This window comes from Terrapene carolina, unplaced genomic scaffold (genome assembly GCF_002925995.2).
Source record: "Terrapene carolina triunguis isolate 2854851 unplaced genomic scaffold, T_m_triunguis-2.0 Scaffold62, whole genome shotgun sequence".
NCBI lineage: Eukaryota > Metazoa > Chordata > Testudines > Emydidae > Terrapene > Terrapene triunguis.
Window position 1 is genome coordinate 33584903 of NW_020664413.1, and position 144179 is coordinate 33729081.

Sequence of the window (144179 nt, forward strand, 5' to 3'; positions counted from 1 at the left end):
CTAGGACAAAACAGAGTAAAAAAAGAGGCATCTTTGAAAAAGTGGAAGTCTGATCCTACGGAGGAAAATAGACAGGTAAATCATTAGGGTAGAAATAAATTATAAGTTTAAAAACAAACTCTGTCAAGTTAAGTGTAAAAGTATAATTGGGCAGGTCAAAAAATAATTTGAAGAGCAACTAGCAAAAGACACAAAAACTAACAGCAAAAAAATTTTTTAAGGACACCAGAAGCAGGAAGCCTTCCAAACAATCAGTGGGGCCACTGAACGATAGAGGTGCTAAAGGAGCACTCAAGGAAAACAAGGCTGTTGCGGAGAAGCTAAATGAATTCTTTGCATCGGCTTTCACTGCAGAGGATGTGAGGGAGATTCCCCCACCTGAACCATTCTTTTTGTGGTGACAAATCTGTAGATTTGGTTTTGGAACAAATGGATAAATTAAACAGTAATAAGTCACCAGGACCATATGGTATTCACCCAAGTGTTCTGAAGAAACTCAAATATGAAATTGCAGAACTGCTAACTGTGGTATTTAACCTATTGCTTAAATCACTCTCTCTACTAGATGACTGGTGTATAGCTAATGTGATGCTGATTTTTAAAAAAGGCTGAAGAGGCGATCTTTCCTCACAGACCTGTGAGCCTAACTTCAATACCAGGCAAACTGGTGGAAACTATAGCAAAGAACAGAATTATCAGATACATAGATGGACATGATATGTCAAGGAAGAGTCAACACGGCTTTTGTAAAGGTAAATCATTAGGGAGTCAACAAAGTAGGACAAGGGTGATCCAATGGATAGTGTACTTGGACTTTCAGAAAGCCTTTGACAAGGTCCCTTCCCAAAGGCTCTTAAGCAAAGTAGGCAGTCATGGGATAAGAGGCAATGTCTTCTCATGGATCAGTAACTGGTTAAAAAGATAGGAAACAAAGGGTAGAAATAAATTATAAGTTTTCACAGTAGAGAGTGGTAAATAGCAGGGTTCCCCAAGGATCTGTGCTGGGACCTATGCTGTTCAACATATTCATAAATGATTTAGAAGAATGGGTAAACAGTGAGGTGCAAAGTTTGCAGATTATAAAAAAAAATTACTCAAGACAGTTAAGTCAAAAGCTGACTGAAGAGTTACAAAGTGACTTGGCAAGAAAATGACAGATGAAATTTAATGTAGAGAAATGCCAAGTAATGTACATTGGAAAACACAATCCCAACTATACATACAAAATGATGGAGCACTCAAGAAAGAGATCTTGGAGTCATTATGGATAGTTCTTTGAAAACACCTGCTCAATGTGCAGTGGCAGTCAAAAAAGCTAACAATGTTAGGAACCATTAGGAAAGGGGTAGGTAATAATACAGTAAATATAATGCCTAAATCCCTGGTACAGCCACAACTTGAATACTGTGTGTAGTTTTGGTTGCCCCATCTCAAAGAAGATATTAGAATTGAAAAAAAGTATAGAGAAAAAAGTAATTAGGAGTGTGGAACAGCTTCCATATGAAGAGAGATTTAAAAGACTGGGACTGTCCAGCTTAGAAAAGAGATGACTAAGTGAGTGATATGATAGAGGTTATTTACTCCTTCACATAATACAAGAATCAGGGGTCACCCAACAAAATTAATGCGCAGTAGGAATTAAAACAAACATAAGTGCGTACCTCTTCACACAATGCAGAGTCAAGCTGTGGAACTGGTTGCCTAAGGATGTTGTGAAGGCCAAAAGTATAACTGGGTTCAAAAAAAGAATTAGATAAGTTAATGGAGGACAGAGATATCAATGGCTATTAGCCAAGATGATGAGATGCAACCCCATGCTCCAGGTGTCCCTAAACCTCTGACTGCCAGAAGCTAGGACTGGATGACGGGATGAATCACTTGATAAATTGCCCTGTTCTGTTCATTCGCTCTGAAGCATCTGGCACTAGCCACTGTCAGAAGACAGGATATTGGGCTAGATGGACCATTGTTTTGACCCAGTATGGCCATTCTTATGTTCTTATTTAATTTTACTTGTAAACTGAGCAGTAGTGGTCTAAAAATCAATGTGACATAATAAATGTGGAACTACACAACATCACAGTCACTTCTCGGAACAGAACTATGATTAATGTTAGTTGCCCAGAACCACTGGTTGGGTGTTACAACGATATTAAAATCTTATATCGGCATAATACCCTTGTTCCCAAAAGATAAAAATAATTCACAGTGGCATTTCTTGTAACTGTGCTATAGTTAAGACTGAGATAGGGCTTCAATCTTAAATACCTTCATATGTTTATAACAGTAATGTTTAAATAAGCACTCGGGAATCAGGTTTGTCAGGAGAGAAGTCACATCACATTTTATTAACTGCACAAGGACTCAGCACAGTCTCACTGTGCTCAGGCTATGTAGAAACCAAAGGGCCTTTGTACCCATGCCAACTCACCTCCTACTGGTCATGCTGGGAATTAGCTCTCTTGGACCACCAGGGTACCTTTTACTAGCAGCGTCTCACTTGCCATTACTTCCATTTCCTCCACCATCTGGACCCACGTCACTCCCAGCCCTCAGTCCTTCCACTTGCCTCAGCAGCCAACTGCAGTCTAGCCTAGCCCTTGGTTTCAGGGCCAAACTGCAGTCTGGATTTAGGCCACTCTCCTCAGTGGCAAGTAGGGGGAAAGTGTGTGTGGGGGGGGAACCCAGGCCCACCTACTACTCTGGGTCCCGGCCCAAGGATCCTATAGCTGGCAGCCACTTACTGCCCCTCCTCCTATTCACACTGCCTACTTGCCCTGGGCCACTTCACCGCAGCCCTAGCACCTTCCCTGCCCTTGCTTCAGGGCTTCAGTCTGCCCATGGTCATCCAAGAGTTCCCCTATTGCTCCACTACCCTGCCCAGCACTGAAGTATCTCTGGTGCTCCTTAGCAGACAGTCCTTCCCCCTTGCCCTCCAGGGTGAGACTGCCTTTTGCTCCCCTGAGCAGCCCTTTATATATGGGCTGCTCCAATAAACCTTCTCCTGATTGGCTCTCCCAGTGAGCCCTTTCCTGATTGGCGGGGTTCTGCACAGCTTCTCCAAGGCTGCCTTAACCCTTTCGCAGCAGCTGCCCCACCACAGGCTTGTTTGTTTACTGACTTTGAACTAAAGATAAATAGAATTGTTGACAGAAAAAGACGGTTTCTTATGTAAATGGTAAAAGTGAGGTAGCCAGATATACAAGATAAAGGATAACCAGAGATGAGGCAGTACTTGTTATAATACCCCTGTTATAGTAATAAATTTTTATCAATTTATTCCACTTGGTCTGCCTTTCCTCAAATAGTTCAGTGTTTAATCTCGTACAGATTTTATCTTTCTTTTTTCTGGTTCTTTTCTTCTTTTCACCACATTGTTTTAGATACTTGTTTCTGAAACCACAATAGTGAAATACACTTATCTGATGCAAAAATTCATAACAAGCATCTAGCCTTGTTCAATTTCAGTAAATCAGGTTATTTTCTTAATGCTATAGTAACAGGAACCTGGCATACATAGTCCTGAAATAACTCTTGCAATTGAGGCCATTAAACTTTCCTAACAGGGTAATTTGGTATTTTCCTTACATAGTAAAATCCTCCACCTAGCCTAGAGTTGGCCATATGCCACCTGCTCCTGCTGGAGGCCACCTCCCTGGCATAAAGGGCACATAGAGGCCCAATGGTGATCCTGGTCCCGTTAGGGACCATTGCACACAATGTAACAGCAATCCTGAGGTTGTTGTAACTCATGCCATGGGCTGACCTGATCCCTGGCTTTCCTCAAAAGATTCCCAGCTTCCAACCTCTCTCCCTTAGGCAGGGCTGCCAAATGTTATGCATTCTCTCACACAGTCCACTGCTGAGATCTCATGCAAGCAGTGGGGCTACAGGGACTGAACAGAATTTTTCCAGCAATTATTCTTCCTGGCCACAGTGGGGCTGGCCATGAGGGCAGAGCAACTCTGTCCTTTACTGTCTGCTTCATTGCTCCTCAGTTGGCAGCATAGAAGAGAAGAAGACAACATATTTCATGGGCAACACCCGGGATGGGGGGATGAGAGAGGACAAAGGGAGTAATGTGAAGCTGGGGCAGAATGTGCTGGGAGCCTGTTTCAGGCCTGACCTCACCCTCCATAACCCACCAAGGATCCAGGCTCTCCCACCCCATGCCAGCACACCCTGAGGTGAGAACAGAACATGGATGTTTGTGCATAGAATTAAACCCCCATAATAAGGTCATAATCCCATTTGCAGATGGCCTGTGACAAGTCTCCAACCCTTTGTTCTGATCGTTCGTGTTACAGACCCATGACCCCCCTCTGATCTCGCCCTCCAACCATGTTTGACAAGCTTGCAATCTATCTCCCATCTTCCTCAAAACTCTGTCACAAGCATAAACCGCCCACGGGTTCACCACCTTCCTTCAATTCCTCCTCTTTTCTGGGCTATCCTGTGAGCCATCTGTAATGTGACAAACACGTAATACCAGTAGCACCCAGTTTCTGAATGCAACACATGCTCGTCACAGTATGGAAAGGAAGAGATGGTAGCGCTTCTTTAAGGTGTCAGTGTATTTGACTGAATATCTAACATAGGAAGGGAACATAATTAAAAACTCTTTCATTCCTTCTTCCTCTTTTTTGATTTTTTTCTCTTTTAAGATTGAGGAATGAGAAAATTAAGTAAAAAACAAACTGTCAATGCAATATTAAGGTTGAGAATTTAAATACACAAAACTCAGGCATTTTGAAAATTAAGGTTTTTAGAGTAACATTAACATGCCGCATTGTAAATTATAGTAGGAACTGCAGTCACCCCACACTTTGATTAATGTTGCATAATTATTTTCATACCATACCCTGTTTCAGTTGCACATAATTTTGTGGAACTTTTACCTCTGGAATTGAAATTGTCCACACTTTCACTCTTCTTAAAGGTGAATGTTTGGAAAGTTTAAGTAAAAATTGTTCAGCCATTTTAAATATTAGAGAGGGGTAGAAAAATATGTACTTTTCCCAATTTTAAAAAAGTGACTATTTTTTAAAGAAACAGCTGAAGGTAAAAAACTGAAATTTGACATGGAAATACCCTTCATTGGGGGAGAAGTTTCTTAGTATGTTCTGATGATATATGGTTTTGATTTGACCAAGTTTTGACCCTTTCAAAATATGACACTATATATGTACAGTATATTTTGCTCAGAAAATGTTTCTAAGCTTTAAAAATGCCTAGCTAATGAAGGCTGTACTGCATATGCGCGTGTGGGGTTAACTTAGCTGTTTAATCAAAAGTGTACTGAAGGTATAAAGGGGCTATGAAGGGCAGCTGTGCACATTGGACCAGATTGTAATGCCCTCGCTTTGTTGAGCCATCAATCAAATATGTGAGTAAGAGGGGTTGCCATCTGGCTGTTTATAAAGTGTGCAGGGCAAAGCGAGTGGAAACACAGGAACTGTTGGCTGAGACCCTGCAGGTAGATCTACTGCATATTTTGTAAAGTCAGGGGGAGCCCCAGTGTGATGTTCCTTGTTAGCTACATGGTCTTTAAGGTTTGAAGAAGAGAGGAACTCTCATGTGGACCTCCTAAGATATGGGAAATGGCTGTGCCATTCTACCCAAAAAGTTAGATTAATGAATTACATTTGCCAATTTTCTGAAGCCATCTAAGTTTCAACGTCCAGAAGAGTAAAATATTTTTTCTTAAAAAAAAATAAAGACAGAAGAAATTCCATTTTAAACATATGGTTTATTTTATAATTTACGTATAAATGACTTTAATTGACTCTGTATAGCATGCACAGAATAGCACATACTCTAGGATCCTTGAACATGCTTCATATTTGTATCTAATAATATAGAAAAAAATTGTGTATGAGAAATAGTACAGCACAGTAGGTGGTAAGAATTACAATTTATGTGCAACATGGCTGCTGTGCTCAGAGGAACGTTGATTTTTGAATTTGCTGAATTGTGCATTTAAATTCTCCACTTTTACATTTAATGGACATAGTTATTTTTTAGCTGTCCCTGAGGGAAAAGCTGGTAATTTGTTTTTCTTGGGGGTTTATTAACCAGGATTAATTTAGCTGGAGTGCAGAATGCTCCTAGAATGTCAGAAAAAGAATGACATGGTTCTCTCAGATCTACCTTGTCAGATGGTTAAATTCACCCCAGTGCAGAGCTCCTACACAAGGCTTTAAGCATCACTTATGCTCCACTTAAATTCTGCCCCTTGTGTGGGCCCTCAGCACAGGGATGATTTTTTCTCTGAATGAGTAAAAGACAAAACAGAAGTGATGTTTGTGGTCAAGAAGAAGCATTTTAAGGACATTTTCAGACGTTTGCATGTGAAATGCCCACTTTTTAGGGAGTATGGGCAGATATCACTCGTGAGACAGATGTTCATGGAGTTCATCATTGGCTGCTCCTTTGACCTGGAGGCCTATGTTGAGACAGTGATCAAGATTGGCTGTTATCTTATCATAGCTACTTTTCATTCTCCATTAACATTTTGTGTAGTTTTATGTATACTTAAAAAATGTGTACATGTAGGTTATATTGTATTTTTTATTTGATTGAGGTCTACATTTGTTTGTTGCTGAAGTTATCTATCTTAGGTATTGTTAATTATAAACTCAATCAAGATTTTTTTAAGTGGCAATTACCATCTCCAGCTTCTCTGGAGAGTCAGTCCATTATTTTCAGATACAGCTCTTCCAATGGTAATCCCTATCTTTGTCACACCCAGGCTGTACTAATGTACTCTACGCCCTATAGGTATATAGTTCTCTGTAGTGCAGCATACATTGAGCTGTACATGCTGCCCTCATGTCCACTCCACAGTGCCCTTTCACTTCACTTCACATTTTGCCACTGCTTCTTCCCTTTCTATCGCTCTCTCTCTCCAATGCCCCTTTTTTAGCCTATGCATGCAGATGTTACAGTTTGGGTTGAGGTGCCATAGAATCTCAGGTCCGTACATTAGTACAATAAAAATCACACATCTCAACTTTTTATGCAACTTTTGCAAATTAACTACTAATATAATGTCCACACTTTTTAAAGTCTATTATCCAATCATCAGAGACCAGTATTTACTGCTGTGAGTATTCCCCACTGATTTTCTTGTCATCTGCAGGATCAAGGCTTTAGGTCATCCTCTTTCTTGTCTTGCAAATTTATTTTTTCATCTTTTTTGTTATTTCTGTGTCCTTTTACTTGCTCTCACTATTTTCTTCTTCTGTGTGTCCCTTGGTCCTTTTTTCTTATGTCTTCATTGTATATATATCACTTCTTTCTGTACATGTGTGTTGTTTTGTTCTTCAGGATACAGGATGGCCTGGCAGGGGGAGAATAGCATTCCTGCTTAGTTTTGTGGTGCTTATTATCTTACATTACAATAATGATGGAATCAGACTTCTTACCCAAACTGTGTGGATTAGGCAAGCTTTTGAGGTATTTGGTTTATTTGAGCTTTTATGTATACATATACATATCTATGTATTATATATATATAATCCACATGACATTAGACGCTAAAGTAGAAATCTCATGACTTAAAGTATTTAATGTGTGATGTCTTTGAATTGAGCATATTAACTGTATTTATGGATAGTTACTATTTGAATTGTACATTTGCATGGTTTAAATTATGTATTTAAAGAAAAATTAAAGGAGTATTGGTGGGAAATTGTTAGTCTAAAGCAAAGTGAAATAATCAAGACAGCTACATTGTTATTTGTTGAGAGCTAGCATACACAGGGCTGCTGCTGGGGGACACCTAAAGCATTTTTCTTAAGCTTGGGGTGGTATGCCTCTACCACTCCCAGGGCCGCCCGGGGGGGGGGGGGCAAGTGGGCCAATTTGCCCCAGGCCCCCAGCCCCGCAGGGGCCCCCATGAGAGTTTTTCGGGGCCCCTGGATTGGGGTCCTTCACTCACTCCGGGAGCCCCGGAAAACTCTCGTGGGGCCCAGGCCCCCGGAGCTTCTTCCACTCCGGGTCTTCGGCTGCAATTCGGCGGCGGGGGGTCCTTCCGCTCCAGCCCCCCGCTGCCGAAGACCCTTGGCCCCCTGAATCCTCTGGGCGGCCCTGACCACTCCTGCACATCAAGCCTTGCCTAGCTAGACAGCTTCCCTTGTTCTGGGCACTGCTGTGCTGAACAATGACACAGCCTTGACCCCTCTGAGATTTTATTTTGTCACCTACTACTCTGATGATGAGATTGCACACAGTGCATGAGTTACTGTAGTGGCTCCTTTTGGGCTCTGGACCACAGTGAAAAATCACACAGCTATTTTTCTTCCACTCCTCCTCCTGAAACTCTGGACACTTTCTCTCCTTTCCTCCCTACTACCTGAGGAAATGGCTCTTGCTGGAGCCTCTGTACCCTCTCCCCCAGAGTGGCATCTCTTCTGAATCTGGGGCTCTGTCTCATAATCCTCCTCCCCTAAAGCTGCAGCGTGACTTCATGCTTCCCTCCCTCCTGACTCCGTCCTGTCAAGGCCACAGGAGTGGGCTTTTCCTGCGCCTCATAGTTTCCTTACTCCTCCCTTCTCCATTCCAGCCTCAAATTGCAGTGGCCCACTGTTCTTTGGGCTCCTCTTCACAACCCAAGAGAAAAGCAGCAGCTGCTGGATAATGAAATGGATATGGAGTGAAAAAATGAATGAATGAGTGCTTGAGAGCAGGGCCGGCTCCAGGCACCAGCAGAGCAAGCACGTGCCTGGGGCGGCACATGCTAAGGGGCGGCATTCCATCCATTCTTGGGGCGGCAGAGTCCAGGCAGCTTTTTTTTTTTTTTTTTGCGCTTCGGCAGTTCGGACGGCGGCAGTCCGAGCTTGGGGCAGCAAAAATGGTAGAGCCGGCCCTGCTTGAGAGGGAATGGACAAGGGTAAGTATGGGTGTAAAAAGTGAGTGATAGAACATAGTGGTGGAGAGATACGGAAAGGGTAGCTAGCCAAGTGAGCAAATGAAAAAAATAAATAAAAATAAAAACAGTTAAGAATAGAAAATCCAGAGAAAGCAGGAGAGAGAAAAGGAAAAGGAAATAAGGCAGCATTTGGAGTGGGGCCCAAAGGGGATTACTCAGTGGGCTGCCTCGGGGTCGAGTTTCTAAGGTTCCTGCTTCTGCATCTTGTTTTGGGCACTGTAAATCCTGGCTGCATTCCTGAGCACAGATTCAGTGCAGCATTGAGCTCCCATACCTGCCACCCTCTACCTGCAACTTGCACCCGAGGGCTGCATTTCTCTGCTGCTTGTGTTGAAAAGACACCAAATAAATCTAATTCATTTATATTGGTAAAAAAATGTATCCCTTACTTTAAATTAATCTAGACTACCATAGGTCTCAAGAACTGCCTTAGTTGCAGCCAGCCTGGGCAACACCCATTTCTCTATTCCTCCTCTCTTTTGGTCAGTGTAATTTTCACACTTTTAATATCTGTGATCTCAGCATCAACAAATGTTGCATGAGTTTATAGAGTCGTGAAAATTGGAGAGATTCTGTAAAAGCCAGATTTTCAATGCAAAAGCCTCAGGTTAGGCAAGTGTTTGAGTATCCAAAGTTTCTAGTTGAATTCTGCAGTTGGTTTCTTACAGAAATGTCTTCTGATCATATATGAATGCCATCTAATGGTTGTTACAGTTACAGCAGCTAGTAGTCTCTTGCACAGGAAATGCCAGTTTTTACTTCAATAACCAGGATCCTTTAGCAGGAAGTTAGGTGTGGTCTGTTGAAGGAAAATTAAAAAAAAAAAAAAAAAGGCATGATGGAATTTTAGCTGCATTCTTCATGATGTCGTTCCAAATCCACACAGGTGCAAGATTCTATACTGGTAATGCATTTTTTTAATTGTCACCTATAGTGTTTAGAGAGGATTCTGTCTTTTTCTATCATTAACAATAAAATCTGTAAGGATTTTGCAGTAGTACCACTTTCATTTTCATAATTAACCCTTCTGCTGCCACCAAACTGTACATGTGTTCCAACAGCAATTTTCTACAAAACATCCATAATAGGATGCACCAGGTGAATTTGACTGCAATAGGAGAGCGCGTTTCACAGATGTACCTGCATAAGTTGCAGCATGCCTGTGTGTGTGTGTTGGAGGAGATGGTTATGTGTATGGTGAGGACGGAAGAATGGAGAATTAGACATGGTGTTAGCGTCAATTCAGATAGCTCTGAAAACATGAAGTTGCTGCAGCTGTGGTGGAATCGGACAAGCCTACGTGTACTTAGTAGGGAAATAAAAAAACAGCGCGTGCAGGAAAATTCAGATTGTCGCATCATTTTAAGTTGATAATTGCTTTTTTGGTATATCATCTGGCACTGAAGCTGTTAATCTTGTATTACATTTGCTGTTTTATTACATGGATAATATAATTTGCCCATTCAGATAAAAAAATCTTGGGGAAATTATCAAATGCACAGATTACATTCATGATTTCGGATCATAGTATCTCTGCATTGGAAATATTTTCCATTTGTCATTTTTGGCAGAAGTATAAGGTGGCTTTAAAAGAAGATGGTTCTGCTCTCAGTTCTGAAGATTATGCAAAATATACACAATTTAAAGATAGCAACAGATAATAAAAAGTCTAAGAATGTTTAGTAGCGAAGACCAATTTGGATTTAACACAGAAATTCTTTCAGCACCTGATATGTTACCAGGGAGGGGATTTACGTTCAGGTACCTAAACCTGGTTCCTTGCTCCCTAATCTGTGAAGCCAACATGCTTGTCCCTGAAAAGAGGGAGCATTCCTCTGGCTGATGCTTTCAGTGTCAATGATGGGATCCTGAGGGAGCCATGTCCACACCTCCTCACAGAGGGAGGATTGGTCTGACATAAGACCTTTCATGGTGGTAGTGTTAAAAGGGCAATTGTGCTGGATGCTCCCACCCGACACCACATAATAAACATTTTTTTAACTGTTAATTTATTTCAGTGAGTGTGGGAAAAATCCTTTTATACTACCCACTAACTATCTCATTCATTAGAATGGTCACAACATTTTCCAGGGGGGGTGGGGGGAGGAAGAAAAGAAACAATTTTTCTACTTACTTTTAAAATTAATGTATACACTCTCTATAGCTGCCAATTCATCACTTTTCATAAGCAATAAATTAATTTTAAACTAAATTTTTAAAGATTTGCTTCTTTTCCAGACATCTAAAGAGACCAAATGAAAAGTTAAATGCCCTATCTTGAAAGAAAAACGAATGAGTGGATCAATTTCACAACACACTGTTCTCATATAAGTACCCTATTTAATACATTGCCCTACAGACAGTGATATGAAGGTGTATCCATTTAAATTGCTTGTGTGGTGGTGGTCTAATATTTTTCTGTGTTTTTATATTTTTAGCACTTTTTTATGTGTGAGGCTAAACGGTAATTAAGAAGTGCAGGATGAAAAGATGGCACAATCAGTGCTGGTACCACCAGGACCTGACAGCTTCCACTATTTCACGAGAGAGTCACTTGCAGCTATCGAACAACGTATTGCTGAAGAAAAAGCTAAGAAGTCTAAAAAAGAACGTAAAGATGATGATGATGAAAATGGACCAAAACCAAACAGTGATCTGGAGGCAGGAAAGTCACTGCCATTTATTTACGGCGACATACCTCCAGGAATGGTGTCCGAGCCCTTGGAGGATCTGGACCCATATTATATCAATAAAAAAGTGAGTGTTTCTTAAGACTGCAGTTAACATGTTTCTGTTAGAGATTAAGAGTATTAAAATACTATAGACCCTCTGCAGGACTCCCTTTTTTCCACTACTTTGGGCCCAACCCAGATGTAGTGCTCTAATGGTTGACTTCATTGGCACTGCATGCAGTAAAATGTGTTTGCAGGATCAGGCCCCTGGTTTGGGTGTTGTGATACACTGTTAGCTTTATTATAATATACTTGGCATTTCACTCTAATTGTAACTGTATGTAAAATCGTCATTTAAGGATGTCAGTGTTTTCATTATGAAACCCACTGAAAAGCTGCCTTGAATGGCCCTCTTGCTCATTTTCTTCACTATTATGTGGAAAACTTAGGTTTTATTCCTGATCTATTCTCTCATTACTTGGGTTGTCAGGGGTGAGGAGTTAGGCAGAGATAGTATATCAGTATGCTCCAAATGCATTCCTCCTCACCCTGTAATCTCAGAGACATTGTATCTTCTTCCTAGATAATTTGGGTGAAGGACTGTTAGTCTTTGAAGCATATTCCTTATCCAGAATCAGGTTACTGTAATAAGGGGCTCAAAGGAGAGCTTGCAGTCAAAGAGGTAGGGAAATATGGGAAGAGGTAGGGCTCCTTGCTGGATTACCCATAACATAAAAAAACTCTTTATACTCTTTAAAAATATTTTATTGAAATATGCCATTTTTAATGGAAATATGGAAAGGTAAAATTTTTGCATAATCCTGTCATATGTCCCATTGGAGCCAGGCAGAGAAGTACAGAAATACCAGGCCTTTGTGCAGATCGCCCTGGTTTCCTCTGATGTCCCAGATCTTCAAGTTTTGGGCTTTGCACTGTACCTACTCCAAAAACAGAAAAACCTGCCCCATCCCAGGATAAGCCAGAGGAAACTCTGCTAGCTGAAATTCATGGAATTTTCTGTCTTCAGGATTTTTTGCTGTATGTGGAAATATATTCCCCTTGAGAATTAACTAGCACTCTCTAAAAACAAAAACAAAAAAACAACTACTATTAAGAGTGATACATTAGCTGAGTAAACCAAGGAAATATATCAATCCCCATCAATCATTTTCAGTTCTGAAACCACAGCAATATCATAATGAGATGAGCTTAAGACAGATAGAAGCCTTAAGAAGAAATATGTGTCTTTATTTGCTCAATGTTGTGTTCTGAAAGTTCACATACTGACAAACACTTCATATTCTGCTTGCCTTACTCAAGTAGGTAGTCCTGCTGAAGTCTGGGAGTAAGGCAAGCAGGATTTGGGGCCAGCTGCTAGTGTTTTTTCCCCCTCAGTTCTCCAGTAATAATGATGTAGGACTCACCGCTGGAGATCTGAAACTTAGCATCAAGATCATTGTGCCTTAGACATCAGAAAAGTAATTGCTATTAATACTGAAAATGGGATAGCCTCTTTCTTCTGATTGCTAAAACAGTTTCAAAATTGGCCATGTGATAGTGATGTTGCAGACCATGTTATTTTTCTGAAGTATGGTGGTTTAAACGCTTTACAAGTTTATGCATTATGATCAGAATTTCTCATAAATTTTCACTGATTTTCCTTGAGTTTTGTACATTTAGATAAGGCTCCATTTTCATTTCATAAATGTGTGTCAATGAACCTGCATCACACAAATGATGGCTTCAATAAGAATTTGTCTGAGTAAGGGCAGTAGAAAACGTGTGAGGAGCTCAGGATTTCAGCCAGAATTTCCTGAAATAAAGGGATGAAGTTCCAAGGGAAACAAGGAGAGAAGGGGGCAAAAGTGTGGTGAAAAGCAAATTAAATTCCAAGTGTACTGAGGACCAAAATAAAGCCTTGTTAAGGACTAAAATTTGGTTCTGGGAGTCAGCAGAGGGCAGGGGGTGAAGTTCCAAGGGAAACAAGGAGAGAAGGGGGCAAAAGTGTGGTGAAAAGCAAATGAAATTCCAAGTGTACTGAGGACCAAAATAAAGCCTCGTTAAGGACTAAAATTTGGTTCTGGGAGTCAGCAGAGGGCAGGGGGTGAGAATCAGTGTGTGGTTTAAAAGTTGTAGCATTCATTCTGGTGGAGGGAAGTACTATGCCTCCAGGGATACAGCAGCAGCATTTACTATACCTGTACATATAGTACAAAGCAAAGCATGCCCTCCTTAAGTGCTGCCCTCCTCTCCTAGCTGATGCAGCGGGGCCACTGGCAATACTACTGGCTTATGTCCCTTTTGATATGTCCAGTGCTGCCTGCAGTGCAAAGAAGTCCCTGTTACAGTCAAGGAGCACAAACATTCATATTATGGCTTTCTTCTCCATGGGGAGGAAAGCAGCTCAAGCCTCTCCCACCTCTGAGCTTGCCTGAGCAGAGACGGTCTTAGGTTGGCTCCATTTGTATGTGGAATATAAATGTTTCAGAGACTCAGGTGTATAAGGTACATTGAATAAAAGGTTGAGCCTTCTTGGCTTCTCTGGTTTTAAGAAAAGATTTTCATTCAAAGCTGTTCCATTTATAAATGCCATTTTAACACAATCAAAATATATAACCTATTACTGAAGCTGTGGGCAGATGGTAGGAATTGAAATACAAATCTTCACTGAATTCTGTGTGTTAATTAGGTAGCACAGATAAGCTTTTAAATCATTAAATATGAAAGGTAGATGTATTCATGGCCAAAAATGCCTCATGATAAATATAAAAAAGAATAACAAATTTTAGTTCTACTTTTTTAGTGAAAAAAATTTAACTTTGTGCATGAGAGGAAAATCTGAACATGCCATATCATGTCCATACAGTGCGTGGCTTTTAAAAGCTCGAGGCCTCTTTTTCAAGGGCACTGAGCATCTTCCATTCCATTTATTTTGATGGGATATAAGGTTTACAAAACACCTTTGAAAAATCAGGCCATCAGTGTTTATCACTCCACCCCACTATTTCCTTATATGGATGATACCAGAATTACTGCAGATACCTGGTGTAGGAAATTCTGAAGTTTTAAAAAATGTATAAAAATTATGTTTAGCATATCTTAATATGCGTTATAAGATAGGCACCAACAGGGGTGAAAGTAACTTAAAGGACTTACCGGTACACCAGAGTCCTGAGCGGGGCGCATGGCCTCAACCGGAAGAGGCGGGGCCTTTAGAGCTCCAGGCCTTTTAAATCGAGATTTAAATAGCCTGGGGCTCCGGCTGCGGTAGTGGTGGCTGGGAGCCCCGGGCCCTTTAAATCACATCCGGAGCTACCAGCTGCTGAGGCGGCTGGGAGCCCCGGAGCTTGGGAGCCATTTAAAGGGCCCAGGGCTCCGGCCGCCGCTACCGCAGCAGAGCTCCCGCCCTTTAAATCACTGCCCGAGCCCTGCTGCTGGAGCCCCGGGGTAGCAGCGGCGGCCGGGGGCTATGGCAATGATTTAAAGGGCTCGGGGCTCCCAGCCGCTGCTACCACAGCGGAGCCCCAGGCCCTTTAAATTGCTGACGGAGCCCTGAGGGCTCCCAGCTGCTGCTGCTACCCCGGGGCTCGGGCTGCGAGGCTCGGGCAACAATTTAAAGGGCCAGGGACTCCGGCCACCACTACCGCCTCCAGCCCTGTAAATTGCTGCCTGAGCCCCCTGCCGGAGCCCCCGGGGTAGCAGCAGCGGCCAGGGTTTCCGGTGGTGATTTAAAGGGCCCGGGGCTCCCAGCTGCTGCTACCACAGCGGAGTCCCGGGCCCTTTAAATCTCCGACAAAGCCATGGGGGTTCCCAGCTGCCGCCACTGCCCCAGGGCTCGGGGTTCTGGTGGAGATTTAAAGGGCCCGGGGCGGTAGCAGCGGCCAGAGCCCTGGGCCCTTTAAATCGCCACCCAAGCCCTGCTGCCAGAGCCCTGGGGTAGCAGTGGCGAGGCTCCGGCGGTGATTTAAAGGGCCCAGGGCTCCAGCCGCTGCTGGGAGCCCCAGGCCCTTTAAATTGCCACCTGGGGAAGCCGGTCCAGTACACAAATGGTGTGTACACTTAGAGCTCACTTTGTCCTCTGTCAAATAAGACATAGAATATTTATGTTTTCTAAATAATGCTGTTGAAATGTTTTCATACAATTCTACTTGTAGAAATTCAGTTGGAGGCTCTCCTGCATGTTAGGTGAACTACACATGAAGTCGTTGAGTCTGCAGAGGTGTAAATGAGAGTAGAATTCAGCTAATTGTAAATAATGATGAAGCACAAGTGATGCAGAGTATGAGAATCCACTGTACATATTTTCTAAATTTTTCATTTTGTTTTCTTTTTCAGACTTTTATAGTATTGAATAGAGGGAAGGCAATCTTCCGATTCAGTGCCGCCTCTGCCGTGTACATGTTAACTCCCTTCAATCCTCTTAGAAAAATAGCTATTAAAATTTTGGTACATTCATATCCTTTTTGAAGTGGTTGGTTCAAAATATTAATGAACAAAATGCTGCTTTTATTTTAGTATTTAAATCATTAGTTGGTAGGCCATCCCAGGACAGGTAAGATCCACAATGCTTTTTCCATCCTCTTTCTGCTGCTTTCTCTCGTCTCTCTCCCTCCCCTTTCTCTCGTTTCTGCAGCTGTTCTGGTGAGATCAGAAGTCACACAGCCAAATCCTCTCCCTCTTCTTTTCCCCTTACCACACCTTCCTTATTTTTTCTCCTTCCATCTCTGGTATTACCCACTTACTTTACTTGCCTATTCCTCTCTCCAGTAATTTTCCCCACATGCTCCAGGTATGTTGCTTAAAATGTTTTACAATTCTTAAGTGACACTTTGCATTAAAAAAAATGTAATCTTTGATCCCCAATTTTAGCTTGCATGAACAGCTGCAGAAAATATTTCTCTACCCCTTTTCATTTTCTGATTCAGATCACAGCTGTAGTAGCGTAGGTTAATAGGGTTCCTTGAAATTCTGAGTTTTATTATAAATTATTAGTCCCATATGTATTTTTATCATTCTGTTTCTTCTGGCAACCATTGCCATTTTATGTACTTGTATTTCTGGAGGTACTTTAATTTTAATCTTCAAGTAGCTCATGAGCATTCTGACTAGTTCACAGAGAACCTCAAAACTGAATGATAGTAACGCAATCTATGACTCTGTCTCACTTCTATGTAAACATAAATCATATGAATCTAGTAGTAACTATGGATCTGATCCTCCAAACACTACCTTGAGTAGTGAGTGCCTTGACATCAGTGGCTCTACTCAAGGTAGTAAGCAAAGTGCTCAATGTGTTTGCAAGATTGAACCTTATAGAGTTAAACTTGAGTCCTCTATCATCAGAGCCCTGAAGCGTGTGCATAGCATTACTCGCATTGTTTCTCAGAGTTGTGTTCTATATATTTGGAGATGGTCACATGATTTTAAAAGGACAGTCTTTTATTAAAGCTGAAATGCAATTGGCATAACAAACCCAGTAACTTCAATAACTTTAATGTGTTCAATGCTCCTAAAAACAAGAGGTACTATGTCAATTATTTTAAAGAACTGTAAGATCCCTCAGTGTCTAGTTTTTGTACTCCCATTCCAGGTTGCAAGGTAACTAAATACTGTGCTGGTAATATCACACCCCTCAACGCACTATGGAATTCTCCTGGATCATGGAGCTGATCTTGGTGCGGGTAGTTGGGATCACACATTATGAAAAAATTGGGTGGGCACATGTCTTACAGTGTGGGAAAGACATGCCCCTGTTATTGCTCCATTCTGCTCTGATGGTGAGACACTTCTCAGGAGCAGCAATACAGTAGGGGCATGCAGCTTTTAGGAGGCATTTCTATAAAAATCATTTGTAAGCCCTGTGCAATATATTAATGTATAAAATTATTAGAATACATGATTTTAGATTAGTTGAAAAACTCCTCAGAGTTGCTGCCCCTTGTCTTCTGCTCCTTTCAAATTTGAATTTCTGTGGTATCACAGCAAACAGTATTCTGAGAAGAAGGGATCTTTCAAATATTGCAGACTAGCAGAATGATTTGGAAGGGGTGCTATGTGCTGCCTTGGCATGATGGTTTGGAGGGCAGAGATATAAAATGTTGCAATAAGAAAGTACTCTACAGATTGTGATTTTGTAGTTGCTATTCTATTCTATTCTTTATTTTATTATTTATATTGCAAAGCCTTGTAAAACCTTTAATATAAGGGAAGAAAATTAAAATAAAGGTACTTACTGACCTCTTTTCACACCCTTCAGTCTCCATGTTTTAAACAGATTTCCCTGGTGGATGAGATCTTACCAGGTGGATTGCATACTGAGACATCGCACAGAACAGGAGCCAATGATATATATTATTTGTAGGAAAGTGAAACTATAGACTAGTTACCTATATGCTACATGTCTTTCTTATCCTAATTATTTGATGCATTCATGTGCTTGTTTTTAATAACTCTTTCAAGATTTTCTTTAAAACCATATATCGTGCACACTGTTCCTCTGTCCTCCTGGATATTTATATTTTTACAATTTTCTATTGCTAAGCAAACCACAGACAAGGGCATTATTATGCATTTTAGTTCTACATTTACAATTTGATTTTAAGGAAAGTGGGTGGAATGATGGGAACTATGACATCAGAATTATGGTTGGAGTTATAACACTGTCAGTCACCCTTTCGTTAACCACAGTACGTTCTAGTCATGAAATAGTTACCTGATAGCAACATAGCTGAGATTATTTTTTGGCTGCTTGGTAAGTGGAATTTTAGTTAAATGAATTTAAAAAGTAAATTATTTTGAAAAAAAAATTTCAATTCTTATACTAAGTTTAATGTTTTAACTCAGTGCTCTAAGACAAAGTGGTTTTGCATGACTGGATTAATAGCCATCATTATTTTATGATTATTAGATAAGAGAGGAACTGATTGTGCCCTTAGTATCCATGCACAGAGTAGAAATCTCAGGCAGAAAGTGTGGTGGAGTCAGTTGCCTCTGGAACAGCATTGCTCATCTTTCTCCAAACTCAGCAGAAGGCTCTCTGTGAGTCTGGCAATTTGGTGGTGGGGGGAGAGGGATTGGGGTCTTGAGGAGAGTGCAAGAGGCTTGTGACTTGGTAGAGCTTCTCTCCAGCTTGCAAGTATTCACTGTCACACCCAGTCTCCTTTAAGTGGGTTTATTATCTATACAAAACCAACCAACCAAACAAAACCACTCCCTGAGCTTAGCCTTTGTCCTAGGGTTTCACAGCTTTCCCTCCCGGGGGTCTTTGGTAACCCTGCTTCCTGCAGCTTCCCAGTCCTGGCCAGCTTCATTATTCAGTCAGCTCTGTTACTCTTCTGCGACAGCAGCTCCAAGGCTTCCTGGACACCTGGCCCCTTGCTCCCAGGACCCCACCACAGGAGTTGGTTCTGCTTCTAGCCCTAGACACAGCCTAGCCTAGCCTACCCTATCCCACTCATCTCTCCCCTTCTTCTTGTCCTCCGACAGTATTTTGTTGCCCCAGGTATAGCCCTGTCCCCTTTAATTGGCCTCAATGGCCCACCTGCTCTCACACTGGGAGCTGGGCCTGCTATTCACAGGGACCAGCTATCCTGTGACAGGGCTGGAGTAGAGAAGGAGGGGTAATTTAGAAGCTAGACCCTAAGTTTCTGTCTTGGGAGAAGGAAGTGTATTGTTGGAAACCTCACCCCCCTCACTGCTTATCAAAAGATTGCAGAGGAAACTCCATGAGGGGAACATCATAGTGTTTGCTGTCCCTTATGCTGGTACTCCTGAGCAGGAGTACCGTCTGCACCTATGTTTTTAGTCATAGCCACAGGCTAAAGCAGTTCTCAAAGTCTCTAAAATACAAATGTTCTTAACATTTTGTAGGTTTTGGTGCCACCGTGTGGCCATTTTATATATCATATGTCTGTATGTTTTTCATTTTGGTGTACTTTAATGTTTATTGGGCTGTGGTGGTTTTTATCTCTCCTGATAGTGAATGGGGTAAATCCAGAGCAACTCCATTAAAGTTAATGTAGTGATTTTGGATTTGCTTCAGTGTTTACTCTGGATCAGAATTAGTGAGAACAGAATTTGGTCCAAAATCTTTTAACATTATAACCAAAGCCAAATATAGCACAAGCGGGTGTCATTCATGCTTCCCCCTGAAGTATGGGACAAATTTCTCTGTGTTCTCTTCCAATGTCTTATAGGCCTGCCTTGCAACATATGTAATATTCTAGCCCTGAACAGGTACAGCAAAATATGCCAAATTATGTAGTGATTTTGTGAAGCATAGCAATATTGGGGAGAAACTATAAATTTAGCTGTTTGACACTAATGAGCTAAATCAGATTTATGTCCATATCTTCAGACTTGAAAGATTGTTGCATTATCCCATTGTACTATAGTCCACCCCTTCTCAAGTCACTCTTTTTTTATTAAAAAGATCATCTATCATCTCTTTTTAAAACTTCAGTTTTCTTTATGTCAGACTTTTTTATTTCAGTGGCTGATTATTCTCTTTTAAATGTAAAGCAACAACTAAGAAAATTCTGAGATATTTAGGGCTTTTTCCCTGAGCATCAACAGAGTAGTGAAGGGATGAATAGTTCCTGATAATGAAAATTTGCTTAAATGTTGATCTTCATGTAATATTCTTGTTATGATGAGATTTTTCTGATGTGTGTTCCTTGACTATAATCTACATTGTTCAGCATGTTTATTATGTGCACTATTTTGACCAACTGTGTATTTATGACCATGAGTAACCCTCCGGAGTGGACAAAGAATGTAGAGTAAGTTAAATGCATTTTCTTTAAATATATTCACAAAACTGATATTAGCTTCTGTAAGTGATCTTATGTTATTTATGATCATATGAATTGACCACAACTAGTCTGTGACATTGTTGCTTGTTTCCTCTGTCTCTTGTGACTCTAACTCAAGACCGTAAATGACCTCCCTTCTAACAGGTTGTTTGTAACTTCCATTCTCTACATGGGAGCGGAAAGCTGCTTGTAGCGCCATACAGGATCTGTATATCAAGCTTTTTATACACATATTTCTCATTAATTTCAGTGGAGTTATGTATATGTAATGATGCCAGGAATTAGCCCCTTCTCTGCATATTGTGGGTTATTGGTATTTTTCATTGTGTGATAAACACGTCAATAGAGAGATTGTCTCATGGACCGCCATGCCTCCTGTTCACAATTGGGCAGACCTCCCTTCCATGGGCAAACAAATAAGATCCCTGTGTAGGGTGACCAGATGTCCCGACTGTATAGGGACAGTCCCGATATTTGGGTTTTTGTCTTTTTGGGTGACTATTACTCCTACCCCTATCCTGATTTTTCACACTTGCTGTCTGGTCACCCTATCCCGGTGACAACTAAGGCATTTGCTTGTATGAAAAAGTAATAGTGGGAGAATACTTCATGGATTTAACTTTTCATTTGATTTAACAGCTGGAAAATAGGAGGAGGCAATCCAGTACTTTGTGAACAACCAGCTCTCCACAGATCACTGGCAGGTGCTCTGTGGATGACTGGTACTGTGTATACCACAGTTTGGGAACTACTGCTCTCCATGCTGCTTCTGGTATTTGAAGAACATTAGCTTGATTGTTCTCTTTGATAAAGGAAAATCTTGCATAGTCCTCAAATGCTGAATGACCACACTATTATATTACTTACTTTTTTGAATGATATCCACCTGGTTAGTTAAATCCTGGCACTATTGAAATCAATGGCAAAATTCCCATCAACTCCAATAGGCCAGGTTTTCTTTCAAGATGTTTTAACATGTAGTAACTAGAGGTAAGCATGGAAGCAGACTCTGTTTTAATTCCTACAGGCTCCGAGTAGGCCTGATGCTACCAAGGGTTCTCACAGAACCTTCAGGGATAGAGGGCAAGTCACAGTGTATGAACTGCACCCATGGAACTTATTCTATACTTATTGTGGCTTTGGCAGTGGGGAAAATCTGGCAGAATATGGTCAGTGCTAACCCTCCCCCCAACCGGGGATCTGTATTTCAGCGGAATCCCCGTGGTTGGCCTTCTATGATATTTGGGAGCAAGAAGAGAGCATGTCACAAAGTTGGCTTTCTCTCTCCAATACCTTCCAAGCTAAATCTTCATTCTTTGGCTGCCCTTTGCTCATGGAAGGAAATGAGAGCTAGGAGCTGTTGGCTATTTTTGAGTTGCCTGAGTAAAAAAAGGTGTGGTAATAAATTCTTTGCAGTGGAAGAAAAAGTTTTTTTAAATAAATTCATAAAAAGTTAAATGGATTTTTATCAACTTTTCCAAAATACTCAATTTTGGGCAGAAACCAAAGGCTTGATCCTGTGAGATGCTAAGCATCTCTTGCAAATGCAGAGTTGTATAATATATTTTAATATTCAGATTTCGATTCTTTTTTTCTCAGACAAATAATTCTGCAGATGTTTAAAGTTAGTTAAATCCTCTATTCAATCCTTAAGCCATTTAAAAGAAGAAAATAAATCAAATAAAATAACTATAAAAAGTAATACATATAGAAATGATATGTCATTAATATTTGTCTCTATTAATTTTTGCTTGGATATTTTCCTCAGATACACATTCACTGGAATTTATACCTTTGAATCACTTGTAAAAATTCTTGCAAGGGGCTTCTGTTTAGAAGATTTTACTTTTCTTCGAGACCCATGGAATTGGCTAGATTTCACTGTCATTACATTCGCGTAAGTCTTTTAACAATTTTTAACGTTTATGAGGGTATGAAATTAGTGGCTACAAATTACATCATATTTTGGAATGCAGAACATTTGGAGCATGGATTTCCTGTTGTTTCAAAATGATTTTACCTGTTTTGCATATTTTAATATTTCAAAATTAAACATACTGCAGAAGCCAGAATGGTGTGTCAGCCACTAATATTGTGACTAATATTGGATTATACTCTCAAGAGAAGCTAATTTCATATCCTGTCTTCTTTCTGTTTACCAGAATGGAAGCGATCCCTTTGACTTCATGCCACAAAGTTACCAAATTAGGTGTTCAAAATTAAAATCAGTGTGGTTTACTTCAGTGACATTTAAGTTTAATTTGATGGTCAGGAAAGCATATTAATAATACAAGGCAAAATACAGTGAAAGGTGAAGAGGTCTTGATGAAAGACCCAAGTAAGTAGCATAAAATCTGCCTAAATTCTGAATAACTGTGATTTAATCCTACAGGTATATAACAGAATTTGTAAACCTAGGCAATGTTTCAGCTCTTCGAACTTTCAGAGTATTGAGAGCTTTGAAAACTATTTCTGTAATCCCAGGTAAGAAGTAATTGGTGTAAGGTGTTAGGCCCCTTGTATCTCCAACTGTTATCTGTGTGCTGTCATTGTGTTTGTGTGTGAACTCCCCTATTACAGATATGTGACAGAGTTTGTGGACCTGGGCAATGTCTCAGCGTTGAGAACGTTCAGAGTTCTCCGAGCATTGAAAACAATATCAGTCATTCCAGGTGAGAGCTAGGTTAAACACTGAGGCTGACTTTAATTCCACTGAAGCTTTAATCACACATTTTAAGCATAAGCCGTGTTGCTTGCTACACATTATAAACAAAATAAAAAGCAGGAATCAAAATTAAATTTATTTAAATTTGCTTTTTGCTTTTTTAGTATTAGTTTTATTTTATTTTCTGAATCAGCCTTTGAGTTTAACAAATTCTTGCATGAGACATTTGCAGTAAACAGCCTATGTGATTTGCATCTTATGACATCAAGCTTTCTTTATACATTTTTTAAAAAGTTAATCTTAAGGCTTTCATATTGATGCAAATTTTATCATTTGTTGCAAGCACTTGGGGTTGAAGCGTGCAATCAGTTTTAAAAATTTAACATAAAGAAATAAAACCATAAAGGATAGCATGGGCATGCATGGGGGATTTTTTTAAAGATGTCTTTCTTCTCCAAACCATCACCTGTTCTATAACATAAGATTTAACACTGTATCCTTAAAATATTAGTATGTAATAAGATCTTTTCTGCTGTCTTACCAATGTAAAATTTTTGAAACAAAACAATATAATAAAGGTTTGGGCAAGAAGCATCAGCAAATGAAAACAAGAAACTTTTTCTATATAGGGCTGAGATATAGCATGAATAATAAAATCACTTGTTTTGGCATTACCAATGTGTTTGGCAATATGTATTCTTTATTTCCATACACAAATTTCAAATGAACATAAACCTACAGCTTTTCATTCATCCTCACAAGCGATTGGGCTTTTCATAAAATTTACTATATCACAAACATTAGAATCATTTTCTTGTCATTCTGCATGAAATCTTTATCTTTGCAGGAAAAAGCACATAATATTTTATATGTTTAGTATCTGTTTAACATCATAATAAAAATCCCTTTCTGTTTGCAGGCTTGAAGACTATCGTGGGAGCCCTCATTCAGTCTGTGAAGAAGCTCTCAGATGTAATGATCCTGACTGTGTTTTGTCTGAGTGTATTTGCACTAATAGGGCTGCAGCTGTTCATGGGCAACTTGAGGCACAAATGCTTGCAGTGGCCTCCAGACAATTCTACTTTGGAAATAAATGTTATTTCCTACTTTAATAGCACAATGGGCCAAAATGGAACATTTGTTAATACAACAGTGAGCACATTTAATTGGGAGGAGTACATCGAGGATAGAAGTAAGAATTTATAATATGATTCATTACATTGCTTTGTCTGAAAGATTTAAAAACAGATAGAAAAGCATGGTGCTATTGTCTTTCCATTAAGATTAAAGTAGTATAACCAGATTTAAAGATATAAAAAGTCAAAGGTCTGGTAGTTCTGGTACAACCAAGGAAGCCATTATGTATAGATAAATAATCAGTCTCAGTGTGGATTAAAATTTCTCATCAATAAATCATCATCATATTATCACCGCATGTTAAAATTTCCCTTAAAAAATTCTTAAAGATGATTTGGATGGAGTACAACTAATCCCTCCAGCTGAGTCTTGATCTGGAGGAATAAGCAAGAGCTTGCATATTACACAGCTGTTCATTTATTTCTAATCTGTGATTAAATCAATGACCTAACACTTTAGTATCCTTAATATCCTATCATTTGGACAATGATTTAAAGAAAGGTACAGGAACCAGTGCAGCATTTGCATTGTCTCAGACAGGCAGCTGGTTAAAGACACAAACTGTTACATTAACAAACAAAAATGTTAATAAAAATAATAAAAATCAGTATAGAACAATTCTGAAAGTCTTTGTCATGCTTTGATATGGTGAGCTGTATTTCCTTTGTCCTAATCTATACCATTACTGTCAAGGTGTCAGCTCCTTTTCTGATTGTTAATGATCTATTTTATTATACTTACAATCATGTTTAGTGATTTAACCTACATTGTAATTAGATCTTGTCTTATATACTTAGCCCCTATTACTATAGTATCTCCCCCTCACAATCTTGTAATATATTTATCCTCTCAACACCCCTGTCTACTATTATCTCCATTTTACAGATGGGGAACTGAGCCACGAGACTAAGGGCCAGATTTTTAAAGGTATTTAGGTGCCTAAAGATGCAGATAGGCACCTAGTGGGATTTTCAAAAGCACCTAAGTCCCAATGACTTTTTAAAAATCCATACTAGGTACCTAAATACCTTTAAAAACAGGACCTAAGGTTATACTGGAAGTCTGTGATAGAGCAGGAAATTGATTCTAAGTTTCATGATTTCCAGACTAGTGCCCTAACTACTGCACCATCCTTCCTCTCTAAATAGTTATTAGATGATCCCCTAGAGTGGGACTGCAGTTTTTCTTTAAGACATCTGGGGCATAAGGTCTGCACATTGTCTGTCTGTATTTATATTAGATTCTCTACTGTGTCCAGCTTATGCTGTTGCAGTAGTGTAGAGACATGGTCAAGGAGCTGGTTACAGTTCCCTGATTCTCTGGTTGCATGTGGCCCAGCTGGCAATGGTCTATAAGGGTAAGTCTACACTGCATTTTAAAACCTGCAGCAGCGAATCTCAGAGCCCGCGTCTACAGACTTGGGCTCACGCTATGGCACAAAAACATTGTGGCTCTGGCTGGAGCTCCAGCTCTGAAACCCATCCCATCCCCTGGCTTCAGAACCTGAGCTCCAGCCCAAACCCAAACATCTGTGCAACAGTTTTTAGCACCATAGTCCTATCCCAAGTCTGTAGACCTGGTCTCTGAGATCACTGCAGTGAGTTTTAAAACAGAATAGACATAAGGGACTGTCTGCTTTCTGGTGATAACCAGAAAACATCTCACTCTGGCTATTCCCCTTCCCTGCCTTGACATGCCACTTGCACCAAGAGTTGTGCTAGTTCTGACGGTGCTACATCTATTAGAGATTCCCCATTCCAGGGGGAGATAGGGTAAATTGCTGTTCCTTTTGCACCTCTTGAGTGGCACAAAGGAAACTGGGGGCAAGAATCTGCCTTAGGGATTTTAAGAATTCTATCCCTTCCATTACACTTCAGCTTATTCTCATTGTTAACCAATATGTTTAAATTGTCAATCACTGCTATTAACATGGTAGTTAAGCTAGAGATCAGATTCTCTAAGCCCATCATACATTTTCATGGTCTGCATTTCCCAGACATTTCTTCATAAGTAAAATGAGTTGTCGTTTGTGAATCAAACCTATTCTTATTGCCATTGGCATTTTAAGATTAGTCATTCCTCTGGCCCAATATGTTGCTCGTGGGATATCATCTGATTTCGTAACAGAAAGCTTTATGTCTGTACCTCAAGGCCAGTTTTCCTCTTAGCATAGTTTTATTCTGCTAGAGGCATAGTCAATATTCCTTCACGAGTAAATTTACTGTAGGACAAAAGGTCAAAAAATGACCAGTTACATGAAGCACACCAGAAATGCAATTTTACCCATGAATGCCCACAAAGAATAGATATTTTTGGTTTTGCTTACAGATATGAGTATTCTCTGTTCCCCTTACTCCTGTCAGCCTTTAGACCAAAGACCGATATTGGGATATATTGTTTGGGAGATACCAAAGAAGAAAAGTCTGCTAATTCCAAACAGTACATTCCAATCTCTTTTGCTTCCATTAGAATTTTCAACAAATAGTTCTTCATCTTGATGATAGAATTTGGGCTTTCCCTTAATATTGGGCTGTATTGTGCAACCCTTACTCACCCTGATGAGCACTTATTTTAAAAATTATCCTAATTCTGACAATGGGGCTGCTTGGTTGAGTAAGTGCTTGTCAGTAGGAGTAAGAGCTGCACAATCTAGCATTTTGCTCATGTGCTGTTTCACCAATTGATAGCTTTAAAGGGCTGAATTTTGAACATCTTTGTGGCTATCTAAAAATCATCTCTCTACTTTTATTTACTTTGGGATTTAACTTGATTATGTTTGTTATTCAGTAATGAAACTATAAGTGCAATAGAACATGGATCCATTTACATCACCAGAGAATTTGACTTAGTAATCTTCTCTCATACACACACACACAGCTTGGTGGTCTCCTTCCACTTCTCAAAATCAAAATGTAATAGCAGCATGCTGTACTGAGTTCTCATGTTACTAACATTTAATTACTTCAACAAATTGCAGTGTAGTAGTTGAATAAATTAGTATCCTATGAAGTATCATAAATAATTAATATCAAAACATATGGACAAATAAATTTTGTTGATTCAGCGTCCTTGTAATTTTTTCATGGTATTTGTTCAGTTATTTGCAAATGTATAAAACAGAGGGTTTCCCAATCATTTGTATGGCTTAACAAGATTCTACTGTACTATTGCTTTGCTGTTTCTCTAAAGAAATGCGTCTTCTAGACCTGTTAGAAAATCTTTTGTTTGTCAAAAACATTATTTTTGCTTTTTCCCCTAGTTCTAAAATTATAAGATATTTCTCCTAAAATTATGTTTGTGGTTGCCATGTTATGGTTACATTAATTTCCTTTAAAACACAAATGTTTATATTATTTTGTACACTTAAATTTAGATTTAAATGTTTTCTTTATGTGGTGACTAAACACATTTTTTCAGTAAATTCACCTCACTTCCACCCCCCTTGCCCCCAACCCCTTTCTCTTTATAAACAGGTCATTTTTACTTTTTGGAAGGACAAAATGATGCTCTGCTGTGTGGCAATAGTTCAGATGCAGGGTAAGAAAATGTTTCATTATATTTTATGGTCTTTTATGAAAACAGTTATATGTATAGATATAACTTAGGAAAACTCAAGCGGACAACCCACTGCAGTGTCTTCCACAGTTTATTATTTCAAATCAACAAAGTTTCTGGAGTATGATACTGGATTTCTGAGTATCAGCATCAACATGACTTGAACTTGCAATGGTCCTATCTAAGTGCATCAGGCTAGCCTCTTTCCCTAAAAGTAGGCATTCAAATACTTTGAGAATAAACATTTGCTGCCATCTGGCTGAGTAGTGCCCTTATTATCAGCCATGCCAGTGGACACTCTTTTGCAATTCCACAGGAGATGTGCTGACAGCTGACAAGCTTGTGAGAATCAAGAGCATGAATGGGAAGGCTAGTTTATTATACATTTGATTATTAAAGCATTGAAGTGTTCTTAGAAAATAACATACTTTTTTTCTTTTCTAATTTGTTTTATCTTAGTTAACCTTACAGCATCCTTTATTGGATTGTTTTGTAGTGTAAAATTTTAGCTGAGAATAATTTAATCTTGAGTAAGTGACTGAATGTTGGCAATTCATACTCCTGAACATTTCTATGATGTACAGTAGTGTGTAATGATTTGGAGTATCTATTTAAAATAGTATTTCTTCTTCTTTTGTAGGCAATGTCCAGAAGGATATATATGTGTAAAAGCTGGTAGAAACCCCAACTATGGCTACACAAGCTTTGACACATTCAGCTGGGCGTTTTTGTCACTCTTTCGACTGATGACTCAGGACTTTTGGGAGAATCTTTATCAGCTGGTGAGGATCCACTAAAATAAACACTATTACTACTACTACTAGAACTACAACATAGCATTTACATAGTGCTTTTCATCCACATATCCCTGAGAATGCTTGGGGCTGGAACCATCTTTGTGTTTTGTGTTTCTGTACTACCTAGCACAATAGGGATCTGGTGGATGACTGAGGCTCTTAGGTTATACTGCATAAGAATAATTGTGAATAATCAAGAATAACTGTATTAAGGTGGGTAAAGTATCTATCTATCTTTACCCAAATTGGTAAAGTATATTGTACAAACACAATCAGTGAATACTAGAGTCATGTTTGGCTCCCAGTCCACTGTTCTGTATGTCACTAGACCATGCTTCCTCCTTAAGGGGCACATCCTGTCTCTAACCTCCTTGGGTGTGGAAGGATAAGGTGTGACCAGTGGGCCTTCTACTGTGTAGATCTACAGGATAAAACCCCAGTTTAGGGGGAGAGCTGTGGCAGCTGACACTACTACAGCCTCTAGTTTGTAGAAGAAGTTGTGAAGCATCTGAGCTGCAGAATCTTATTTACCTTGAACCCAGTAGAAATTCTTCTGCAAAGCCCATTTAACTCTAGTTTTGCACTTGTGAGCAGAATATGACCCACAATATTTTTATATGGAAAAACTATATGAATTATCTAAATTCAGTTGTGTCAACACAAGCTCTTATTATAATAGAATTGTGCATTACTAAATTATAATGTATAGAGACTATGTAGTAACTTTAAAAAACTGATAAAGCTATTTATTTCTTTTTTCCCCAGACACTACGTGCTGCTGGCAAAACATACATGATATTTTTCGTTCTGGTAATTTTCCTGGGTTCTTTCTATCTGATTAACTTGATCCTGGCTGTTGTTGCTATGGCCTATGAAGAACAGAATCAAGCAACCATGGAAGAAGCAGAGCAGAAGGAGGCAGAATTTCAGCAAATGCTTGAACAGTTGAAAAAACAACAAGAAGAAGCTCAGGTACCTTTGTAATCCAAAACTGCTCCTTTAGTGCAAGACTGTGCCCTGGTCCTTTTCAGCCGCACATGAGAATAAACCCTGCCCCTTCACAGTAGTAAATTACTTCCCCCACACAAACACAGCCCCTGAACAAGGGCGAGCAATAGAGAAATAATGACTCTGCTCTACTCCTTACTCAGCCCTAAATGATCAGTTCAGTCTGTTGATTAGTAACAAATCTGGTAAAGAACACTTTGCTGAGACACTGGAGATTGAAGTCTCAGGTGGAGATGTGAAAAAAACACTGGTTCTGCTACATGAATTATTTACAGCTAAATGACTTTTCATTACATTTCTTGAATGTAACTCAGGACAAATATTTTGCTGTGAAAACGGCAAGACTGAGCAGAAAATTACAATAGAGATTCAGGCCAAAAGAAAACTTACTTATTTTGTGGGCAGTGCTCCCCACTAGAGTAGTGTTGCATCACTTGGAATCAGACTGGAAAAAAGGCATACATTTTAAATGGTGAGAGTAATTAGCACTGGAACAATTTAGCAGGGGTCATATTGGATTCTCCATCACTGACAATTTTAAAATCAAGACTGGATGTCTTGATTCAAGAAATTATTTTGTGGAAGTTCTATGGCCTGTGTTATATAGGAGGTCCGATTAGCTGATCACAATGGTCTCTTCTAGCCTTAGAATCCATGAACCTTTGGGTCCTACTTTGAAGCCTCTTTCCTCTTTTTGAAGCCCCTCACACTTCCTAATGGACTAGTTGGTTGACTGACATCGTACTCCTGGCCAGTGGCTAGCTAAAGCTGGAGTTGATCTGTATCTTCCTAGTATGTGTCTGGCTAAAGACCAGCCGAGCTGTGCCTTCTAGCAACATCTGGTGCTGACTGCAGCTTTAAAAAAAGCATTATTTAGTAAAATTCTCTACAGATGTTTGAGACTATAAGCAGCACCAGGGCTGTTGTGGAACATAGTTTAACTCAATTCTATGAAGACCACTTACTGGAATGATGTCACTGGACATTGCTAGTCCATTAAGGAGTTGGAAAGTATCCATATGTGCAAAGGACCCAGCAAAGGTGGTTTAAGGAAACGTTATCCCCTGTTACTGCAGATTTTTTTCTCTTATATTTTCTTTTCTCTACATTCTTTCTTTGACTACATTCCCTGAACTTTGTATAGTTTGTCTGCTGGTTAAGATTCATTGCAAAAATGCTATATTGTTCCCTCGTCTTTAATCCAACAAAAACATGATTGTTCACCTGTGGCTCCAGTGATGCAGTTTTCTTCTGGACTGTTCTACTCCCTGTCAGGTTCAGGCTAGAATATCAGGGCCATTTTTGGTCTGGATTGCAGTGGACTGGTGAATTATTGTTCCTTACACATTGACAAAAAGGTGCTTTGTGAAATATGCTATGCTTTATGAAGTGGGTTCAATGTGTTCAGTGCTTCACTTTCACAAACATCACAGTCACTCACTTGAAAAAAAATTAAAAATATTAGTGTTGTACATTTTAATTGTGTGTAACTTTGTGACAAAACAGGCAGCAGCAGCAGCTGCAGTAGCAGCTGATTCAAGAGAGTTCAGCGGAGTAGGTGGGGTAGGAGGATTCTCTGAAAGTTCTTCTGAAGCATCGAAGTTGAGTTCAAAGAGTGCTAAAGAGAGAAGGAACAGAAGGAAGAAGAGAAAACAGAAGGAGCAGTCTGAAGGAGAGGAGAAAGATGAGGAAGATTTTCACAAATCTGAATCAGAAGATAGCATCAGAAGGAAAGGTTTCCGATTCTCCATTGAAGGGAACAGGCTGACATATGAAAAGAGGTTCTCTTCTCCACATCAGGTACAGTGGTATTATCCATTAAACTGTGTCTTTATTACATCATAATCTGTTTGTCATGGAGAGTGCAGTAATGGTAAGGACACAAGGTGAACATTCTTATTCCTGCAGAAGGTGTCACAGGATCTTTAATGTCATTTCAAATGGTCAGGACTTTTTGTTAAACACTTGCAGTGAAATATGAAGCTGTTAGAATTAGAGAGATTTTGTTTTTCATTGCAAATTAAAAAAAATAAACCCACCTGAATGAAAAATGTGTCACTTCTCACATTTCTTTCTTGAAAATGGGCCCATTTACTTGTGAAAATGGGTGCATAGAGAGTGAATAGTGGTTTCAAGATTTTGCATGTTCGTAATCTGAAATATCACATTTCTAATGACAAAGCAGCCATTTAATGAACTTCACAAAAAAACAAAATATGAGGGACACAAAGTTACTTCACATGGCAAAAATTTCCACGTGAAATTTTTCATGTGAAAAGTGTTCATTAGTTTCAGGACCTTGGTTTTATGTCTCAAAAAAAGATAGCAGTCCCAGTAGCAAAGTGCCACTTGCCTCTCTCCTGTGGCATTGGCACAATGGTGACTGAGAGAGAAGAGTGCCATCTGCAGAATCCACAGCACACTTCCTTCAGCAGCTGTCTTTTATGCAGAGGTCTTGGATCCCAACACTGACCCAGCTCAAGCATGTTTAGTATGTGAGATCAGATAGGATAACCACACAAAGTCGTATCGCTCCAGCAATATAGGCTGTGTCTACACTTACGGCACTATGTGAAGTACAGACACTGCATGCTCCCCAGCACAGGTATAAATAGCAGTGTAGATGATGAGGCATTGCTTAGATGAGTAGAGTAAAGACATGCCAGAACTTTATGATATATACTCTACATACTCTCTATATGCCCCAACAGTGCCTCTCGCCATCTACACTGCTATTTTTAGCAGTGTAGTGTCTCCCTTCAGCCAGAGCCTTTCATTGCCATGTGGAGCTTCACACTGAAGTGTGTTCCAGCCTCCTTTTCACTGCAGCGATTAGTCACATGTACCTTACATGCTGCCGTAAGTGTAGACAAGGCCATAGTGTTTCTAATTAAGTCATAATAAAGGATGACCGTATGTAATCATTCAAGTCAAGAGGAGTATTCATATGAGTAAAGTTACACAAATGCTTGAATGGTTTTAGGACTGGAGCTTAATTTGAGGTCGGATCCTGAAAAGACTCATGCATATGAGTAAATTAACTCACATGAGTAGCCCAATCAAATTCAATGGGACTACTCACACAAGTAAATTTATTCATATGCACATATGTTTTTGCACGATGACCCTTGTTAGTACTTGTTTAAGGAAATGCAAACAAAAAAACCCTCTGAGAACTCCTTGCAGGATTGGGGCCTAAATGAATAATATCTAGGAAAATATTTCCATTTTTTAAGCTAACTCATATTTGTTGGCTGTCTGTCAGTATAAAGTAGGGCCCAAGAAATTTGCAAAAAAATTTATGTAGCCAAGCATACAGACCAACACAAAGCAGGAATAAATAAGAGTCTAGCTTCAGTTTTATTAATTTATGAACAGCATGCAATAAAATATGCAGAGAGTTAGAGGAAGCAATTTCATTAAACAGCATCTTTTACTATAATTAAACGGATTGATTTTATTTTTCTAAGTGGAAAAGTAACTATGGGCAGTGGCAATCACTTGTGTGCTCTCTTTGATTAATTTTACTCTCAAGCCACCTAAAAGTGTGTGTGTGCGCGCACGTGTGTGCAATAGTCTCTTTCTTTGTCTATGAACTAAATTTTTAGAACATATTAACTTTGTATTTGTCCATATGAAATCATTTTTTAAGAATTTTCAGCTAATAATTATATAATTTTCTTTTCATACAGTCTTTGCTGAGCATTCGTGGCTCCCTGTTTTCCCCAAGGCGCAGCAGCAGAACGAGTCTTTTCAGCTTCCGAGGTCGAGCAAAGGATGTCGGATCAGAAAATGACTTTGCCGATGATGAACACAGCACTTTTGAAGACAATGAGAGTAGAAGAGGTTCTCTCTTTGTTCCACATAGACATGGTGAACGGCGCAACAGTAACATTAGTCAGGCCAGTAGGTCATCCAGGATGGTACCAGTGCTTCCAGCAAATGGGAAAATGCACAGCACTGTAGATTGCAATGGAGTGGTTTCTTTAGTTGGTGGACCTCCGGCTCTCACGTCACCTGGACAGCTTCTCCCAGAGGTGATCATTGCCAGCAGTGGCTGTTTTATGAATGTAAGGAAGTTTCTAATAGGCAAGGTGGCCTCTTCTTACTACACAGGCCTGTGTTTCTACAAAATGAAATCACTTGGGAATGATTTCTGCTTGGTCAAGCTGTGAATGATCCTGCATATTTTAACACCTTTAATATTCTCCACAAATGACACAGGCTAAAAACTGAAATTTGTCTCCCAATCTCTAATTAAATACCTGAAAATACTTGTTAATACACTAGGCATCAACAAGATAAAATAGTAAATAATGTAATTAGCAAAATGTATGGCTTTATTATATATCAAGGCAGTCAGTACATTTTCACTGAAGATTTAATTGGGAAGTTCTGCATTCCTATATCAGATGGATGTCAAAAATTACAAAAATGATAAATGGGTTATATATAATTAATGGAATAAATTAAGCCATGGTATAACTCCCATTAACTCCACATACCCCTGTCAATAGAATACTGTGTTTATCTTGAATGGGTTGTGATGGTACTACTCTCAGTCAGTTCAAGATTCTTACAGGTTAATTTTTTGTATAAATTTCAGTGTGATTAGACATTATTTGTCCTTTGATTTTGGTTTGAAAATTTAGGTATAGGCTTACTGTATAGATTTTCAATCTAAATGAAGAATCAACCCAAGAAAATATGCACACCTCACTTGTGCCCACAGCTGCCTGTCTATGTAGGCTGTGCAGATACAGATTTATGAAAAGATATTCCCACATATTTAGAAAGATATTTATAAAAAAGCTCAGTGCCAAATTCCGTGGATCTTTTTTCAAATTTACAAATAGTTAAATCCAATGCGAGAAAGACGTGCAAATTGAATTTCTGGGCCCTGAATCAGCAAAGTATATAAGCACATGCCTAACTTTAAGCACACAAGTAGTCCCGTTGAAGTCAATGTGGCTATTCACATGCTTAAAGTTAGGCATGTGCTTAAATTTTTAACTGAACTGAGACTTAAATGAAATCAGTATACTGGGGGTATGAACCTACACGTCCCTCATTTTCCTGGAAACTCACTACATTTTTATAGAATCCATATAGTGTTTGCTTATTAATCAACACACATGGTGATAGTCTATTTTATCAGCATTTTATTTTCAGGGCACCACAACAGAAACAGAATTAAGAAAGAGACGGACAAGTTCTTACCATGTTTCTATGGATTTCCTGGCAGAGCCCAGTGCAAGGCAAAGAGCAATGAGTTTAGCCAGCATACTCACAAACACAATGGAAGGTATGTAGCATGGTATGTTTGATATGACTAAGTATAAATAGTATAAATATCGGGTCAGAGAAAAACTCTGCAACACTTGACTTGTTCACCTGGAAGTGTATATGGGAAGGGATGGTCTTGTGGCTAAAGCACAGTACAGTGAGTTAGGAGACTAGGCTTCTACTCCTGGCTCTGTCACAGAATTCCTGTTTGACTTTGGGGAAGTGACTGAGGATTGGTCTTCTCTACGGATTTTTGTTGACATAGGTGTCAGTCAGGGTGTGAAGAGGTGTGATCCATGACTGACATAGTTGTGCTGGCAGATATCCTTAGTGTAGATGAAGCTATACTGGCAAAGCTAGTGACTGGTATAGATTGTTTTACTCATGGTGGTGATTTTATTATATCAGTACAAAGTGTCCACATCAGGAGCGTATTGACGTTATAGTATACCATTTTTCCTGTACCAGTAAAGTGCTCCTGGTGTAGACATGGTCTAGGGCTGTGTCAGTGCTAGATTTTTTACATAAAATTTCCCACCATTACTCTCACAAATGCAATTCAATTGGGAGGCAGCAATGGTAGGAATGCTAGCTAGAGCAGCCACTGGTGTTCTAGCTGCCAAGTAACCCAACCCTGCTCAGATCAGGTCTGTTTTCGGTGCCTACACTAATATTCCCACCATTTCTACCTCTTGTGGAGCCACATTGATAATAGCATCAGCAGGTCCTTAGAACTTCTTGCCTTCAGGAGCAGCAGCTGTCTTTTCTGTTGAGGTCTTGGATCCCAACACTGACCCAGCTCAAACATGTTTAGTATGTGAGATCAGATTGGATAACCACACAAAGTCGTATCACTCCAACAATATAGGCTGTGTCTAGACTTACAGCACTATGTAGAGTACAGACACCGCATGCTCCCCAGCAAGGTATAAATAGCACTGTAGATGATGAGGCATTGCTTCGATGAGTGGAGTAAAGACATGCCAGAATTTTATGGTATATACTCTACATACTATCTACATGGCCCAAAGGTGCCTCTCACCATCTACACTGCTATTTTTAGCATTGTAGTGTCCCTCTGCCTTCCTTCTGCCAGAGCCTTTAATTGCCATGTGAAGCTACACACTGAAGTGTGTTCACAGCCTCCTTTTTACTTCAGCGGTTAGTCACATGTACCCTACATGCTGCCATAAGTGTAGACAAGGCCATAGTGTTTCTAATTAAATCATAATAAAGGATGACCGTATGTAATCATTCAAGTCAAGAGGAGTATTCATATGAGTAAAGTTACACAAATGCTTGAATGGTTTTAGGATTGGAGCTTAATTTGAGGTCGGCTCCTGAAAAGACTCATGCATATGAGTAAATTTACTCACATGAGTAGCCCCATCAAGGATCTTTTTTCCTTCCACACAGTGAACCCACTTTAGATAATAAACAATAAACAAAAAATTAACTGCTTCATAGCTAAAGGTCAAGTTGTAGGTCTTTTATAAACTTGTTTTAATTTTGTTACCACCTTGAGGCTCTTGGCACCAGCTTTCACCTTGGGTAGCAGCGCAAAATAGCATCTGAAAATCAGAAGATCATAACTAAAACAAAACAGTACCACATCACCCCTCTTACAGTAAAGTGCAAAAGTACGTCTCTCATGCACCTCAAGATCACAAGGGCAAAGGAAAGGTTTTATGTGCCAAGAGGACAAGGTTAAGGGCATATTTATGTCTCTTGGTTCTTGTCTAGAGACAAACAGGCAAGGGTCCCACTTGCACAGATGCTGATAGCAACTGGGTTCCCCTGGTTTCATCCAAAAGAATACTATCAAACAAGCAGATGAGGTGCCCACTCATGCAGTCAGTGACAATCACCAGGTTCTTCTACTCTTGTCACAGAAATACTACTTCAAGCGATCAGGGAGGTCCCCACCCTCAGCCGTGACAGCCATTGGATATAAAATAAAAGAACAGCATGAGCTAAGTGACCCTGTCTCTGACTCTCAAGTGCAAATAAAATCCCTCCAAAATTATTTAATTAGTTTGACTTCTATGGGGAAACAGTCATGTATCCTTCTCTTGTATTCTTGTACTCTGATGCTTCCATCCATTTCTGTTGGGATAATTGGTGGATAACAAGGGCAGTGATGGAGTGCAATGGTTCCTTACAATCTGGGTCCTGAGTCTCTCCAATTCTGACATTGATAGGGCCAATCTAGCTATTAGATATGGAAAACAGTCTCATAAACCTGAGAGAAAAGCTCACTCAAGAAATGAGAGCATGTGCCACATCCCATCCCCAAGGTAAGTTCTATACTGTGTCAGAAGGTGACTGAAGTACACCAGGATTCTGCTATGGTATCCTTTGAATTAAAGCTGTGTTTTGCTTCCTGTTTAGATTCTGGTTTGTGAATGGCTATTTTATTAATTGAATAGCTAGAATTCTTTTAACATCAGTTTTAGAATTTATTGGTCCAAGTTCCTCTTTTTAATTATTTAATTTTTGCTGTGGCTGGACATCAGTCTGGGTCTCAAGGGATCTGTTTCATCATACCATTTCTGTCACCTAAATATTGAGAAGAATGCTTAGGCCTTAAAACAAAACCCACTTGATACATATAATAAAGAGCTATCTTTTTAAATTTGTTTTACACTTTTCCCTCTAGAACTTGAAGAATCCAGGCAGAAATGCCCACCATGCTGGTATAGATTTGCTAACACATGCTTGATCTGGGATTGCTGCACTCAATGGTTAAAAGTAAAACATATTGTAAATTTGATTGTGATGGATCCATTTGTCGATCTTGCTATTACTATCTGCATTGTTTTAAACACATTGTTTATGGCCATGGAGCATTATCCAATGACGGAACAGTTTAGTCACGTGCTTTCAGTAGGAAATCTGGTAAGTCTTTCATAATGTATCATGTGACATACAAATACATTTCTCTTAAAAAGAATTATTGAGTGTCCTTACACATCTTACAAAGATATTTTGTACAGTCTGTGATATGCTCACAGGCCGCTCTGTTTAACTGTGCATGTTTAAGATACACTGTTTGTCTTTTCTTTAATGCAGTGTTTGTAAGAGACCTCAAAAGCATACCTCCAGTTTTGCCTATACAAATAGACTGCTAATAAAAAAGTTTAATTCATTCCCCTTCAAAAAAATTATCCTAGTTGTAGAACAAATAAGGAGCAGACACCAGAAGTCCTGTAAAATTGTCTGATATTTTGAATGGCTCTCTCAATTGTCATTGATCTCATTTACAGAAAGGCATGCTCCCAGAAATGGTAATCAGTGTGATAGAGTACAGAGGATCACTCTTGTCGATAAATTGCAATCTGGTTACAAAATACACACCTTATGCCTTATTTGTGAGGTACTTACTTGTTTAATGGAATCCAGATTTGGATTCAGAATGTGCCTGGGTGGGTGAGGGGTGAGGAAGGGCAGAAGAAACTTTCCTTACCTTGTACTCTCCTACACTAGAGGCAGACACAATTCAAAGGGACAGTTATGATAATATCCTACATAACACAGCTATGGTATTTCAGCTGGTGATTCCTGCAGCTAGTGCAATAACTTGTAGCTGAATTAGATCTTTTTGAAAGACAATCAGTCTTGATTTAAAGACCCCATTGGTAAGCTGTTTCAGTGGGTTAATTACCCCCTTACTGTTAAAAATGTTCACCATATTTCTAGTTTGAATTTTTCTACATTCACCTTCTAGCCGTTAGATCTTGTGACATCTTTGTCTGCTTGGTTACAGAGCACTTTACTATCAGATAATTATAGACCATGATTGAGTTGCAGTTGCAGTCCCTGTACTCTTCTAAGTATAAAAACTGCTTCCTGCTAACTCTTCCTGATGTGCTAGCAACCCCAAAAGATGGAACAGGAAGAGGGCCATAGTTCTGGCCCCTGTGCACTGGACAACAATGTGGACAGATGCACAGGGGAGAACATAGTCCACCTTGGAAGAAGATGGTGCCATGGATTGACCTTCTGGAGGTCATCCTGGGAGAAAGGTTGCTGCACACCATCCTCAATATAGTCTGTGTCAAAATGGAAAAATCTGGTCTCAAATAAGTTTAGCCTTATCTCAAAAAATTGAGCAAAGATGGCATTTGAGAAGGAAGGAACAACTAGAATGGTTTCTGTTTGACAACCTCCATACATGCTTATTAGCAGTTTGAAGAGAAGACCTATTTCCCTTCTTTGCTGATTCCCGTTTAGCAATTAAATGTTGTGAGGCATGTTTTAGCTTCACTTCTGAATTTGATTGCTAAATCAGTGCACAGAAATATTTAGAAGCTATGTAGATTTATCATAGAAAGCCCTTCTATTTTGGTAAGTCACTGGACACATATAACTTGTTAAACATTGTCACTATTATTTGTATCTAAAATGTTCTTCAATATTATTAGAGTAACAGATTATCTTTTACCTTTAGGTCTTTACTGGGATCTTCACAGCAGAAATGGTTCTCAAGATAGTTGCCATGGATCCTTATTATTATTTCCAAGTAGGCTGGAATATTTTTGATAGTATTATTGTGAGCCTCAGTTTAATGGAGCTTGGTCTTGCAAATGTGGAAGGATTATCTGTTCTCAGATCATTCAGATTGGTAAGTACACTAGTAAACAATGCAGACTTTTACATTATATGTTTACTTTATACACACAAATATACTGCTTCATTTTTAATTTTCTCTTTGTATATTATAAATCTGGTGCACATTACTTTTCTCCAAAGGGAGTATTCTACAGTAGATCCTCATTACTGAGTCAGAAGTTCATTGCATAATTTTTTAAAAGCTGCTAAATTGCCCAGCCACTAGTTGCATGCATCTACTGTAGGTCGTGCATCTTCCTCACAATGTATTAGTAATCTGACTTTCTTCTTTGAGTGATTGTCCACACAGATTCCACTCTTGGTGTGTGAGATTGGAGTCTTTTTAATATCAGTGTCTGCTGGAGCTGCACATGTGCCCTGAGTGCCCTCTCATTCCTCAGAGCCGAAGGCATAAAGGGTGGGGCAGCCACAACCACACTCAATTCCTTCATTTCGCTGATGCCTGCGAGATGGAACCCTATAGTATCTGTGAGACAGAACCCTGTAGTATCTGCATTCCTTGCTCTTAGTGTGTAGCTAGCTTAGTTCTCCTACAGTTTGTGAAGTTTATTGCTAGTTTTAGCATAGTATTGGTAAGTTTTTCTTTGCCAATTGACTTAGTTGTGTTCTGTATAAGGACATTTTCCCGGTAAAGACCCCCATATTCATGGGTTCTTCTCCCCCATAGAATAGCCAAAATGAGGAAAAAAACAAATATAGTAGGCATAATTACTCCACAGAAAGTCACCAGCTCTGGCCATTTCATCCTCCTCCTCAGATGAGGCAGTTAATCTTCCATCCGCTGCTTCAATGAATGAGCTAAAGGCTTTCCAGGACTTGTTAAAATAATGGCAGAGATGCTAGATTCTCCCTGGAGGCCATCCAGAAGAAATAACATAAGCATCTGGATATCCTGCAATGGAGTAACTAACCATATTCTTAATAATGGACTACTCAAACCATCCACATTGATCTAGAAAATCCTCACCCCTTTAATCCCAGTGACACTGAAAAGGGCAGAAAGGAGATACCAGGCATCTGCTACAGGGTTTGAATATTTCCATTAATACCCTCCCCAGTATACTTATAGTACATATGGCCCTTGAGAGGTCAAAGCAGCAGGGAAGGCGTTAAACTTACTGGGGCCAGGGCAGAAACTAAGGAGTGAGCACCCACCCAGTCTCACCTGTTCACACATTGGATTTCTGCAATGTTTCTAAAGCCAAAGCCCCGCCACTAGGGGCTGAAGCCCAAGCTCCCCAATGCCAGGCCCCTGTGGCATGGGGCCCCAGGCAATTGCCCTGCTTCCTACCCCCTAACGCCAGCCTTGCAAAGGTGTAAGGCTAGACCAATCTACCCCTCAGGAGAAAAGACATGAAGGACTTAGATCTCTTTGGGTGGACCCCCTCAGATGAGTGTGTCAAATTTTCAGACACTGCTCTCTGCATATCAATGCATCCAAAGAAGTGGGTTGTAGCCCACGAAAGCTTATGCTCTAATAAATTTGTTAGTCTCTAAGGTGCCACAAGTACTCCTGTTCTTCTTGTAACAGGATAGACATTCCAATTTAATGGACAGACTCCCGAAAGACCGGCACAGGGCACTGAAGTGCCTAATGACAGAGGGTCAGCCCAGGGCCTGAACAGCAATACAAACAGTGCTTAATGCATCAAACACGGCAGAGAGGTTGATGGCCTCTGCCATGGTGATGAGGAGGTCTTCTTGGCTGCAAGCATCAGGAATTCCATTGGGGATCCAGGTCACCGGACTTGTGATTCAAGGGCAATGAGCTCTTTATAGTTGTATGTATGTGGCATTCCATACCTTAAAAGACCCCAGAGCCAATCTAAGATCCTTGGGACTGTATGTCCCATCCCCCCAAAAAAGCACCCAAGACAACAGCAACCATTCTAGAGACAGAGACCATATTGTCAGTACTATCCACAGCAATGGTCTTCAGATTGCCTGAGGAAGAGGCAGCAATTTCACCAAAGATGAGCACTGCTTCTTCCTCAGCTGCCCCCCAATCTGGGGCTTCAGCAAGCAACAGTTTTGATGCATACATCTAGAGTCTTGCTGGATGACCTTCAGATCCTCCTCCTTCCAACCCTCCTTTTGCCAACCTCCCTCCCTATTTCCAAGAAGCCTGGGTTCTTCTTCAAGTGCTTGCTCATGTCAATTCCAAGTATGTGTGCGCGCGCTGCATGCACAGTTGTCGGAAGGCTTTTCCCCTAGCAGTACCCATTGCATCGGCTGTGGAGCCCCCTGGTGTCGCGCCTTCATGGATATATAGATCCCTGCCAACCCGCCGCCTCTTCAGTTCCTTCTTACCACCTGTGATGGTCGTTGGAGCTGCTTCTTCTCTCTCTTGCTATGGCAAGTGATCCCCTAGTGGACTTTCCTATTTGTATCTGTAAATAGTTTTAATTAGAGTTATTTAGTGGTTTTAATATAGGATAGTTAGTTAGATAAGTTTCTGTTGGGGTTTATTCCCTCCATGTTCTCCCCCCCCTCCTTCTCGGGAACCGGGACATGCCTCAGTCTCAAGGCTTCAAACCGTGCGGGTACTGCCAGAAGCCTATGCCAACGGGAGACCCTCCTGCTTAAAGTGCTTGGGAGAAGCCCACCAGACAGACAAGTGTAAAATCTGTAAAGGCTTCCACTCAAGAACCAAGAAGGAGAGGAACTGTAGGTTAAAACTTCTCCTTATGGAATTGGCTCTTCGTCCCCAGCTGGCACAGCCCGTATTGGCCTCAGCCCCTGCTCCAGCGAAACCGGCAATGTTGACTCTGGCCTCATAGGCAGGTCTGTCGAGTCCGGTCCCGTTGGACTCCCCAGCGTGGGAGAGCCAAATGGGGGAGTTGGATCTTCCATTCCCCGGACATGTTTGAGGCTGCCAGGAACCTCATAGCGATGACAGCCCTGCAGTCCCCGGCACCGGCAGCACCGATACTGCACAGAGGAGCCATGCTTTCTAAGGGCAAACCGGCCATGATGCGGCACTGGTCACCCTCCCCTCGGCACCACTCTCCAACACCGTCCCATTCAGCACTGGCATGATCACCGAGGTCGGACTCGTCTTTGGGTTCGGAGCCAGAATCGTGCATCTCCAGATGGAGCCAGCACCGCTGTCATCACCATTTGAGGCAAGAGGACGATCAGCAAGTTCCCATGATGTCCTGGCCACCACAATGGCAGGTGCCCACACAGTGGCCTTTCTGGAATCCAGATCTCTATATTTTGCCTCGGACAGGGCAGGCCCCCCCCATCCTCCATAGTGCGGGAACCTCCGCGGGGATCAGAGCTCAGCGTCCTAACCGGCACCAAGGCCGGCACCGAGACCGTCCCTGCCACCGTGCAGGAAGTATCAGCACGAGAAGACCTCCACGAATTAGAGGTTCAGGAGGACCCGGTGCTGCTAAGGGCAGCATCCTCTTCCTCCCCAATCGAGGCAGTAGCGGGTTCATCTGCCACATTGCTGACTATGCACAATATTGCCCACCAAGAGCTACTCAGAAGGGTAGCACAAAATCTGGGCCTCCAGGCGGAGGAGATTTCAGAAGAAGCGGATCCCCTGGTGGACATCCTGACCCCCGAGGGTCCTTTAAGGGTGGCCTTATCCTTGAACAAGATCATCCAGAATATCACCAAGAAGACCCTATGGCAAACCCCCACCTCCATTCCCCCCATGACCCAGGGGGTGGAAAGGAAGTACTTTGTACTCCCCAAGGGGTACAAATACCTATTCACCCACCCTCAGCCGGGCACGCTGGTTGTGGCAGCAGCAAACACAAAAGAAAGACCAGGGCAACAGGGTCCTACGCCCAAATTTAAGGAGGCAAAAAAGCTATGACCTCTTCAGCCATAAGGTCTATTCACAGGGGGGCTTCAGCTTCGGATTGCCAATCAACAAGCGGTCCTCAGCCCTTCCCACTTGTACACAAGGTCCTGCTGAAGGTCAGAAGGGAGGGAGCATCAATTATATTAATAGCACCATCGGGGCCACGCCAGCACTGGTTCACCACGCTTCTAGACCTGTCAGTGGACATGCCGATAACTCTGCCCCTGGTCCCAGATTTGATTACACAGGACCATGGCCACCTCTAGCATCCCAATCTGCAGTTTCTCTATCTCGTGGCATGGAAACTCTGTGGCTAAGCCCTTTGGAGCTCACATGCTCAGACCCTGTTAGAGAGGTCCTTCTTGGCAGCAGAAAGCCATCCACCAGGGCCATGTATCTGGCCAAGTGGAAAAGATTCTCCATTTGGGCATTACAAAATGACATTCCACCCTTACAGTCATCGATTCCCTTTATCCTGGGCTATTTGCTGCATCTGAAACATCAAGGTCTGTCGGTATTGTCAATAAAGGTGCACCTGGCCGCTATCTCAGCTTTCCATCCCAATCAATTGGTCACTCTGTTTTTGCAAACCCCATGGTGGGCCACTTCCTCAAAGGCATAGAGAGGCTGTACCCTCAAGTAAGACAGCCAATTCCCCCATGGGATCTCAACCTGGTGCTCTCTAGACCAGTGGTGGACAAACTTTTTGGCCTGAGGGCCACATCTGGGTATGGAAATAGTATGGCGAGCCATGAGTGATCACAAAGTTAACAATTCACATTCAAACAGGGACAACATAAGTTTCTTTAAACATCTTATTAAAATAATTCTGTTGAACAATAGCACTGTTAGAAAATTACATTACTGAGCTGTTTGTTGATTTTACCACACAATTTTTCTCCTGTCTGAACACAAATTGTATGTTAGCTAAAACTTTTCAGTGTACTACAGTACATACTTCATGCAAAGACGAAATAACGTCATTCCTGCAGCATCCCTGAAGGGCCTCATTTTCAAAAGAGCTGTGATGGCAATGTGTTTTTTTAAATCAGAAAAGATGCTGTGCCAGTCCCACCCACCTCATCAAGGCCCACCATCTATCATTCAGGCTCACCCACCTCATCAAACCCCCAACCCTGCTCCCCAGCTGGAGCACCGGAGCGGGGCAAGCCCCTGACCCCACTCCCCGACCGCAGCACCGGGCAGGCAGCATGGGGCAAGCCCCCTGACCCCACTCCCTGGCGGGAGCACTGGGCAGGCAGAGTGGGGCAAGCCCCCAACCCCGGTCGGAGAGCTGGGCAGGCGAGGGCCGGATTAAAAAGTCTGACAGGCCAGATGCAGCCCGCGGGCCGTAGTTTGCCCACCCCTGCTCTAGACTGAAGGGACCTCCTATTGAGCCCTTAGCAACATGCTTCTGGAAAGTAGCGTTCTTGGTGACTATAACTTCAGCCAGGAGGGTGCCGCGCATTAGCAACAGGGGATGAATGCTTCACTCCCTGGATGTCAGACGAGCATTAGCCTTCTACATTGAAACAACGAAGCCATTTTGGAAATCAACGCAACTCTTCATTGCAACTGAGGAGCAGATGGAGGGGCTTCCAGTCTTGTCCCAAAGGATCTCTTCTTGGATCACATCCTGTATTCAGGCGTGTTATTACTTGGCAAAGATTCCTGCCTGCACTCTGATGGCACACTCCACAAGGGCACAGGCATCCTCAGCGGCGTTCCTGGCACAAGTTCCTATTCAAGACATCTGCAGAGCAGTGACATGGTCACCGATCCACACCTTTATGTCGCACTACGCCATTACACAGCAGGCCAGAGACGATGCAGCATTCGGCAGCAAAATTGTGTGGTAAAATCAACAAACAGCTCAGTAATGTAATTTTCTAACCGTGCTATTGTTCAACAGAATTATTTTAATAAGATGTTTAAAGATGCAGCATTCGGCAGAGCGGTGCGACAATCAGTGATTCCATGAACTCCGATCCTGCCTCCTAGGTAAGGCTTGGGAGTCACCTACTTGGAATTGACATGAGCAAGCACATGAAGAAGAAGAAAAAAGTTACCTATCTCTTGTAACTGTTGTTCTTTGAGATGTGTTGCTCATGTCTATTCCAAGACCCACTCGCCTCCCCTCCGTCAGAATATCTGGCAAGAAGGAACTGAAGCGGCGGCGGGTTGGTAGGGACCTATATATACCTCCACAGATGTGCAACTCCAGGGGGTTCCACAGCCAACCCGACGGGTACCACTAGGGAAAAAACCTTCCAACAACTGTGCATGCGGCACGCACACACCTATTTGGAATGGACATGAGCAACACATCTCGAAGAACAACAGTTACAAGAGGTAGGTAACCATTTTTTTGGATAGCCTCAGACCAGTGGGTCCTTGAGATCGTCAGCAAGGTGTATCACGTCCAGTTTCAAGCTGTTCCAATCCCTTTTCCACCCTTCCCATCCCTCTTCAGGGATTCTTCTCACAAAAGACTGTTGAGGCAAGATGTGGATTCCCTCATTCAACTGGGAGTGGTAGAGGAAGTGCTCCCAGAATGGGGGGGGGCAGGGGATTTTATTCTCACTACTTCCTAATCCCATAGAAGAAAGGGGGTTGGATACCTATTGTGGGTCTTCATTGCCTCAACACTTTCATCTATTACTTCAAATTCCATATGGTTACACTTGCCTCTGTACTCTCCCCTTGGATCCTATGGACTGATTCGTGGCTCTCAATTTTCAAGAGGCCTCACATCTCAATACAATCAGCTCACAGAAAGTACCTAAGGTTCCTTCAGCATCTTCATGGTGCCAGGAATGTTCACCAAAGTTCTAGCTCTAGTGGCCACCCATAGTTAAGACAAGGAATCTGGGTGTATCTCTACTTAGACATATGGTAGGGTGAAAATTTACCCAGCAAGTGACCGACTCACTTTAAAGGACACAAGACCTCTTTGCCATACTGGGATTCAGGATTAATAGAGAAAAAACAATGCTGATCCCAACTCAGAGCTTGGCGTTTATCAGGGCACTGTTAGACCCCAGGTCTGTGAAAGGTTGCAGACTGAGATCAACTTTATGCCAACCCTAGACTTATCCCAGCACATCAGTAGGAAGACTCTCGGGGCACATGTTTGCATGCACATATGTCACATAGCATGCCAGACTTCATTTGCAGCCCTTTCAAGGGTTGTAGAGATCATTGTGTCTGCCAAACAGGTACAGCACAGATTGGTGGCCATAATCCCTTGAGAAATCCTCTCCTCATTAGAGTTGTGTAGGGATCCAACCCAGGTATGCAGTGGACTACCTTTTTACCTGGCCTCTATCAACAATGACACTTCTAATGGACTTTTCAATTTATGGGTGAGGAGCACATCTCAACCACTTAAAGGTCCAAGGGAAGGGGTCTCCCGAGGAGGCCACCCTACACATCAATGTTCTGGAACTCAATGCTGTCCAGTTAGTGTGCAGAGCTTTCCTGCCCCATCATATTAAGATGCGTGAACTTAAGTGCCTCATATTAAATTACGATATTGATATAATGGCATCACAGAAACTTGGTGGAATGAAGGTAAACAGTGGGACACAGTAAAAGAAGAGTACAAAATATATCGGAAGGACAGAATAGGTTGTACTGGTGGGGGAGTGTAGCTATATGTGAAAGAAAGTGTAGAGTCCAATGAAATAAAATGTAAATGTATACTCCAAATTAAAAATGCATAGGAAGAGGACCAGCAAAGTGCCACCGTTGCTAAACAACAAAGTAAAAGAAGCAGTTAGAGGCAAAAAGGCATCCTTTAAAAAGTGGAAGTTAAATCCTATTGAGGAAAATAGAAATGAGCATAAACTCTGGCAAGTGAAGTGTAAAAATATAATTAGGAAGAATGTGAAGTACAGCTAGCCAAACACTCAAAAAGTAACAGCAAAAGAATTTTTAAGTACATCACAAGTAGGAACACTGCTAAACAACTAGGGGCCACTGGATGATTGAGATTCTAAAGGAGCATTCAAGGAAGATAAGGCCATTACAGAGAAGCTAAATGAATTCTTTGCAGAAGATGTGAGGGAGATTCCTACATCTGAGCCATTCTTTTTAGGTGACAGATCTGGGAAACTGTCTCAGATTGAGGTGTCAGTAGCGGAGGTTTTGGAACAAATTGATAAATTAAACAGTAATGAGTAACCAGGACCACATGATATTCACCCAAGAGTTCCGAAGGAACTCAAATGTGAAATTGCAGAACCTATCATTTAAATCAGCTTCTATACCAGATGACTAGTGGATAGTTAATGTGACGTCAATTTTTAAAAAGGCTCCAGAGGTGATCCCGGAAATTACAAGCTGGTAAATCTAACTTCAGTACCAGGCAAATTGGCTGAAACTATAGTAAAGAACAGAATTATCAGACACATAGATGAACATGATTTGTTGGGGAAGAGTCAACATGGTTTTTGTAAAGGGCTCACCAATCTACTAGAATTCTTTGAGGGGATAAACAAGCATGTGGACAAGGGTGATTCAGTGGATATAGTGTACTTGGACTTTCAGAAAGCCTTTGACAAGGTCCCTACCAAAGGCTCCTAAGCAAAGTAAGCAATCATGGGATAAGAGGGAAGGTTCTCTCATGGATTGGTAACTGGTTAAAAGATAGGAAACAAAGAGTAGGAATAAATGGTAAGTTTTCAGAATGGAGAGAGGTAAATAGTGGTGTCCCCCAGGAGTCTGAACTGGGACCAGTCCTGTTCAACATATTCATAAATGATCCGGGAAAAGGGGTAAACAGTGAGGTAGTAAAATTTGCAGATGATATAAAACTACTCAAGAGAGTTACATCCAAAGCAGACTGTGAAGAGTTACAAAGGGATCTCAGAAAACTGGGTGACTGAGCACCAAAATGGCAGATGAAATTCAATGTTGATAAATGCAAAATAATGCACATTGGAAAACACAATCCCAACTATACAGATAAAATGATGGGGTCTAAATTAGCTGTTACCACTCAAGAAAGAGAACTCTGAGTCTTTGTGGCTATTTCTTTGAAACATCTACTCAATGTGCAGCGGTGGTCAAAAAAGCTAACAATGTTGGGAATCATTAGGAAAGGGGTAGATAATAAGACAGAAAATATTATATTTCCTCTAATATAAATCCATGGTATGCCCACATCTTGAATATTGCATGCAGATCTGGTTGCTCCATCTCAAAAAACATATATTGGAATTGGAAAAGGTACAGAAAAGTAGGGGTATAGAACAGCTTCCATATGAGGAGAGATTCATAAGATAGGGACTTTTCAGCTTGGAAAAGAGACGACTAAGAGGAGATATGATAGAAGTCTATAAAATCATGATTGGTGTAGAAAAAGTAAATAAGGAAGTGTTATTTACTTCTTCTCATAACACAAGAACTAGAGGTCACCAAATGAAATTAATAGGCAACAGGTTTATAAATTAATAGGCAACAGGTTTATAAATTAATAGGCAACAGGTTTAAAACAAACAAAAGGAAATATTTCTTCACATAACACATAGTCAATCTGTGGTACTCTTTGCCAGAGGATGTTGTGAAGGCCAAGACTATTAACAGGATTCAAAAAAGAACTAGATAAGTTCATGGAGGATAGGTCCATCTCAAACTTCATTGCACCGCGACCCCCTTCTGACAACAAAAATTACTACATGACCCCAGGAGGGGGGAATCAAAGCCTGAGCCCACCCAAGTCCCACCACCACCCCCCAAGGGCTTCGGCCCCAGGCAGGGGACTTGTAACCTGAGCCCTACTATCCAGGGCTGAACCCCTTGGGTTTCGGCTTTGGCCCCAGGTGGTGGGGCTCAGGCTTCGGCTTCCACCCCAGCAAGTCTAAGCCAGCCCTGACAACCTCATGACCCACTTTGGGTCCCGACCCACAGTTTGAGAACCACTGATCCATATAAGAACCACATTGCTGTTGTTGTGAGGAAAAGGTTATTCTTGTAGCTACAGAAATCTTTCTGTTCAAGCTAAGTTCTTCTTTCCACAATGCCTGGGAAATAGTTCTTTCATACTTTTGTTTCCATCCTTAGCACCAGTTGGCATGTAAGGCATCTGGGACCTAATTATGGAGTAGGACTCAAGGTTCCCTCTACACAGTCTCTATTGGCATTGTGGGGGAAAGTGTTTGAGCCTCATCTGAGGAAGATTTGTGAAACAGGTTTCCATTGGTACTAGGAAGGTGTTGTTGGGTTGGTTCCCAAATAATTCCTTAAATTAAAAAGATCTTGCTCTGTATGGGGGAAACTTCTATGTCTGTCTGTTATTCTACTCCAATAATAATTAAAACTCTGCTTACCCTTTCCTTTCCTCTGTGCTTCACTTCTTGCTACATCCCATTAGTGATGAATGAGGAGAGAAGGTGTGCAGGAGAATGAGAAATTTCTTACCTGATAATTTTCTTTCTGCTAGTAGCTTCTCTCCTCATTCAGCTCACCTTGATAGTCTGGTAAATTACTGAAATACAATTTATTACAATTGACATTTTCCTCTGAATCAAGAGTTGGATATATAATTACCTTAATATTATTTATATAGTCTATCAAGTTGTGTCTTAATGCTAATAATCAGTTGCTAGAGTTCTATTTAGAAGAACTCTTCTGGTGGCCCGAGTTAAATAGCCTCCAGCAACTACATTGAACTGCCTCCATATTCCATAGGAGGGAGGTATTATCCATTAGTGATAAATGAGGAGAGACGTAGTGAACAGAAACAAAATGATAGAGTAAGAAATTTCTTATTCACTGCACCAGTGAAAATAGTCTGGTTAGTTTAATTTTTGTTTCTACTTAGTTTTATATCCAGATCTTGGTACAATAACACAATGCTATACTGTTTGGATTGTAAACAGTGCAGGAAAATGCTTCGGTCCTATCAAAAACTGGTTTTAACTGTTTTTAAATCATGAAAATATTTATATTAATACTGAGCCAAATCCTGACTTTTTTACTTAGGTAAAACTAATTGTATTCAATGGCAGTAAAGAATGAATAGGGACTTAGGGATTTGGGCTATTAAGTTTTGCAAAACCATTTTATTCTAAAATTAATACATTATACATCTGGGGCTTATTCTACCTTACGGTGTCTCTTGAACAAAATAATTCCTGGAAAAAAACAAACTAAGGTGCTGATCACCCTCAATGAGAGAATTTGGGGAGCTCAGATCTTGCTCTGTAAATAGGTTGCCAAATTAAATTACTTTGGCAACTTTAATTAGAATCTTGTCAGGTAGCAAATATAATGTAATTAACATCCTTCCTCGTGTATAACAACTTTCATGATGAATATTTGCATGCTGCCATTATTACCAGTGAAATCGGGGATACTATGAATCTTCTCAAGAAGGTTCAATAAATTTAGCTCAAAGAAGCTGAGCTGGTCAGTATTTAACCTGTGCATTGCTGCCAGCTCTTATGATTATATCACAAGTCGCATAGAACTTAATGTTTTTCTTGAAACTCCAGCTCATGGAATCAAGTGATAATGGAAGAATTTATCTTTCATTTAAATAAGTAAAAGTAAGTTTCTAGCTCTCAGTGTTGTGGAGAAAAGCTTGAAAATATGAACTGAATGTATCCTAACAGCTCAGAAAGCAGAAGACAAATAAAAACAATCTACCATTTTTAAAAAAAATCTAATTATTTTTAAGCCAATCTCATGTTTTTTAAGCAGATTAATAATTTTTTAATGCTTCATATTGGCAGTACTGTTTGTGGTACCACTAGAAATGTATGAACCAATTCAAATGAAATAACAAATACCATTAGCCCAATTCCTGAAATAATCCCAACCAGAACTTTTTTGAGGTTTGATTTAAAAAAAAAACCCACAGGTGTTTGTTTGTTTAATTTATATGCATTTGCTCCTCTGCATTTCAGCCAAGAGGAAATACTAAAATACACCGTTGGTTGCAGGCCTGGTTGAAACCAAAAAGGAATTTCATGCAATTGGAATAAACATTGTAACTCTATCATCCTTCTTTAAAGGAAACCTTCCAAACTTGTGAGGTCCACCCAGACCTAACCATCACTGAAAAACAACTGCAGGAGCATCAATGATGCATTCTAGCAGCAATTACATCCCGTACTTTTCCACCAGGATGATCTCTGTGACAGGAGGAAGTGAACTTGGGGGAATAAAGGAGACAAAATCTTTTTCTCAAGTGGTTTTAATGAGACAGGGTAAAATTTTCAAAAGTGCCCAAGTCCCATTTTCAAAAGGGATTTAGGCACTTAAGAGCCTTAGTCCCATTGACTTTCAATGAAATGTAGGATCTTACGTGTCTAAATCACTGTTGAAAGTGGGATTTAGGATCCTAAGTCACTTGGGTGCTTTTGAAAATTTTACCAACACTCCTCTTATAACATCTGGGGGCTTCTCCCAGATGACAAATCCCCCTCCTATATATATATGCTGTTAGTGAGTATTCTCTTTCATTGAACTGAAAGCAAAATGTATTTTTATATTATGAATTTTTTAAAGGACATAGGGCCCAAGTCATCCCTGAGATAATTTCACTGATTTCAGTGATTTATCCCAGGGATGAATTTGGCCCATTGTCTTTTTGGTTCTATGTAGCTTGTTAGCAACCAGTCATCTGCACTTTGTCTATGGGAGCTATATCCTTGAGAAAATCAGTGGACACGATGAGCATGTTCATTGTAGTGCTACTGATCCCAACAGAGTGGTTCTCTTTTTTTTTTCTGTGGTTACAGAAAAAGGCACAGTCTGATGTTCTGTGGCATTCTGTGGCATTTCACTAACTGAAGCCCGTAGTGAAAGGCTACATTTTTTTGGCTGTTAGGGACTTGAATTAGGACTTCAGTCTGTACATGCCTTATTGTAGAAACCTGCTAAGCCTTCGTGGCAGCTTCTATGAAAACATAAATGTGGTGACTAAAGGTTGTAACAATTAAATGAGACATTTTACAGTTATGGGTTTTTGGTAACTGAAAATCTGAAATGCATTGATAATTTCATTATAATTAGCAGCATCAGTAACAGTGCTCCTTTGCTCTTGTTTTTCAGCTTCGAGTTTTCAAGTTGGCAAAATCTTGGCCAACACTGAATATGCTGATAAAGATTATTGGTAACTCAGTGGGGGCTTTGGGAAATTTGACGTTGGTGCTGGCCATCATTGTCTTCATTTTTGCTGTGGTTGGAATGCAGCTGTTTGGTAAAAGCTACAAGGAATGTGTCTGCAAGATCTCCAATGACTGTGAACTTCCACGCTGGCACATGCATGACTTCTTCCACTCTTTCTTGATTGTATTCCGAGTACTATGTGGAGAATGGATAGAGACTATGTGGGATTGTATGGAGGTTGCGGGGCAAGCCATGTGCCTTATTGTTTTCATGATGGTCATGGTGATTGGAAACCTAGTGGTATGTACCTAATTTATTTTGCAAAAAATGATGCCTTATGTGATAAAATATGCTTTTAATTTTAACTGAGGTGAACTAATGGGAGTTAAGGGCCAACTTTTTAAAATTTAAACTATCCAAATTCATTTCATATTTTAATCAAAATAAGACATGTTCATATCATAATTGAGCCTGGAATGTGAATTGATGGCTCTGTGAACACTCTTTCACACATTTCTTATGGATTTATATACAGCAGCCTATACTAGGAATACTCTGTCTGTATGGTATGTGTAGTGTATGTGTATGTCAGGACAGCCGGGTGACTGGCTGTAGCTTGAGCAGGAGTAGACTCAGGCTGGAGCAGGAGCACGAGCTGGAGCAGGAGTAGTCTCTGTCATTACATCAGGCAGCAGGGGGCATCCCCAACAAGGTAGTGACACGGAGCAGACTGGAGTTGCTACTTTCATTAGGATCCTATATACCTGCCATGGGGTCACCTGGTTAGACCTTTGCTTGTGGATTGGCTAGACCATTAGGACATGTAAGTAATTATCTCAAATGACTCAGGCTCCGAGCACTCAGAACACACAGGCTCAGAGATAACTCTTTAGGCTCAGAACACTCAACACAATATATTACATTGTATGAGTATTTATTTCTGTAGCATTTATTGAATATTATTTTTCTGATTGTCATATTTATTTAAATAGTAAAGGTCAACGGTTTGCTAAGTATCCATCCTAAGAAGCTGGGTACATGTATGGTGGGGGAGGGGAGGAAGAAATGATCTCATCCCCATGCTGCAGAATGACTGCACAACTGCGTCCTAATGGCTGGAGTAGCCTCTGTGAGTCCTTTATAGCCCCTCTTCAGGGCAGAGAGTGGGTCTACTGCCACCCTCTCGCAGCCTCTCTACACATGCCTTCACCTGTCCCATGCACACTATTGTGCAAAGAGTTCATACAGAGTGGGGCTCAACTTCTGGGACCTGGGTTTTCTGAATTGTCATCTAGCCAAGTGCATTTTGTGGGGATTTACAACCTGAAATGCTGTTGGCAAGAAATAGTACAATACAGCAGGCATAGACTAGGAAGAATGGCCTTCAGATAGTTTGATATTACCGCTAATCGTGAAGTAAAAATTATGTCATTAAGCATGCCATAAAGTAATTACTGTCATCACTTAAAAAATAAGACATCAGCTATGTTTTCTACTTACTGTCTTTTAGGTACTCAACCTCTTTCTGGCCTTACTGCTGAGCTCATTTAGTTCAGACAACCTTGCGGCTACAGATGATGATAATGAAATGAACAATCTCCAAATTGCAGTGGCAAGGATTCAGAAGGGAATAGATTATGTGAAAAGAAAAGCACATGAATTCATCCAAAAAGCCTTTGTTAGAAAACAGAAAGCTTTAGATGAAATCAAGCCTCTTGAAGATCTAAACAACAAAAAAGACAGCTGCATTTCCAACCATACTGTCATAGAAATAGGTAAAGACCTTCACTATCTTAAGGATGGGAATGGAACTACCAGTGGCGTAGGCAGCAGTGTGGAAAAATATGTCGTTGATGAAAGTGATTACATGTCATTCATAAACAATCCAAGCCTCACTGTGACAGTACCAATTGCTGTTGGGGAATCAGATTTTGAAAATTTAAATACAGAAGAGTTTAGCAGCGAGTCAGATCTAGAGGAAAGCAAAGAGGTAGGTCTATTTTATATTTATCAAGATGAGTTGTGGTTTTATTTTCCATTTTAGCATTGATTTATCTAAATTTGATTCCTTTATAGTACCATATACAACCTTGTAATAGTAGATACGAAACTTGATGGAAGGTTGTAAGTTTCAAATGTGAAAGAAGTAGAATATTCTATTCTATTTATTGTGACAATAGAGACACTTTTGACACTTTTTGAAAATTAAGATTAATTTCTATTTTTCATTTTTATTTTATCAAGACAATTCAATAATTGCAAAAGGTGCCAATTTTCTAGCCCAGGAAATTGAAGTCCTCAGTTTATGCATAGAACCACCATAGAATGAGAAGCAGTCATGCAAATTTCCCCACACTTCCCCCACCAGTGCCTTAGTATTTCAACTGGATTCTGGGGGGTCTGCTTTTGGAAATAACAGTCTCCATTCCTGTTCAATGTTTGACCTCTTTGAGACTGTCAAAAAGAGTGCCCATGATGACTATGGCTTTTTTTCAGAATATAGCACTTGGATTCTGTACTATGATCATCGACACCACTGAAGTGCCATCAGATGGTAACAACCACTAGTTAGGGCTAGATCTAAACCAGTGACCTAGAGGTAACTGTCACGGAGTGTGGGGGAGTCAGGGCCCTACACCCTCACTTCCTGCGATTCACCGTGACTCTCAGCCAGCCAGAAGGTTTATTAGACAACAGGAACACAGTCCCAAGCAGGGCCTGTAGGTACAACCAGGACCCCTCAGCCAGGTCCCTCTGGGGGGGCAAGGAGGTTAGACCCGTTCCCTGCGTCTTCCCAGCCAGCCCAAAACTGAAACCCCCTCCAGCTGACTCACTCCCCTCCCCCCGGCTCCTCCTCTCGCCTTTGTCCAGTTTCCTGGGCAAAGATGTCACCTGGCCCCACCCCCCTTTTGGCTCAGGTTACAGGCTCAGGTATCATCCCTCAAATAAAGTCATCCCCTGCTCTCCCATCCCCAACGCAAACAGTCCCAGTAAAACTAGACGACATTCCCAGGTCAATCCGCCCCGCTCCCTACTGCGTCACAGTAACAAAGTCTGGAAGCTTTTTATCCCAACATCAATCAAATTCACACAGCTGCCCATCTTTATCCTGCAAATGTTGAGGCATTTGAATCCAATAACTTTCCCTGCCACAGATTAAAATTTAAGACACAAGTGTCCATGGATGAGCCTCTCATGCCTGAGTCTGAGGGTATGTGTAATATTTAATAGCTCACCCTGAGTTCCTTTTTCCCACTGGCTGCGTCAAATCTGGAACCACTTTTTCCAGTTTCTCTAGAGAAGTTCCTTTACTGTCACATTTTACAAATATATTTTTGTTTAAAAATTGTTAAGAAGAGTGCTTAGTTTGTAGTTTATTGTTGAAATTATGACTCAAAATAGAGCAGAACAGGAAAAGTGGTTTAATAGACCTCTGACATTGTAAGGTTTATTATTATCCCTCTAAGTGTCCTACATTTCCTAAGTGCAAACATAGGACATATATCTGCTGAACTATTCTATTCCATTTTAATCTGCACTAAAGAAGAAGAAACATTCCCCCTCAAGCACCTTCTAAGAGGTTTGGTTGGTGCATCATTCCATGATGATCTATTTCCAAGCTTTCACTGCTACCAGAGGCTCAGCCAAGTTTACTACCAAGCTTATCAAAGTCTTTCTAATACTGAGAGAATCAGTAATGGTCAGATAACAGCAGTGACACAGGTTCTTTCTCCCCCTCTACCTAAATCATGTAGTTTCTTGGTATAATCCTGCTCCTTGAGCCTTCTGTTTTTCCATGTTTCCAGACATTTCCCCCGAAATAAGATTATACACAACTATAGATGCTATCCATATGCTATGTTAGAATTTTGGGGAGAAAGGATCATTGTATGGTTCAAACTCATGATGAGGGTCAGAAGACATGGGTTTTGTTCCTTACAAACTTTCTGTATTATCCTGATGAAGTCACTTAATCTGTCTGTCTCTGTTTCTTCATCTGTAAAATAGGAATAATAATTATATAAATTACAGTGGTGTTGTCAGGCTAAATTTATTAATTTGTGTAAAACACATAGAACTTTCCATATGAGGAATTAAATGGGACATCAAAATACTACCATTGTATTGTACCATATTTGTGTGCATTGACTATAATTGTCAGTGATGCATTAGGTGGTAGATACTATTGTATGAATGATGATAAAGAAAAATTCTGTGAACATCAATACTCTTAGATGGTGACTAGTCCTACTAAGACCAGGACCTTGTACTCAGTGGTACACTTATAAAACCTCTCTTTCTCTCTCTCCACTTATTATTCTGAGCTCCCACCCAAATCCAAGTAATTTTGTGTAAATACCAGATTGGGGTCCACATATTAATGGAGGGGCTTTTCTTTTGCCTTGCACTGTTTATGCTTCTTGCTGAAAGTACTTGTTTAGACATGTCTCAGGCATCCACTTTTGCTTTTCTAGTCTGTCCTTTGTCCCCAGGATGGATTCCCAAGCACAGGACTCTGAGATCCCTCACGCTCCCACCAGATTCTCTTTTTTTAATCTTCCTTTCTGGATCTTTTCCTACAATATGAATTAAGCTTAAATAAACAGGCATTAACATCTATCTTCTCTTGGGAAATCCTGTCTGGGATTAGATTTATATATGCTTTTCCTTTATTCCTCTAGGGCTTGAGCCTGCCAGACACTGAGCATTCAGGCTCCGACTCATCTTTAAGCACAAAGTTAAAGCACTTGTTTAAGTGATTTGCTGGATTGGCACCAGAGTGCTCAGCACCTTGCAGGATCAAGCCCTTAATAACAAGGGCTGTACATAAGATAAGACAGGGCAAAGATCCTAACATCCCTTTCGTGGGCTTGTCTCTATTGACAGCTCCTATAGACAGCTTCATCCCAGCCCATTAATAACCTTCAAATACATCCACAAGTATTACATTAACATCAGCACAATACCTTTTTGTCTTTTCATCTAGACCATTTGTTGATCCTTCGGAAGTCATGTGTTCCCTTTAATCACATCTAATGAGTTTTGGTTAAACTAAGAAAGGCATCCAACTCATAAGATTTTCTTTTACATTTTAAAGTAATAGAGATTCTTGGCAAGATGCAGTAGTAAAAAGTTTCCCTGGTGGATTCATTAATCACTTAAATTGTACATGGTCTCCTCTCTTTATTCTTCTCAGGTATATAAGTCTTATTAAACTGTCTTTCTCCTCTCAGACTAAAACTGTTAGGCATTTCAGCTTCATCCTGTAAGGCAAAAGATTGCTCTGTGTTCATGAATTATTTAGTAGGTAATTTTCCTCATTTAAAATCTCCAGCCTCTAGGTGTTTCCTTAATCTGGTATTTAGCAAATAGTAAGCCTCCGCAGAAATGTCCTGTGTATTAGCTCTCCTTCAAGATAGTTGTTCTCAGTCATTGATATTACTGCTTCTGGAAGGTTAGTGAACTACAAGTTCGGACGGTTAATTCCATTTCCTAGGGATAATGAAGTTCTATGTCCTTATCTTAAAGTGGTGTTAAACTTTTGTGAGACAAGGTGAATGAGGTAATATCTTTTATTGGACCAACTTCTTCAGAAGAGCTGTATGTAGCTTGAAAGCTTGTCTCTTTCACCAACAGAAGTTGAACCAATAAAAGATATTACCCTCACCCACCTTGTCTTTCTATCCTGGGACTAATATAGCTACAGTAATACTTAATTTTGATATAATTCCTGGAGGGATCATTCTCTAGGGATCAAATCATGGGACAGTTGGTAAGCAGGGGTTCTAGGTTCTATTCCCAGCTCTTTCATTGAGTCACTCTATATCCCTGGGCAGGTCATTCAGACTCTCTCCAGCTTTTCCATCTGTAGGATGGGTATAATACTTCCTATTTCACAGGAGTATTATTGGGTATTATTTACTAATGATTGCTAAGCACCTTAAGATCCTCAGATGAAAGGAATTATAGATGTGTAAATTATTCTTAATTATATTTTGCCAGCCTTTTCCTTTCATCCTCATTCTTCAGGGTTTGTGTTGTTTTCTATGACATTTCTATTTAGAGGCAGGGCCGGCTCTAGGTTTTTTGCTGCCCCTAGCAAAAAAAATTTTGGCTGCCCCCCCCCCCCCCCCCCCCGCCGCCCCAGCCTGGGTCACTGGTAACTCGCTCCCAGGGCGGGTCATTCAGAAGGAATTTTGGATGTGCACAGAACACAGACAGGATTGGTTCCCATATGGTTACAGAACTGCAGTAAAGTGGAACAATTTTCAGCTTGTGTGATTGAAGGCTATCTGGATGCATATTATAAGACTGTCCTACATAAATGAGGAAAAGTTGAGGTGTCTTTATTATTCTTTTGTTCCATTCTTTGTTTCTATGGGGAATTTGCCAATGCAATATCACTGTTTTCCTTTTAAACAAATAAAACTAAAACTTAATAATAATAATAATAATAATAAAAAAAGCAATGGCTGTTGAAAATAGCAATTCCAGTCCTAATAACCACTGGGAAGCATTTCTTGCTCAATTTATTCTACTTTTTCCTACAGCAAGTTACAGTGGATCAGTATATTTGATTTGGGAGAAATGAAGTAACAGCTGCCCAAATTGAGCTTTGAGCACTCCTGAATTTTGAGGGTGTTCAAATCTGGAAGGCAGGTGCTAGATTCCCTTTCTGAATATTAGCTAAATCTGGAAAAGAAAAGTCAATTTCTGCTTCCATGGCTCAGAAGTGTAAATCCTCCTACGTGCCTGGTACTGTATCTAAAGCTGCCCAGTCTAGTAGAGCCTCCCCTCCCTTACTTTTCATTTTAAATTCTAGTGGGATCCATGTACCTGCCTTGCTAGGCTTCAGATAGAGAGGTGCAATGTCCATTTAGTCCACCCAATTCTTTCTTTGGGGGAGAGCCCGGGGCTGGGGCGGCAGGAGGTGCAGGGGGGGGGAGAGCCAAGGGCTGGGGTGGCAGGAGGTGCAGTGGGGTGGGGGAAGAGCCCAGGGCTAGGGCTGCAGGGGGTGCAGGTGGGGGCCAGGGCTGGGGTGGCAGGAGATGCAGGTGGGGGGAGAACCCAGGGCTGGGGCAGCAGGGGGGTGCAGGTGGGGGCCAGAGCTGGGGCAGCAGGGGGTGTGGGCAGGGGAGAGTCCAGGGCTGGGGCAACACAGGGTGCGGGGGGAGCCCAGGGCTGAAGTGGGGGGCGGCAAAAAACCTAGAGCTGGCTCTGTTCCTACCATTTACAGCAAGCTGTAGCATGAGGTTTCAGTTCTACACTCCTTCCCCCTCCCTTTCCTGTTAATTGCGGCCGAGGGAATGCCGGGAAATGTAGTTCTTTCCCTGCTCCAGGGCTGGCTCTATAGGCCGGGAGCTAACCAAGGATCTACAGCTCCCAGGGCTCCCTGTTGGTTCTCAGCTCTCATGCTGGATTCTTGCGCCCCTGCAAATTTGCCGCCCCAAGCACCTGCTTGCTTTGCTGGTGCCTAGAGCCAGCCCTGTTTAGAGGGCAGTAAGTATCTATTTGGACATAACTTGGATGTTTCATAAATCTCTTCTCTGACATTTTTGGGGGAACAACACTAATCTTTGAAAACAATTAACAGAATTCTTACCCATGTAAATGGGTGCAACTCTGTTACAATCAATAGAGTTGGACCCACTGACATTAGATATGAATTTCTCTCAGTAACTCAGATACTAAAATCTGCTACATGCTTGAGATTTTAATAAAAAGGATTAATGCTCTTACAGTCTGCAGACACGTTGCTGAAAGTAATTTGGAACTTATAATTAGAATAGACTGCAATTTTTTATAGGTTATAAAAAATTAATCTAGGGAGTAGTTCTGTAAATATTTTTATTACTCTGTTGTGGTTAAAATTGTTATGCTGAAATATTGTTAAACGTTTCTACTTTGTTTACAAAGGGACACAATTTTCCCACTAGCATTTTAAGACCATAAGAATGGCCATACTGGGTCAGACCAAAGGTCCATCCAGCCCAGTATCCTGTCTACCGACAGTGGCCAATGCCAGGTACCCCAGAGGGAGTGAACCTAACAGGTAATGATCAAGTGATCTCTCTCCTGCCATCCATCTCCACCCTCTGACAAACAGAGGCTAGGGACACCATTCCTTACCCATCCTGGCTAATAGCCATTAATGGACTTAACCGCCATGAATTTATCTAGTTCTCTTTTAAACCCTGTTATAGTCCTAGCCTTCAGAACCTCCTCAGGCAAGGAGTTCCACAGGTTGACTGTGCGCTGTGTGAAGAACTTCCTTTTATTTGTTTTAAGCCTGGTGCCCATTAATTTCATTTGGTGGCACCCAGTTCTTATATTATGGGAACAAGTAAATAACGTTTCCTTATTCACTTTCTCCACACCACTCATGATTTTATATACCTCTATCATATCCCCCCTTAGTCTCCTCTTTTCCAAGCTGAAAAGTCCTAGCCTCTTTAATCTCTTCTCATATGGGACCCGTTCCAAACCCCTAATTATTTTAGTTGCCCTTCTCTGAATCTTTTCTAATGCCAGTATATCTTTTTTTGAGATGAGGAGACCACATCTGCATGCAGTATTCAAGATGTGGGCGTACCATGGATTTATATAAGGGCAATAAGATATTCTCCGTCTTATTCTCTATCCCTTTTTTAATGATTCCTAACATCCTGTTTGCTTTTTTGACTGCCACTACACACTGCGTGGACGCTTCAGAGAACTATTCACGATGACTCCAAGATCTCTTTCCTGATTAGTTGTAGCTAAATTAGCCCCCATAATATTGTATATATAGTTGGGGTTATTTTTTCCAATGTGCATTACTTTACATTTATCCACATTAAATTTCATTTGCCATTTTGTTGCCCAATCACTTCATTTTGTGAGATCTTTTTGAAGTTCTTCACAGTCTGATTTGGTCTTAACTATCTTGAGCAGTTTAGTATTGACTGCAAACTTTGCCACCTCACTGTTTACCCATTTCTCCAGATCATTTATGAATAAGTTGAATAGGATTGGTCGTAGGACTGACCTTTGGGGAACACCACTACTTACCCCTCTCCATTCTGAAAATTTACCATTTATTCCTACCCTTTGTTCCCTGTCTTTTAACCAGTTCTCAATCCATGAAAGGATCTTCCCTCTTATCCCATGACAACTTAATTTACCTAAGAGCCTTTGGTGAGGGATCTTGTCAAAGGCTTTCTGGAAATCTAAGTACACTAGGTAAACTGGATCCCCCTTGTCCACATGTTTGTTGACCCCTTCAAAGAACTCTAATAGATTAGTAAGACATGATTTCCCTTAGAGAAACCATGTTGACTTTTGCCCAACAATTTATGTTCTTCCATGTGTCTGACAATTTTCCTACTTAGTAGTAAACTTCAGTTTTCTGTTGCAAGATAAAGTCAGTTTCCAGGTGTCAAACTGCTAGCCTAGAAATCAACCCTGATTGAAAATTTCAAAACTGTTGATGGTTCATTAGATTAATGTGGTTCTAAGGTATATATCAGACTTTTTATGATATTTTGCAAAGGACATAGTGTTGCAAATATAATTGTTCAGAGACTTTCCCAGTGGCACACGTCATGCTGCCATGCAGGTAGGAATGGTAACATTAGAGAAACGATGCTTTCAGTTCTCATCAGAGGGAGGACTGTTGCTAATACTGTGGCAGTCCCTGCCAGTCAATTTGGATAGAAAAGAATTATCCAATGAAATCTAATTCATGCTCCTCTCTGGATGATTCTGCTCTACTGTGAGCTCTATTATAGGGAAGAATGAGGATATTTCTGCTAAATGACCAATATTGAGCCCTGTCATGAAAGAATATTCTTAATAGAAGGAGACATTTAAGATGAGTTTCTGGTCAGAAAAGTGACTAAAAAATGACATCTTTGTTCAATACATTCCCTCTATTTTCATGTCAACCTCCCCCCCCCCCTTTTTTATTTTATTTTTTTTATTTTCCCCTAAATGGCTTTGCAAAACAAAATGGCTGGTGTGATATCCTGGCTCCATTGAAGTTGATGGGAAAACTCTGCATTGATTTCAGTGGGGCCAAGCTTTCACTCCTGCTGTTTTACAGTTAAGTTACTGGTCACAGCCACACTATATGTAGAAATTGTAATGCATCATGAAGCCATGATGTAGAGCCCTTAAAACTCCCTGTTTTGGGCCATGTATCACTCTTTCCTGAAGGCTTTACTGTGTGTTTAATGAACCACAAGATAGCCAGCCAATGTGTGTGCATGCATGTGTGTAGGCAGAGAGCTGATATGCCATTTTTTAGATGGGGCAACCAGAACTGCATGCAGTGGCATTATATTTTCTGTTTTATTATCTATCCCTTTCCTAATGGTTCCTAACATTCGGTTAGCTTTTTTGGCTGCTGCTGCACATTAAGTAGATGTTTTCAGAGAACTATTTACAATGACTCCAAGAACTCTTTCTTCCATGGTAACAGCTTAATTAGACCCCATCATCTTATATCTATAGTTGGGATTATGTTTTCCAATGTGCATTACTTTCTATTTATCAACATTGAATTTCCCAGTCACCCAGTTTTGTCAGATTCCTTTGTAACTCTTTGCAGTCTGCTTTGGACCTAACTATCTTGAGTAATTTTTTATCATCTGCAAACTTTGCCACTTCACTGTTTACCAATATTCCAGATCATTTATAAATATGTTGAAAAGCATTGGTTCTAGTACAGATCCGTGGGGGATCCTGCTATTTACATCTCTCCACTGTGAAAACTGTCCATTTATTCCTATCCTTTGTTTGCCATCTTTTCATCAGTTACTGATCCATGAGAAGACCTTCCTTCTTATCCCATGACTGCCTACTTTGTTTAAAAGATTTTGGTGAGGGACCTTGTCAAAGGCTTTCTGAAAGTCCAAATATACTACATCCACTGGATCACCCTGTCCACATGTTTGTTGGCCTCCTCAGAAAATTTCAGTAGATTAGCGAGGCATGATTTCTCTTTGCAAAAGCTGTGTTGACTCTTCCCCAGCATATCATGTTCATCTATGTGTCTGATAATTGTGTTCTTTACCATGGTTTCAACCAATTTGCCTGGTATGCAAGTTAGGCTTACTGGCCGGTAGTTGCCAGGAGCACCTCTGGATCCTTTTAAAAAAAATTGGCGTCACATTAGTCATCTGGTATAGAAGCTGATTTAAGTAATAGGTTAAATACCACAGTTAGTAGTTCTGCAATTTCACATTTGAGTTCCTTCGGAACTCTTGGGTGAATATCATCTGGTCCTGGTTACTTATTATTATTTAATTTATTAATTTGTTCCAAAACCTCCTCTACTTACACCTCAATCTGGGACAGTTTCCCAGATTTGTCACCTAAAAAGAATGGCTCAGATGTAGGAATCTCCCTTACATCCTCTGCAGTGAAGACTGATGCAAAGAATTCATTTAGCTTCTCTGCAATGGCCTTATCTTCTCTGAGTACTCCATTAGCACCTCGATCATCCAGTGGCCCCACTGATTGTTTGGTAGTCTTCCTGCTTCTGATGTACTTAAAAAGTTTTTGATGTTAGTTTTTGTGTCTATTACTAGTTGCTCTTCTAATTTGTTCTTGCCCTGCCAGATTATACTTTTACACTTGACTTGCCATAGTTTATGCTACTTTCTATTTTCCTCAGTAGGATTTGATTTCCAATTTTAAAAGGTATCTTTTGTCTTTAACTGCCTCTTTTACTCTGTTATTTAGCCACAGATTGTGCTCATCCCTTTCCCAAGCAGATAGGGCAATTAGCATATATGGGCCTATTAGTATGAGTAAGAAGTACTCACATCAATGACGGTTTACAGAATTGGGCCCCAACTTACTATCACATAACATATTGGTGCTCTGGCTCAATCCAGCACCCAAGGAATACAAAAGGAATTTTTTCATTCAGATTTTAGACAATATAGCAATGGATGCTATAGAAATAGTGATCCATTACATTTCCCACCAAAGTGTAGGTTTCAGGATAATAATCTTATCAAAAATATTCATCTGATATTTTTAAAATTCTTCTTACAAATGGAGGAATCTTCTAGAGCTATTGTAATCATGTTATAATGTATTTTTTATTTTAATCAGGATTCAGAGATCTAAAAAGCATTTATTATTTTACACTCTTACATTTTATTATATTTCTCTGAATGTACTTAAAATAAATGTTTGAAGTCTTTAATCAGTCAATATGTATAAGAGTTTCCAGAGCAGAAAAGCAGAGATACTTGGTATCTTGAACTTCATTTCCTACAATTCTTACTTCTCACAGGCATAAAATCAAGCTGGATCAATCAAGAATGCAGCTCTGGTTCTTTTTTAACCAGGCCGAGCAACGTATCACCAATTTTACACAGGTTACCTAAACAAGTTCTAAATATATGTGATCACTTTTCTAATGGATATTGACTGGCCTGCATGCTACTCAGCTATGTTTCTTGCCCATCCATTGCAATATAGTAGAAACATTCAAAACTGCGCTTTGCTGAGTCATGTGACTCACATCACCGCATGGTCAGGCAAGATTGGCACCCCCAGTAGTTTTATGACTCAGATCCTGACTTATCTATGAACTTTTTAATGATATTCTAACACATTTTTGAAGTGCATGCTATGGAACTTTTCCAGCTTTGATGACAAAGTTTTGGGACTTAGTTTTGAAGTAGCTAAGGTATAAGAAGGACCAAGTAGAATATTGTTTGTCATAAACATAAAAAGGAATCTTTTTAATAAGCCCAGGAGTATTTTATATTGATAATAGAAAGCTTTTGGAATTTTCTCATACTATCCTATTTTAGTTTTTAATTAAGGTAATTTGCAAATTCAAATAACCATCCTCTTGAGCGTAATTGTTTGTTTATATTTTTATCTTCAGAAATATTTGTTGTTCTCTAAATCTTGTATATGCAATTTAATTATTATGGACTATATCATGCAGTAACAGAAGCACCATATAGCATAAATTTTAATTTAATTTACATAATCAAAGTATGTTACCATCATCTGGTAAAATAGCTTACACAAAACTGATATTCTGCCAATCAAACATTTGGAAACCAGTTCTGTACTCAATTATACACACACCCATATCAAGGTCTGGGATTGCAGAGAGGGATCTGAGAGCAAAATCTAACCCATTTTGATCATCGTGGAGCCCTTTAATTTATACAAGGAAGACACCCATCCTAAAAATTGGCAAAAAAAATCTAAAAGTGATAAAACTGCCTGTTGTGAGGAACCTGAACATATTTTCATCTTTTAAGTCACAAGTAAAATGAAAATTCTAATCAGCAAGGTATTATTGATTTTGAACCAAGGGCTGTCCTCTTTTCTTCTGTCCTCCATCTCACCCACTCAACATTACCATGCTATTTATTATGTCATGAAGCAATATGATGCTGTAGTCAATCTGGAACAGCACAAAACATACTATAAATCAGCTGAGTGAAAATGAGTGAACATTGACTGCATTAGAGGTGGTGAAATTTGTGTGTTGAATAACTTATCTGGCAACAGTCTGTGATTTTATAATTATTCATTATAATTGTTTAATAAATATTTTGTGTGAAAAAATTCAACCCTATGGATTGTTCACAGATTTGTCACAGAATATTAGTATTTTGTAACTCCACACCATGTGAGAAGTCAATTAATCACAGGATATTGTTTCTTCTCCAAATTAGATTATCTAAACTTGATAAACAGGAACCCCTTTCTCTGTTAGAGAATTTTCCATGAACATTCATGTTGGTTTGTGCGAATTAAACAGAGTTTTTTAAAGAAGCCTTTAGAGTACTTCCAATGTGAATGGTTTTGTAGGTATTTGAACTGCTATTCATGTCTGGTGGTTGCCCAAATGTTCACAAATAGGCAGATCAAATGGGTTATGAATAGCAGCAAAGCATAGCAGTGGTTTTATCACAAGAATTCTCATTAATTGTTTTTATGGTATTTGTATCAATTTGGATATAACATCACCATTTTCATCACAGATCATCTCTTTTACCTGTTGGTATCCATGCAACTCTTAAGTTGAGTGAGAAATGAGGAAACTATTGTTTCTGTTATTTTAAATATTTTTTCTACAGGTATTTGGAAAAAAACTGTTTATTTAAAAAAACCAGGGTCTCTGCCTGCACCATCTTTCTATTACTCCCTCTTGTTCTACTCTTTGGTTCCTCAGTCCCTTTCACCCTGATTTCAGCAGCTGTTCAACGGCATCCTGGCCAATTGTGAAATTTCTGACATTTATTTTAAAAAGTTAAACTCAGAGCTGTTTATTACTCTCAGTTTAGCATTTTAAAAATAAATAAATAAATAATAAAAGCTAAAAGTTCAAAGCGGCCTGGATATAGGTGAAGCAAAATTATATAAATCCGTGAGGCGTGTGTGAAGTTCAAAAAAGAAATCATATCTAAAACCTCTTGACAAACTCTGTTGCTACATTTTGTAGTCCTTCCCTGGTGGCCAGACTGCTTTCAACTTTTCATTTCTATTTTAAAAGCTAAACTAAGAGCTATTCCTCTTTTATCGTATTGCTAATTGAAATATGACTTAAGGTGTTACTGGTAAATGTGAAATTTTAAAGATACCTATGTGTGGTGATCAGGATAATGACGCTTTAAAAATTATGTAAGTATTTTTGTATCTTTCCTATATTATGTGAAAAGTAGGAGGGAGGGTATATATATCATAAGTCAAAGTAGACACCACTGAATCAGAATAATTTCCTTAGTATGCTATTTGGGGGGGAAATTCTCTTTCTAACTTCCAGTCTAGCAGCCTGACTTTTGAACATAGTGTCATAGGGCACGTCTCCACTGCAGCAGGGTGCATTTCTCCCCTTTCGGCAAAACAGACTCACGTGCGCTCCGCTCAAGCTAGCATGCTAAAAAGAGCATTGTGATAGTTGTGGCACTGGTGGTGGCTCAGACTAGCTGCTCAGGTCCAAGCCCGCCTGACCTCTGGGTCTCAGCTCCAATGCTGATGCTGCAGTATCCACACTGCCATTTTTTAGTGTGCTAGCTCAAGCAGAGCTAGTACGAATCTGTTTACCTGGGCTGGGAAGCATGCTTCCAGCTACAGTGTAGATATATCCTAACAGTTAACTCTGAGATGCGTATTGTAACCTGAGTGTTTACATACTTTCTCAAACATAGAAATTCAGTATTTGGTAAGAATCAGAAAGGGCTTGTTAACATATCCAAAGGTATGTTAACAATGGTAAAATTTGTCTTTGATTAATTTGTTTGTATCTAGAGATGCATTGCATCACAGAGGGTAGCATATATGCTGTCCAGTATAAAATGTGGACTAAATGTAGTTCTTTGGAATACTGGTGTGCAGAGAAAGAAGCTATCAGGTGCCTTGGAGGTATGCCTAGGTAATAAGTGGGCGGGTACACTCTGTTCCTAAAAAAGCATAGTCTACAAGTTAGGGGGCAGGTGTCTAGCTCCCAACCTGGCTTGCATGTATGCTGTCAACTGCAGTAACCAGGCTAATACCAAAATGTAGCCACATATTAAACCACATGTTAGTGTGTGGTAGTGGCCTGACTTGTGCCAGGGTGTTGTGCTGGATGCAGACAGAGTAATGCAACATTCTTCCCCACCCCTGTGTCATCTGCCTCATGCTAGAATAGGATTTAGTTGTCTACCTGCAAAATGGCTGTTACTGAAAGCTGCTATTTGTGTTATGGTATTTTAAACCATCCCATTTTTATAGAGCCATTTTAATGACTGCTGTTTTTTAAGAATGTTGAACTTTTCTTGGCCTATTGAATTTAGTTGTATGGTTTGATATCTTAATTACTGCAGATGTTGCCTCATAAACAACTTTCTAATGTATGCTTAGTTTTATTAACATCCATATAGAATGCCACAATTAAAACTCAATATGAAAAAAACACAGAGACATAGAGTGGTTGAGCAATCTTTACAATATTTAGAATTTTCCTCTCACATACTTTTTTATTTTGAACATTTCAGTGTTAAAATTTCCCTTCTGCAGATAATACCGACTCATTGTAAGTTTCAGTTGGGTAATTGTTTTAATATACTTGTCGATAGAGTAATCTTGTCTGAGACACACAGGAACAGCATACTAAGGAAATATATTTTCTGTGACATCAAGAGTGGAAGAGTAACAGAACTCTCAGTAGGACAAGACAGTTTAAAATATTTTTGTTTTGTTTCAAATATCAACTGCTATTGGTGCTGTTCGTTATTTTGGTAAGCAGACTGTAAATCTGCCTACCTTAACTCATGTGAATGTAATTACAGCTCTTTAGAAGAAGCATACCAGATTTTCTGTGAGAAGAGACTAGTAAGACCCAATTTACCATCCATAAAATTCAAATTCTTACCCTACATTAATAAAGACTGACTGCTAATTTTCCTGATAATTAATTCCATTTTGAGTTATCTAACTGTCTTTAAAATATTTACGGAATAAATCTCATGTAACTTCAGTGATAAGAACTTATTATTCACTCTTGCAATGACCTCCTGCTGAATTAACACATTTCACAATGGATGAGTTTCTAAGCTCTTTATTCTCCTTTTACAAAAATGAACAATAGATTTTTCAAACTTTGATTTATTTTTTTAACCAATTCATAATTTTTGTTTGCTCTGCTATTGCTGCAGCATTTTTGATATAAATGCTGCCCAGGCTGGAATGATGCAAGTAAAATCTTAATGTAATTCCATAGTATACAAAGAGAGTATTTTCCTTGATTTTAAAGTTATTTATTTATTGTATTATTAAGAGGTAATTTTTATGCTGTGGTATGAATTTATTTACTTGGAATATACTTTGACATTTATCTTATTTATGGCTTTTCCTGAAATTGATAATTGGTATTCACAGTAAGCCAAACTCTATGGCCCTTACTTGAGAAATACAGAATCTGGCCCTTTACTCATCAGTTTTAATATTATAGAGGCAGTATTTCACAATAGCTAAACTGCTGTGTCAAAAATGCATTTCTGTAATTTTGCATATATTACACTAGAATACTAATTGAATTAATGTAATTATTAAATTCTGTTACTTTTTGTGTTGCACAATATCTATTTACAGCAAATTTGATGTACGTATCTTCATAAAGAACACACTGGGTGATTTCTGACCTCATATCTGTGGATAGGACTCCCACTGACTCCCCTGTGAAGGTCATAGATGGACAGGAGACCAGAATTTAACCTTATATACGTAGGCTTGGATTTTCAAAGAAGCCTAAAGGAGTTAGGCACCCATATTCCATTGAAATAACATGCACAATACACTCTGAAATAATTTTTCAAACTTGCAGGACCTTGTCCATAAGGCTGGTATAGGTCATGGAAATCAAAGAAGTTAAGTCCTCATCACTGTAAACCTTTCCATATATTATTTGCTAAGCATTAAGACTGGCGGACAGAGAACTCCTGAAAAAGTCAGCACTGCTAGAGGTGACAAGGAGAGGAATTCAGAGATTATCCTCATCCAGCTATTTCTGTACTACTCAAGTGAGCTGGAGCGGCAGTTAACATTGTGTATTTTTGATATTGAGAAGAAAATTGTGTCTTCCATTATGACTCGGCAAGTTTAGATGAGTGAAAATCAGCTAAGTAATTTTTTATATCCTATAGGGTATGTTCATATTGTGCATGTGAAAAGAGTCTGTTCACTTCTTTGAGATACTAAGCTATCTGTAGGGTTTGGAAATAGAAGAAAGACCCATAGAAAGAGAAAAGATCCCAAATTTATAGGAGAACATTTATTCATATATCCCTAAGAATAAAGTAAGTCTTCCTTTGGGAACTCACAAGGGAACAGGCTTAGATAAAAATAAGACAAACTGACATTACACCTCTTTGTACAATTTGAAAATTGTAAGAAAAAAAAAGTGATATTTTTTAGTGTTGCAGATTTCAATATCCTTGTCCAGTTTAGTACCAGACATTTTAAATACCACTAATTTATTTCCATCCTGACCATAAACTGCTCACAAAATTTCTATTAGCTTCCCAAATTCTACAGACCTGTTCCAAATGGTCACTTCCCCCCACAGTCAGGGCAAAGCACCTACTAGGCAGGCTCTAGGACCATCCACTGTATCATATATACTGGACCATTTCTGACTGATATATCTGCCCAGGATGGGTTACAGCACTTACACATTTACCTTTACATTTTTCTGAGTGAAGGGTTGTCTGCATCCCCCTTTCCTACAACAATACCTGAAAATGCTACTGCACCACTGAACTTAAAATTCCTGAATATTTGAATCCGTAATCATTATTACAATTTCCACAGAGATCATAGTACAACAAAGTCCCCACAATACAGTCAGTGTCCTATAAGATTTTGCAATATTTTATTTTGTAGCATTTAATCATGGAAACTAGACTCTCTGCTAAGTAGTTTGGAGGTTCCTGCAATTTTTTTTATTTTTTTTTATTTTTTTTTTAGTTTGCAGCTCATCAACTAACAAAGGCCCAGTCCTGCATATAGGCTGTACACTCAAAATTCCCACTGGTTAGAGTCAGGGCCGGCTCCAGGCACCAGCGAAGGAAGCAGGTGCTTGGGGCGGCCAGTGGAAAGGGGTGGCACGTCCGGGTCTTTTTTTTTCCCACTTTGCCGCTTGGAGCGGCAAAAAAGCTGGAGCCATTCCTGGTTAGAGTGTCTATCCTCTGAGCAGTAGCAAACCCCGGTATGTTAGATGCTAACTTGCATAGAACTTTCAGACACCATTCATATAAGGGATCTTTATAAATCATGCATATTGCAGAAAGATTAGGTAATCTTGATTTAAGGAAACCAAGATTTCCTGAAAAGCAAAAATTGTAGTATATTAAGGTTTTCCTAGTGTATTTTCTTTATGCAGCATTGTTAAATAGTTTGCTATAAATAGTTTGCTAGAAATGGAGGATTTATTTGTAAACAAGACAATATAAAATTAAATCCAAAGTAATAAATCTGCTACTGTAATCAAAGTGTCAAATATTATTCACCTCATACAAGTCACCCATTGACTTCAACTGGATTACTTAAATAAAGTGATCAAATTTTGGCCCAAAGTCTGGGCATCCTTGATGGGTCAACTGTAACAGTTTTAATTATGGGAATCAATCAATTTCATATAATTACAGTATACAATTTGATTTCACCAATATAACAGCTATGCGCGAAAGATTATAAATCTGACACGCCTCTTAAACTACACTGGTGTATATCTATTGAAATCAGTGGATTTACAACATGGTAAAACTAGAATATGTGAGAAGCAAATCAGTTCTCTTTAAGCCTGAAGAATATTTTAAAAGTTTATGTCTGCTTTCTGTATTCACAAATTAAGATGAACAGGAGATAAAATGGTTTTCTTTATAACTAACTTTCTTTCCAAGCACTAAAAAAAGTTGAAACTCCATAATAATAGAACATTCTTCCTAGGAATAATGCCTCTAACCTAAGCTTCAAAATTGTCAGCGAAGTAGAGAAGGTGTCTTTAATGCTGCAATGCAGCAACCATCTGTCTAACATTAACACCACATAAGTATGTACTCTCAATCTGCTTACATCATTCCCTTTATAAAATTAGCTATTTATCAACGCAGCCATTTTACTGATGTTATACGCTACATGGTAATAACATTGTAAGAGGTCATAGAATGCTGTGATCAAAACTACTTTTATTTAGTATGGTACTCACATTTGTCCGTTGCTAACCATATGATATCTTAGCATAAAAGAACAAAGTTGAAGATTTGGATTACATCACTGATTTTGGTTCATTGATGCAATATTCTTATATTACAAGTTTCTCTGAAAAGTATTTGATTTCATTTCAGCTATCCTAAAAGTATGAATATCTCTGCTTACTTATGTATTAACTGGACATGTATGTGTACTGTACCAGAGTAACAAGTAGTTTCAAAATGCACAATAGACTATATAAGTGCATTGGCAAAAGAGAATGCAAAATAATGGCTATTGCTCTAAAATTAATGTGCTGTTCTTTCTGAAAATCTAGAAACTTTAAAAATACTTATAAACAACTGGTAATATGTGTTTTCATGTCAATGAGATGAAAAAGTTTAAATATCAACTTTTAGATTTGACAGATTTGATAGAATGCCATCTACATTAGACATGAAAATACTGCTATGCATCTTTCTATTGGTTTGGTCATAATGTTGGAAAAATGATATGCTATCCACAGTATAATCCAGTGATACTCAGACCTCAGTGGTTCCGGAGCCAAATTACCGATCAAATTATTCAAAAGAGCCACAGTAGTGTGAATTCATTGTTTCATTTACTGTAGTACTATATATTCATATTTAAACAGTTGACAGGGGAAATATTTAGTTTATATATGTATATTATTCTCACAGCAAAATGACTGACCGAGTATTATTATTTTATCAACTACAATTGGTTAATAACATAGTAAAAACATTCTGATTGGTTAATAACTTAGACTGGTTAATAATTAAATCACAGAGTGTTATTATATCATGTGCTGCAAAGAGCTGCAAGAGACACATTAAAAAGCCACTTGCGGCTCGGGAGCCTTAGTCTGAGAATCACAGGTGTAATCTACAATACAGTAACATGATTGATATAACCTAATAGCACAATGTACACAGGGCAACTAAGTTTAACCATATTGAAATTTCATTTCAAAATTCTCATATGTGGTGCAGAAAATAGCCAAATTATTCTGGTGACTCCCTGTATGAAGATATTTTCACTAGGAAAAAAATCCATGTGATGTCATTCTAATCTTGTGACCTTGCCTGTAGTAAAGCAATTTGTCATTACATATGTAATATGCTTTTAACTTAGAGCACTGAAATACCTGCAGAGTATTTTGTTATGCATTACAAATATTAATTTACTGTTTAAAATAAACGTATTGATTAAAAAACAGTTATGTGGGCTTTTATTTACAGAAGCTAAATGCATCCAGCTCATCTGAAGGTAGTACAGTTGATATTGGACTTCCTCTAGAAGGAGAACAGCCAGAGATAGAACCTGAAGAAGCTCTTGAACCAGAAGCCTGTTTTACAGAAGGTGAGTGATGCAAATTGTTGTCTAGTGGAGTGTTTTGTTTCCACAAACTACTCCCCACTAGTGCCACCAACAGTACTAGCAACCTCAAGAGGGGGTATTGATCATGCTCCCATTTCCCTTTTGCATTAGTATCCCCTTCAGAGGTGTTGCAGCAGGCATACAGCTCTGCAGGTTCCAATGGTGCCTAATAGGTATCATAAGAATATGTTATACGAATCTTATTTTTCCTGCAAAAAGTGAGACTAATGTGCTGAAGAATTCAGGGGGACACTTGTTTACAGACATCCCTTAGAATAACTCTAGTTAGTCAAATGGATATCAGTTAATTAATGCTTCAGAATACATTGTTACCTTATTTCCATATCTCACAACTTAATATCACATTTGCCAGGCTGTGTACGGAAGTTCAAGTGCTGTCAAGTCAGCATAGAAGATCGGAAAGGAAAAATATGGTGGAATCTTAGGAAAACCTGCTACAAGATAGTTGAACACAACTGGTTTGAGACCTTCATTGTCTTCATGATTCTCCTCAGCAGTGGTGCTCTGGTAATTGTAATGTGAAACAACTGAGATATATGTTAACATTAAGTGTTTAGAACTGTGGTTAATCATATATATATCTTTAGCATAGTTTTTCTTCCACTGAAAAATTCCCAATTCAGAAATGTCATCATATCTCCACAGAAGTTGTCTCAAGAAACATTTGGCATTTAAAGTAGTATATATAGAAGTTCTTGATGGCTATAAATGCAACAAGAATGGAGAACTGAATATCAGTTGTATATTGAAATAGGAACCTAATTATATGAGCCACGCACCAAAATATCTTCACTTACTCTTTGTATGTTAATGACTTTTTTCTTTATTTTCCTTAAACAGAAATAGAATATGAATTGTTAGTTTCCTTGTACTTTTGTAATATATAAATGAACTACAACTGACCCAGGAGTGCACCATCAGCAGGTTGAAATATCATGTGGAGGTCTCAGGTGCAGAAGTGATTAATTCAAATGTTTAGTTTCCAGGCTGGAATGAAAGCAGGTGTATTGCATAAACGCTTCAGTAGTTAATGCTCCATACTAAGGGCAGGTCTACACTTACTTCCTGGTCCGGCCGTAAGCAATCGATCTTCTGGGATCGATCCCGGAAGTGCTCACCGTCGACGCCGGTACTCCAGCTCGGCGAGAGGAGTACGCGGCATCGACGGGGGAGCCTGCCTGCCGCGTCTGGACCCTTGGTAAGTTCGGACTAAGGTACTTCGAATTCAGTTACGTTATTAACGTAGCTGAATTTGCATACATAGTAGTAGCTAGCAGAGTTCAGATCCCAATGTCAACAGGTTATTATTATCTAGGGGAAGAGGAAAAGGAGTTTGAGATTCAAAGAGCTCTACTGGAGTGAGCTTTCTGGATCATCTTCATCTTGGCTGAATGTGATAATAGGTAGAGACTTTCACGGATACAAAATGTGTATCTGCACTCCGATCCACAAAAATTCTCTGTGGCTATCTGCTATTTGCTGATGCAGATCTCCGCGGATATAAAGCAGATATACGCGGATTTGCAGGGCTCTAACTAACAGCTCCAGAGGTCACCGTGCACCAGTGACGCAAGGCTGTGCCAAATCCTCGACCCCTAACCATCCCCCACTTCTCCACAGAGACCTCCTTCCCCGCCGCCCACTCTGCCCACACCATACCTCTTTTCCCGCTCCAGCCAGGGAAGCTACAATCCTGGGACCTCATGTGCAGCACTGCTCTCCAGAGGGGGGCTCAGACACCCTTATACAGCCACAACAGCTCCAATGCACGCAGCACTTGGCTCACTGTAGGAGCATATGGTCGCACCCCCTTTGGGGGGTTGTAGTTTACCTTCTCTGCCAGAGCAAATTGGGGACTACAACTCCCAGAATGCCTAGTGAACTATAGCCACATATTACAGCCCGCTGCTGCATAATTCAGAGAGCCGAGCTGGAGCCTGAGGGCTGGGTGACAGCCGCTCCATTTGGAAGAGTGTATGCTGCAGAGCTCTGTGCGGATACAAAATTTGTATCCCCATCCAAGCCGCAATCCGGAGAAATGGTCCGTGGATTTGCAGGGCTCTAATAATAGGCATGAAAGGAAGGAATGTGTTACAGAAAGTGAAGGAGAAATGGTGCCTCCTGTTCCAACTGGGAAGAGAAAGTATGTGTGATGGGGGGAAACTATGGTCTGTTATCTGCATATCACCTTACAAAAAAAAAGCATACTGGATATTTTCCTCAGTTCCTTTGACTTACATGGCAAACTGTTAAGTCATATGAGCACTTCATATACAAATATTTTGTTCACAGGCTTTTGAAGATATATACATTGAACAGCGCAAGACTATCAAGACCATGCTGGAATATGCTGATAAGGTCTTCACTTACATCTTCATTCTGGAAATGCTTCTAAAATGGGTTGCTTATGGTTTTCAAACCTATTTCACTAATGCCTGGTGCTGGCTGGACTTCCTGATCGTTGATGTATGTATTCTCTTTTATATACTGTGTTACAAGTCTATCATGCTCCGTAAATCACAATATTATGTCTCACTTATCTTGTGTCATTGATTTTTAAGCCAAACTCTCTATTTATTCCAGTGGGGAGCTCTGTTTAAAAACTTTCAGCACAATATGGCCCCAGTAGTTCCAATTTTGAAGGCAAAATTTACAGAAAGTTAACAGTAGCTTTGAACATTTTGCTGATATTCTTTAGATATTTTATCATGTTATTAATGTACATTTGTACTTTTTTTCTTCCTTTTTTCATTTATTTGCAGTATGGAAAGAATGTCATTCAACCTCTTGATTTTTATAGTATACGGATTTTTAATATTTGTTCTTTTGGGGGGCTTTTTTTAATAGTCTAATCACAGTTGTGATAAATTCTCTACTCCTTAATCAGTATAATCTCAAAGTAAAACAGTCCCCCACTTTTTCCTACAGCAGCATACCAGGGCCAGAAAAGTCTCTTAGGGGTTTGCGGCAGAATTTCCCAGGTACAGGTACTATATAGGACCCATATGTGTCCTAGGTATCACAGCTCGGGCTGTCAAACGATTAAAAAAATTAATTGTGATTAATCATGACATTAAAAAAATAATTGCGATTAATCGCAGTTTTAATTGCACTGTTAAACAATAATAGAATACCATTTATTTAAATATTGATTCTGTTGCACAGCTTATCTCCTCATTCATTACTAATGGGCTAATCCCGCCACCCATGGAATTCAAAGGCAGTCCAGTGTTGCTGGAGACTTCAGTACTAAGCTCTGCCCTTCATCTCAGCTCACCAGATTTTCTGCCTCTGACAGTGGAAAAAGTTGGCAGTTCAGTTTCTCCCGACCATTTTGTTTTAAACCCTTTATTTTACTTTTTTTTGTGCAGTTGGAACTTAGAATCTTCTTCCTCCTTTTCCTCGACCCCCAGATCGTGTAAATAACAACATTGGTGGATCTGACACTGCAGTGCCTCCCTGATGAACTCCTCTGCACCAACTTAGTCATGGCAGAGCTGTCCTGCAAACACCTGGCTTAAATCTAAGTGGTGTTCCTTATGTGAAACAGCACTTACAGACTCTAGAGAGGGTGAATTATGCCCTGTCTGTTCCCAGCCAGCCAGTGCCTTCTTGCACTGCCAGGGTATGGGGCTCAGAGTTGGTCCTGCATGTCACATCCCCACCCTTCCCTGGGGAGTTGCGGCTCCAATACAGAAAAGTTCAGTCAGATATTTCTGAGCTTTTGCGGAAAGTGTCTAAGGATAGGGAGGAAGCTATCCAGCCCTCTCAGAGGGTAATTCCTGGAACAGACCTGAACTGGAGGAGGAAAAAAACTCTGAAAGAATCCAGAGGCACCTTCCCCCCTCTCCCCAAGATACTGAAGTGGGGCCTCAGATCCCTGGGGAAAGAAGCAGGGCGCCTGTACAGTTTCCCTTCCTCCTACTATGAATTGTGGGATTCTCTTTATACTCAGGGGTAAGTCCTACAAACATCCGAGACTCTGGGTCCCAAAAAGGCAAAAGGAAGTATGTCCTTTGCAAGGCAGCGATTAGTGTTGTTAATGAACGAAGGGGGTGAAAATCAGGGGTTAAACTCCTTCTCTTTTGCCTCTTCTCCTGAGGGATTGTTCGCTGGGGCTTTTCTCCTACACAGTGTCTTTTTCGCAGTGTTCTGTCATGCTCACCCCACACCCTGCAGCATATCCGGGCATGTGGAGAAGCCTGGTCCTTGTGTTCAGGCTGCAGCCTAATGGAAGATGTGGCTGTCTGGCTTTCAACCCAAGGGCCTTCTGCCAGGGAAAGGGGCTCAGAATTCAGGCAGCAGCAGAATGGGAATTGTGCCTTCTGATCATCATCTATAAACCCTGTTCTGCCAAGGAAAGAGGCTCAGACTCTGAAAGGCAGGAACGGGTCTCTTTCTCTCCATCCCTCCCTTTTTCCACAGGCTGGCTCCACATTTAAGCCTTAGGAGCACTTGTTCCAGACATATGAAGATTCTACTCCTCACAAAGCTGCCCCTTTATGGGATCACAATAGGGTAAGGGAGAAATCCTTTTCCACGTTCAAAGAGATCCTGATTTACAGTGTAAAGCCTCAACTGGTAGTAGGTTGCTTCTACAGTACTTGGGTGCTAGCCAGCCTTTGGGAACAAGCTGGCAGCCTTTCTTGCTCCCGGGATATCTTTTTGAGGAGAGGGTGTCAGTCAGTGGTTTGCAAGGAACTCAATATTAATAAAATAACTTCCCTTTTATTAGATACATGTTTTCCTGTCAATGTCTCCTTTGAAGGCATCATAAGATTCAGATGAGGATAGCTAATTAAACAAAGGTTAAACTAAAATGTTTATATAAAAACAAAGACATTTCATAAATTTGGGGAGCTTAAGGTTGGTACGGCAGTAGCTCCACCAATGAAAGATACAGTCACACCTTTGGAAGGGACTTCCTTCTAAAAGACCCCATAGACCGGGGTTGGCAAACTTTTTGGCCTGAGGGCCACATCGGCGTTGCAAAACTGTATCGAGGGCCGGGTAGGGAAGGCTGTGCCTCCCCAAACAGCCTGGTGCCCACCCCCTATCTGCCCCCTCCCACTTCCCGTCCCTGACTGGCCCCCTCAAAACCCCTGACCCATCCAGCCCCCCCGCGCGCTCCTTGTCCCCTGACTGCACCCTCCCGGGACCCCAGCCCCTATCCACCGCCCCCTGCTCCCTGTCCCCTGACTGTCCCGACCCCTATCCACCCCCCCACCCCCTGACAGGCCCCCCCAGGACTCTCATGCCTATCCAACCCCCCTGCTCCCTGTCCCCTGACTGCCCTGACCCCTATCCACACCCCCGCCCCTAACTGCCCCCTGGGACCACACCCCCTATCCAACCCCGCCTGCTCCCTGTCCCCTGACTGTCCCGACCCCTATCCAACCCCCGCCCCACCCCCTAACCATGCTGCTCAGAGCAGCAGGAGCTCGCAGCCCCGTTGCCCGGCAGAAGCGGCGGGCCAGAGTGCTGGCGGCGCGGAGCGCTGAGGCTGCGGGGGAGGGGTGACAGTAGGGGAAGGGCCGGGGGCTAGCCTCCCCGGCCAGGAGCTCAGGGGCCGGGCAGGACGGTCCCGCAGGCTGGATGTGACCCACGGGCCGTAGTTTACTGACCTCTGCTATAGACCATATGAATGATGACACACTGCACAGCAATTTCAAAGCCTCAGCTAAAGCCATTCAGACCAAAGTCTTTTTATTTTTATTGTATTTAGTAAAGAAAACCTACTTTGTGACAAACAAGTGGCCCATTGTCTAGAACTATGATACTTGCTTGGAACGAGACATTTCTGGTTCTGTCTTGGTGAAACCCTTGGTGTGATTTGTGACAATTAATAGATTCTGACTTGGTAGCTACAAGACAGTCATGTTATAACCATGAATAGCCATTCAAACTGATAGCAAGGAGCTATCTGGCTAAACATTAGGGAAAGTAGTAGCTGAGATTGCAAAGAAGCCTCAACCCTCACTGTCAGAGCCAGCATAGCAACTCCAAGGGTATCCTTGAAGGGACTATTGCCCTGGCAGAGGGAAAAATCTGGAGCAGAAGCCTCCTAGGAAATATTGATAAACTTTCCTCCAAATCAACAAAATCCTCATCATAACAAAGACAAAAAGAGCATTTGTGTATGAGACCTCACAATTTCTGTCCAAGACTCATCCTTCTGATTCATCCTCTGCACCCAGACTTCTCAGTGGCTGGTAGTTCTCACAGCAAGGCACAGGTTGCACAATATGCAGCTGTAACCATGCATAGATAACATGCTAATCAGTATGAACAGAGAAACAGACAGCTGCGGGAAAGGATTCATAGTCACCAGTTCTTGAAAACCAAAAAGAGTTTTTGATCCTAGTGCAGAGAATTGCTCACCCAGATATCAAAAGAGACATGGGTATGACCATAATTTTACCATAATGGTGAAGATTAGCAAAGATCTAAAACTACATTGCATCAATCATTTCTTGAGGGATCAGTTATCTCCAATGGCTAGGATTATTGGTGCCATGCATCAGCTTCATCCCTTGAGTGGGTTTCTCAAAATGTACCTGCTGAAATTCCTTCCGAGGACATAGGATCGTGCACTTGTTACACTGCAAAATTAGGTGTCATCCTCAGACTGCATTTCAATGTTCCTTTGTGGCCAGAAAAGGGCAAACAAAATGCTGAAAGCCAAGCCAACTTTCACTCTAGAACTTAGCATACTCAATATGGAGAATTTTCCAATATTTTGTAGTACACATGCTTTTGGCTAACTCCAACACCTCTGTTGAGTGTCTTCAAAAAAAGAAAAAAAAACCACACATGACCCTATGGGATCAGAACAGTGGTCCACCAAGTTCAGTCTGTGACAGTGACCAGTACCAACTACATCAGTAGAAGGTGCAAGAAACCACATAGTGGGCAATTGTCGTACTTGCAGAGTAAGTCTCCTCTTACCTCCCATGACAGATTGGCTTGTGATTGAGTCATGCGTGTTTATATCACTTACAACACCAGAGAGTAACCAGGGGTCAAAGCTTCTCTGTGGCAATGGAAATAATGTCCTGGGTAGAAAAGAATCTGCTGCCTTTCAAGACAGTTCATGTAAAAGGATACAGAAAAGAGGAAAAGGGAGAGTTGTGGTCCTCCTCCTAAACCTCCACTAGCCCAGAAGGCACTTTGTATTTGATAGATACATTGTACTTGCAAGACCTCTCGAAGCAGGGACTTCACTCAGACTCTGAATACCTACAGTTACCAGCCCCAGCATCAGAAGAGAGATGTAGTTCAGCATGGATTCTACATTAACCTCTGAGACAATTTGATATCCAGATAGAACTCAGCCAGGATGTTTTATTCATTGATCTGGTCAAATTCACATTTCTGATGTCAGGGGAAGCAGAGAGCTCTTTGAGACCTGGCCTGGCTTTTTGTTTGTGTGTGCCAAGCACAATGGGGTCCAGATCTATAGATAATATAAATATTATAATAATCGCAAAGATTTGGGGATCTCATCTACACCAGTATTTCTCCAAGGAGGTTTGGTTCGAGTCCTACAGCCAAGCACCTTAGAAATGTGGGTACCAGACATAGCGGCATTTGTAGGCAGGTACATTGGATTCTCCATATAAGTATCAGGTGCCAAGTTTATCACAAAGACAAATTACACAAGCCTGCGGCTTGCCTTTCTAGGCACCATTACCTCCAAAAGTCAAGTTTTGGAATTGGTTCCCATATCCATGCAAGAACCACACTGCTTTTGTTATAAGGAAAATGTTATTCTTGTAGGTCCACAAACCTTTCTGTTCAAGATAAGTTCCTCTTTCCACAATTCCTGAGAAATAGTTCTCCCATCATGTTTTCCTAATCCTTGGAAGGTTGTGGCATGAATGGGCTTTCAACCTTGATCGCTAAAGATACATCTGAAGCATATGGAATACATACGCCAATTGTATCCTGTTAATCTCCTTCTATCTGAAATGCCAAGTCCTTAGGGCCTCAAGGTTGCTACAGGCGAGATGTAAGTATCTGGCACTAGTTGGCATGCTAGGCATCTGAGAAACTATTCACAGAAATCTCAGGGGGGGGGGGGGCAAGGAAGTATATGAGCCTCATCTGAGGAAGATTTGCAAAGTAATTTTCCATTCCTTCACACAGGCATTGTTTCGTATGAGGGTGCTATTTGGTTGGTTCCCACATAGCTCCTTAGTTTATCAAGCTCTTGCTTTATATGGGGGGAACTTCCATTCCTGCCTGTTGTTCTACTATAATAGTTCTTTCCCTTCCTACTTCTGGGATTCATTGCTTACTACTTCCCATTAGTAATGAATGAAGAGAGAAGCTGTGTAACGGAATGAGAAATGTTTTACCTGATGAATTTGTTTCAGTTAGCCATTTGTCCCTGAATTCAACCCACCTTGGTAGACTGGTAAATGACCAGAATATAAATTGAAATTGTTCTCTAAAAGGAGTCTTAGACATATATTATCTTAGGGTCAATTTAATATGTCATATCAAGTTGTCTTAATGCTAATAATTGGTTACTGGAGTGTTTCTTTGTCTGTGGAAGAACTCTTCTGGTGACCAGAGCTGAAGGACCGAACTTTGTTCTGTAGCCTCCAGCAGCTACATTGGACCATTTCCGAATTCCACAGTTGGGCGGGGGGTGGGGGGAGAGGTTAGGCCATTAGTAATGAATTCAGAGAGAAGTTGCTAACAGAAAATTATCAGATAAGAAATTTCTCATTTATCAGTCTTCAACAATGCCAAAAATTCTGAACAGCTCTGCTAGCTATGGCTCTTGAGTGAGACACTTTGGACACTAGAAAGTTACTATTGACTGTGGGCCAAATTAATCCTTTTCTGTTGTGACTGTTTACACCATGTCTGTATTTGATCCTTGAGAGTTTTTGGATTACTATCAAGATCTGTGGACTTTCTGAAAAGTCTTATCCTAAACTGGCAGTTCAAATTCAGATAAATTTTTGGAAGTTCTTTTTATGTGTATGACTTCATTTCCACTGAATATTGACTATTATGTGTGAACTTATAAAGCATTTATATCCTTGTGCCAACAGGATTTCAATGACAGGTGTCATGTAACACACTTTTGTTCTACTTTGGCTGACTTAAAAGATCTCTCCTAGGTTATAGAATGATTCCTGGAGAAAGAGATCTAACCTTCATTCTTCTTGGGAAGTTCATGGCACACACCATTCCTTGCGTATGTATAGGAGGATATACAAGATGAATGAGCATTATTGCTTTTCTGTTTTTATGTAGGTCTCTTTGGTTAGCTTAACAGCTAATGCCTTGGGCTACTCAGAACTTGGTGCGATTAAATCCCTTAGGACATTAAGAGCTTTGAGACCTCTAAGAGCCTTGTCACGATTTGAAGGGATGAGGGTAAGACAAATGAAAGAACATTAAATAATGCATGCCTAAAAAGAAACCATGCATGCAGAATAAGGAATCACAAATCCATGCAGAAATGTCGCACTATTATCTTATCTCTTGCATATTTATCACTAACAGATAAGCAAAAGGCTTCAGTTGCTTATGTAAATTCAGATGTTATCTCACACGTTAGTATGCTCATGTAGGTTATTTTACCTCCCACCTGATTTGGAATTTTCCTGTTGGGCTCTAGGACTTATCAACTGCATGGATGTATTGTGAATTCCTAAAACTATAGTACTAAGTTAAAGTTAAATTGATCCCATATGATTTCCTCTTCATGTGTTGTAATGTGTTTTTGTTAGAAGTTTGGATCTTTGTGTTTTCATTACATAAATTAGCCCTAAGAACATAAGAACGGCCATTCTGGGTCAGACCAATGGCTCATCTAACCCAGTATCCTGTCTTCTGACAGTGGCCAATGCCAAATGCTTCAGAGGGAATGAACGGACCAACAATCATTGAGTGATCCATCCGCTGTCGTCCACTCTGAGCTTCTGGCAAACAGAGGCTAGGTGCACTCAGAGCATGGGTTTGCATCCCTGGGCATTTTGGTTAATAGCCATTGATGGGCATATCCTCCATGAACTTATCTAGTTCTTTTTTTAATCTTGTTATAGTTTTGGCCTGCACAACATCCCCTATTCCACAGGTTGACTGTGCGTTGTGTAAATAAATACTTCCTTTGTTTGTTTTAAACCTGCTGCCTACCAATTTCATTCGGTGACCCCTGGTTCTTGTGTTATATAAAGGAGTAAATAACAGTTCCTTATTCACTTTCTCCATACCAGTCAATATTTTATAGATCTCTATCATATCCCTTCTTAGTTGTCTCTTTTCCAAGCTGAAAAGTGCCAGTCTTTTTAATCACTCCTCATGCAGAAGCTGTTCGATATTTCTAATCATTTCTGTTGCCCTTCTCTGCACCTTTTCCAATTCTAATATATCTTTTTGAAATGGGGTGACCAAAACTGCACATAGTATTCAAGGTGTGGGTGTACCAGGGATTAATATAGAGGCATTATATTTTCTTTCTTATTAGTTATCCCTTTCCTAATAGTGCCTAATATTCTGTTAGCTTTTTTGACGGCCACTGCACATTGAGTGTATGTTTTCTGAGAACTATCCACAATGACTCCAAGATCTCTTTCTTGAGTGGCAACAGCTAATTTAGACCCCGTCATTTTGTATGTATAGTTGGGATTATGTTTTCCAATGTGCATTACTTTGCATTTATCGACATTGGACTCATCCTCTGTAGATTCATCTGAAAATCAATCTACAAAACAATTTAATATCTTTGACGGTCTTTGAACCAAACTAATTGCGAAGCTTCCTAATTTCTTCAGCACAGCTCTGTGACATCGATTTTTCTAGGGTATTTGTTGATGTCAGGCTGCCTGGAGTGGCTCATGACCGTGCATGCCAATCTCAGGGCTGACTATTACAAACCAGGGCACAAACTGGTTGTGTTTCTATAATTAGATTTGACCAACCAAGTATCAGGTGTGAACTCTTCAAGCATTATAACAACCTTGTACCTTTGGGCACTCCAGTCTATCTTGCCCCCCAGGTAAGCCTGCCTTTGTGATAAATGGTCCCTTCCACCAAAAATGACAATAATATTCAGGTTACTCCCAGTCCCAAAGGACCAGTCACTTACTCCAGATCAATTGTACCATAGATCTCACACCACAGACAATGCTTATAGCCAATCCTATAATGAACTAACTAAAGAGTTATTAAGTAGGAAAAAGAAATGAGAGTTATTTACAAGGTTAAAGCAGGTAAGCATACGCACACAAATGTGTTGCAGTCTTAGATTTCAAAAAGTAATAGAAGCTGCTGTAATGTGCAAATTCTATATGTCCTTTAGGGCTAAACCATGCTAAGCATCTTGGGGATCCCTTATGCTTAGAAACATTGCCGTCTCCAAATTCCAAGTAGGATAATGATCACGGATTTTTATTCCTTTTCCTCAGAGTTCAAACTGTGATGGGTTGAGGGTTTGTGCACATCCCCTTTTTGTGTGTGCGTGGAGCAATCAACAAAGTCTTTTGTCCACTGATGTTCCACAGTGGTTCGTCTGGTGTCTATAGGCCGTCTTTTGTTGGGCAGGAGATAACATCTCTTGTGGAAAACTAGTATTTCACACTTGGTAATGCTTCTCTCTTGACTATGGGGATGTCCAGTTTCATAGCAAACATTTTTACAGTTAAAAAACAAAAACTTAATTATCTTATAACATGGGTTATAACATGGATATTATAAGTGAGATTAATTCATGCAGCAGCTCACAAGCATTTCATAAAGTCCAAACACTAAATGCATTCTTATAAATTTAATATATATTTTAACAATGTTAACACACAGGTGAGCCAAGCTGGTTTTCAGCTATGCATCTGACAGTCTTCAGTGAGGCCTAGGCATGAGCTGGCACCTGATCTCCCAGCATCGCAGTTGACAAGTCAGAAAGTTTAAAAGTTCACCCCGAGAGTTGTCTGTGAAAAAGTTTGCACCCACCCAATATATAATATTTTAAATATCTGAAAATATTGTATCTTGTGTTGTGACTTCAAGCAGTTGTTGCAGGAAGAGGTTTGTTTTGTAGAGCAAACCTTCCACAAACTTTCCCAGCCAACTGTTTTGAAACACTTGACTCTGCTCAGACTGGCTAGAACATACACCTACTTTTGATATAAATGTATTCCTCTTCACCTCCAGAGACATGCTGGAACTGAGGAGCCCCAAGGACCTTATGCTGTTTACCTCAAACCTAACAGATCTTTTCCATCTATAAATTTGATTATGTCTAACCACACTGGGAAAGCACATGTCCTCGACATTTCCACTAAAATGATAATCAGTAAAATACTTATGAGTGTTAAATAATAAAATGTTTTATATGTGCAGTAAGGAGCTAAAGTGGAAGAGTAAAGAATAGCAAGGGGGGGAAGCACTGCCTTTCATGAAGGATTGAATCTGACTCTAAACCCCATGTTATCTACACTGTCGTAAATTCTTTCTAGATTAAGATTATCTGAATACAGTCTACAGACCTGATCACTGTCTACCAGTATCTACGTGGGGGAGAGATTTCTGATGATAGAAAAATAGCATAATGAGATCCAGTGGCTGAACCTAGACAAATTCAGACTAGAAACAAGGTGCAATTAAGAGTGAGGTAATTAACAACTAGATTAAATTATCTATGGACGTGATGGATTCTTCGTCACTTCAAGTCTTTAAATCAAGACTGAATGTCTCATATAGATCAAATTCAAATTATGGGATTGATGCAGAAATTACTGAGTGAGGTTCTGTGGCTTATGTTATGAGGAAATTCAAACTATATGATCATAATGGTCCCTTCTGGCCTTAAAATCTGTGAATCTATGAAGTAGCAATATTACAGTATAATATTATTTACTGATAAGTAAATAATACAGTGAGCATTAATATAGTGTTATTTATACATGTGCAGGAAATTCCTCTTTACACATTTTAAAAGTCTGCCAAGTTATTCTTTATAGCCCGATTTACCACACATCCCTGATACAGTGTGGACCAGCAAGGTCCATTGAGTCACAGAAGGGATTCACCTTGAAGGAGGGCATGTGGTGTTTCCACTAACACTTTCTGTCAGTGTTCCTGCTGGAAGGAAGAAACTTTAATTTACAGATAGGGCATCAGGCAGATTCAGTACACTTAAGGGTTGTGCTGAATCATGAATTGGCTATTCCTACTTCATGACCATCATCATTCATTGCTGGTCGGTGTTGGCCCTCCGTTGTCTTCTTTTTTGTTTAGTCAATGACCTCTTTCTGCGCTGACGGTTTGTTTTCCCAGGAGAACTTTTTACTGCCAGGAATCTGTCCACCAATTTTTACACAAATGGAAGCCAGGATGTATCTAGCCGAATGTTTTCCTTGATGCTTTGTTTTATGTTTTGTACTTTGTCAAAAATTCATAATTTGAGCTATAGCTATAACTTCAGGACTCACACTGAAAAAGGAAAAAGTAGGTCATCTGTGGAAATGCAGCAATTATGAAAGGAAAACACACGACTGGACATGCAGCTGTGAGAGCGAGAGATACAGACACCTTGCGTGTAATGAGATACAATGCCTGAGGCCAAATGCCTTCCCCACATAACAGATCCTTTATATCTTCATAACTATTCTCCCTGATGCATGGAATTATTATACTTAAGAAATGGCACAGTCCTGTTTTTAAGTAAAAATGTCAATGGTCATGAGATCTTAAAAGATTTGGTTAAGAATATGTTTATTTTTTAAAATATCACTTAAAATGTTAGAAAGTATTTCAGAAAATCTATAATTTGACCAAATCCTTTACCCCCTTATTTTTACAGCCAAAATGCCCACTAAAATCAATGGGAGCTATCCCTCAATGAGGCCTAAAGGTCTCTGATCACTGATTTCAGATACTAAATTATTTCAACATTATTGCTGAATTGTTAATTTCCATATGTCTGAGTAGCCCTCCATGACATCCCCCAGGGTACAATCTGGACTGTAGAATTGCTGTGCCCCTTAATTCTCCAGCCTGGTTTATACTATGCCGTGCTTTGCTGTGTGAGCTGCCACTCTGCCCACTCACCCCAGCCTCTAGCATACAAGTCACCCCTCACCCCCAGACATATACCAGAGTGCTATGCCCAGCCACTCTTGAATTATATATAGGGCAATGCCCACATATCCCTTGCACCCCAGAAATGCAAGCCTTGTACTGCTCAGCTACTTACTGAGAAATACAAGCTTATAAAGTCTGTTGTTTTATCAAAGAAAATGAATATGCACCAGCCCTTATTAACCTGAGTAGATTCCCCAAGCCCTTCAGCCAAAGACACACTGATTTAGATAAAACATCAGAATAAGTTTATTAACTACAGAAAGATAGAGTATACATGATTCTAAGTAGTGTAGGCATAGTAGATCAGAATTGGTTACAAAAAGAAATAAAAGATAAAAACTGCAAGCTGTTTCCTAAATTTTACCAAGGCTAAATTAGAAGCACACTTTTCTCACCCATCTGGATGTTGCAGACAGTTCACAGTTCTTAGTACACAGGCTGGGGTCCCTTCCCAGCCTGGAACCAATCTTCTCCAGTTCCAAGTCCTTCAAGCAATCTTGTTTCAGTAGAGATGTGGGAGGAGAGAGGTGGCTGGGGGCCTTTGTTCCCCGTTTTTATATCCTGACTTTACTGGAAAAGGCCCCATGACTTAACAAAGTGCTCTGCACTCAGTCCTTCACATATGAGTTGCAAATTCTCGCTTGCACCTTCTGTATACCTGCAGTTTGAGGTGTCTCCAGGAAAGACGTGCCAGTCCTTTGTTTATAGTTCCTTTGTTATTTCTAAAGAGCTAGTCTGTGGGCATTCTCCAGAGTCACAACATGTTTCAGTAACAAACATATAGCAAAATCTCATAACTCCATATACAATCATGATACACACATGTTAGCAAGACAGTAATACTCAGCAGACTATGACTTTTCCAATGATACCTCACAAGGCATACTTTGTAACAGATTTATCATAATTTTGTAAAAGTGGTAACCTTAATAGTGTAGACTGTCACACTCTACCAAGGAAAAAGCCCTGCCACCCATATCACCAACAAAGGAGAGAGCTCTGCTGGAACATTGTGGGAAGGCTGAAGGAGTGGCTGACACACATCTATCCAGTATGGGACTAGGAAAAGTCCTTACATAATCCTCTATGCCCTACTGGTGAATGACAAAGTCTCTTGTTATTCTGATTTATATTAATGGTTTACATTAGCAATTTCCAATTATGCTTTGTAGTATGTTTTTCTTCTTTTTTAACCATACTATTTTGATTTTAAAATACCAGATGTCATACTAGAAATCTTTGATTTTCTTAGAATTTGTACTTTTTATTGTTATGAGTGTAAACTCGTTGATATCAATGAACAAATTAGTGCTAGAGAGAGGATAGGGTCAAGGACCCCTTTAACTTACCTGCAGATGCATGCTAGTGATGAAGCTAACTAGTTCTGTCATAAGCATGTAGCTCCCCAAAATAAACATATAGGATTGGCAGGTGTGGAGCCATGAAGGCATAGCAAATGCCATTGCCCAGCATACTTACCCTCCTCCCCGGAGCCCAGGAGATATTATGCCGTGTACAGGCACAATATTCCCAAGCTAGTAGTTTTCTCTTTACCCAAACATTCAAGGACTGTATTTGGGCCCCAGAAACTGTTTTAAATTAGTTGTAAAATTAATCATCTAACTAGGTCATTTCTCATTTTTGCCCTTTTATACAGATCAAAAAATTTAGGCCAAATTTCCTTAAACTACAGTAGTAATCTACATATTGTGTGTTCCAGTGAGAAACAAATAACACATTTGTGTTAGAAGAAAAGGTTTTCACAGTTACTAATATAGACAGCATTTTGAATTTTTAACTTTTCGTATTTTAGTTTTAGATAATTTTTGATTTTGGCAAAGTAATATCCCATAAATTACAGTAATTATTATAAATGGACTCATACCAAAAGTCCCTTTATTTTATAGAGACTAAACATGAAAAATCACTGCTATCAGTATAAATAATGGCTATAATATTAATAATAATAATGTATGTGTGACATCAAATTAGGCACAATATTACCAATACTAGAAAACAATCCACAACATATGAAATCTTAATATATCAATAAATACACTCTCTATCATTAAGTATACACACCTAAGTAATTTTAGCAATTTATAGTTACAATTGATAATTTCTGGAGTGAACATAATTATTTTATTAATGCTGCATTATTCATTTTCCATCTGAGGCTTTGAAGTCACATTATTACATTTGGAGTTAACTCTTTTCATACAGTGAAGGATTGTAGCAGTGTGGCTTTAAAAAAAAAAGAACTTCAGTTGTAAAGTTAAATACGGACAAATGAGCAAAAAACATTAACTCTATACAACAAATGCTGACTGTATCCAGACATGCATTGATTAAACAGAGTTTCAGGTTTTATGCAAGCCTGACAGCTGATAGATTTTGCTTTTGATAGAACATTTGTAGAACTTTTGTTCTGTCCATTGTTGTAAACCATTTTTTCCCTCAGAATTGTGATCTATTTTGTGTTCCTTTTGCCATGTACAGTAAGCCAATTGTGGGAACAGACAAACGCCTCCCTGGTCTAGGCTTCTTTGCTTTGGATGTGATTTCAGAACCTATCTTTAAAGACAACTGGAACAAATAAGCCTCCTAAAGGAAACTACTGGGAAATTAGGATGTGATAAGAGAAAAATACTTAGCTTAAGTGAGTTACAATGGGAAGTCTGATGAGTTTCCAGTTCCTACACACAACTTTTAAAATGAAAATTAAACTTTTTTAGAAATAAATGGTTCAGTTTTAGTATTACCTTGTTAATGCAGCAAATGCCATGATTAGAAAGGATTTCAGCAAATGTGTAGGTTTCCTGCAGAGATGCAAAGACCGTGGTTGGCAGTTTCCTAGTTTGACAATTCACCACTACATGCCCACGATTAATATCCTCTGATCAGCACTTGACTGTGCAGTCTGCTTATGGGAGGGGAGAAGAAAAAGGAAGTTAAATGTATAGTTTATATTATTTTTATTTTTTTCTGCATTTATACTTTATGCCTCAGTAAACTATGAAGTAAAAGTGTTAAAAAAAACCAACTAGAAAGCTACTAAATATTGAAAAAATTGACTTACCTCCTCTCATAGGCAGAATTCATAGTCCACCAATAATAATAAGAATTACTGATGTCACCAGCACAGTGCATGCTGGGGCATCTCTTTAGAATGTAAAATCCACAATCAGGAGGTTATTCAGTCCTACATGTGAGAAATTAAAAATACCTGTTTTGAGACTTGGGGGAGGCGGAATCACATGACACTTCGGAAGTGGAAAGATGTATAGCAAGGAGATGTGTACCTCATCAGATAATGTATGTAAGGTTTTCATCCACTGCAGTAAGCATTTCCCTGATGCAAAACTTTTAGAAATTGTAGGAACAATTCTCAAGACTTTAGATGTAATGTCCTAGTAGGACCCAGAACTCATTAGATTGCTTTTTTGATTTACCCAGCTAGACAGATTGGGCCCTGAGTCGCATACTGAAAAATGTCATTTCCCCAGTACCAGAATCCCTGCTGGAAATGACAGTTAATCAAGACTGTATGAACTCTTATTACAGATGATAGGATCAAGCCTGAAAACGCATGGAGACTTTTAGTTTATATTTCATTTAACTTGGACAATGAGCCTTTCCTTTGAATTGGCCCATCATATTCCCACTCAAAAATCTCTAACTAGTTCATTACCTTTCCCCATTTACTAAAGTGTTTTAATTACTAGGATGCAAACAGAGCTTCTGCTACATGTAATCCAAACTGTAACACCATCAGTATTTCCTTCCTCCATTGTAGTGTTGTTATTTAGCACAAACAAACAGCTCATGTGGAGAAGAAATATTAATAAGGCTTGCATATTAAATATTATACACTATTTCTAGCCTAATCTTTGCATGTAAGTGATAAATCCAAGTTTTTCACCAGAAAACTGAAAGTGGCTACAAAAGCCATAATATGCTATCAGAATTAGAAAAAGCAACATGTTTTCTGAGATAGTTTCATAGAAAATGATAGTGATTTTCCCCTTTACTTCAAAAAGCACCCATGTGCTGAAGTCTCCTTTGATGCTCATATGGGCTCTCAACAGCGCATAGAAGGGTACCAAACTTTGCCCAACTGAGGGCTGCAGTGGCAGCTTATCAGGAACCCATGAGCTGCACCAAATTTCCTGAAAAAGGAGCAAATTACAGCTGCCTCATCTTTAATGTATGTGAGCCATCTCTTGATGCAACACACCATCTTGATCCAAGCTGCCAAACTTCAGCTAATAATACATTTGTGTTATATGTCAGAGAGGAATGGGAAGACACAACCCTGGACATTTTTAGATGTAGGTTCTAGTTCTGGGTCTGCCACAGAATTTTTATGTAAGCCTTGAGCAAGTAACTTAACATTTGTGCCTCAGTATCCTCATCTGTAAATAATATTTATCTCAGGATATTGTGAGGCTAACTATTGGTCTTTGTAAAGTGCTTTGAGGAAAGATGCTGAAATAATTTTTTTTAGATCTATTCACCTATAATCTCTGCAAAAACAATGAGAAGTCTGGTGACACCTTAAAGACTTACAGATTTATTTGGGCATAAGCTTTCATGGAAGCTTATGCCCAAATAAATCTGTTAGTCTCTAAGGTGCCACCGGACTCCTCATTGTTTTTGTGGATACAGACTAACACGGCTACCCCCTGATACTATAATCTCTGCGTATTTCATTTTGATTTGCGCTTTGATGTTGTTAGTCCTACTTAATAAATAGAATTCTAAAAGTTTGAGGTGGAAAAGACCTATCCCATCATCAAGTCCATTTCACTGCCAATGCAAAATTGTTTCCATTATATCTTTTTTAACCTGGACAATAAGCCTTTCATTTTAATGGGCCCATTATATCCCTGCTCAAAAACTTCTGACTAGTTCACTGTCTTTCCCCTTTTCCATTTTCTAGTGTTTTGTCCAATAAACTTTTAAGTGTACCAGCCAAAGAGACTTCCTCCATTTCTTTTGGGACACTGTTGTTTTAATATCATAGTGCTAACGCATGTCTAATTTGCTGCCCACAGTCATCCCTAGTACTTTCAGCATTAATGCTTTTCATATTTCTCCACCACATCAAATATCTGAGTTTTATATTATTTTTCCCAAAATACATTACCTTGCATTTCTGAAATTAAATATCATTTTGCTATTTTTGGCCCATTTTTAAAAAATTTCTAGGTCTCTTCATGTTACTTCTTTGTCCTCACTAGCATGTGCATCTGCTCTCAATTTAATATCAATTTTGTTAGCATGATTAGTATTCTAATCTTCAGGATTATTAACGAAGGTTTAATATAAGATCATACCTAATAACAATTGCTGTAGTACCCACTAGACATCATCTACCCAGTTGATACTTATTCTTTCGTCATATTATTTCACTAAGGACAGACATTAGTTAGACTTACAGAGCAGTAATTTGTCCTAGGATCCAGATCATATGGACTGACTAATTTGCATATGTTCACATTTATCAAATATTCTCTTAGCTGATCTTGTTTCTTTAGGTATTTTACAAAATCTCTCTTATTTTCTAGCAGTCTGATCCAGCTGCCATTGTAGTCAATGGCAATCTTTCCATTGACTTCTGTAGCAGTTGGATTGGACCCTAATTGTTTGTTTCTTTTCTTTATTATTCTGGTTTACAGACAGATTTTTTACCAAGTGTTAATTATCGTAACCATTATTAATCTAAACATTAAGTAAACCCTTTTTAATGGACCTACTTTCTCCCTACTGTTTTTTTTTTTTTTACCCTGGCATATTTGCAAAAGCCCTTAAATACTTTGGCTAACAATAACCCATTCTTACATTTTGCTACATTTGGGCCTGATTCTGTTCCCTCTGAAGTCAAGTGGGAATAATATAAGTTTCTTCCTCTAAGTTTTAACTGTTTCTGAGTATTTTTGTTTGAGTACGTACCTGCTTTTCCATTTGTATTAATTACCACCATACTTCCTTAACATGTTCATATTAATATTCTGACTTCTCCTAATTTCCTGTTACTTACACTCAGTGACAATGTTGTTTAGACTGAATTTTGAAATTGACTGCTTATCCAACTAAACACATAATACACACTTTGATTTTGCTCTTTTTAATGTAAAGGTTGCTACTGGTCTTTAGAAGAATAATGTGTGAATAAATAAGACAAGAAATGTGTGCACAAATTTTAGGGTTACATAAATTAAACAATCTTAAAGAATTAAATCATCCTGTTTTTTTTCTATTTTTTGCCAAGTCCTTTTCAGCAATTAGTTCTTCATGTCATCATTCTTTCTTTAAACCTATGATTTGCTACATTTTTATAGATTTTCCTTTATGTCTGAGTTTAACATGTATCTCTTTTTTCTTTTATTAGAGTATTCAAATTATAAGGCAACATCCTACCACTATCAGGTTTTTATTTATTTTATACTTTTTTTGCTTTCTACCTAGGTGAAGTTTGTTCATCTTTTGTTAAATTAATTGTATGAGTTATTTTCACCAATTGAAAAGCAGAGTGCAAACAGATTTAAAATACTGTATTACATTTTAAGAAAAGTTGATTAAAATTGATAACATATCTAATTATTTTATTGCTATACATATTCTCACACAGTTTCCACTATTTTCCTTTTATTTATATGCTAGGTCGTTGTGAATGCCCTCTTAGGAGCAATTCCATCCATTATGAATGTCCTTCTTGTTTGTCTTATATTCTGGCTAATCTTCAGCATCATGGGAGTAAATCTGTTTGCTGGCAAATTCTACTACTGTGTTAATACCACAAATGATGAGAGGTTTGATATCAGCCAAATCAACAATTATAGTCAATGTGAGGACCTCATAAACAACAATGAAACTGCCAGATGGAAAAACGTTAAAGTAAACTTTGATAATGTAGGACTTGGCTATCTTTCTCTGCTTCAAGTAGTAAGTGACCACTCTTTAATATGTTTCTTATTGTTTACTTGTAGTAAAGAGTAATTTCTCAATGTTTTTGTCACTAAGTTACCCTGTCCTACACTTAAAAAAAATACTTTGTTTACTACTGTACCATGAAAATCCTTACATATGGTAGGAATGCTGAGCACATTTTTTAAAAAGACAGATACATACACATATCTGGCTGTGGAAGAGATCTCGCGCAAGCAGAAATGGACACTCACAATACTCATTGTCTCTCCCTTTACATACCTGGGACTCACTTCCAGCTTGCCAGTTCAACTGGCTATGTTGGCTCCCTGTATTATGGAGAGCAAGTTTGGTAAGTGTATATGCTATTAAAAGTATATGGCTAAAATCACACACCCAAAAATAGAATAAAAAGCAAAACTGAAGGGTACTGAGATGTTCTGGAAAGGAGTAGTGGAACTGAGTGGCAGTGGTGCGGGGTCCCTTTGAGGAAGGATGGGAGGCTTCAATACATGACAAGAAGTAGGAGAGCTGATTGGTTGCCTAGTTTGCATGACCAGAACTTGCTGGGACATGTGAGAGAGGAGGTGGTGTTTCCAAGGTTCAATGAGGAGCACTGGGTGTGGCTTGGACTCTGAAGCACTACCGCTTTAACTTTTGAGGATGCCATTTGTTTTTTCTTATACTTGTACCCTTGCTTTAAAAAACAAGTTTAAAAATACATTTTGTAAACGTATAAATATTAGACAAATCCTTACTCATTTCCACAAGACCCGGAATTACACCATTTCATGCAAACATGTTTATCACCTCTTCAACACATTTTGGTCTGCTTTGTTTCTGCTTGGCAATTCTAAAAGCCCTGAGAATCTATCAATTCAAATCTGGAATATTTTCTTACTTTAGGCTCATATTGCCATGACTACTACTTCTTCCTTATGGTGCAAGTTTGGGGGACATAATTCACCATATATTATAAGTTACTTTATCTATATTTACCTCTTGTAATTACTGGTAGCAACCCATCTGTAGCAATCATAGGATGAATTAGTTACTCCTGATCTAGAGGTGAAGTCATTCCCATGCACTCAAATTAGTAACCTATTTAAGTGTCCAGCATGTGGAGCAATTGGTCTCTGGGCTTAACACACACACTATCCATGCTTCAACATGCTTTCTCTTTCACTGCAAGGAGGACGTATGGTGGGGTTCCTGCAGAAGAGGTAAATGGGCCCTGAGCTATGCAGTGAGTCATGTGGAGTAACCATTGCTACTGTTGAGTGCATAGTATGTTTGAGCACCAGAACTGGTGATGTGCAGAGTGTGTTTTACAATCATGTATATACAGCTGTGACACAAAGTATAACTATGGATGTATTCAGTATAATTATAATATAATAAAATATGCGGTCAGCTAAATGCAATACCTAATCTTTTACTATAGAGGATAATATATCTATTAAAAATTCTCATCTGAATACACACTATCAGAAATAAAAATGCATTTTGTGGCGGGGGCGTATTATGGTTTATATGATGTAAGCACTGCTCTTGATTTCACAGTTAAGGCTGAGTTGTCTTTTGCACTTAATATCTATCTATATCTAGCTATATATATGTATGTGTGCATATTTATTATACTGACTATATCCCTGGTTATTCTTTGTGTCACAGCTGCATACACATGACTGTAAACACACTCTGTGCACATACACCTCTACCCTGATATAATGCGACCCGATATAACACGAATTCGGATATAACGCAGTAAAGCAGTGCTCCGGGGGGGCGGGGCTGCGCACTCAGGTGGATCAACGCAAGTTCGATATAACGCGGTAACACCTATAACGCGGTAAGATTTTTTGGCTCCCGAGGACAGCGTTATATCGGGGTAGAGGTGTATATAGATATTTCAGTGCTAAAACCAACTCAGTCTTAACTCTGAAAATCAAGAGCAGAGCTTACATCATATAGACCAGCGGTCGGCAATGTTCGGCACGCGGCTCGCCAGGGTAAGCACCCTAGGGGGCCGGGCCAGTTTTATTTACCTGCTGACGCGGCAGGTTCGGCCGATCGTGGCCCCCACTGGCCGTGGTTCGCCGTCCCGGGCCAATGGGGGCGGCGAGAAGCCGCGGCCAGCACATCGCTCGCCCGCACCGCTTCCCGCCGCTCCCATTGGCCCGGGACGGCGAACCGCGGCCAGTGGGGGCCGCGATCGGCCGAACCTGCCGTGTCAGCAGGTGAATAAAACTGGCCCGGCCCGCCAGGGTGCTTACCCTGGCGAGCCGCGTGCCGAACGTTGCCGACCCCTGATATAGACCATGATACATCCCCCCCCCCCCAAAATGTATCTTTGTTTCCGATAGTGCATATTTAGATGAGAATTTTTAATAGATATATTATTCCTTGTAGTAAAAGATTAGGTATTGCATTTAGCTGGATTGCATATTTATTATAATTGTTTACAATTCTTGTATACAAAACAACAAGATACAAGGTAAAAGCCAAATATTAATCTTGCACCATACCAGTATTTTAAAATGAATATGAATATAGTTGGTCTTCAGTTCATAAACAGTGTCTCCAATTAGTCATTTTCTAGGAACAGCACAAGTTAAGCACATGTGTTCTGTTTATAGGCCACGTTTAAAGGATGGATGGATATAATGTATGCAGCTGTGGATTCTCGAAATGTAAGTATATTCCCTGGAGCCATTGTTTTGATTGCGTGAACTCTGTGATCCCAGTAATGTAACTGATATCTTACTTGAGTGACACTAGAAATGAGATAACATGGAGCTATATAGTTCCATCAAGCCGAAAAGGTAGCAAAGAGCATGAAAATACAAAAGAAAAGGAGATCAAGGGAAGATCCTTTAAGGTCCCATATATTCTGTGGCACAGCAAGACCAAATTCCACAGTAACTTTAACTTATTCTTTTGTCATGAAATACCCTTGGCTCCTAAACAAACACTCAAAAGGCTATGACTCATACTTGGAAACACTCATTGATGGAAAAATTTTAGGAATTATTTGCAACAATGATTATTTTCAAGGATGAGGTTGTTTTCCAAGCAGCTTGGCTCCACTCCTCAGGTCTCAGTTCCTGTACTGTTCTGTGCTCCACATAGCTCATCAGTTTATCCTTCTTTCTCCCTCTGCTCCCAGGCTACAAGCTGTGCTCCATTCTGGCTCCCTAACTTCCTGCTCCCTTGTTCCATGAAACTATGCAGGGAGTGTGCCCTATAATCCTAGTAAGTCCCCGTTAATAAATGATAAGAAAGGGGCAGCTGAAGGGAAGTCTTGGCAGGAGGTCCTAGCTATATTAAAATGCAAGATTCTATGGCAGAATTGGTGAACTCCATGGTATCTTGGAAAACATCAGATTGTTTGCCATTGGAATTGCAGAATCTACAAGAACCTGACGGAGAAGAATGGAACGGTTCATACCTCTTAGAGCAGGGGTAATCAGTTATTTTCTGTCAAGGTCCAAATTTATTGGTCAAGGTCCAGACTCCAGAGAAAATAATACAAAAATAATAACAATAATAATAATAAGTAAATAAAAAGTTTTCAAGGTCTGTTCAAAAGCATCTGGCAGTGTCGATTTGGCCCGCGGTCCACCTATTGACTACCCTGTCTTAGAGCTATTGTTTCAGGTTGTCTACAGATTGAGGCAGGTGACACAGTGTTCGTTTACACTCATTTAACATTTTCAAGGTTTTTCCAACAACCATCAGGGCTAGAAACTTTATTTTTTAATGAAAGCTCAGAACAGAGTTCTGGAACAGAGTTCTGTGGCAAGGAGGTGAATTCTGGGGCTTCAGAATCAGAGTATATGGAGCCTAGTTCATAAGGCGCATGAGTCCGAATAATAGAGCCATAGGCTTTATATAACAAATAAGGCTTTTGACACACAGTGTTCACCCTGATACTGTAGCTTGACATTTGTGCATATTTTGTAGGTATTGGATCAGCCTAAGTATGAGGACAACCTGTACATGTATCTTTACTTTGTCATCTTTATCATCTTTGGATCATTCTTTACCCTGAATCTTTTCATTGGTGTCATCATAGATAATTTCAACCAGCAAAAAAAGAAGATAAGTATTTCGTCACTGTTCTGAAAAGAAAGCTAAATACAAAAATATTGCTTGTTTTGGTGCCTACCATACAATGAATTACTGTAGTGACTTCAGGTCAGAAAAATATTATACTTTTTACTCTTTATGATTAACATTTATTATCACTTGCTGTAACATGCAGTATGTAATGTAAACAGGTTTAACTATATTCATTCCATTGCAGGATGGATGAATTAGGAAAACCATACACATGAGTATATATAACCAAAATAGAAAAAGAAAAAAGATAATCAATTTAAAGGTGTTGTATCATAAAAAAGGCTAAAGATTTAAATGGCCAAATCAAGCAATAAAAAAAATGTTGGCTACATTGCCTCCATGTCTGAGAACTCCCAAATGTAGACATATAAATCTTAGTTGTAGGACCATGTTATCCTTCTTTGTACTGTATTGAGTCTTAATTTTTGCTGCAGTGCTGAATAAATACTATTACTAGTTGAGCTACAGGATTAAATACATTAGCTGACAGCAGGAAAAGGCTATTATCCCAGATGGGGAGGAAGGAGTGCTGACTCCAAGGGTTTGTTGGCATGGGGGGAACCCAGTCAGACTTAGCTCTCTTTGCTGGCCCACATTCATCAGTTGGGGGAGCTCCTGTCCCATGTGGTGACCCTGTGGGTGGAGAGGTGCTGAGACCATGTTGTGCTAGGTCTAGGAGGGAAGGGAGTCCAGCCTGGCCCTCTTCACCCCTGCAACATTCCACTATGCTTTCATTGGCAGCTCCTGGGTGTACCCAGTACAGTATGTGTTGCTGCTTTAACTAGGGCATGAACCCAGTCATAGAATATTCATATTTACTTATTATTTAAGCATTTTGCCAAATTTTTCCTAAGGAGCAAAAACAAGAGAAGGGAAGTTGAATTTTTTAACATTTCATGTCTGGGCAAAAGCTGAAGGACTTGCATGGGACAAAGACAAGGTACATCTGTTGCCTGAGTGCATTCCCCCTGCAAAACATCAAAGGCCTACTGCAAACACTGGACATTTGAGAGCTTCTCAAAGAAAAAGTTGCAAAAATCTTTTGGAATGGAAAGTGTTAGGCAACCTAAATTCAGGAGTTGCTAGCAGCTACAATGACAATAAAAATAAGAAGAATGAGAGAGCAAGCCAGTCTTTATGCCCATTCAGTCCTTGGATTCTGTTGAGACTCTGAACAGGAGTGATAATACTAATTGTGATGGTGGCTGTAGGTAATCAATGGAAGTACATGGTTGTAACTAGTTTTGATCTCATTTCTTTACTTTGGAGGCCAAGACATCTTTATGACGGAAGAACAGAAGAAATATTACAATGCAATGAAAAAGCTGGGTTCAAAGAAACCACAAAAACCTATACCTAGGCCAGCGGTAAGAATGAAAGTATTTCCCTCCCTCCTCCCCACACTGTTTAAATAATGTATTGGGTTAAGTTGTAAGCAAGAAAAATAATTGACCTAAAGCAAACTTTTTCTCTCTCTAAATCCAAATGAATTTTCTCTTTTGTATTCATTAATCTCCTGGGTTGTGGAGGACCCTTCTTTTTGCTTTGAATTCTCACTCTACATCTGTTGGAAGACTAGTGGGATTGAAGGTTGCATCCTTCAAACCACTGATCTGTCTAAAACAACTAACTTACAGCTCAAGTACTGTGAGTGCCAAAGGTGTCAAGGCCTTAGGAAGGAATCCTCTTCTCAGGCCGAGAGTGGCTTTGCAGCTGTTCTGTGGAGGCTAATCCACATGTCTCTTACATGCCTGTTCTTGGATATAGAGAATTGGAGTATCCATGAAATGGTGGATTCTCGGCCTCTCTCTTCCCCATCCTCCATCCTGTGCAATGTCAGTTAGGGAGCAATTAGAGTACAGCTCTGCATTCCTCAGTGTTCTCCCTCCCCATGCAAAGGACCTTCAATTACTGTTCTGCTCCTTGTGCAGTGGAACCATACTGGTTCAGCTGTCAGCATATCTTCAACAGCTGCACAGATGGAAGAAGGATTTTCTCTAGTGAATGTTTTTTATAGTTAATTGAGGCTGAAGATCTTATTAGTGGTACAAGAAGTATTTCTTAGGGAGGCTGTATTTTCTTTAGCTCTGAGACCTGTATAGGTTTTCAGGGAAGGGAAGTGATGTCCGTGGGCAAAAAGAAAAACTTGTTTGCCAGTTTTGCCAAAGCTAAACATTTTTTTAGTCTGCTGTATCACTAAAGCCCATATATTAAAATGAATGTCGGTAAGACAACCAAATCTTGTAGCTTTGAAAATCTTCCTTTTAATATGCATAAGTAGAATCTTTGGAGGCCTAACTACTGAATTTGTGTGGGCAAATGTCTATGTATGCACAAACAAGTGAATGCATATTGAAAGGAGTCTATCTTATGCAGTCCTCAGGGTACAACTAATAATAATAATAATAATAATAATAATAATACCTAGGTCCTATATATTAGGCTTGGAAAGATCAGATTTTTATTGGTAAATATCTGTAAATGTCGATTTCACTGTACACACATAAACCAATGCAAATTTTTACATTTTTTTTTTAAAAATAAATCAAAATTTACCGATAGGCGAAGTAAGAAACACGCTGCTTGAGAACTTATTAGAGATTGATTTGTGGATAATTACTTTGTATATTTGGATGTGATGTTGACAATTTGTGTTTTAACAGTTATCAAACTTTAATTTTTTGAATCTCAATGTCTACTGTCATTAAATAATTGTCTGATTCTATTGTCTGATCCCCCACAATTTCCTATGACTGAAAATTTAAAGTGATAAAAATTGAAAAAATGCTTAAAAATTAACCTTGATGTTATCTGTTGAAATTATAAAAAAATAAAAATCAAATTTCACCAAGTCTATATATAGTGCTTTTCATCAGTAGATCTCAAAGTACAAAGGAGGTCAGTATCATTATCCCCATTTTACAGATGAGGAAACTGTAGATTTAGTTAATTATTTGTAGTAATTTGGGAATGAAATTTATACACAAGGTGTATGCATTATGCATTCTTTTTTACCCACAGAACAAATTCCAAGGCATGGTCTTTGATTTTGTGACAAAACAAGTATTTGACATCAGCATCATGATTCTTATCTGCCTTAACATGGTCACCATGATGGTAGAAACAGACGACCAGAGTGATGAAATGCAAAATAATTTATGGTGGATTAACCTTGTGTTCATTGTCCTTTTCACTGGAGAATGTATTCTGAAACTGATTTCACTTCGTTATTACTATTTCACCATAGGCTGGAACATTTTTGATTTTGTAGTTGTCATTCTCTCCATAGTAGGTAAGTACAATTCACTTTCAAGAAGGGACTACAAGAGTAGAAATTGAACATTTGTTTTAGGAATTTAAGTTCCTTAACATTTGACTTGAAGAGAGTCTGATTCTTTAGTTTGCCAATTTCTTATTCCATACTGTGCATGAAATAAAGGAACTGTGTATTAAGAGTTTTTATACCAATTAGATTTGATTGATTGTCATTTTCAGTATAAAAAATTAGACCGTAGAGTTACCAACCTTCCAGGATTGTCCTGGAGTCTCCAGGAATTAAAGATTAATCTTTAATTCAAGATTATGTCATGTGATGAAACCTTAATGAATACGTCCAACCAAAATTGGCAACCCTATTAGACCATGACTCTGAGTGCAGTAGAAATTGCATATTACTCTAGTATAGAAACAAACCAATAAATGGAAAGGCTGTTTTGAGGCAAAAATGAACAAACTTTATTCTTGGTAATCACAGGGAGAAATTGTGCCCTGCAACCCTGAGATGACAGACAGCACTAACAGCAAAAGAACCCCGTCTGGTTTTACTGGTTAGTGTGGATAGCATGCTAGGACCCCACACAGCAGGTCAGCACCCCCACCATTCCTGCAGAGCCACCTCTGGCACTTACTTCTGAGGGCTCCTTGCCTGTTAACTCAGGAGAGGCAGAGGGAAGAGCGGGGCCGGAGCAGGTGGATCTATAAATATGTAGTTCCAATGGCCTATTTCTCTGTCTAATGCACAGGAGCAGAAAGGGCTGCCTGGAATGGGTACGATTCCTTGTCTCCAGCCTTGCAGGATTCCTCAGTCCACTATCTGGTTTTATGGCCTATTTTTTGGGAACAGGATTTCACCCATAGCTATCTTCTGGGTGGCCAAAAAGGTCACAGTTTTTCTGCTTCTCTGATGCCATAATAAAGAAATTTTCTGCCACTTTTTTCTTCTAAGAAGCCTTTTCATTGCTGGTTTATTTATATACTGGTTTGCTGTGGGATTCCCACTAAATTTGTGGTCACATTATTTCATTGGTGATTAAAGAGTTAAGTACCTGTCTAAATTTGCATATTTAATTTAAATAATTTAATTTTAATGGATTACATTATAATTCGCTACCAGAAACTATAAATAGGGCACTTCCTTCCGATTAATCTAGATTACTTCTATTACAACTAAACAGAAAAATATTCTGTAAACTTCAATATCCACTGGTCTATTCACTAACAGATCATAGAAGTGTATAAGTGAGGAGCAGTTCCAGGAAAAAATATAGTGATACCGTCTAAAATGAACAAATCTCTTTGATGCAGTTTTACAAAATCCTGCAAATTGCTGCAGAAGTTCTAGCTGGATTTTTCAGATTTGTATGTCAGACCATAGTACTATAACTGTTTGGTTAAATGAACTAAAGCCCATAATGCAAACTTCTGCTATTTGAATAAGTTTGCTTCACTTCTCATTGGTCAACATTGTATGTAATAGTATAAATCTTTAGTAGTTGCTGTTACATTTTATTATATGTTTACTAACTAATTTATTTTTTAACAGGTATGTTTCTAGCTGACCTGATTGAAAAATATTTTGTGTCCCCCACCTTGTTCAGAGTTATCCGACTCGCCAGAATAGGTCGAATCCTGCGTCTCATTAAGGGTGCCAAAGGGATCCGCACTCTGCTTTTTGCTTTGATGATGTCTCTTCCTGCTTTGTTTAACATTGGTCTCCTGCTTTTCCTGGTCATGTTTATCTATGCTATATTTGGAATGTCCAACTTTGCCTACGTTAAGAGGGAAGTTGGTATTGATGACATGTTCAACTTTGAAACTTTTGGCAACAGTATGATCTGCCTATTTCAAATTACCACGTCAGCTGGTTGGGATGGTTTGTTAGCACCAATTCTGAACAGTGGAGCACCAGACTGTGACCCTTACAAAGATCACCCAGGAAGCTCGGTTAAAGGAGACTGTGGTAACCCTTCAGTTGGGATTTTCTTTTTTGTCAGTTATATTATCATCTCATTTTTAGTTGTAGTAAACATGTATATTGCTGTTATTTTGGAGAACTTCAGTGTTGCTACAGAAGAAAGTGCCGAACCCTTGAGTGAGGATGACTTTGAGATGTTCTATGAGGTTTGGGAAAAGTTTGATCCAGATGCCACCCAGTTCATAGAGTTCAGTAAACTGTCTGATTTTGCAGCTTCACTGGATCCTCCTCTTCTTTTAGCAAAACCAAACAAAGTTCAGCTTATTGCAATGGATCTTCCCATGGTAAGTGGTGACAGAATTCACTGCCTTGACATCTTGTTTGCTTTTACAAAGCGTGTTTTGGGGGACAGTGATGAGATGGATGCACTTCGAATACAAATGGAAGATCGGTTTATGGCAGCAAATCCTTCTAAAGTCTCCTATGAACCAATTACAACCACATTAAAACGAAAACAAGAGGAAGTATCTGCTGTCATTATTCAGCGAGCTTTCAGACGTTACCTTTTAAAGCAAAAACTTAAAAAAGTTTCAAGTATGTTTAACCAAGATAAAGATAAAGATGAGGATGACCTGCCTATCAAAGAAGATATGATTATCGATAAGCTAAATGAGAACTCCACTCCAGAAAAAACAGATATGACCCCTTCCACAACCTCTCCACCTTCCTATGATAGCGTAACGAAGCCAGACAAAGAGAAATATGAAAAAGACAAATCAGAAAAAGAAGACAAAGGTAAAGACATCAGGGAAGGTAAAAAGTAACAAAGAATTCCATTGGTGACAAATAGTTTACATCTGAGAAAGTGACATATTTGTGTCAACAAGACTCCTGTATGAGGTCTATGCCAAACTGACAGTTTTTACTTATATAAATATATATATATAATGATTATATATATATATATACTTAAGGTCAGTGCCTATAACAAGACAGTGACCCCCCGTCATCAAACTGTGACTCTGTAAAACAGGGTAACAACCTTGACAGGAGGTTATTGTTTTCACTACCAGCTGATGCTGCTGAAGAGGAGACAAAATGGCTACTCAGACTGTAGGGACCAGTTAAAAAAAAAAGGTGCAAACCTACAATTTCTGTGTGATTAACAAAAAACACTTGAGTACAGTAATTGTATCCACTGTCTGCATTTCAACTGCTATATTTGCCATATTTTTACAAAAATTGGTGTTGGTGAATTTATCATTTTTTTTTTTTAATTCACAGGTTGTTTCCTATTATCTGTGACTATTTTTGTAAATGGGTTTTGTGTTGGGGAAAGGGATATGAGGACCAGGTCTTTTATCCTCTGATTCTCTCTAATGTACAGGCAGAAGTGATTTGCATGAAGGCATGCTGCACTCATTGTTCATGCATGGAAAACACATGACACCATTCGCACAAAGCAAGGGTTTTAACTATTTCCATGTTTCAGGGTGGCTCCATATTTTGAGGTGCTTATTGAAAGTATTCATCTTGTGTCTCATTCAGACAAATCTTAATGTGCCTGTAAAGTCCCATAGAACCTACAATAATAAAACAGATATTTTATTTTTTCACAAGTCATTAAATTATAGTTGATACAAACTTCTCTGAGAAAAAATGTTGGCGATATAAACTTGATTTTTTTAAGTGTTCTTCTGTGGAGAACAAAATACTCATTTAATCTAACCTAGAAAATTGAACTGACCAAAAAAGTCAACCTTTATAAAGCTGTTTTGCTTCACCCTGCAGTATCATTTAGCCATCTTCTACTCTCAGCAAGGTTGACATTGTATGTGTCAATAAAGTAATACCATCTATGTAAATAGTTACTTTACCATGTGGTGCATGTTTGAGCAAACAAATAATGACCTGAGCACAATATTTATTGCATCAAATATGTACCACGATAAGTGTAGTTTGCAAGCTTTCAACAGATAATATTATGTATTCTGTACCATTATAGATATTTTGGAGGCTATCACTGATGCATGTTTATCTTGCCTTTGCTGCTGTATTTTATTCCTTCCACTGTTCAAAAGTCTAATATGGGAAGCCATATGTCAGTGGTAAAGTGAAACAAATTGTTCAACCAGAAATCATTCCTTCATATCATCAAGCAATAGTTTGCAGCTATTAAAGAGCTTCTTGCTTTGCATTCTTAAATTTTAAGTGAATACTGTACGGTGTATAGCCAGTCTGTACAGGACATGTTTCAAACAGCTTAATCTGTTGAAAATACATGGGTAGAATTTTCTAAAAAAATATAAATATTGTAAAAATGTCATTTTACTTTATTTTTCAGCATTTTGTACATAAAATCAGAAATTAAAATTATCTTCAGGTTGATGTCACAGTCACTTTTGTTACTTTCTGTCCATAGCACTTTTTAATCAAAGAACTTCACAAAATAAGAGGTAAAGGAGAGAATGAGGTAGTTTTAGGTTTCTGCTTCTTTTTATTAGTACTGTATTTTTGCACACATTTTAATGTGAAATAAATTTCAAATTCAGTCCGAAATGCACTTGCTTCCAAATAGATATAACTTGTAATTGAAATGTGGTGGGAAAGATTTGTTTGAAATCCTAGCACTGCCTGCGTCAGAAGTTTCAAGGTAGTCTTTTTATTCATGGAATCATTGATCTTTACCAGTGTTTGTTTACATAGACTATTCTTATTCTTGTTGATTCATGCTGCACTAGAACTGTTCTAAATATACTATGGGATAGACAGTGTCTTTTTCACAAGAACTAAGTAGCAAACTTGTATAATTGATCACATCAGGACATTTGTGTTTCTTACACAAGCAAAAATTAAATGTTGATTCCTCCTTTAACTAAAACTATTGACTTGTGTGTTGGTGAACTGCATGCAGGAAAATGCTATTACCATAAAGAACGGTAAACCACATTACAGTTGAGCCAAAAGAATAAAGATTTCTTTTTTTATTGTATTTAATTGTTGTCTTTGTTTTTATCACTAACAAGTAATGTATGTCAAAAGGTGCTATAAATTTTAAAAGGCTACACAGATAAAATATTTGCAAACAGAAATAAGAATTTAAAGTCTTTTTAATTTAAAAAATGTGCATGGAATGAAATAAAGTACTGCATACTTATATATTCACAAATACATTTTATATCTTTTGCAGTAGATTATGTTGTTTTAAAATTCAGTGTTTCCTGAACTTGATTTGCACTTCCATTTCAAGATGGATTTTTCAGGCTGATTAACACTATTTAAAATTACTGTACCATAAGATAATATTCATGTGTAGAGTGCTTAAAATGCATTTACATTCCAGGCATTTTAAACTACTAGAAAAGTGATGTTAAGGTGTTAGTACTAGACATCAAAGCTACAAACCAAAATTAAATTTATATTTCCAGCAATATTTTGGACCCAAAGTCCAAGTATCACTTTTGTTGTTGTAGAGGAATTTTGTACATTAGATGATTCATTCATTATAGTACATTAAGGCATAGGGAAGACTGAAGTCTATGGGAGCTTTGCTCTTAGATTAAAGAAAGCATTGGGCCCATGTTATATTGCTATAATTTAAGGTATTGCGCATTATTAAAATATGAAGATTGTATACGTATATCATTTAAACATTTATGGTATATTTATATGTAGTGCTTTTTCACCTTGAAGGATCCCAAGTGTTTAACATGCTGTATGTACATAGTACCATGAAAATGTAGCCATCTCTGCAGAGGAGGCAGAAGCTAGGTGAAAAACAGGGCTTCATAAGAATTGGTAAATAGGGGGAATTTCGGCCAAGGACACAAAGGCCAAATCCCTACTCTTACTAAAAGCACTGTGAGATCTTCAACATACAAGCACAACAGACAGGTCCTCAGATTATAAATGGGTAAATTTATCTTCATTTATGTTTTCTCCATCATCTTGGGTAGCCCTCGTTATTCACACATTCAGTAGGTTCATTCCAGGGAAATGTCTCGGGGGAAAAACAATTTTATATGTGTGTGTGTCATCCTTATCATATGGTATCTAATTTTATTTCCAAACTACAGCACCCATTTTTAGGGGTTGGGACAGTTATTTTGGAATAATATCTTATGTCAAAGTACATCTCCCTACTTCCCCTTCCCTCCCAAGCTGGGGCTTACAAACTCCATGACAAAATATGGAATTCTATAAAACAGAGAAACTGCAATTTTTAAGGGACACATGATATCTTGTTTATTTGCTAATACAACTAAGTTTGCTCATTCGCATTAATACAGAGTATGCTGTGAACCTCCCAGAAAGTGATGAGGCTGGCTCTGGGAGCAAAGCTGGAGTGAAACTCAAAATTGGCAATCAAATTGATGTAACTTCTTTGAAGGGAGAAATTCTCAGCAGTATTGTCTCAAATGCTTCCTTAAGAGTGCAATGCTTAAAAAGTCAGATGCTGACGAAAAAAAGAAGAGCCCTGAAATATCACTTCAGATTCTTTATTCTAAATCTCATGTACATGATGAGCAGCACCGCATATCTTAAAAGTCCTGCAACTATGTTTATTTAGACATACGCAGCTGCAGAATTTCAAGATAACCAGATATGCACAAATCATGTATTTGTCTTCTGAATCAACTCTGGTCCTTGGGCAAAACTCCCAATGGTCTGTGGAAGTTTTGCCTGAATAAGGACTGCAGAATTTGTTCTTTTATATTTTCTTTTTTAAAGCATCCAAAATTAAGGGCTTGTTTACATTGTTTTGTATGGGATTTTTCTGTACCAGTAACACTACTATGATGGAGCTGCATGGTGCAAGCTCTTTGGCCGCAATCCTGCAACAGTAGATGCATGTCAGTAGACGTCTGCTCCCACCCCTACAGAATGAGTTGCCAGATCAGGGCCTAAGAAAGGAAGAGAATGGAGAACACTGAACCACAATTATTTAAGTACTAATTTTTTTAAGTAACAAAAGACAGATATTTTGTGTTGTGAGATATTTGTATATGAACTGAATTTAAGCTACCACCTTTGAAATGCAAAAAACCCACCCCTCCCCAGGCAAGCCCACTGCAACCCCAACCCCCAACCACAAGGCAACTCCATAAACCCTCCCCTTCAACAACCACTTATAGTATCTAGAGCGATACCACATACAGTGGTAACATTATATGATACATGATAACATTGCAGTCTCCTCACTCTCGCATAACTCAAACCTTCTCTCACACATGCGCCGTGTGCTTGTGAGTTGGTGTGCAGACAGCTGCTGTATTTTCAACAGTTTTGATCTGTTATTCCTTAAACCGTGGAAGTGGGAACACTGCAACATCTTTAGCTAGACACAGAAACTTTTAACATTAGATATCCCAGTATATTGTGATGATAATGCAAATCTTTAGATCCACGTAAAAAAATCCCAGCAGATTAAATTCTTTTTCTGGCAACTGGCAAATCCATAAAAAGATGGCCAGGCTGGTCAAATACCAGCCAGGTGGTAACCCTAGCTGAACTAGACCATTCAGAAAATGATCCATGTGTTTGTGAGTCTAGAGCAAAGCTTTACTGACTTGACTCATATGTAATGAAAAATTGGATGTTACAAAAGAAATACTTATGAATGGCTGTAGTGAGCTGGTGTGGCTCCCCGCCCTGGAGGGGGAAGAGCCCATCCAGAGGCCAGAGTGGGCGGAGCTAGGGAGCTCTGAGCCCGCCCCTCAGGGGGGTCAGGCGGCGACCCGGAAGTACAAAGGCTCGCCCTCAGAGCTCAGTCAGGCCCCAGCTGCCGGAGAGACCAGACGTCTCCAGCCTAGCTCGGGGCTGGGAAACCTCAGCAGCCTGGGACGGCCGCCAGGAGCCGCCGGGCCTGCCCTGCGCCCACTACCCGGAGGAGCCGCCGGGCCTGCCCTGCACCCGCTATCCAGAGGAGCTGCCGGACTTGCCGAATGATCCCTGGCCTGACGAACCCATGGTCCAGTATCTCCCCGAGGCTGACACCAGCCCCCAGGTAGGCCCCGAGGGGGACTGTGGAAGTGGCCCGGGGGCAGCCGACCCCAGTCTGGCTGCACCACTGCCAGAGCCTATGTCGGTATGTTGCGGCCAGGATCCCCACTGACAGCAATGGGTATCTGCTGCTGCTAGGGCCCTGGGCTGGGATGCAGTGGAGTGGGAGGGCCTGCATCCCCCCTGCCACCCAACCCTTGGGTGGCAGACTCCCCCTCTCCCTGGCCTGAAGAGGCTGGGACCTCTTGTTTGTTGCTCAGCCCTGACTGAGGGTCTGAGCTTCTGACTCAGTGTTTGTTGCCCTGCCCTGACCCAGGGCCTGGGCTAAATATTCCTGTGTGTTGCTCAGCCCAACTGAGGGCTTGAGCCCTGACATAACATTGGTGCCCAGCCCGCCGCCAGGGTCGGGCTTCCTGTGTCTTCCAGAACCACAAGGGCTGCTGAGGGAGACCCTGCGGCCGGACGAAGTACCCCAGCCTCAGTGGTGTAGTGAGCCGGTGTGGCTGCCCGCCGCCCGGAGAGGGTCGAGCCCCGGCAAACCCTTGTACAATGGCTTAAAAACTGAAGACGGGCCATTGGAAACCTGTTTGGTTTGTTTTTTAAGAACTTCAGGATTTTGTATTTATTCACAAAAATGAAAACAATAATATGATGTTTACTAAATTATTGGCATCTTTATTCATTAGTTTAAAATACAACTGACTTCACCCAGTCTTGACATTTTATTTTTAAGGAAAAAATACCTTCCTGACATCTACCAATCTCCCTGGTAAGATCTTCCCTCTGAGAGCTTACAATCTCTCTAAATCTTGATTTTTGAGGGTTTTGTAGAGGACACTTTAACTAGGGAAGGAGGAAAGGCTGGCTGATTTAACAGGTCACTTCTAATTTCTAAGTTCTGTAATATCTATTATATATAAAAACATGATTTTATTTCACTTTTTTCCTTCCTCTCTCCAGAATCCTAGCAGAGAAGCTAAAACACATGATTGGGAATTCAGTTTTTATATCTTTAAATCTTGCAACCTACTTCTTGTAGAATACAATTTCAAATGAATTCAGACATGTTGGATACTTCTACTGAATGATCAGCATTTAAATAGCACTTTTTCGCTTGTTATTGTTAAACTTTACAGGCAGCTCTCTAGTGAGATGAATGGAGTAATTCCCACCTCTGTTATAGTTAATGTCCTAGTGGGTCTCCAGACTAGAGGAGCCATCGCTGCCCCGGTTCACAGTTGGGATGATCTCTTCCTAAACAGAAAGCGCACCAGGGTCCATCGCTGTTAAAAGGAGACGTGTCGCTCCTCTCGCTTCTGTAGCCCGTAGAGAGCCGCTCCCGCTCCGGTGCTCTGCGGCTGGCCGGAGAGCTGCGGCGCTCCCAGCCCAGCCGGGAGGGAGCAGCGGCCGGACTAGGCAGAGAACGCGGCTGTACAACAGCACCACCTCGGGGCTAATGCCGCCCAGTGCAGCGGGCCGCCGGCCACAGTAGAGCCGCCCCGCCTGTCCCCGCGCCCACGAGAGGCTGCAGGAGGGCAGGTACCTCCCAGGGAAGCGGAGCGAGCAGTGGGGGGGAGAGGCCGGCCGGCCACCCGCCTCCCTTCGGCTCATCGGCGGGCAGGGCTGAGCCCGTGCCGAGCAATGAGCTACCCTGTGGGCAGCCCCAGCCAGGTAAGGGAAGTTGGGGGAAGGCGCTGGGGGCAGCGAGGGGGCAGCACAGGCCAGGCGAAATGCGGGGAGCTGTTCGCCTTCCTTAGCCTGCTTTCCACTGCGGGGGAAGGGCCCCAGGGGAGGGGAAGCAGATCCCAGGGCCCCGACGCAGCCAGGGAGCCGCAAGGGCTGGTGGGGGCCCTGGCATGGGAGACAAGCGCACTGCGGACGGTGCTGTTGGTTGTGAGTGGAAGGCGCCGGATGCTATGGTAATGGGCGGTGAGGTAAAGCCCGGAGAAGGAGAACCCAGGTGGGAGCAGCAGTGGGGTGAGCCCCAGCAGGAGGGGCAGCCATAGAGGGGGGCAGGAGCAGGAGGGAGCCGGAGCCCAGGCCCCTCTGGTGGTTGTCGTGGAGGAGCGGGTGAACCAATGGAGGATGCCTGGCCCAAGCAGGAGGGGCAGCCTCAAATGGACGGGGAGCAAATGGACCCTGGCTGTGGCCCCTGCGGAAGGGGCGTTAGCCACAGAGGCGCAAGGAGTAAGAGAGAAACTAAAGGGAGCACAGGCCTGAGTGGCAGCAGTAGCCAAACATGGTAGGAGCGATCCAGGGGAGTCCCAGCAACGTGGGCAGATGCGCGTTTGCCCTCCTCTAGCCACTGACCAAGAGGGCTGGATGTTTACAGACACATCCGCTTTCTCTCTCTCAATGAAAGCTTTAATTTTTCAGGAAACATTGTAAACACCCAAAGCCATGGAGCAGCTAATTCCATATAGTGTAGAATTTCCATGGCATATATCTCCTATGGCCCTAGGCAACTGCATTAGACTTGCCATTTACAAAGGCCCCAGGGATCTGAACTAATTTTCAAATACAGTTGCAACCTACAAAACTTCAGCTTTTCTATCAGAGTGGACGTGCATATTGAATCCTCTAGGCCGGCCAACGTTCATGGGAAAAGCAACATGTTATGTAGTAGTATACTCAATCAATAATTGGAGATACTGTTTGGATATGAGAGTGTGAGGCCAGGTCTCTCCCTAAAACGTAGGTCAACCTAGCAGTGTCACTCAGAGGAGTGAAAAATTCACAACCTCAGTATGAGTACCACTAGCTACTGCTTCTTCTGTATCTGTAGACAGTGTCTACACACTATAGTGCTACAGTATATGCAGCTGCTGTGCCTCTGTAGTGTAGACAAGCCCTAAATCAGTGCCTCTACACTTCCCTTTCCAAGCAACGCTAGGGTAGCTGACATGGTTCTTAGTACAGTGCTGAAGGATATAGGATCAGAATGTGATTGGATTTTTTTGTCCCCCTCCCCCGAATTTTTTGCCTTACTGGGAAAGACAGTATCACAATGGCATTGTGGTAATGAAAACTGCTACCCAGTTTTAGACCATGCTAAATTTCTTTTACAAGGGTTAAGGCCAGGGGAAAAAAACAGGCAAGAAAATAAATGGACAAAACAGGATTTTCTTACACAACTTAATGTACAACTGATTAACTAATAGCTGATCACATGACAAGCTGCAATATTAATTTCCCATGCAGATTTCAGGTAAATGAGTTATAAAACCTTGTTTTAAGCTAAAATAATAAAGATGGAGTAAAGTGCTGTTAATCTGATTACAGAATTACACTAAAAGTTGATTGATCATGTTAGTGGAATGGTTGTTGAGAGAAAATACAACCTCAAATACATGTTATTCACAGATTTACAAGGACAGATCAGCTGTTATAATTAAAAATTCATTATGTTCTGATAATTAAAACCAAATATCACTTCTTACTCTAGTCATAGTTCCATAGATCTTTACCTATGACGTATTTCAGGTGAGACTGAGACAAAGTGATAGGGAAAAGATTTTATGTCCTTTATACAATTCAGATTTTTTCAAGCAGTGAATCTGAGGAAGTAATTTGACAGACTACTTGAACACAAATCAAATTCTGGAGAATTTACCTGAAATCAGTGCAGTTATGCAGGGATGAAATTGGGCTAGTATTTTAAAATATAACACTCAAAGCTTATGGTGTGCAGTAAGTCAAGAAAAGTAAACTGAGGTACATTTTCTTTCTCAAGAGACAAGAGGTTGCAGACTGGCACTCTGGTGATTGTTGCTAAGTACGCTCTATATTTTCTAGTGCAACTGATGTCTTTTAAAAATCTGACAAAGCTGCTGAATTTCTACATAATTGGCAAAGCCAAACTGCACAAGATTTAAAACAAAAAAAGCAGTCAGATTATAGCCCGCAGTGGGTATTTTCAAAGCACAAAGAGAAGTTAGGTGCCCAACTACCATTGACTTTCACTGAGAGTTGGGTGGCCATCTGCCCTTTGTACCTTTATAAGTGAGGAAAATTTTCAAATCAAGGTTAGTGTTAAGAACATTTTAGTGAAATGGCTATGCAGTTTATGCTGAAAAAAATTATTTCTTAGCATTAAAAATTATTTTCTGTTAATCGGCTTTCTTTCCGTTGCACATAACCTTATCCCCACTAAGGTTTTTCTTAAATTCCAATGTTGTGCTATGATCAGCACAGCTCCATCAGTGATAGGAATAGTGGGACCACTAACTTAGACAGCACTACAGTACTGTGTAACTGCTTTGAGGTTTTTAAGAAAAAGCTCAGCATAGACACAGTCATAGGGGTTTTCAAAAAAGTTGAGGCTAGTAAAAGGATTGTGAACTGAAAGACGTCACTCCTAGCTCTAATGAAAGTACTGCATAATCAAGAAAGTAAAAAAGTATCAGTAACCAGTAGTTAGAGTAGAAACAGGACGGAGAGCTCTCATTGCACCAACAAAGGAGAAGGGGGAGCTGTGAGGGAGCACTGCTTACTTCAGCCAGGGAAAGGAGTAGGAACACTCTTCTGCTTTTAGCAGAGGAGGGAAAGCTTTGCTTCCCCTGCCACTTCCCAGCACTTTAAACCCTTGCACACCAGTAACTTGCACACCAGCAATTTGAAGAGGTTTTACAAGCCTTGTTTACCCTGCTATTAAATTAATGTTTAGCAAGGTAACCCCTGCAGCACAATGTAAATCTAGTAGCCCTTAATATAGCAAGGGCTTAAAATGAAAACTGCAATAATTACACTTAAGAAACTTAATGTAAAGATAATCAAAAACTCCCCTCACTCTGCCTCAGATGGACTTCACCATCTTGCTGGATTATTAATCATATTTATCAGGGTAGTGGCTAGCAGTCAGTCAAGAACGGGACCCCATTTTTGTTGTTGTCCTAGAGTAAGAGTCAGTCTCTGCCCCCAAAAGCTTACAATCTAAATAGGCAAGACTGGCAGAGAGTAGGGGAAAGAGATGGTACATACAAGTAGAACGTACAGTGCCAGGGCTACAAACAATGTGTTCATTAGCATGAGGAGGGCATCCAATTTTCCATCTGTGTACACCAGTCTTTGCTCCCCTTAGTGACATAAAAGGAATTGCTCCACCTAGTTTTTGAAACAGGATTATCATGCTCCATGTCCTCCGGTGGGAAGAGGTGTTTCCCTGGGTGACCAGTGGACTAATGACATCAAGGACACTTTAAACATCCAAACATTCACTTAGCAAATCTGGCATTCTGAGAATGGCAGTGTTGTATAGCCAGTGCTAAATAATGTAATGTTTAAGGAACTTTATTGATGTGATTTTAATAACTCCTCTGTGGCCGTTTCAGCCCAGGAGTGTGTCAGTGGTAAAGTGGGAGCGGGAAGGAACAAGTTGGCTCAGCAGCAGATCACTGCAATATCCGACTCCCAGATTACTATGTTCTATTTAAATGGTATTGTCAAAACAACAACAAAAAAGACTAGAGTAATTGTGGTCATTAAAATAATAAGCATTATTAAACTGACTGTAAAATAGGTAATTTTACATTTGGGATTGACCATTCTGTATACAGATTCTGAACTATGAACTCTGCTATAATACATTCTGCCTCATGGTTTGTGTTTGAAACCTCTGACTACTTGAGGAGCATACCCCACTCCTTCATGTGTGTTAAAGATTTCAGCTGTCTGTTATTCCAGGTAGGGAGCAAGATAAAGAATAGAGCATGAAAAATTAAAGCACTTGCATAGCTTCTTTCTATTTCCTGCATATAACTGTTTGAACATGAATTATTTAAATATGTCTGTAGCTGTTAAACATTTTAAACTCAACTGTTCAAGTGTATTTACTCCATATTATGAAATGATTGGAATATCCAACAATATTGCTTTAAACATGTTTTTGTGGAATATTAGTTGAAATGAGAGAAATCTAAATTCCGATTTGAGTTAGATGCATTCAAATAGTCTGGGAAATTTCAAACTTCCTAAATTTGAACCCAGAACTTGAACACAGTCTGACTTCTTCCCTTCCTCTGGGATCCTAATCACACTTCAAAACAATGTTTTGTTTTGTTTTTACATGCTGTTATGTTATCATGCTTTAATCATTATTTGTTTTGTGTTAATGACAGATTTTTGTTTACTATTTACTTTCCCTATTTTGTGTTCAGACACTGGCAGTATGGAAAAAGCAAACCACCATATTGTATTTAGTTATATACGGTACAGAATGCTGTTACTGTGAATTTCAGTAATTTCAAAACAAAAACTCTTTAAAAATACAGAATAGAATATAGTCTAATTTAGCACTTTGACATTGCTTGACATGAAATAGAAATAGCTCTGTTCTTTAACTACCAATATAGGTTACCTAGTAACCAGAGAATTGTTATAAAGCTATTGGATTGTTCTGTTTCCACAGTGATTGGTGGCGTGAGTTGCACTGGGTTGTGTTTTTGTTTTCTTTTTTAAACCGCTAAATATAAACAGGTCTGGGAAATCATTTAAAGATAGTTTCTTAGTGGCTGATTTGGGAGAACAGTTAAAGGAGAAAAAATGCATCTGTTTGGCTGTGGTGGTAAAGTCTGCTTAAGTATTTATAGAGCTAAGAAAAAGATTTTTCTTGATGAAATGATTATTCCAATAGATGTTACACTAGGTGCTGAGAGATCAACTCAAATAATTATCTGGCCTTTTTCTTATCTGTATAAACTTTTATTTATTGATATAATTTTTAAGTTATTCTGCTGCCTTCTAGCTCGCTCTAAAAAAAGGCACTCATAAGTGTTCCCACTGCTTCCCGTGAGTGTCAAAGTGACAACACCACACAAGTAAAATGATAAAGGTACACCCTGAAAAGTCACCAACTCAAGTGTTGCCCACCTAGCTGTTATAGTCTCTTGTTGTAAATAGATATTTCTTGACTCTTTGAGGCAAGTTGTCCTTACACTTTCAGTCTTTGCAAAACAGGGAAAAGGTGCAGAACATGATCTCTAAGCACTATAATCCTATTCCCCTCTGGCTTTGAGAAATTAAATTCTCATTACAGTGCTCAAGTGGGTAAAAATTCCTCTAGAAACTACCCCTGATCCACAACAGCACAGTTAATTGGTTGTAAGCTGTGCAGAGGATTTACATGATTGCTGCACAACTCTTGTAAAGAGTGTGGTCTAGGTCAAATATGGAGGAGAATGGGCATGTCTGATCATCAGAGAGCTGAGAAGCCTTAAAATGTCAATCTCAAAGGAGAGAGATGCAAGTCTCCACCCAGAAGAAGTGATGGGTTAAGTCAGGGGTGGGCAAACTTTTTAGGCCGAGGGCCACATCTGGGTGGGGAAATTGTATGCAGGGCCAGGGCAGGGGGTTGGGGTACGGGAGGGAGTGTGTGTGTGGGGGGGTGCGGTGTGCAGGAAGAGGCTCAGGGCAAGGGATTGGGGCAGAGGAGGGGTGCTGGGTATATGAGGGTGCTTAGGGCAGGGGGTTGGGGGGTGGGGTGCAGGAGGGGCTTGGGGGCCCAGCACCACTTACCTAAAGTGGCTCCGAGGTGGCAATGGTGCGCACTGGGGCCAGGGCAGGCTCCCTGCATGCCTGCCCTGTCCCCAGCCTCGCGCCGCTCCAGGAAGCGCTGCGGCCCCTGGGGGAGGGGGAGGCGGAGGGCTCCGCGTGCGCTGCCTTTGCCACGCCTCCAGGTATCTCTCCCGAAGCTTCCATTGGCCGCAGTTCCCCATTCCTGGCCAATGGGAGCTGTGGGGGGTGGTGCCTGGAGGCCAGGGCAATGCATGGAGCCTTCTGCCCCCCCACCCGGGGGCCGCAGGGATGTGGTGCTGGCCGCTTCTGAGAGTGGCGCGGGCCCCGCAGTGCCACAGGGGGCAATGCTGTGGGCTGGATCCAAAGCCCTGTGGGGCTGGATCCAGCCTGCGGGCCATAGTTTGCCCACCGCTGGTGGTGGTTTGGCTTTCTTTAAAACTCTGAACAGCAAGTATATACTACTTGATTGTTTTCATTTAAATTATTTTAATAGATATTTGCAATTATGACAACCTTAGTTTTTAAATAGATTTAATATTAAAAATTAAAGTATTTAGTGAAAGTCTGATTTAAATAAAAATTAAGTTTTTTAAAAAAATTGATTTTTTTTTTTTTTTTTTTAATCCATCCTATTCTGCTATGTTTATGACCTGCACCCTGTGGAAGGCACTTCAGGATTGGGCCCTGACATTTCAAATTTAGGATTAGAATATTCTTAACTGCATTTCTATGTAGTGCCTTTCATGTAGCAATCTCAAGACATTTTACATTATTATACACATTTGACAAGAGGATAAATCAAGCATTTCTCCCTAGATAGCCCTATAATGGAATAACTCAGAGGCTAAGTTTGACAGGATCATGATTTCCAGGGTATTATATGGCTTTTTGACCACCATAGTTGTCATTCACAACCTGATCCCCACAAGCCATTGGTATTTGAACAGGAATTGCATGATTCTCGCTTGGACTCTTATTTTTCATTCTATTTTTACATGGCAAATGATTTTTCGGATACCCTAAAATTAATATCAAACTGTATTTTTTTCTGAATGAGAAATGTTAGTAGAGTAGCACAAAGGAGAGATGACTGATCTATGACTCTTGATGTATTGTTTTAAACTATAACACAGTTTATTTTATGTTACCTGCCCAATATAATGATCCCCTTTTGGCATTTCTCATCAAGGGTCTTACATCTGTTTTTTTTAGTAGTTTATTTCATTGTCCTGTGTATAGAGGCATTGAGCAAGATGGATCATTAGCACAGTAAATGTTCTGTGCCAAATGCATCTGCATCCACAAAACAGCTTTAATAAAAGGTCTAGCAAAGAAAAACAATATATTTTATGTACACAATTCTGTTTTTATATATTATATAAACACACAAATTGTTACCTCCTTCCAATCTATAGAGGCAGTACATGTTTGAATGTCTTAAACTCGCTAATGTTTATAGTTTGGGACTTAGATGTGAGGAAATGCTTTATTTTCAAGTTGAAGTCACCCAAGCATTTCTGATAAGCAAACCTGAGCAAGTGAGTGATTTCCCAGCAGATGTTTTCCGTTATTCTATTGCTTTGTCATAACTGATTTTCTTTTTTACAGTTTCCATGGCAACCAGGATTTTTGATCCACAAAGAATAATATTGCATAAGGTACAAATTTTCTTTGTAACAGGAAAACGTTGAACCATGAAAGGAACTGATCAGGCACTTCGGTGTGTTTTTAATTAATAATCAGTGTCCTGATTGTGAGATCACTGTGTAAATATGAATTTCTGTTTATGATAGAAAGCAGGCTACCTCTTCTAATTCTGCAGACAGTACAAAAGGATAATGGAAAATATGTGAAGGCTTATTGCAGTTGTAGCACTGGAAATATGTTACTATTAGCTTTCTAATAAAGTAGAGACTTGGAAAATATATGGCCACATGTAAATGTGCAGTGAGATATATATATATATATATATATATATATATATATATATATAATAGAAAATTGCATGAGTTAAATTCACCCAGGATTTATGCTGATGCCTACCAGCATAAACTGGCATAAGACCCTTAGTAGCAGGCCCATATGATTAAATTTGTTTGAATTTTTAAAATGCATTTATTAATTTTATTTAACATTTTATAGTGCCTTTTTATGCTTTGAGATCATTGCATATTTACATACTAGGACTTTTTATTTAATTAAAATTCACAATAGCCCTGTGAGAGATATATTCACCTACTACTATATGTATTTTTCAGAAGGATAAACTGAGCCGTTAAGAGATTTGCTCAATGTAGATTACAAAGTGAGTCAGTGAGTAAAGCCAGGAATACAGCCCGGGCTTACCAACTCCCAGTCTCATGGTCTGAGGTATTATATTTTTGAATTTATTGAATTAGCAATGTTATACCAATAGAATAAAAACCAGCAGGATCTTATTAAGAGGGATAAGGCAAAGATGCCACATTTATTGTAAATATAATGATAAAGCAAAAGATAAAAGTAAACAACGTTGTTTGACTACTTATTCCTATCACTACTTATTCCTTATACACACACACACACACACACACACACACACACACACACATTCATTCACACAATCATTCATTCAAGTTCTGTATAGGTGTTATAGTTACCAGCCTAGAAGTTGCTCATGCCAAGTTACTGGCCAGGTATCTTGGTCATGAGGATGGAGCCGAGTCCGTGTCAGGTGCACCTGATGCTCCTGGAGGTTGGCAGCAGAACCAGAGACTCAAAGTCCTCAGTCTTTAGAGTCCAGTCTTTAGACTCAATCAGCAGATGGCACATTCCTGGTGGCTCCACACTGTCCAAAGTTTGTGTTTCTCATACTTCCAGGTGATGGGGTGGATCCCAGTTTACCCTCCGGGGGTTGTCTGGTGATCTACTTGACACATTCTTCGGCCGTGAATGGTTGGGGGGGTGTCCCTTTCTAGGCTGACACCTCCCTAACCATTCATGTACATCAAGCATTCATCAACATACATTCCATATCTTAACCATATTTTAATTTACTGTCTCTACCACTTTCGGGGTGTGTGCTAATTCATTTGAGACTCCCGGCCCTTTAATCACAGAGGGTGGGGGTCTGTTCATAGGAGCCGTTGCCGTTACAATGGAGTGAAAGTCACTTAACGGCTTATAGCGTTTGTTTACTTTGTATCAATTACTTCAAGAACAAAGTCAATTAACTTGTTTGTAAGTTTTACATAGTAATAAAGTATCTTTCACAGGACAGATACAATCAATGGTTTCTACAGACAGTAGCTTACAAGTTTTAACAGAAGACCCAAGAGATTTTTGTACTTGGTGAAACTGTTGGATTTTAAAGTGTGGGGGACAAATTATGGGGGGGGGTCACTGTCACTTGGGGGAATCACTGTTAGTACCTTCTTTAATATCCCTACAGCAAATAATGTGGACAACTAGAAACCAGTAGAAAATATATTAGTGAAAGCACTGTAGTACCTGAGGATCCCTGAGGAAAACTGCAGACATGCTGGCACAAATCAGATTCTCTTATACATTTTATTTTACAAAACGTTTGTTCCTTTTTTATATCACTCATTTCTGAAAGTAAGATTTCTGCTAGCAATAGATATAAAAGATTTCTGTGGCCCTAATATTACAATTCTTACTAGTTGTTACTCATGCAGATAGTCCTGTTGATTATAATAGCACTATATGCACAAGAGGTTGCAGAGTTAGGCCTTGTGTTTAATTACCAAATTTTCTGGTCCACTAACACCCCTCTCTGAGTAAAGGTGTGACTCCCCACTGTGGCACCTCCTACTGGCTCTTTTGGGAATTAGCTCTTCAACCTCTTCTGGTGCTGTCTCGCCCACCATCACCTCTGCTCCTGGATGCGTGTTGCTTCAAGGACCACGGCGTCCTGTTCAGGTCACAGCCCTCTGGCTGTGTCATGGTCTGTTCTCTCCCCTTCTGGGGGAACTGAAGTCTGCTGTCCAGCCACTTCCTTCAGTGGCAACCACAGCTAATTATCTGGCCACTTCCTCAGTGGCGGGGGAGAAAGGGGGAACCCAGGCCCATCCACTACTCCAGGTCCCGGCCCACGGACCCTGTAGATCGGGGTCGGCAACCTTTCAGAAGTGCTGTGCCGAGTCTTCATTTATTTGCTCTAATTTAAGGTTTCGCGTGCCAGTAATACATTTTAACATTTTTAGAAGGTCTCTTTCTATAAGTCTATAATATATATATAACTAAACTATTGTATGTAAAGTAAATAAGGTTTTAAAAATGTTTAAGAAGCTTCATTTAAAATTAAATTAAAATGCAGAGCCCCCCAGACCGGTGGCCAGGACCCGGGCAGTGTGAGTGCCACTGAAAATCCGCTCGCGTGCTGCCTTCGGCACGCGTGCCATAGGTTGCCTACCCTGCCAGTAGATGGTCACCACTTGCTGCATCCCCTCCGACTCCTCAGTTCATTTCCCTGGCCCACCTCCCCGCGGTCCCCCAGCACCTTCTTTGCCCTTTACTCAGGGCTTCGGCCTGCCAATCTTAGCAGCTAGCCAGGAGCTCTCTCTGGCTTCCCTGGACCCTGATGGCAGCACTGCTCTGTCCAGGATGCTGGTTCTCCTTCCTCTTGCTAGGAGCCTGATCTTCCCTCCTCAAGCTCCAGGCAGCTACTGAAGCTGCTCTGCCCTACAGCTCTTCTTCTATGGGCCAGCCCGTCCCTGATTGGCTGCTCCTCGCAGCCACTCTCTAATTGGCTGCCTTCCTAAGGCTCTGTTACCCCTTATGGGCCAATATGGGGCAGACGCCCCATCACACACCCTCCCCCTTAAGAGTGCAACTCTCAGTGGTAGGGATGTCTCCTGCCGTGCACATGTCTAGGCTGCGCCTGCAGGTTATCCCTCTCTTGTTGCACACCTTCCATCAGGAAACACACATTTTCCTTCTCATCAATAGCATACTTTGCCTGATTCCTCTGGAACTCTCTAAGTTCCCCCCGGCTACATGCAGGGCCTCCTCAGCAGCTGCCAACTTCTCCTGCTGCTCTTCTACCTGGCCACTGGATCCCCCAGCATCCTCTTCTCCAGGGTCTGAGTCCCTACTACAGCCTGTTCTGCATCAGTGTGGGTTCCCTTGTCTGTCTGGGTCCTCTCCATCCCTGTCATCTTATGCACCACCTCCTTAACATCCCCTGCTGGACATATGAGATGGCTTTCTGCCCAGTCCCCGGTCATCAGTGCCATGTCTACCTTGACAGTATCTGACCTAACCTGGTACCCAGGAACTCCTTTTCAACTCTGCCTTTTGATAGAACTCTCTTCATGGCACCAGTATGTCTGTCCTTGAATATTAGGATTAAATAGGCATTTATATATGGCAGATAAAGACTGGTTCACACAGAGTTGCTTTGGCATTGCTCTGGCTGTTTTTATAATCTCCTCATTCCTTTCAGTGATGTTTTCTGAATTAGTTGTCTGTGATTCTTAACCAGGTATTTAGTAAGACCCAATTATTAAAATAAAAACACTTTTTAATAAAATTGTTTGAAAATTCAATTTTAAATGTTTTCAGCCCCACTTCTAAGTACATTGATTCCATTGCTGTAATCCAAAAATATAATCAGATGCTTGCTTTGCCTGCAAGCATCTTACAGTCTTACAATATTGGGGCCTGATCATTCTTCCTCTGAAATCTCTTATGAGAAAGTTGTATTGTATTTATTAGAGATGAAACAACAGGGTTCTGTAAAAAATATTCTAAAAATCTATAGAATTTAATGGAGAATAAGATCAGTTCTAAATGATTTTTCAACCACCCTCTACAATTCTCCAGATAATTCAAGAGTATTTTCTTTTAAATTTTGTAGGAGGTTTCCATAGAGTCACTGGGGTTCTGCTGTTATTCTGTGGGAGTGTGAGCAGGCTTTTAAGGACATAACAATTATTATTTATTTGATTTACTGTAGCATCTAGAAACCCTAGTCTTCGGAGAATTTGTACTAGATACTGTACAAACAAAGACCAAAAAGACAGTCCTTGCCCCCAAAGAGCTTACAATCTAAATATAAGACAAGACACAAGAGATGGATATGGACAGACCTTTTGGGGGGAGTACAAGAAACAGTGAGACAATATTGGTCTGCCTGATAGGCAGCGGCCTCCATACACCATTGGCCTAACCAAGGAGAGTTTTAAGGATGAATTTGAAGGAGGATAGTGAGGTAGCTTTGCAGATTTTTATGTGGAGCACCTCTCAAGCATGTGGGGGAGCATGAAAGCATGAAGATGCTTTTGTATGAAAGTGTAACAAGTGGGTGATAGAGGCAGGCAACATGGGCCAATCTTAGGCCTGAGCCAATCTCTTAGTAGTGAATGAGAGATGATAGGTAGAGTGGGGATAGGTCGGAAAGGGCTTACAGTGAAGACAAGTAGCTTATGTTTGATGCAATGTAGAAGAGAGAGGAAAGCAAAGGGGGGCACTGCGGTCAAAGTGACAGGCTAGGACAATGATCTTTGCAGCTGCATTCTGTCTGAATGGATACGAACAGGGCAAGATTGGATTTGCCAAGCCAGGGAAAGGTATGTTGTAGTAATTGAGACAGTACATGAGGTAATGAGAGCCTGGATTAGAGTTTCATCTGTGTGGATGGATAGAAAAGGCTATATATTTTAGATATTATATGGAGAGAATCAGCAAGGTTTAAAGATAGCATAGGTGTGAGGCTCCAGAGAGAGGTGGAAGTTGACATCCAGGTTACTGGTGTGAGTGACAGTCAGCATGATGTTGTTATCCACAGAGAGGGCTTGGGGGTGAAGATTAAGAGCTCCATTTAAGCCGTGTTGTGCTTGAGCTGGTGGCTAGATACCCACAAAGAGATATCTGAGAGACAGGCTAATATTTTAGTTTGGATAGGATACAGTCCGGAGGAAAAAGATGGATCTGTGAGACATCTGTATAGAGATGGTAGTCGAATTTGAGTTAGTGGATTAGATTACCCAGAGATGGGGTACAGAGGGAGGGGACCGAGGACAGAGCCCTGAGAAACCCCTTGCTCTCCTAGAAAGTTGTGTGTGGGGGTGAGTGGGAATAGGTACTTAAAGATTTATTATATTATAACACTGAAGAACAGAATATATTATATTCTGATGAAAGTATGTGATGCATGCCTTTATTTTACTCATCTTCTATAGACCTGAATAGAAATCCCATAGAATTTAATAGAGAATTATAAATCTGCTATAGAGTTATATATGATTTAAAAAAAAACACTATAGAAAGAAAATGAGATTTTATTAAATTCTGTCAGGTTTTTTGAGAGTTCTGTAGAAATTCATTCAATTTCTATAGATCCTTATTGCTTTCATCCTTCTTAAATGCTGTAGGACTTTTCCATACGTGTCTGTCTCATGGTGTTGACCATGCAGTTTACCTTGCTGTGTATCCAAAAGTGATGCAAAACACTTATTTCATCCTTTGTAATTTTAAATCCGCCAAATCCACATAATTTGTAGCCTCCCCATTACTTATAAAAGAAAACAGCCTTTGGCTATGGGCAGCTATATACAATAGTTCAGCTATGGTTACCATGGAAACCAAATAAGTGACCTACTTTTACAAAACGATAAAGTTTCAGTGTGTCCTTTTTATATATTTAATTTTGACTATAATGAGGGTTTCTACCTTGAGAGATTGCAGAGGAGAGGACACTAACCTGGATAATAATGGATGCAACAGAGACATTTCCATTGAGAAGAAAACGGTACAGGAAAGAAGGGGAAAAATGGCTTTGTTTTTTAGTTTCCTAAGTTCTGAGTCTCATTTACCAACTTTTCCACATCTCCCTTAATTACATTGTACAACACAAGTAGGATTTAAGAAATTAAAGCTTATGACTAAATATGTCATTTTATAGGATTGCTCTTCTTGCATTCTATGATGGCACTGTGCTTTCTGAGCTCATCCGAGCCTGATCCTGACTGAATGGCAGCAACTCCCAGTGACTTCCACGGGACTTGCAAGGAGCTTGCTTTTGGAATAAGATCCTTTGTCATCATTTTCTTCTTTCCTTTTCCCAGACTCAAATTGCAAAAGCAATTCAGGGCTTTCATGCAGTAGTTTGGTGATTTTATAACCGTTCCATGAAGATAGTTGACAGAAATTTCACCCAAAAAAAGCACATTTTGTTGTCAACATAAAAAGACGTGTTTCTGTCTAGAACGATATTTTTATATATGTAAGTAAAAATATTCTCCAGACATTTGGATTATATTTTTAAATCTGCAGGAAAAACTTCTTTGCACAAAAAACTGTAACATCACATTAGAGAGAAGACCTAGAAAAACTGGATGATATACAAGTTTATTGCCTAAATTCTGAAATGAATTGCTTCCTGTCACAAGGACCACTTGCTCAGCTATTCTGAGGAATCTGTTCCTTAAGAAAGTGTGTAAAAACTCTGGCATCTTAAAATATATGAAGGTGCAGCTGGTGAAAAGTCTTAATTTTTTTTTTCCTGTAGTGTTTTATGGATGCAAGTCTTGGGAAGGTAATGCTGCTGGCAAAAAGAAAATGGGTGCTTTTGAAATGTGGTGTTGGTGAAGCCTCTTACATATCTGCTGGATGCGGGGGGAGGAAAAGACAAATGCTTATGTTAAAAATATTATTGGAGAGCAGCAGGCACTGATGTCAGAAATCAACAGATGAAAACTTATGTACTTTGGTCTCATTATGTGTAGAGCTGGAAATAACCTTGAGAAAGTTATTATGAAAGGACTGATGGAGGTTTATTGTAGTACAGTAGTGAGGAGATGGACTGATGGTCTGCGACAGATCACTGGAGCACAGATGCTGAGTGCTCAAAGTTAGTGTTGCATCGTGACGGCTTCCAAAAATTCTGATGTGATGTCACCGATATTCAGACATGAATAAATAATTTACTTGAATACTTAACAAGGTGGTCTCCCACTTCAGGGGCCTGCAGCTAAACCAGCCCTGTTCACTAATTAGACTCAGCTGAGAAGGTGTTCCCTATAAAAAGCTGCAGGAAAGTGATGGACCGCAGACAGAAGCTCAGGAAAAGGTAGTCCCTGAGGAAGGGAGATTCTAGGTGGGAAACCCTTGGAGTTATGTCTCTAGCTGGAAGCTTTGTTTTCTTTTTGTGAGTTTGTTGGTTTGGACAATAAATGGAGCCCAGAGGGAAGCACTAAAGACTGATTTGGGCATGGGCATGAGCCTTCCCCTAGCTTGTGAGGAAGAATCACAATTAATTTGCAAACTGGACACCATTAAATTAGGCTTGACTAAAGACTGGAAGTGGATGGGTCATTACACAAAGTAAAAACTATTTTCCCCATGCTTCTTGTCAACTGTTTGAAATTGGCCATCCTGATTATCACTACAAAAGGTTTTTTCCCCCCCCTCCTGCTGATAATAGCCCACCTTAATTGATTACTTTAGTTATAGTTAGTATGGCAACACCCATTTTTTCATGTTCTCTGTGTGTGTGTGTATATATATCTTCCTACTGTATTTTCCACTGCATGCATCCGATGAAGTGGGTTTTAGCCAATGAAAACTTATGCTCAAATAAATTTGTTAGTCTCTAAGGTGCCACAAGTACTCCTCGTTCTTTTTGCTGATACAGACTAACACGGCTACCACTTTGAAACCAATTTACATTCTGTGTGCAGTCCCATTGAAGCTAATGCATTGGATGAAGAGTAGGCACAGATTTGAGCCCCATATTTATATTACACTTCTCATGGGGCCTGAAGATTAATCTTTAAACAAATCCAGTGTTATATTTTGAATAGCAATTTATCTTTACATCCTGGTGCAGTTTACTATTAATTTAGAATGCTTTATAATCTCTATGTATCATCCTCAATATCAGAGATTCAAGAAAACTGAATGTGTGAAAATTAGAATTTTAAACATGTGGGTTTCAAGCCTACTAAGATAACTAGCTGATAACATCTGGCAGTTTATTGCATATCCAGGAACACAGAATATGTTAGCTTGTTTGTTGACTCAGGGCTTTGTGCTGGGGAGTTCAACAGAGTTCAGGAGGTGAGATCCTTTACCCAAAGTTGTAGGGTGCCAGTAGCCTATAGGAGAGGAAGGATTGCCAATAGCTAAGGCTACGATTTTGTCATGAACACTTTTAGTAAGTCACGGACAGGTCACGGGCAATTAATAAAAATTCACAGAAGCTGTGACTTGTCCCTGACTTTTACTAAAAATGTCTATGACAAAACGGGGAGGGAGGAGGGTCCAGCACCCTGCCCTGCTGTGGCTGGGAGCTGCGGCCCCTGCCCAGTGGCTGGGAGCTGGGAGAGACCCCGCTTGCAGCGGCTGGGGAGCTGCGGGGATCCCCCCGTATCCGCGGTGATTGGGGAGCTGCCGGGGGATGCCTCGTCCGCTGTCTGTGGCCCTGGTGGCTGGGGAGCTGCCGGGGGATCCCCCTACCACCGGTGGCAGCTAGGGTACTCCAGGCCACCACTGGAGGTGGGGGTATACCCTGCAGCTCCCAGCGACTGCGGGCTGAAGTCACAGGTGACATTGTAAACAAGAAGCAGGCAGCATTATCTTCTGCAAAGGTAAACAAATCTGTTTGAGTGATTGGCTGAACAAGAAGTAGGACTAAGTGGACTTGTAGGCTCTAAAGTTTTACATTGTTTGGTTTTGGAATGCAATTATGTACCAAAAAAAAAATCTACATTTATAAGTTGCTTTTTCATGCTAAAGAGATTTCACGACAGTACTTGTATGAGGTGAATTGAAAAATACGATTTCTTTTGTTTATCATTTTTACAGTGTAAATATTTGTAATAAAAATAATGTAAAGTGAGCACTGTGCACTTTGTATTCTGTGATGTAACTGATATTGATATATTTGAAATTGTAGAAAAACATCCAAAATATTTAATAAATTTCAATTGGTATTCTATTGTTTAACAGTGCGATTAATTGCAGTTAATTTTTTTGAGTTAATTGTGCGAGTTAACTGCCATTAATTGACAGCCCTAGTATTTAGATGATCAGTAGCAGTATTTTCATATCTGAAACTGTCCACTAGATGTCTCCCCATGATCATCCCAGGCTTGATGCTCTATCTATGAAGTGCACAATTCTCGGAGAAAAGGCACTATACTACAGTGTCTCAGCTCTCAAGAGGAATCTGAAAGAAAAGCATTGGTACTTCAGTACATGTCTTGTGAATATAGTATGGATTACAACTGGCAATATTCAGAGCAAATAACTTACTCAATGTATTTTGCCGTGTAATCTGGGGGGGGGGGGGAATGAAAATGTTTGCTAGTCTAAATTGTTCAACAAAGACTTTCTGAACATATATCGGCCAATGAGTTGTTCACAATCTATTCAAGTTGGCTATTTGTTATTTGTGCTGTATAACTGATCACATAAAACACATGATATTGGTTCTGGCCCCTGAATGAATGACTGAACCTTTTATAAATGGAATGGGTGTGGTGATGGGGAGCATGTCCATTATTTTACCCGTTTATGGCTGCAGATTATTCCCTCAACTATGCCAGTTCTGCTCCCCCTATGGTCAGCTATGCAGCCCTGGGAGAGTAGGGAAAGTGTGTGGAATATAGTGACTGCACCTGTTCCTGACCCTTATGAAAGGCATGCATGGGTTAGAGGAGAGACTCCTTTGTAATGACATCTGGAAATAGATTTTGCACAAGCATGTGAAAAATGTATATCTTGACTAACTTTGTTTTGGTAACATATTATTTTTTTTCTGATTGTTCTTCCACTCTCCCTTTCTTAATTGAGCACTTAGTTACAAAATCTTACCTACCTGCACAGGTTCAGGATGTTTGGATACAGTAGGTGAAATTTTGGGGGGTTTGATATGTTCCACTAGTTTGAGTGATACTCCTTATACTTCTAATGGGAAATCCCGCTGGAAGCACTGATGACTGTTAGAACAGAAAAAAAAAATTGTTTGTTTGTCCATGAAATATGCATAATTTTGTGGTGCTTTCAAAAGTTGCATATAAAAAACATCAGATGGCAAACATTTCCCCAAAACACAGGATATGTTGGGACGTCTTTGACAATAATTTACTATAAGGATTCCTTGTAACCAAAAAGGATCCTTGTTTCCTCAATTGGAAAAATTCCCCCAACAGTTGATGTTTGTTTGACTATGGGGAATGTAGGCATTTGAGCCTGACAAAGTAGACCTCTCGTCAATCAAATCTCATTTACCCTCAGTGCTAGAAGATACGCATGTGAGGATACCCCAAGCCGTGACCCATATTATTTCCAATTCCAAATGGCCCTATATGGTATTTTTTTAAAAGTAATTATTAACCAAGAATGAAAATGTCTAGGCATGTGCAAGCCTATTTATTTATTTATTTATTTATTTATTTATTTTTAATGCACTGCTACATATAATTGCCATCTTGGTCAAACTTAGGATCAGCTGAAAAGCTTGATCAAGTTAGTTAATTATTTGGGGGGGGGGGAGAAAATATACTGCTTCTTTAAGGGGAAAAAAGAGCTCCATCCAACCTGCTAAATTGGCGGGGGGGACGACAGAAACTCTAATCAGTCTTCCAATTACTCCCCTGTGGGTGACTGAACATAATCTATTATTGGCTTTCTCATGTGCATAAAAGGCTGCACTTCTCCCTGCATTAACTTTTTTTCTTTTTTTGTGAAAAGCGGTAAGGTGAAAGGATCTGGAGTTTTAGTTAAATAAGCAATGGCATTCCCTTTGGTAAAACCCTGTTCAGGTGAATGGTGTCCTCGTCAAGAAGTCTTCATATCTGGGACTAAGAAAAGCTGTTTTGTTTTTGTTTTAAATGTGGTGTTTTGGACTTGTTTTTTGTGAATAACGTAGCTGAAGTTCGAAGTACCTTAGTTCGAACTTACCTCGGTCCACACGCGGCAGGCAGGCTCCCCCGTCGACTCCGCGGTACTCCTCTCGTCTAGCTGGAGTACCGCCGTTGACGGCGAGCACTTCCTGGTTCGACTTATCGTGTCCAGACAAGACGCGATAAGTCGAACCCAGAAGTTCGATCGCTCGCCGCCGAACTACCGGGTAAGTGTAGACATACCCTAAGTTAAAGTTGAGGGTGTTTAAGGCTACCATTTAGTTATGGGTATTTTTACTAAAAGTCTTGGACAGGTCACAGGCAATAAACAAAAATTCACAGTCTGTGACCTCTCCATGATTTATACTATAAATATCCCTGACTAAATCTTGGGGGGTGCCGCTAGGTGGGACACCCATGGGGGCCAGCAGCTGCTCCAGCCGCCCTGGGGACCGCTGCTTAGGCCATTGATTGTGAGTACAGGTCTGTCTCATCTTACGCTGGGGTTACGTTCTGCAGTCAGCGCCTAAAGCAAAAATTGCGTAGTCAAAATTACATTGAGTGTAATGGCAGGCGGAATCACCCGCACTACAGAAACAGTATTTAAATTGTTGTTTTTCTCTTTTTTTTGTTTTTGTTTTGTTTTTCAGCTTTACGCGGTTGGCAAAAATTGCACATGTTAAATGCGCCTAAGATGCGACAGACCTGTACCTCAGAAACTGGTTGCTCAACTTGTTGGCCTGCAGAAAGTGATTGATTGAAATCTTTTTTACATGTTAAAACCAAAAATTGACTTGAAACCTGCAAGTTAAGCACAAGCTAGTCTGTGTAACCTTGCTCCTCCTCCCCCCCTCCCCTCCCCAGTTGCATTGTGTCTAATTGGATTGTAAGCTCTTTTTGTAGTCGGTGCTATCAGAAAACCAAACACACACTTCAAGAATTTGGAGGATGTGAAAGCTATTCTCCAAGCTAATAACTCTTAAACCAGTTCTCCTATTAGTTCTGGCGTAGAAACCTACCTTCAGATTACACAAACTAAAAATATTTACTACGTGTGAGGGAGACATTAGGAGAAACTTGACTCAAGTCTTGAAAATCATGAAGTATATGATCAAAACTGGACAGTCTCTCCTTTTTTATCCTTTTCTAAAATACAAGATTACAGCAATACTCAGTGAAATAAATGACTGATAATTTTGAATGAAATGTTATTGTACTTAATAATGACCAAAATACTATGGGTGGACTTTCCAAAGAGATGGTTAACTCTATGATCACTAACATTTGTACTTATGCAAGATAAATGTGATTATTATTTTTTAAACAAAATCAGGCATCCGGGTATAAACTACTTTTTCTATGTGATCAGCAAAGATGATTTCCCCAGGTAAGTGTATATTTATTGACTTCCTTTAAAGCATCAAATAGTGGCCACCGACAGAGGCATGATACTGGGCTTAATGGACAAATGATCCTCTCAGATAGGGCAAACTCTGTTGGTGCAAATGATGATGGAGCCTTCAGTCTCAGTCTGTATTTGAAGAATTTAATCAAATTTCTTAAGTCCTTCAATTAAGTGAAGGAATTACTTGGTGGATCAGTGTGTGATACTCTCTACTCAGGGAACCCAAACCCGTAAACCACCGTGATGGAATATCCTGGCCTGCCGCTAAGCAGAAGCGTGGAACCCACCGAGGTTACAGTGTCTAGACCTTATTAACCTTGTAGGATGCTGCATGTATTGATCTCACTTATAACCTCTGTTGCCAAGGGTATAAAGTTATATTGTGTTTGCACTGAGAGCCTCTGTAATTGTATAACTCACCAAACAGGAAAAGATGTATTAATTAAGGTAAAGTGCTCCTCCTGCACACAAGATGGCTCACTGAAGACATATGAGGCATTGTGTAGCATCAAAGGACAGGGACCTTGTGGATTGCATTCCTCTCTCCCTCCGTGAAAGGGAGACCTGCACATGAACTCATACCATCATCTTGGAATTCTGGGGTGAAGCGGATAAAAATGCCTGACAGGAAAAAGCTGACATATTTATGCCATCTGGTCTCTGAGGGGCAAAGATTCCTAAACATAAGGAAGAGATCTCCATGCTGCTTGGCATGGATCAGCACTAAAAGGACATATCAAGCTGCTTATATTGTCTTTTTAAAACTAAGACTGTATCTCATTTGTGTGTGTATTTTTTTTTTTCTGTTTTTAACCTAAGTAATGCTTATTTCTTATCTTAGTTAATAAATCTTTAGTTACTTTATTACAGGATGCGCTACAGGCATGGTCTTTGGTTTGAGGTCTGAGTACAAATTACCTAGGGTAGGTGGTCCTTTGGGCCTGGGAGTAACCTGAATATTGGTTACTTTACATTTTAAAAAAAAAAATCTATCCCATAATTCAGCTTGCCTGGGTGCCAAGATGGACTGGAATGCCCAAGGGAACTGTCTGTGACTCCATGCTAAGTACTTTAGGAATTCACACTTTTTACTGGGTTGGTGATGTCTAATTATAGACCATACAATCTGTTTGGGGTTTCTGCCCTGCTTTTTGCCAGTGTGCCCTGAGGTTGGCACTTCATCATGAACAACTCCGGACAGTATGACAAGCTTAAAGGTGTGGTTTGGCTAAATATTCTGATAATGGTGTGTTGAGTGTGACCTTTGCCAGTTGGCAAAAAGAGTCCGTTAGCGTCACAGTGTAGTTCTTCAGGACATGAGTGTATGTGCTAAAGCAGCTTAGACCTAAAACACTTAAGTGCTCATGAGTGGGAGAAAGATAGATGTGAAACAGGAGGAAAGTAAGTCGGGAGGAAAAATAGATTTGTGAGTCAACAGCCCAACTATGGCAGTTGAAGACTTGTGAGTCAATGAGGTTGAGTCACCTTATGATAATTATAATGAAGAAGAACAAGAAAGGGCCAAGGATAGAGCCTTGGGGGAGAGGAGTGGAATGATCAACTGTAGTAAAGGTAGCAGAGAGATCAGAGGATGAGGGAAGAGAAGATTCTGTAGGATTTGGCCCAGATCATCTCTAATTTTAGCTATACACATTCACTCTGTTAACATTTTAGAATTTTAATTATTTGTGTTTTATTAAAACATGTTAGTTCACCTTTTTAAGGTAGGTTTGCCTATGAGCATTTAAGCGAGCATTAATTGTCTCTGATTTCCCAACATCTCTTTGGACGCTTGATGAGTTTCTACAGTTTTAGCATCAGTACATCACAGAAACTGATCTGCAAGATTCTCTACCTCTCATGTAGCTGTAAGATGCTCACCACCTTGATATCTGCAGTACCTTATCACTTACATTATATGGAGTGGTAGAACTCTAGAGTCATAAACCTAGATATGAGATATCTAGAGTGAAACCTGACACACATATTAGACCAAGACATTTTTGTAATGAACCAAACTGTCCAAGTAAAACAAGTCAGGTTCCATCTGTCCGCTTCATTATGGCTGCTGCTGTCAGCTGTAAGGCTGCATGGCACTGCCTTCAGCTATAGGACATTCTGGCAGCCTCTATCTAGCATATGCCTCATTAAAGCTGTACTGGGTCTGTTTCTCCATTTTCCACTATCTTGCATCTACATGTTCATTTAGGCAATCATATCCATTATGCATATTCTGTTGAATTTTCTCTGGCCTAAATAACGATATTTTAGGAAAATATTTTAAAGGGTGTTTAGTGGAGAAGGTTAAGTACCGAATAGTGGGAGAAATAACAGAGAAGAACAGGTTTAAAATGAGATGGAGCAACAAGAGGATCCCAAATGTGTTCACTAGCCATTGGGGACAAGGTAGGGTCTGGACGAAAACCTGTCACCAAAAAAATATAATTTTCCCAATCCCCGTGCATTTGTGTGATTAATTAATCAAATAATAGTTCTACGGGCCTGGAAAGTGTGTTTAGATATTTTGCTAATGCTATCTATGGAAGCCAACGGTCTTTCGTTCAAGTGCATTCCATAGATCAAAAAGGAATTTATCAAATGTAAAGACCTCAATTAATTTTATTTTTAACCTACAAATACAGTACAAAGATTTTCTTGAGGACTTTTTGAATGTTGCTAAGGGACTTTCAAGAAGCTACCATGTGGAGTTCATAGTGCCACACATACTGTGGACTTTTAGGGATCTTTACATGTATACTCCTAATGCAGTTTGGGATTATAAGTGAAGCCTGGCCTTGTTTAACACTAATCATCTGTTAGGGTTTGTTTGCTTTCTATTTGAAAATACTGACTCTGTGTTTTGGAGCACTGTTTGTCTGAGTCTTTTATGGCACTTAAATGACATTGCCTTGTTTTGCCTCAGGTGATACTTTTTATATGAAGGAATCTTTGACTTCTTTGATTCCTGTTCATCAGCTCAGCAGCGACGTTAGGGCCGATCAAATCAATTTGTCTGGTGCCAGCTTCACAGCTTTGTTCATCTTGCAATCCTTTTGTTCGATGTCATTCTTCACCAGGTCTATCCAGCACATCCTCTGTCTTCCTATATTTCTGTTTTCTTGCACTCTGGCATGTATTTCCATATATGGTATTCTTTCTGGATCCGTTCTTGACATGTGTCCAAACCATCACAGTCATCTTCTATGGATCGTTTGTTATAGCATTATTTCTTGCCCTAGCTGTTTTCTTGTCATTGCATTGTTTATTTTCTGCAGTCTAGAAACTCTCAGCATTCCGCTCAGCCAGTTCATTTCTGAAGTCAATAGCTTTCATTTGTTAGCTTTCCTCGTACCAGCATTCTGACACGTACAGAAGGATCGGCACAGTTATCTCATATATGCCAATATTCATTTTTTATAAAAAAAATAAATAATTTTTTTTTTCCTTTCAGATCTTAGAATTTTCCAAATGCAGTGGAAGTTTGTCCAATTCTTCTTATGTCCTCTTCACAATTTCCATTCTTAGATACTACAGTAACTCCTCGCTTAACGTTGTAGTTATGTTCCTGAAAAATGCTACTTTAAGCGAAACGATGTTAAGCGCATCCAATTTCCCCATAAGAATTAATGTAAATAGTGGGTGTTAGGTTCCAGGGAAATTTTTTTTGCCAGACAAAAGACTATGTATAGACACATACATACAGTATAAGTTTTAAACAAACAATTTAATACTGTACACGGCAATGATGATTGTGAAGTTTGGTTGAGGTGGTGAAGTAAGAGGGTGGGATATTTCCTGGGGAATGCCTTACTGCTAAATGATGAACTAGCACTCGGCTGAGTCCTCAAGGGTTAACACGTTGTTAATGTAGCTTCACGCTCTACAAGGCAGCACGAATGGAGGGAGGGGAGACAGCATGGCAGAGAGAGATAGAGACACACACTGTGTGTGAGAGAGACGCGCATTGCTCCTTTAAGTACGCTGACCGCACTTTAAGTACAATGCCTTTTTAAGTAGGTCAGCAAGTTGAGACAGCAGCTGCTGCCAGCAAGCTCCCTCTCGTGTCCCCGCCCTGCTCTGTGGAGATGGGGTAAAGGAGCGGGGGGGAGGGGGGACACCCTGACATTAGCCCCCCTCTTCGCTCCCCCCACCCCCTTGCACAGTGAGCAGGAGGCTCCCAGGAGCAGCTCCAAGGCAGAGGGCAGGAGCAGCACATGGCAATTGCTAAACTGCCTGGCAATTGGTAGCCTGCTGGGCCACTGCCACACAGGGAACTTAGGGGAGTAGGGGGCTGCCAGTCCACCCTGGTTCCAAGCCCCCACCAGCTAGCTCCAACGGGCTGCTCTTTCTGCAAACAGTGGACAAAGCAGGCGGCTGCCAAACAACGTTATAAGGGAGCATTGCACAACTTTAAACGAGCATGTTCTTTAATTGATCAGCAACAAAACAACGAAACAATCTAAACCGGGATTACTTTAGAGAATTACAGTAACTCCTCACTTAAGGAACACTAATTTTTCCACTTGGTTTAGTTCTTTGTCTCCAGATTTTGATCTTTACCTCTTGTCTTCCAGTTGACATAAATTAATATGAAGGAATGGATTTTTTTTTTTTTTTTTTTTTTTTTTTAAAGCCGGTTTTCATGAGATGGTGCTGAAATTGTCTGAGTGCTGTGTACATTACTAATTAGTACCACCGGTAGTACTGAAAAGCAGGCATTGAGTTTTTCAGTAGACACAACTTTTGGGGCAACCTTCTGTTGAACATTTGAGGAAAGCTTGCAAGGGTAACTTTAACAGCAGAAATCTTTGCTTGAAAGAAAGTGAAATATTGTCCTGGTAATGTAAATTCAAATATAACTTTTATCTACATTATTGTCGCTGCTGTTTTTATTACAGAGCACCTAAAGACTCCAGCCAGATAGGATCACCATTGTGCTAGGTGCAGTCCAGACACAAAGTACTGCATGTCTCAAAGAGCTTACAGAACTAAATACAAGATGTAATAGGTGGGGGAAACAAATGTAGCAGGGGACCTGTGGAATTAATGAAGTTTATTTTCTGAGTGTACCTCTTTGTTAACTCCTTTGGCTGACATTGTAACATAAGCCAAACAAATGAAAAAATTGTTTAGGCTTGAAATTTCTCTAAAATGCTGGATATTTTATAGGAAAGATGCCTCTGTCTCATGTAAATGTGCATACATGCACACTCAGTTAAAGCTTAACCAGCAAAGTTTTGTTATATGTCTGAGAAGTTCCATGAGTTTAATCAGAACGTATCTAATTTTAATTGATGAGACAAAATAAGTGGAGGCAGTTTTGTTTACCTGATGATGAGTAAGGCTGCTTATCTGTCACGGAAGTAATGGATTCCGTGACTTTCCGTGACCTCTTCACGTGACTACTGCAGCTGGCTCCCCAGAAGCAGCCGGCATGTCCCTGCAGCTCCTAAGCAGAGGGGCCAGGGGGATCCACACGCTGCCCGTGCTCGCAGGCACCGTCCCCGCAGCTCCCATTGGCTGTGGTTCCCACTCAATGGGAGTTGCGGAGCTGGAGCTCGTAGCAGGGGCAGATGGGGAGCCCCCCCCCCAGGAACTGCAGGGACACACGGAGCTGGGGAGGGAGCCTGCCAGCCTTCCCCCCCCCCCAACACCAGTGGGGGTTCCAGGCCACGTGCCACAGGCCATCCCCCCCTGCACCAGCAGAGGTCCCCCGCCGCCTGCCTCCTCCCCAGCACCAATGAAGGTCCCAGGCGGCGTACTGCCGCCAGCCTGCCCCCAGTACCCGTGCGGGTCCCAGGCTGCACACCGCTGCCCACACCCCAGCACCATCGGGGGTCCCGTGCGGCGTGTCGCCGCCCATCCCCTCTGCCTGCCTCCTCCCCAGCACCAGTGGAAATCTTAGGCCGCGTACCGCGGCCCACCTCCCCCCCAGGACCTGCAGTGTCCCCGAAACTGCCCCCCTACAGCACCTGCGACCCCCTGGCCCAAGTTTTATTTCGGCAATAATGAGAGATTTTCAGTAAAAAAAAACACTTTTTTTTTTTTGTGCCGGTGTAGACAAAACCTTAATGATCATGCACAGAATCCACTGACAGTTAACAATAATAAAGCTGCTCAGCTGACTTCTTACAACAGCTAAAAAAAAAAAAACTCCACTGCTTTATGATCAAAGTATGATAATTCCCATGACCTCATTTTATGGTTAAAAATCAATAATTTCCTGGAAAGCATAGCTGCTTTTGTTTAGAGGTACTCGTGGCTTACTTTTCATGTGGGATGCATAATTGAAAACTTGTAAACAGAAAATATAATCACTCATTATTCTAAAATTCAGCTGGCTGTTCAATATATTTTTTTTTTTTAAGGGGAAATCTTTTGACTAGAAGGGCCTTAATGGAGCAGTGCTCTTTAGCTTTAAGAGCTTGACTACAAGGGGACATCCAGACAGACTAATCCAAATTAACTAGAAGTGTGAATTTGAAGTGGAGTAGTTAAGCGACATTAAACCCCTCTGTGAACACCCTTATCCAGAATTAAAGTAGCCTCAATTTGGTTTAGTTTAATTCACTTGCACAGTGAATTCAGCCAAACTGAATTAAAGCCATTTAAATTCTGATTAACAGTGTTCACACAGGGATTTAATGCTATTACACATTTAATTAATGCACTTTAAAAGTTATTAACTTTTCCTGACTGTCCCTGTGTAGACAAGCTCTAAAGCCAGGTCTATGCTCAAAAGGAAGGTTGACCCAGTTACATCGCTCAGTTGTGTGAAAAATCCAGATCCCTGACTGAGGTAGTTTAAATCAACCTAATCCCTGGTGTAGACCATGCTAGGATAACGGAAGAATTCTTATGTTGACCTAGGTATTGTTTCTCGAGGAGGTGGATTAACTACAGGGTCATAGTATAGTGAGTGGCTACCCTGAAGTGCTACAGCGGCACAGCTGCAGAAGTTTAAGTATAGATATAGCCTAACGCCTGGTCTACATGACGCGGTTAGGTCGATGCTAGGCAGCTTACGTCAACCTAGTTGTGATATGTCTTCACTTAAATTTGACTCTCGATGAACTCTGCTGCCCAGGGGTCAGGTAAACCGGAAGCATCCCTCCATCCCACTTTAAAGCCCCGTGAATTTTTTAAATTTTTTTTCCTGATTTCCTGGCTCAGCAAGAACACCTAGCAGCTCTCCATTGTTGAATGCAACTTCCCAGCTGACCAAGCCAGCTACATGCTCCAGATGCACTCCTGCATGAGTAGACAGGAGATACTGGATTTCTTGGGCCTGTGGGGAACAGGCTGTGCAGGCACAACTCTGAACCAGCTGTAGAAATGTGGACATGTGGCAGATTGCTCAGGGGATGCAGAAGAATGGCTATGACAAGTGCCAGTAGCAGTGCCACATGAAAGCAAAGATGCTGCAGAAGGCCAGGGAGCCATCACTTGATCCGGTGCCGAGCCACAGACCTGCTGCTTTTACAAAAAGCTGTGTGCCATCCTCAGTGGAGACCTACCTCCATCCTAAACAGCACTGTGGATACTTCCAAGAAGACCAACTCACAGACCCTTGGCATGAATAGCGAGGAGGAAGAGGTGAATGAGGAAGAGGAGAAGTATGAGAGACAGGCGATTGGGTCTGCACAGTGAGCCAAGACCTGTTTTTTGACTTCACTGCAGGCCAGCCAGTCCCCCCAGTCGAGCACGAGCAAGCCCGATGCAGGGGAAGGAACCTCAGGTAAGTATGCAGTTTACTTTGAAATTACAGGAATGGAGCACTTCCAAAGTAGCCAACATATCTTTTGATTTACTCATTTTTTACTTGTGCTAGAAGAGGTAGCAACTTTGCCTCTCTTGGTTGGTTGGTCCACTATCTGCTTTTCATTCCCATCTAGAATTAGGCAGTAGGGACCATGTGGAGCAGTTTGTTTATGTGCACCAGGATGTCTCGTGAATCTTCTGGAGAGATCGTAATGAAACTTACATGGAAGTACTCTCCAATCCTCTGCTGAAGATTCTTGTGGGGGGCTGCCTTATTTTTTCCACTGCGATAGGATGCTTTCCCACACCACTCAGTGATAACTTCAGCAGCACCATTGCAGTACACAGTTTAGCAGCATATGGGCCAGGCAGCATCAGGAGTGACATATCCGCTAAAATCACCACCGCCAGTGAAAAAGGATGCCAATATTCAGTTCCATTGCCCTAAACAATTAGAATCATGAAATTGAGCTATTCCTTCCTCATTTCCCCAATGCCTGGAGGGCCATACTCACTAAGGCTGGTGCTGTGCTCAATCAATCAGTCCCGAAGTGAGAATGTAGTGCTTACAAGTTTTGGGGAGCAAGGGGAGTGAGTTCTGAGTCTTATATTCACAATGGAAATAGAAACTTGCTGGCCGTGGTACTTCTGTGTGTTGTATCTGCAGCTGCTGCCATTGTGGACTTCAGGGTCTCCCCCTCCACACTTGTGGAATGCCTGATCCAGATAAGGAGGAGAAAGAAGAGAACTTGATGACATGTTCCAGAAGACCCTGCAAGCCAATGCTGCATCAGAGAACAAGCACAGGTCCTGGAGGATCACCATAGGAGACAGCCTGGAGAAGGGTAGAATGGAGAGGAGAAGGGCACAGGAAAAGGTGTTGGATGTACAGCAGGACATGAAGATGCTGCAGGCTCTGGTGGACCTACAGGTTCAAGAGTCCCATGCTTGCCTCCCTCTGCAGCCCATTGAGAACTTGATATTGGGAACTCCCTTTACATCCACCCGCAAACATACCACTTGGCATCAGGGGTCAGTGCCAGTACTCTTACCACTTCACACCAGGCAACATTAAAGACAATCACAGCTTCACATACACTGACCTGTGAAAGCCAAGGCTGGTGCGTGTGTATCTGAAATAGACATGACTGTTCTTTCCCCTTCCTAAATTCTGTTTGCTTAATTTATTACGTTTTAAATGTGTTTTTTTTTTAAATTGCTGGTTCATGTTGAAGAATAAAATTCTATATTTTGGAACATAATTCATCTTTATTAGTTCACAACATATGCTGGCTGGTGTTGAGCAGTTGTCAGCAAACAATTACCTGTTGCACTATGTCACCCATCTTATAACATCATTCACAAACAATATTAATAGGTGCATTGACAATGTTATATTCCTACATACAGAGCAATAACTACAAGATTTATATAAGGCTGCAAAAGAGCAAGGCCAGGTAGAGCACACTACAGCAACACACACCGCTCCAGCTCACTATTAAAATGGTCTCTCAAAGCCTCTCTGAGCTGTATAGCTGTGCCTTGAGCTCTTCTAATAGCCCTTGTATCTGGCTATTCAAATTCAGGAGACAGCTGCTCCACTTCCACCCCAGCAGAAACGTTTCCCACTTTGTGTCACAGATTATGCAAGATGCAGCAGGCAACTATTACCATTGGGATATTTGGTCCTCAGTGAGACAATCTTGTAAGTAAGCAATGCCAGCAACCCTTCAAATGACCAAAGGCATATTCAGCTGTCATTCTGCACCTGCTGGGCCAGTAGTTGAAGCACTCTTTGGTGCTGTCGAGGTGGCCGGAGCGTAGTTTCATGAGCCATGGAAGCAAGCCATCCAGGATCACCATTGGCATTTCAACATTCCCAATGGTAATCTGCCGGTTGGGAAAGAGAGTCCCTGTTTGCAGCTTTCTGTACAATCCTGTGTTCTTAAATATATGTGCGTCATGCACCTTCCCTGATCCGCCCACGTTGATGTAGGTGAAGCATCCCTAGTGATCCACCAGCATAAAAGTAGCCTTTTCTATTGATTATAGTCTGTGGAAGGGTGGTCTGGTGCCAAAATAGGGATATGTGTGCTGTCTATCGCCCCATTGCTGCCAAATCATCCACTATGTCCTGCACATTGCCGAGAGTCACAGTTATGTTTAGCAGTGTAAATTAATGACCCTGTACACTTTCACGACAGCAATACCTGCGGTGGATTTCCCAACTCCAAATTCATTCCTGAGTGAATGGTAGTCATCTGGCATTGCAAGTTTCCACAGTGCAATCACTACTTGCTTCTCAATTGCCCGTGCAGCTCTCATTTTGGTGTCCCTGCACTGGAGCGAGTTCAGCACGCAGATCCTGGAATGTGGCCTTGCACATCTGAAAGTTCTGCAGCCACTTCTCATCATCCCAAACTTGTATTATGACGCGATCCCACCAGTCAGTCGGTGATTGTTGCTTGGGTCCAAAACCAGCATGCCACTGTCTCCAGTTGCTTTGTGAACACCAACAACGAGCTTTAATTTTTTTCCCTATGTCCTAGGAATTGCGCTGCGGTGAACATGACCTCTTGCAGCTCTGTAAATACTGTAGGTTCATCCACCCAGTACTTGCTGTGCTCATGACAATAGATCACAGCTGTGTAGGCTCCAGGCTTCTGTCAGAGATCGCAGAGAGTGAGGAGGGATGTGTGAGTTTGTGGGATTTTGAAAAGAATGCGCAAAAATTATGGAATGCTGATGAAATTATGGTATGGAGAACACTGCATTATGGGAAGTTGACCCCATGCTCACAGTCACCCCTACACGACTTGTGTCGTTCACATCAGGCAATGCGAAAACTTCCGAGAAGACCCTGCACTGGATGTGGCAAGTTGAACACTGGGATACCTATGCATAATGCACTGCCCTCTGCATTGATACAAGTGAGCTTGGTGAGCGAGCACACCGCCGACACAAGGAGCCAAGTAGGCATACACACAAGTGATGTACTAACTGCAGCAGCCGTGTGCCAACATAACTTAGGTCAACATAACTTTGTAGAGTAGACCTGGCCTAAGACTGAAGTCTTTGGTCTGATTCTCTTCTCCGTTACACTAGTGTAAAGCCAGTTTAACACAGTTGAGTTGACATCTGATTTATACAGGAATAAGAAAGATCAGAATCAGGCCCTAGATTTCTGGAAACTGAAAATTATTAAAAGAGACCACAAATGGATCCAATTGGCTAATTGAGGCGTGCAGGTTAGAAGAAGATCCTTGTACAATCATTTTATGAATTCTTACTTAGATTGTGAGCTCTCTGGGACCCTCTTTATTTTGTGTTTGTACAGTGCCTAACAAAATGGGATCTTTGCCCAGGACTGGGGCTTGTAGACACTACTATTATGTAGATAAATAATATGAAAGCACCAGCTGCATCTTGGGCTGCAAGAACAGGCATCCATTCAGGAAATGTCTAGCAATTCTTGTCTGTCTCCCATGTATTTCTAGGGAGCCTATCAATGTGGCATCCAAGCATTGACTGAAAGCTTGAAACCCTGGTATGCTTTCACAAAGTATGATAGGCTAAATATTCTTCAGCTGTATCAGTGTATGAACAAAAGTATCCTTTGGGCTATTGCAGATTAAAATGGAATCTGTGCAAACTGGGGAAGCCACCATTTTGATCTGAAACACAAATAACTACAGATTTGAAACCATCCACTCCCCTGCTTTCCCCTCTCTCGCCTCCCCCTGCCGCATTTCTTCTATCACTCTAGTGCCATCACTATCACACCATGCCATCTTGGCCTTTATAGTCCATCATTAATTTTTGTTCCTTGGAAAGTAGTAGGAAATTAATGCCAGACTCTTAATTAAATCTAATTTGATTGGATATTTCTGATCCTTCCTCTCTGCACAGAGTCTCACGATTGTCTCTCTATTCAAAGCAGATTCTTAAATATACAGCCGCATTTTGCACTGAAAATATGGAAAACTGAGCTGGTATTTAAGAAGGTGGATAAGCAGTAAGCATATTCATATTGCTGTCCTCCTCCCCCGCCCCCCATCTAAGAGGCGAAAGGGCAGAGGGGATTGCTATTCACTCGTGAAACTGGAGGTTTCTAATGGGGAAATTTTTTTCCTTTCTGTTTTATGTTGCCATCTCGTAGTGCAGAAGTGGTTAGCTTATTAAATCTGTTTCTGGATGTGCTCCTCTTTTCTCCTCCTGTTATGTTTTCCCATAATTTTGCTAGTATGGAGTTGGGAGCAGGAAATGGGAAGTAAAGAAGAGAGCATGTTGTAGGGGATGCTAGGATGTCTTCTCAGTTATTGGTTCACCGCTCCTGATGGGTGGTAGCATTAGGAGTAAACCTTTCAGTCTGCACTGACGGAGCTGAAATACAGAAACCAAACTTACAGGTAAGGGGAAAAAATCCTTTTCTGAATAGCTGTTTGGAGGCCTGACTCCAATATTTTCTGTTCTATTAAAATCCTTGTGAAAGCACCTCTGTAATTTGTGCTGCATTAATGACTTTGAAGCAGCTTTGCAATTTGGTATTCCTCCCTCATAAAAGGTCTCATCTGATAAGAGATCCATAGACAGTGAAATCAGTTGCACTTCTTACTCTCTCCGACAACTTTCTCATGTGATAGCATGAGCCGTCAGTCTCAGCTGAAGCTGTTCAGTAAGCAGGCGGTAATGAGGTCTTTGTGCAGTAAGAAGCACTTATTGCTGGACAACATAATAC

At 40.3% G+C, this 144179-nt stretch overlaps 1 protein-coding gene across 12 annotated transcripts; it reads left to right on the forward strand.

The window, feature by feature from the left end:
• The first annotated feature begins 11422 nt into the window (after positions 1 to 11422).
• On the forward strand, positions 11423 to 104898 carry LOC112110301 (sodium channel protein type 2 subunit alpha). Of its 12 annotated transcripts, none has more exons than XM_024205827.1 (28): positions 11423 to 11689; positions 15940 to 16058; positions 20295 to 20384; positions 22186 to 22314; positions 22810 to 22901; positions 24002 to 24274; positions 27693 to 27756; positions 28415 to 28556; positions 29337 to 29543; positions 30400 to 30421; positions 31096 to 31379; positions 33272 to 33616; positions 34752 to 34884; positions 37525 to 37763; positions 39316 to 39489; positions 52381 to 52737; positions 53948 to 54427; positions 73398 to 73518; positions 73910 to 74064; positions 75850 to 76023; positions 82831 to 82953; positions 94327 to 94608; positions 97230 to 97283; positions 98557 to 98694; positions 99978 to 100082; positions 101737 to 102007; positions 103538 to 104503; positions 104555 to 104898. In XM_024205827.1, exons 1-28 carry the CDS (start codon positions 11423 to 11425, stop codon positions 104731 to 104733), a joined length of 5985 nt encoding a protein of 1994 aa, XP_024061595.1. In that variant the 3' UTR covers positions 104734 to 104898. The 12 variants fall into 12 exon arrangements, with proteins under 12 accessions (XP_024061595.1, XP_024061514.1, XP_024061835.1 ...); XM_024205746.1 differs by lacking the exon at positions 22810 to 22901 and adding an exon at positions 22998 to 23089; XM_024206067.1 differs by lacking the exon at positions 82831 to 82953.
• Positions 104899 to 144179: the final 39281 nt, after the last annotated feature.

Coding starts and splice junctions, on each gene's coding strand:
- LOC112110301 (XM_024205264.1), top strand. CDS start 11,423: ATGGCACAATCAGTGCTGGTACCACCAGGACCTGACAGCTTCCACTAT. Junction 16,063..20,289: donor AAATTTTGGTACATTCATAT/CCTTTTTGAAGT, acceptor CCTTGACTATAA/TCTACATTGTTCAGCATGTT. Junction 24,275..27,692: donor GGAGTACATCGAGGATAGAA/GTAAGAATTTAT, acceptor CTTTATAAACAG/GTCATTTTTACTTTTTGGAA.